This window comes from Salvelinus fontinalis, chromosome 5, assembly GCF_029448725.1.
Source record: "Salvelinus fontinalis isolate EN_2023a chromosome 5, ASM2944872v1, whole genome shotgun sequence".
NCBI classification, from domain to species: Eukaryota; Metazoa; Chordata; class Actinopteri; order Salmoniformes; family Salmonidae; genus Salvelinus; species Salvelinus fontinalis.
The window spans coordinates 49,844,536-49,978,170 of NC_074669.1; the positions used below are offsets into that span (position 1 = coordinate 49,844,536).

At 42.2% G+C, this 133,635-nt stretch overlaps 2 protein-coding genes and 1 non-coding gene across 7 annotated transcripts; 2 read left to right on the forward strand and 1 right to left on the reverse strand.

The window, feature by feature from the left end:
• The first annotated feature begins 496 nt into the window (after window positions 1-496).
• Window positions 497-94,224, forward strand: tmem131l (transmembrane 131 like). Of its 5 annotated transcripts, none has more exons than XM_055923802.1 (34): window positions 497-844; window positions 1,707-1,777; window positions 20,240-20,280; window positions 51,567-51,638; window positions 55,445-55,568; window positions 56,178-56,294; window positions 57,552-57,656; window positions 60,382-60,459; window positions 61,839-62,019; window positions 63,555-63,613; window positions 63,715-63,820; window positions 66,308-66,413; window positions 66,648-66,792; window positions 67,156-67,329; window positions 69,281-69,350; window positions 69,494-69,611; window positions 69,797-69,866; window positions 70,129-70,238; window positions 70,628-70,697; window positions 73,982-74,106; window positions 74,619-74,761; window positions 76,494-76,680; window positions 77,138-77,323; window positions 77,568-77,717; window positions 80,415-81,033; window positions 81,206-81,321; window positions 81,763-81,935; window positions 83,268-83,474; window positions 85,998-86,076; window positions 86,482-86,597; window positions 86,926-87,058; window positions 90,516-90,592; window positions 90,738-90,877; window positions 93,678-94,224. In XM_055923802.1, exons 1-34 carry the CDS (start codon window positions 721-723, stop codon window positions 93,993-93,995), a joined length of 4,710 nt encoding a protein of 1,569 aa, XP_055779777.1. In that variant the 5' UTR covers window positions 497-720; the 3' UTR covers window positions 93,996-94,224. The 5 variants fall into 5 exon arrangements, with proteins under 5 accessions (XP_055779777.1, XP_055779778.1, XP_055779779.1 ...); XM_055923803.1 differs by having other exon boundaries at window positions 69,284-69,350; XM_055923804.1 differs by having other exon boundaries at window positions 66,311-66,413.
• Window positions 94,225-106,657: 12,433 nt separating this feature from the next.
• On the reverse strand, window positions 106,658-111,190 carry LOC129855784 (secreted frizzled-related protein 2-like). The gene is made up of 3 exons (XM_055923807.1): window positions 109,143-111,190; window positions 108,359-108,439; window positions 106,658-108,201 (listed from the first exon to the last, which is right to left on the reverse strand). The coding sequence occupies exons 1-3, from the start codon at window positions 109,636-109,638 to the stop codon at window positions 107,897-107,899; spliced, it is 882 nt and encodes a 293-aa protein (XP_055779782.1). The 5' UTR covers window positions 109,639-111,190; the 3' UTR covers window positions 106,658-107,896.
• Window positions 111,191-118,296: 7,106 nt separating this feature from the next.
• trnaa-ugc (transfer RNA alanine (anticodon UGC)) lies at window positions 118,297-118,372 on the forward strand. The gene has a single exon. It is a non-coding gene; the product is annotated as a tRNA-Ala (tRNA).
• The last annotated feature ends 15,263 nt before the right edge of the window (window positions 118,373-133,635 follow it).

The window sequence follows — 133,635 nt, forward strand, 5'->3', positions numbered from 1 at the left end:
AACCTAACACTGACATACAGCATATGGCCTGTTTCAATGTCGAACTTGAATACCAATGTCCTTTATAACTCGTTAGTTATAAAACTAGTATTAGATCAAGTGCAAGAAATGTGCTTTATGTGACAGGGTTCTTATGGCATAATTTGAGTTTGCAGGGACTTCATTGGTGAATATTGGAGGGACTTCTAGTACTATGAATATTGCAGTTTGATTATTCTATATGGGAACCACATGATGGAATCTCTTAACCTTTGGAGGGATCTATTGATTGGCACGTTTTTCAACCTCAGTAGTATGTGGGATTTTAAAACAATGGGTCCACAAGCGCATCATCATAACCTAGATTTGCTTTGGTTAACCGCATGACAGTTGTTTGCCCGCGCGGGAAAAAAACGAAATAGAATGTTTCGCATAAACTTTGTTTTCTGCACGATTTACTTGCGTATTGGACTGGCCACGCGATATTCCCAATGGGTTTAATCATTTGGTGCGTTTAGTTCGTCACATTCAAGTCCACCCCATTGTGCCAAAATCAGCCAACGCAGGCAGGCTGATGAATCCAACGCCTTGGCTGTGGTCGGCGCATACTCTCCACACACACAACAAGAAAGAGGGCGAGGAACAGAACAGGGTGGGAGAGTTTGCTAGACGGGGAGCGACAGCGAGAGAAAGAGAAAGCCTAGCGTAGCACAAGGCAGGCTGCTAGCTGAACAGGGCAGCATGGCGTTGGTACGGGAGTTCCAACAAGGCAGCCGCTGTCACAGAAAAACGTGGATTAATATTATACTCGGAATTCTACCGCTACTTTTGCCCTGCGTACAGCATGGAGGGGCTCAATTGCAAGGTCTGGTGAAGTACATTTTTCTAAAATAATTAACGTTAACCACCCATTGCGAAAATGTCGGCGAGAACTGCCAGTAACGTTACTGAGTTGACAGTGAGGACAAGTCGCTTTGCGAAAACGGGAGTGCTACTGCAACCATCGTATTGTGGATTCAAATTCGGCATAATTTGCGTGATAATTTCGAATATGTTAATGTCTGCAGAAATGTTGATAACGTTAAGTGCTAAGACTATTTTATTAAGTATTTTTTTAATCAGTGGACAGTTTCCTGTGTTGGTTCATGCAAGCCATAACGTTATTTCAGTGAAGTGTCGCGTTACAGTAGCTAGCGAATTTAGCTAGAAGGGAACTCCGTTTAATGATATTTAGCTTGCCAGATGCCATTGTTTTCACTTTGGTTGGGTGTTTTTAAATGTTTAAATGTATATATTCGTTATATTATAAATGTATAGTTCGGCTTTTATAAATGTTAAAGCTATGTGTTTACAAGCTAGCAAAGCCAAAGCTAGCTAACCTAAAAGCAACGGTAATAATAATAATTTGGTGGGTGCTTATTGGCCTATTTAATACATGTACAAGTGTGTATTAATACTGCATGTGTGAATTGAAAAATGTGATATCCCAACTCTCCCTGAGCCACCTTCGGAAAGTGGGATCATGGACAGTTGAATACACGCCTTTGTCAGTCATGCATTTGCACAAGTTTATGCTAAACGTTGACCAATAACCGTTTGCGCTGTCCCCCGTTATAAACATTGGGTAAAGCATTTTATCTAGACATTATTTATTTGACCGCTATCTGATGTGTTTCTGCTCAAGCTTTCACATTTACACCTCTTCCCCCTCTCTTCCTCCCACCAAGCCCTGAGTCAAATGTCCAGCGTGGTCGAGGTCTGGCAAGCTGAGGATGCTGACCCAATGCTCCCAACTCAGGTAAATGCAATACACAATTTATTGAGCTGGTATAAACCTTGATTGCAGATTACATAAAGATAGGCAGGCATTTATATTTCTTTAACAAAGCATACCACCTCCCACGTGCATGGGTATATTACCCCATTGTTTATGTTTGCACGTGCCTTGGAGCGCAATGACATCAAGGAGATTAGTTAGGTACTGCTACATTCTATCACTTTTGTGTATTCTCTAATTCGTCGAACTGTTAATTATTGTTCTATTTTGCGAAGTCAGCTAAACGTGTTCCTGTTCTCAACGTGAGGATTTATGTTTGAAGCGAGGAGTCCAAATGGAGACGGGGAAGAATTTGCCAAGGCCACCTGCTAGACGAATAGAGGGTGCCATGTGGCCTGCCCTGTTACTTGTCGGAAGTGTGCAATAATAGCGTGTCCATGAACAGCATAGCAAAGCCCTGTCTTAATTATCTCCATCTCATACATATCTTACCAATTTTATTTGTCACGTGCAGAATACAAGAGGTAGACCTTACTGTAAAATGCTTGGTTAAGGGCTTTTAACGAAACATTTCACAGTAAGGTCTGTTGTATTTGGTGCATGTGACAAATACAATATGATTTTATTTTAACTCCATCTCATACATATCTAACATTACTATGCTACAGAGAAAATAGCCTAGCTAGTCAAATCAATGAAGTTGGCGAAATAGATGTAAATATGATTTAATTCACCTGTATTACTGGCACTATGATGCAAAAGTTTTTCTCATGACACCTCACAAACACCTCCCGGATTTCAAGTAATGCGTTATCAGTGCTGCAGTGTGTTTTGCATTTTGGCCCTGTCTGCATTTTATGCTGCAGCTGTTATGTTTGACTTTTTATGTAATCTAGGAACACCCTATATATTTTGTTTTACTGATAGTCAGTGAAGCTACGAAGGACTGTCATGTTACACGACGGACTGTCATGTTACACGACAGACTGTCATGTTACACGACGGACTGTCATGTTACACGACGGACTGTCATGTTACACGACGGACTGTCATGTTACACGACGGACTGTCATGTTACACGACGGACTGTCATGTTACCTGCAGATAAGAAGCATATTTTAATTGAACCTAGGATAAAAGATATTTGAAACCTTTTCAAATACCTGGTCATTTAGGTTGTGTATACCTTTTGACAGTCGACGCAGAACTAAAACATTATGCTTTCAATTGTCTATTTGAAGGGAAGTAGAATTTGCCTAGTTCCATTTTCACATAGAAAGGGTGTACATTTCAGAACCATACCCTGACATATAATGTCACCTAAGTTAGACCAGTTGTTTTGGTTCGTATTCCCACCAAAAAAAGGGTGTGTACTGTACATTGCAACTTAGTTAGGCGTACAGCTGCTCAGTGCAATGGGGAACCAAGGTAATCCTGTCAGGGTTGCAAATTATTTGGACCTGTTGATAGCGGGTTAAAGTTAATGACAGAATGCTGAAATTGTTTACATTCTTCAGTATTTGTTAGGCTCAGGTAGGCAGGGCTGTGCTGTCAATGGAATAGCTGTGTCTCAGCACTATGATTTGTGAAATGTAGTAATTATGTAATCTGTCTGCACTTGGCTGTGTTTAGTAGGTTCACAGTTTAGCAAAATATTTCTTATTGGACAAGTCCAGGTAGCCCTTCCCTGTTTCATTATCTTTTCTTCTGTTTGGTGCCTAATGAGTATAGTACTTGTTTAAGGTAGTTGTTGGGTGGAAGATGTTAGCAGCTCACTGAGGTGATTCGGTGCAAAGATATCACAGCTTGTTTTAACCGTGCCACAACAAACCACTCCCTCTGTAAACCATAACTGGTTGATCTTGGTTGCGAAATATTTATTTTTATTATCAGGATCAGTCAGTCCACCTTTTGAGTGTAACTTGGTCCAAAAAACTTGATTTCACATCATTTTAACATTCTGACATAAAGAGCACATGTTCAACTTCATTTAACACACATATATGTGCCAAATAAAGTAACATGGTTGACTGTAACAGGGTTGACGATTTCATCTTAAATCAACCATAAATCTCCTTGTGACAGGGGTTATGGAAGTGTGTTGTGTGCAACAGGGAGTGGCAATTGAATGCAAGCTTCACAAAAAAATGTAAATTGTTAAAACAATACTAGCCTCTCTATCTGTTATGCTCGACACGCTCAGTTTTCCACCACAAAACACCAGAAAATGGCCAAAAAGTGTAGAAACAGATCAACTGCTTTGACTATTAGATGTTCAATGTTTCTTTTTATAAATCTTTTATTAAGAATAAAACACTGATCACATTTACTTAAGTATTCAGTCCCTTTCCTCAGTACTTTGTTGAAGTACCTTTGACAGCAATTACAGCCTCAAGTCTTGTTGGGTATGATGCTACAAGCTTGGCACACCTGTATTTGGGGAGTTTCTCCCATTCCTCTCTGCAGACCCTCTCAAGCTCTTGGGGAACGTCGCTGCACAGCTATTTTCAGGTCTCCAGGGATGTTCGATCAGGTTCAAGTCCGGGCTCTGGCTGGGCACTCAAGGACATTCAGAGACTTAACCCAAAGCCACTCCTGCATTGTCTTGGTTGTATGCTTAGGGTTGTTCTCCTGTTGAATCTTCACCCCAGTCTGAGGTCCTGAGCACTGGAGCAGGTTTTCATCAAGGATCTCACTGTACTTTGCTCCATTCGTCTTTCCCTCAATCCTGACTAGTCTCCCAGTCCCTGCCGCTGATGCATGATGCTGCCACTGTCATGCTTTACAGTGGGAATGGTTTCAGGTTTCCTCCAGACGTGACGATTGGCATTCAGGCCAAAGAGTTCAATCTTTGTTTCGTCAGACCAGAGAATCTTGTTTCTCATGGTCTGGGTCCTTTAGGTACCTTTTGGCAAACTCCCAAGTGGGCTGTCATGTGCTTTTTACTGAGGAGTGGCTTCCGTGTGGCCACTCTACAATAAAGGCCTGATTGGTGGAGTGCTGCAGAGATGGATGTCCTTCTGGAAGATTCTCCCATCTCTACAGAGGAGCTCTGTCAGTTACCATCAGGTTCTTGGTCACCTCCCTGGCCAAGGCCCTTCTCCCCCGATGGCTCAGTTTGGCCGGGCGGCAAGTTCTAGGGAGAGTCTTCGTGGTTCCAAATTTCTTCCATTTTAAGAATGATGGAGGCCACTGTAGGGTTGGGCGGTATACCGTATTTTATGATATACCGGTATTGATGCAGGGACAGGTTTTGTTTTTTTCTTTACCTTCTATACCGGTATTTGAATGTTTGGTTTGTTAAATGTGATACGCCATGTGTTATGTACATTTTTATGGTTTACTTCTTCCTCAACCACCTGCATTGCTTGCTGTTTGGGGTTTTAGGCTGGGTTTCTGTATAGCACTTTGAGATATCAGCTGATGTAAGAAGGGCTATATAAATACATTTGATACTTCGCTACTTGAATCATCTCTTGCCGCTCTTTCTCTCCATGCCACTTTCCACACAGACCTAGCCATGCCCCCTGTCACTCAAGGAGCGCATTTGATGTTCCTCAACCACGAGACACCTGCGTTCAGTCTGCATGGTCAATGCAGCATATGCAACAATGTTCATGACAACAATGCTGTTTTCACTTTGCTTCTTAATATAAATCTGCTAGTGTTCTAAACTCAGCAAAAAAATAAACCAAAATAACCAAAATCTAAGTAACTTCACAGATCTTCATTGTAAAGGGTTTAAACACTGTTCCCCATGCTTGTTCAATGAACTATAAACAATGAATGAACATGCACCTGTGGAACGGTCTTTAAGACACAAACAGCTTACAGATGGTAGGCAATTAAGGTCACAGTTATGAAAACTTAGGACACTAAAGAGGCCTTTCTACTGACTCTGAAAAACACCAAAAGAAAGATGCCCAGGGTTTCCGCTCATCTGCGTGAACGTGCCTTAGGCATGCTGCAAAGAGGCATGTGGACTGCAGATGTGGCCAGGGCAGTAAATTGCAATGTCCGTACTGTGAGACGCCCAAGACAGCGCTACAGGGAGACAGGATGGACAGCTGACCACCTCGCAGTGGCAGTTCACGTGTAGCAACACCTGCGCAGGATCGGTACATGTGAACATCACACCTGCGGGACAAGATGGCAACAACAACTGCCCGAGTTGCACCAGGAACGCTCAGACTGGCCGCAATAGGCTGAGAGAGGCTAGATTGAGGGCTTGTAGGCAATGTTGCCTATGGGCATTTTTAGCTAATATCGGCTGATTCCGATATCTTCACCGATATATCGTGCATCCCTAACCCTGGCATTTTAATTTGTTGTCATCTCAAAAGCTGTATTCAAAGTACCCACTATTATATTCTAACTATAGATTTAGAATAGTCATTCAACAGTTTTTCTCTAATTCGGAAGGCAAATCGCATTTGTAACATTTGGTTAAAAATAGGTCCTATATTATTTGCCCACATTGTAAAGCCCTATGTGGCAGTGTGGAAATTCTCAAATGAGCAGTGGTGTATAAATACTTTTAAGTACCACTTAAGTCATTTTTTTGGATTCTGTACTTTACTGCTTTTTATTTTTGGCAACTTTTTACCTTTACTTTACTACATTTCTAAAAGAAAATACTGTACTTTTTACTCCATTTTTTCCCTGACACCTAAAAGTACTCGTGACATTTTGAGTGCTTCGCAGGACAGGAAAAGGGTCCAATTCACGCATTTGTCAAGAGAACATCCCAGGTCAACTACTGCCTCTGATCTGGAGGACTCACTAAACACAAATGCTTTGTAAATTATGTCAAAGTGTTGGAGTGTGCCCCTGGCTATCTGTAAATATATATATTTTTTGAAATGGTGCCGTTTGGTTTGCTTTATATAAGTAATTTGAAATGATGATACTTGATACTTTTACTTTTGATACTTAAGTATATTTAAAACAAAATACTTTTACTCAAGTAGTATTTTACTGGGTGACTCACTTTTACCTGAGTAATTTTCTATTAACATATCTTTACTTTTACTCAAGTATGACCATTGGGTAATTTTTCCACCACTGCAATTGAGTGCAGGAAATGCAGAAATGATAAAAGTGCTGACATTTGCTGAAGTTTAATTGTTTTATACTGTTCAATAAGAATGGAGAGACTCATTTGAAATCACTTAAAATATGTGTTGCCACCCTAGCATCACTCACTACTCATAAAGCAAATGTGTAACTTTTAGTATAAAAACATTTTTAAATACCGCCATATTATTTTAAAAAAATACTGTGATATGATATTTTGGCTATATCGCCCAGCATTAGGCCACTGTGTTCTTGGGCACCTCCAACGCTGCAGACAGTTTTTGGTACCCTTCCCCAGATCTGTGCTTCGACACCATCCTGGCTCGGAGCTCTACAGACAATTACTTCGACTTCATTGATTGGTTTTTGCTCTGACATGCACTGTCAACTTTGGGACCTTTTATATAGACGTGTGTGCCTTTCCAAATCATGTCCAATCAATAGAATTTACCACAGGTGGACCCTAATCAAGTTGTAGAAACATCTCAAGGATGATCAATGGAAACGGGATGCACCTGAGCTCAATTTCGAGTCTCATAGAAAAGGGTCTGAATACTTATTTAAATAGGATATTTCTGTTTTTATCTGTAATAAATTTCTAAAAACCTGTTTTCGCTTTGTCATTATGGATGGGGTATTGTGTGTAGATTGAGGGGGGTGGGAATGTATTTAATCCATTTTAGAATAAGGCTGTAACGTAACTGTGGAAAAAGTCAAGGGTTCTGAATACTTTCCGAATGCGCCGTATATCCTCAACACCAGCTTCGAGGGCATTGATCACTTTTATACAACTGATTACCACATATTCAAATAAGGATTGACATAATTAACTTTTATTTTGATTAATTTATTGATACTACTTAATCCTTCGACAAGATATAGTCCCAACACACGTCTAAGAATGCTACACAAGCAGGCTGGTCGTTATTTCGGTTTCCAGAGATGCGACCCAGTCATTCCGTCTTTTGTTCTGTGTCTATGGACTCGACCTTGTCGTTCGTTCTAAATGTTCCATTGCCATACTGGCTGGCAACGTTGTTATCCCTTGCTTGCTAGCTAGCCAACTGTGGCTAACTTAGTCACGTCAAACAGTGCAACCAGAATAACAGTAGCTGGATTTGCATTTGTTTAACCTCTTAAATGTGGATTCCCCATATTTTGGGATCCTATTTTCCAATTCAGTCTGGTGTCTGAACGGTAGCCCCTATCTGCAGGGTGTCTGCGGAAAGCTGAGTATCTTGGCTATTGATTGGTGTGACTTACTACCATATATGGGCATACGAATATATAAGGCAGCAGGTAGCCTAGTGGTTAGAGCATTGGGCCAGTAATAGAAATGTTACTGGATCGAATCCATGAGCTGACAAGGTAAAAATCTGTCGTTTTGCCCCTAAACAAGGCAGTTAACCCACTGTTCCCTGGTAGGCCGTCATTGTAAGTAAGAATTTGTTCTTAATTGACTTGACTAGTTAAATAAAGGTTAAATTTGAAAAGGCCAGGCCGAGCTCATGACCTCACTTCAAGATCGCTGCTACCTACATACCGGTTAGCGTTGTGAAGCATAAACAAAATAAACAAGGAATATGTTGATAAAAGGGTAAGCCAGACCTCCACAGATCATGAGGATATATTATTTGTCTGCTTGTGACCTACCGTTATTGATCATGTTTTTACCAACAAGGTAAGCTTCGATTTGGTCTGTGTTTGAGCTATAGCTACATGGGGGTATAACATTTATTATTAGGTTGGTAGGAACAAACATTGGCAATAGGCTAGATATCTGATGTATAACTTAATGGTAACATCGAATGTCCACGAGTGATCATATTTTTGATGCGCAAAGATATAATTTTGCCTGCTTAGGCACCGTTGGCATCCATTACACATGGGATTGGCTACTATGGCACCTTGACAGTCTTGTAGCCAATGAGAGGCTTTCCAGGGATATGCAGTTGACCTGGGTGGGACAAAGCAAGCCGTATAACTTTTTTTAATGCGTTATGTGAAGTATTGCTACCTGGCTCAGAGTCAAGACGCACCAAACACGCTACATTGCATTGTAAACAGATTCCATTGCTTTTAATTTAATTGCTTTAGCATAAAAGAGATGGCTTCTCGGGGGGGGGGGGGGGGGGGGTGGTGGTGGTGGTGTGTGTAACTAAGCATATCGAACAGGAACCTAAAAAGACGGTATACCGAACATAGAAGCTTTGAATAAAATACTGGAGTCGGACAAAGAGGATTCCGACTCGGCCGACGAAGATTGCTTTCTAGAGGGATTGGATCCATTTTAAGATATGTAAGTCAATTATTTTCTTGACTTTATATCTAATTTACTATATTGTTTTTTATAAGTTGTCTGCTTTTTGTGATTTGGATTTAGTTTCCATAGGCCTATGTAACAAGTCATTTCAATGTTATGTAATGCCAAAGTAGTTATTGTCTATGTTAAATATTAGTTTGCTGTTCTAAATTTCATCCTTGTAACTTTGGAGAAGCCACTAAACTCTCATGGCCATTGTTTTATTTGTGGTTCTCACCTCTCTTTGTCTCAAGTGTTATTGTTTGCATTGTGTGTGTGCTTCACACCTAATGTGAGTCACTGTCCAGACCAAGTTTAGGCGTGTTGTCTTTACTTTACAGTATTGTGGTTTTGTAAATTTAGTCAACTGTAATTCTGTGTCTCACAACAATATATCTCTTTATTTTATTCACCGCAGAGTGAAGGATGCAAATAATTTGGATGATGATGTTTGGGAGCCACCCCTCCCAGCAAGCTTCCCCGCTGCTATGTCAATCACCCCATCTGACGGTTCTACATCCACTACTCAACAAAGGCTCCACTCGTCTTCAACCACCCCCCACTGCAGTTTCAATCACCCTGTCTGATGGTTCTACATCCACTTTTCATAGATCTCTTGAAAAAGAAAATATGGGCTTGTGGCACCATTCGTCCCAACAGAATAGCTTTCCCCAAGACCAAGGTAAACGACATGAAAAATACAGCGGAGAGGGGGACAGTGCGTTGGATCAGGACTAACAAGCTGCTTTTTGTGAAATGGAAGGACACTAGGAAAGTAACCATGCTCACCACACAGCGTAAGGCCATAATGACCATGTCTCAATGAGGGTGAAAAGTGCCAATGGGCATGAGTGAGGAAAAAAGTCCCAGTTTCTCTGAAGGACTACAATTCCAATATGGGAGTGCAAACCTATCTGATGCTCTGATAGGCTACTACCAGGTACTCCACAGACCAGGAAGTGGGATAAGACTTTTATTTTTTTACCACTTTGTGGACGTTGATACAGTAAATGCCAAAGCAAAAGGTCAAACCCCTCACACCCAGTTGGCCTTCCGAGAGCAGCTGTGTTGGAAATGGCAGAATTGGGGACCCAAAGCCACCTCACAACTGTTATCAGTTGATGTTACTCTTCAATAACAGACCCCAAAGCAAATCAGGTGGAGGAAAATGGGTTTATTCTTATTCAAAAAGGACGAATCATGTCTGGAGGTAGATGTTCATGCTCCCCTGTCCTCAGGGATTCTTCCCTGAGTGATTTATCTCCTGTGATTCTCCAGTGAACAAAGGGACAGGGTGTAGTTTATAACCTAGCCTGTGGTTGACCAGTTAGAATTCCTTGCAATAAAACTGGGCCAATGGCCAAATAACAAGTATCCTGTTTCAGGCTCACTTTATAGACAAATTCCTCATGTCTCTAACGTTGCTCATTAATCCCCTATTACAGAAAAAACAGTATTTCCATTGATCATTAGTACTCTATTGAACTCTCGTACTCTGCGTTGTGTATTTATCTTAGAAATATTCTTACTCTCTCCTAGACCATTTTGAAAAGAACTGTACTTAAAAGGTATTTTTAGAAAACATGAGAAAATAGACAGTATAAATAACATTAGCAGTAAGCATAAAATCATTCACATTAAACACCTTGCATTTCTATAAAACACAAAGGGCATATTGTGCTTGCTGTTACAATAAGAAATAGATTTCAAGCAAAGTTATTAGTATTAACAGGTGTAATGATAATGTTCCTTACAATTCCTACCACATCCTGTATTAGGAGGAAACTCGCATAAAAAAATTGGTCTGCAAGACAATAATATTCAATTGTCCTATTGGCAATTCACCAAGTCCTTTTAAGTGACCAGCTCTTCCACACTGGTATCAGTCCCACATAGATAACTATTAGAAATTATGTTCTGACAGTCTGCCAGGACTGAGGAATTCTTCCTCTGTTCCACTGGTTGATAAGGACTTTTCTAATGAACACTTCACCAGTGATCTTGTATCATTTCAAGTACAGTCCTTGGATCAAGGGATATTGCTTCAGACTGTAGATTCTCATAACCTGTAAAGAAGGAAACAAAAAAAGTGAAAGTAACTTGTCCTGGTTTTAAGAATGATATTTCACATAGATTTCCGTAAGTAAGCATGTCCCGAGTTTCAGGAAAACGGACATTTCACCTAGATATCCAGCCAACATGTCTGATTTCAAAAAGGATTTACGGGGAAAGCACACCAAACAATTATGTTAGCTCAGTACATAGCCACAGAAAAACACAGCCATTTTCCCAGCAAAAGATAGTAGTCACAAAAAGCAGAAATAGAGATAAAATTAATCACTAACCTTTGATCTTCATCAGATGACACTCATAGGACATCATGTTACACAATACATTTATGTTTTGTTCGATAATGTGCATATTTATATCCACAAATCTCAGTTTACATTGGCGCCATGTTCAGAAATGCCTCCAAAATATCCAGAGTAATTGCAGAGAGCCATGTCAAATAACAGAAATACTCATCATAAACTTTGATGAAAGATACATGTTTTACACAGAATTAAAGATACACTTGTTCTTAATGCAACCGCTATGTCAGATTTTAAAAAAAAACTTTACGTAAAAAGCACACCATGCAATAATCTGAGACGGCGCTCAGATTTAACAACCTTTCTCCGCCATGTTGGAGTCAACAGAAATTACATCATAAATATTCCCTAGAGGGGGTCTATTAGTTGCCCTCTACAGCATTCAGCAAACTTGCTGCTGAGCCAAACAGAGCTTCTTAAATTTCTGCATCAGCATTGTATCATTGTTTCCGTTTTCCCTTAGACAGACCCTGCTTCTCCTCGCCATTCCTCATAAGAACACGGTTTCTTTTCGGACATTCTCGTTGCCAGTGACAAGAAACCTGCAATAATGACATACATTGGGGCAAAAAAGTATTTAGCCAGCCACCAATTGTGCAAGTTCTCCCACTTAAAAAGATGAGAGGCCTGTAATTTTCATCATAGGTACACTTCAACTATGACAGACAAAATGAAGGAAAAAAATCCAGAAAATCACATTGTAGGATTTTTTATGAATTTATTTGCAAATTATGGTGGAAAATAAGTATTTGGTCACCTACAAACAAGCAAGATTTCTGGCTCTCACAGACCTGTAACTTACTTCTTTAAGAGGCTCCTCTGTCCTCCACTCGTTACCTGTATTAATGGCACCTGTTTGAACTTGTTATCAGTATAAAAGACACCTGTCCACAACCTCAAACAGTCACACTCCAAACTCCACTATGGCCAAGACCAAAGAGCTGTCAAAGGACACCAGAAACAAAATTGTAGACCTGCACCAGGCTGGGAAGACTGAATCTGCAATATGTAAGCAGCTTGGTTTGAAGAAATCAACTGTGGGAGCAATTATTAGGAAATGGAAGACATACAAGACCACTGATAATCTCCCTCGATCTGGGGCTCCACGCAAGATCTCACCCCGTGGGGTCAAAATGATCACAAGAACGGTGAGCAAAAATCCCAGAACCACACGGGGGGACCTAGTGAATGACCTGCAGAGAGCTGAGACCAAAGTAACAAAGCCTACCATCAGCAAGGGCATTGAAGATGAAACGTGGCTGGGTCTTTCAGCATGACAATGATCCCAAACACACCGCCCGGGCAACGAAGGAGTGGCTTCGTAAGAAGCATTTCAAGGTCCTGGAGTGGCCTAGCCAGTCTGCAGATCTCAACCCCATAGAAATTCTTTGGAGGGAGTTGAAAGTCCGTGTTGCCCAGCAACAGCCCCAAAACATCACTGCTCTAGAGGAGATCTGCATGGAGGAATGGGCCAAAATACCAGCAACAGTGTGTGAAAACCTTGTGAAGACTTACAGAAAACGTTTGACCTCTGTCATTGCCAACAAAGGGTATATAACAAAGTATTGAGAAACTTTTGTTATTGACCAAATACTTATTTTCCACCATAATTTGCAAATAAATTCATTAAAAATCCTACAATGTGATTTTCTGGATTTTTTTCCCCTCATTTTGTCTGTCATAGTTGAAGTGTACCTATGATGAAAATTACAGGCTTCTCTCATCTTTTTAAGTGGGAGAACTTGCACAATTGGTGGCTGACTAAATACTTTTTTGCCCCACTGTACACCAGGTTTCTCTTCTACTGAACAAATAACGTTGTTAGTTTCACTCGGAACCTGCACAACTCTTGATACCCGCGTCTCGTGGATGCATCAAAGTTTTTGAACATTCGTCCAACTGTTTTGGGGATGCTGATTTATGTGTGATTACTGTCACCGGAGGTTTGTCTTCACTACCTTTTACAGCCTGTGTTCTGGTTGGCCTAAGATGTCATTCGTCACTGCTGTCAGATTCTGTTGACTCAAAGCCATGCAGTGCTGACCAGATGCTTGAAACCCGATCATCCTTGCGCAACTCAGCCTGAGGATAGATTGAGGGAACAAAGGGTCCACTTGTGGGGGTCAAGTCTATTTTTTACAAACCTTGCCTGTAATTGTTGAATTTCTTTTTTTAAGGTTTTGATATGTTCACCAAGAGCTTTCGAACTATCCTTATCTTTCTGCAATATCCTGTCATGATTCTCCAGAAAGAATTTCTCATCCCGTTAACCTACTTTGGCTATAACAGTCAACGAGTTAGACATCTGTATTTTTCCTCAAGCTTTTTGTATATCAGATTCCATATTCCATCTTTGTCAACAATGACGGAATATTTCTTTATCTCTTTCTACACTTCTCTACTTTGAAATGGTTCTTCATATCACTAGACAGTGAATTTAAAATCTTTTTCATTCTCACATCCGGAGGAGCTGTTCCATACTTTTCCAGAGTGGTTTTCTCACTTAACAATGGCGTTATATTAACTTCAAAAGTTGGATCATATATCTCTGTTTATATATTAATTTAACCCCAAAGGATGTGTGTGTAACCCCTTTTGAGGACTCATCTCTTCTAGAACACACAGTCTCTGTAGGGCCTGGCTACCCATAAAAGTTATGTTCACTTCAAAAAGCTTGAAGGCTTACATTAACCACGTGTAAAAATTGCTACTCTACTAGCAACTCCTATGCAACAGGGTTTCACAAAAAGAAAGGACTCTAACCATTTAATAGAGGACTTGAACCCCTATAATAGAGAACAAAGACAAAGGACTTAAACCTTATACATCACAGATACGTATCACTCATTGCATGCACTAATTTTAACCTGATTTGGTTCTTTTAAAATGGTATTGGTCTAGACTCAGCCAGCACTATGCCATCAATCAGGAGATTAAGAGGTGACTCCCAAAGTGGGTTGCGCTCAGCCTTCTCTCTTCTGGATCAACACAGTTGAGTTTTTCTTGTTCAGACAATTCATCCGGGTCACGGCACCAAATGTTAGCATTTGTTACTCTTAAATATCACAGATCTTCTGTCAGAAATGCCAGTTCGCTTTTTGTTTCCTGGCAGAGAGGGACTGCTTCAGACTATCATGACATGCACAAGCTACAGTGAAAGTGAAATCTAATCATCTACACCTGGGTTGTAAAATGAACACGAATGCCATTTGTAAATAATACAACTTATTTCAGCTAATGTCACGTGTGTAATCAAGTTTGTTTGAGAAGACAATTTTGTATTTTTTTTGTTGTTGTATATCTGTTGCTTTTATATTGTTTTTGTAAGTAGTTCATTTGTATGTAGAACCAATACATTGGATATGCATAGGCTAAACGTTCAGGCACTTTAGAGAGGTTGAAATGACACTTGAATATCCCCTGTATGTCCCCCGACACCACCACAATGTTTGAGAGCGGCTGGTGTAAGAATTTTTATTTTTTATAGTGAACAATATTTTTTAGGCACATCCAGTGTGCAAAAACAGTACAGTTACCACATTTGGACACTTTGGAGAGGTTGAAAGAACAGTTGAATGTAGCCTGGATACCCCATACCACCACAATGTTTGAATGAGGTTGATATGATAGAACTTATGTTTTAATACTGAACAAACGGCAATTAGGGATTGCAAAATATGTAATAGCACTGGATTTATCTAATTTACAGACATATGCCAATTTCGAGAGGTTTAGGAACACTACTAAAACATCTGCCCATTTCTAGTAGTTAGGTGTATCAATTCCATTTTTTTTCTGATGTTGTGGAAGCCATCGGATGTGTTTCCAGCTCTGGGCATCAATAATTCACGTATAGCTTGTCAATGAAAGATGACTTACAAAATATATATATATTTTTTTAAATGGTTCTTTTGTGTGTGCTTGATCTTTTGTGTTCTGAATTATGTAACTCCTGTCTATCTTCTGATCATATTCTCCCAGATGTCGTGTTTCCAAATATACCAAGTTTTGGCATGTCAGAATCATGTAAGCACACATGAATAGCAGTTATTTTGGTGTATTTCTAGTTAGGTGGAAATCTTCATTTTGCCATTACATTTAAGAGGTTAAGCTGTTTCGCCTGGCATTGAAAATGTGCGCTCTCGTCAGGACACTGTTGTTCGGAGGAGCTAGCCAACAGCACCGCCAACACAATCTCTTCAAAAATTATGCCAGCTGATTCATGATTTAGACAGGCAGGCAGCGTTTCTCAGCCAATCTGTCTCGTCCCAACACCTTCATTACTATGGGACAGCTGGAGATCAAATTTGAATATTGAAACAATGTTGCACATGTTGGAGAGCTGGCTGGTCGTTCATTCTATCGGTTCGGTTGCTAGAGACGCGACCCAGTCGTTCTGTATCTATGGATGCTACAGTCGTTCGTTTTAAATGTTCCATTGCCTAATAGCTGGCAACAGACTGACAGCAAGGATTATTTAAAATCTCCGATGTTGAAAACTAAATGTTAGTCTAAATTAAATGATGTCTGTATGCTTTTTATAGTGGCGATCAACTTCATAAATTGCCTTGCTGGTCTGATGAGACAGTGGATTGCGCAGTCAGATGGAACAGAGTAAATAGGCATTTTAATGTCATAGATTTAGCCGGTGGTAACTTGTGGAATAGACACCGGCTGGGATGTGGTTTTAACCAATCAGCATTCAGGATTAGACCCACCCGTTGTACAATTAAACATATTGCATTACATTTCATAACACTTTTCACAACACACTCAGGCCACTACTCTACTACCACATATCTCCAATACACAATCCATATGTACTTGTGTGTAGAGTGCTTGTGTTAGTATGTGTATGCAAATTGCAAGGGGTGAACAGATTGCACGTCTGATTTATTGAGTTCTCCATGTTGTCGCTATTAAAGGGAACTTCATTGAATATAATAGTCTTAAATTCAATAGCGATGCACAATTTCTTCATAAAATGTCAAATGGGTGCAAAATGCACTTCGTGGAACAACCTATTATCTGTTGTAAGATCTTGTCTTAATGGGAAGGAAATACATCTGTTTTGTTTCCTTGATAGCGTTTATGCCTAAATGCTCTGATGTCCAAACTGTATTTTCTACGATAGATTGGCCTAGCCTAATCCGATTTTAAGAAGTCTTAACTTCCATTGTAATTGTCATAATATCTGTTCAAGATGAGTCAACTTGGGCTGTCTCTTTGGCTCCATTTAGATAGGCAGCCCAAATCTATTTTTTTTCCCACCAATTGGTGTTTTGACCAATCAACTCTGAATAGATCTGACGAGAAAAGATATAATGTGATTTAGTCAAAAGACCAATTGGTGGAAAAAAGCTCAGAATTGGGCTGCCTGTGTCAATAGTCGAAGAAACAACAATATATTACCATTTCCATGCTTTGTTAAATGTTTAAATTGAGTTTGATCCATGTGTGACTAGGCGTATATGCATGCAACGTCATATAGGCTAGGTAGATTAACCTATACTGAACAAAAATATAAACGCAATGCTTTCAATGATTGTACTGAGTTACAGTTCATACAAGGAAATGTCACTGGAAATAAATTCATTAGGCCCTAATCTATGGATTTCACATGACTGGGAATACAGATGCCTTAAAAAAATGATTGCCTCACAATAGGCCTCAGGATCTCATCACGGTATCTCTGTGCATTCAAATTGCCATCGATTTAAAATGCAATTGTGTTCGTTGTCCATAGCTTATGCTTGCCCATACCAGAGCTCCACCGCCACCATGGGGCACTTTGTTCCCAACGTTGACATTAGCAAACCGCTTTCCCACATGACGCCATACACGTGGTCTGAGGCCGGTTGGACTTACTGCCAAATTCTCTAAAATGACATTGGAGGCGGCTTATGGTAGAGAAATTAGCATTAAATTCTCTGGCAACCGCTCTGGTGGACATTCCTGCAGTCAGCGTACCAATTGCACGCTCCCTCAACTTGAGGTGTCTGTGACATTGTGTGAAAAAACTGCACATTTTAGAGTGGCCTTTGGTTGTCCCCAGCACAAGGTGCACATGTGTAATGATCATGCTGTTTAATCAGCTTCTTGATATTCCACACCTGTCAGGTGGATGGATTAATTTAGCAAAGAAGAAATGCGCACTAACAGGGATGTTAACACATTCGTGTACTAAATTTGAGAGAAATAAGCTTTTTTGTGTATGGAACTTTTTATTTACTGGACTGATAGCCTGCGTCTGAGGGGAGGGAGGGATCAGCGGTGAGGCTGCCAGTAACCCGACTCACCGTCCCCTCTCTTCGCTGAGAAAGGGGAAACAGTCTTCCAGCTGATAGCGAAACAAACTTAAATCGCACTGCATTACTTCTGCCTCATGCACGAATTAATGTTGTTACTCCTATGACCAGAGAAAGTGAAATATTCCTCAATATTTAAAAAGACACAAGATGCAAATAATAAACTATTAATAAACTTCTCAAAACAATTTGCTATCGTTATTCATTGCTGTGCTGGTTGTAGGCTAGTATTTTATGGCTTATAAAACTGTTGAACAAAATTTTGACAGTGCTGAATAACATCTTAAACATGAACTTACTCGTAAAAACAACAGCTCTTTGCAGAATTTGTTGGGTCTCTCTTTCTAGTCATGGTTTTGAAATCTCACATTATCAACTTTGCTGTCCGAGGCTTCTTTTTACAGTCTATGGCTTGAGGAAGCTCCCATAACCATGTCTGCAGTTAACTGATTGGCCAACAGTAGGCCTATAGGTGGACTTGATTTGCTCTCTGGCCCTGCCGAGTAGGCAGAGTTCTACCTTAAGACACATTTAAAAGGTTCAAAATGAGCACACTTTGCCTTCCCGGCGCTAGTGCTGCTGAATCAAGTGCACCTACCGTCAACAGCACAAAGGGGGGGTGTATTGGAACGCAAGGCTTTATCATTGGGTTTTTACATACATTTTTGGTGATTGACTAGGAATGGCTTGGAGGTTGGTGATCACTGCTGTAAAGAATAAAATAAAAAAATCCCCTTCTGGCAACACCAACGCCTCCATTGTATAAAAGGTGGCTGCATGCACAAAGTTATTACTGTACTTTAAAACCCACTATCCCCACACAGCCACTCTCCTCCTGTTGCACAAAAAAGCCAATGTACTGCTGAGAGCTCGCCAATGTGACTCGTGTCATGGGCCCCAGATTGTTCCTATTGAAGTGAGCTGTTCAATGGTAGCAAAGAGTCCGGCTAACACTCCGGTTTACAAAGCTGTATGTCATTTTTTTTATTTTTTTATCTCTGTGGCTCCTACATTTAAGTGATAATGCCAGAGAAGCCAATGTTTAGAGGATGTATTAGTAACACTGGCTTCGAGGGCATTATTATTATTATTTTATTTAACTAGGCAAGTCAGTTAAGAACACATTCTTATTTACAATGACGGCCTACCCCTGCCAGACGGTGCTGGGCCAATTGTGCGCTGCCCTATGGGACTCCCAATCACGGCCGGTTGTGATGCAGCCTGGATTTGAACCAGGTACTGCAGTGACGCCTCTTGCACTGAGATGCAGTGTCTTTGACCACAGCGCCAATGTCATACAACGGGTTACCAACATGTTCAAATAATAATTGACACATTTTCAGAAATGTTATTTTTATGAGTTTATTCATACCATTTCAATCTTCCACAAGTCCCGACACACATCTAGGGCTGTTACCCAAGCTGGCTGGTCGTTCATTCTATCGGTTCGGTTGCTAGAGACGCGACCCAGTTGTTCTGTATCTATAGATGCGACACAGTCGTTCGTTCTAAATGTTCCATTGCCTAATAGCTGGCAAAATTCTTATCCCTTGCTAGCTAGCCAACTATGGCTAACTTAGTCACGTCAAAATGTGCAGCCAGAATAACCGCAAAGTATTGCATTTGTTATAGCAGATTTTTTCATGATTTTGACTGGCTGAGAAACGCTGCCTGCCTGTCTCTCGCCCCGACACGTTCATTACTATGGGACAGCTGGAGATCGAATTTGAATATTGAAACCGTGTTGCAAATGTCTGGGAGAGAGACAGCAAGGTTTATTTAAATCTCCACTGTTGAAAATGTAAGGTTAGTTTAAAAGAAATGTGAGTGAGATAATGTCTAGATGCTTTTTATAGTGGAGATCAGCCAATCAATTTATAAACTTGATGACAGTGGATTGCGCCGGTGGTAACTTGTGGAATAGACACCGGCTGGGATGCGGTTTCAACCAATCAGCATTCAAGATTACACCTACCCGTATAAGAAGTACATAATGTACCCGTGCACCTGCTTTGAGCATCAGTGTTGTCACAATGGGCCACCATTCACCTTAGGAGAATTTAGATAGATAGTCATTTTGTTGTTGCGTCTTTTTTTTCATACGGCATTCCTTTTATCCAAAACTGTACGTTTATAACATTTCTAACTTAGACGGCAGCTAATTTGTTGACGCATTTGGGTTTATGTAAGCCTAACACTCTTGATTAATTATATTTGTCTATTGTTTATTCATTATCAAGTGCTGAAATCCTACTAATGATGCTCATCATATACTAATTTGCACTTTAATACAATGACTCAATATAGAAACTATTAGGCTAAACTGTAATTACAAGACAAATATACATTCTTTAACCTGCTATGTCTTTATGGAGGTTTAGTTGTTGTTTTGTAATTTAGTTGTTTTGTTTGCTTGTCTACGTAGGTGGAAGAGCGCAGCAAAGACAGTCTTCCACTGGAAGAGAGGTAAGATCTTCTAATCCTTGATATCCCTTGGCGACGACAAACCATCATTCTTGTTATGTTACTCATTTGTTTCACTCACACCACGCCCCACAACAACCATAGGTGAGGAAAATGGCAGATAAATAATATCCCACCATGATCCGAAAGGATTTGATCTCTGAGTGGAGAGATCGTGTAGAAACAGCCAAGTGTAGGCAAGTTAGCACTATGGAAACAAGCCACAGGAGCAGTATGCAGTTTAATTGAAGCTTGGATTGTGACAGGGTTGTATCTTTCAGATGAGAGAACCAACGTGGGCGAAAGACAGAAAAGTGGGGGTGGTGTGCAGAGTGGAATAAGATTTGTGTCGTTAAATCAAGCATCATTTTGACTTGTCACACACATTCACATCCACTGTAATGTGTAGACTACATGTATTCAGATGCATTTATAGTAGGGATGCACGATATATCGGTGAAGATATCGTAATCGGCCGATATTAGCTAAAAATGCCCAAATCAACATCGGCCCGATGTCTAGTTTAACGCCGGTGTGCAAAACCGATGTCAAAGGTGACGTGCATATCTTTATAACGTAGGTACATGACGTAATGACGCCACATAAATTCCTAACATTCCAGCATTCCTAACCTAGCCCACAATGTCTGCTGTGTGGATCGAGCAGTCAACAAGTCCAGGAGTCATTTGAAAGTGTAAGAAAATTTCAGCGAGACAACTCAAAGGTGAAATCCATTAAACGCCAAGATAATGGAATTCATTGCCCTTGACAATCAACCGTTCTCTGTCGTGGGTGATGTTGGCTTTCGCCGACTGGTCGAGCACCGGTACACACTACCAAGTGCTCTATTTTTCAGATGTTGCCCTACCGTAGTTGCACAGTAATAGCATCACTGCTATTAGCTTCACGACTGACATTTGGACCAGCGATATCAGCCCCATGAGCATGATGAGTCTGACAGCACAGTGGGTCGTCGAGGATTTCGTACTGAGAGAAGTCGTATTTCATTCTCATGAATCTGCTGGTTGTCATACCGCTGCTGCCATTTCAATGGCATTTGCGAACATGTTTGAAACTTGGAAACATGAACACACTAGCTAGCTCCATTCAAACAACTGACTCGGGGAAATAAGCTCATCAACTTTGCTTGCAGCAGACGTGATACCCTCTGTCATGGCATTGAAACGCCTGCTCAACAGGCATTCTCTCTTTACTGTGTCGCCACCATGCTCGATGCTATGTACAAGGACCGCTACTTTGATGCAGACAAGAAACAGGGCTTACGTGAAATGTTACATACACAGCTGGACATGATGGAAACGGAGACAGTGACAGTGCGCACCAAGGAAGTTAGGCCACGGACAGACAAACAGCTGAAACTTCACTGCTTGACATGTATGATGAAATCCTGGTTGAGAATGAAACGACTGAACAAATGAACTACGAAACAGCACAGCAAGTAAGTGAAAGAAATAGGTTTTGATTGTTTTACTGGTAATGGGGACATACGTAAATGCCAACAAAATTACTTTTAGGTCAGTGTGTGTGTGTGTAACCTTTATTTAACTAGGCAAGTCAGTTAAGAACAAATTCTTATTTACAATGATTGCCTACCGCTGCCAAACCCGGACGACACTAGGCCAATTGTGCGCCCTCCTATGGGACTCCCAATCACGGCCGGATGTGGTACAGCTTGGATTCGAACCAGGGACTGTAGTGATGCCTCTTGCACTGAGATGCCGTGCCTTAGACCGCTGCATCCGTGTGTGTGTGTGTTTAACTGTTGAACTGTACTAGAATGCTTAAATGGCCGCTAGAATTTTAATTATCGGTATCGGGTTTTTTGGAAGGAAAATATCAGATATTGGTATCGGCCAAAAAATGTAATATTGGCGCATCACTCATTTTATAGTGTGTGTATGTATTCCGATAAATTGTATGTATGTTGTGTGCATTTATTCATTGTGTACTGAAGTCTATGCCTAGGCTAGATGTTTTAGATACTGGAGTTCCAGAGGGGATTCTAAGAGGGCCTTATTGGGGCCTTTTCAATATGATGTGGTGTTTATGTTGGTATGAGTGTGGGGGGCGTGAACACGAGTGGCAGAGAGCGAAAGAGCGTCACGGTAATACATTCCAGACTAATTTTAGAACTCCTTTAAAGAAAATGCAGTCAAGGTCCATCTGACCAGAGTTTTTTTGTTTCATTCCAAATTGGGAAAAGTCTCCTTTCTTAACGAATAGAACATTGATATGTAATACATCTTGACGGCAGTAAAATGTGTTCTTGTTACATGAAAGACTGGAAGCATAGATGCCAATAGCTCATTTGAAGTGTTGACCCTGGTGCTGCGTTTAAGATAACAAAATGAACTGGTTTGGCAATGAGTGAGGACATTCCACATTCAAGCACATTCATACTGTGAATATAGGCCTATTCTTTTGTGTTTTCTGGTTAGCCATAGCACTAGTGACTAGAGAATGACATTACAAGAGATGATAAGTCAGAACTGCGACTTCTTTTGCTATCAAATTTCTTTGATCTAATATATAGCTGGGACTGTCATGGCAGCCACTGTTGGCTAGCTACGTGCTGCTGGTTAGTGTCAGCTTCTTCTAAAAGCCCCCTGACAGTCAAGAAACAGAGCCCTGAGTCTCCTGTGTGTACTCAACTTGTCACTGTGGCACTGTAAGTGGTCCCAGTTGCTCGCTCACAAAGCCCTGAAGGGAATTATGTTTTGTATGGGAAGTTGGCATTTGATTTACTAGCTAACACGTAGCTAACCTAGCCTAGCCTACATCTTAGGCTGTTGCTAAAAATGTCCCCCAGTATAAACACACTGGGAAGGTGTGGAGTCCTTGGACAGAGCTAACATTCAACAACACTGAATTTAATACTAAACAGTGCCGCGCTCCTCAGCGCATTGGTAGAAAGTGTCACTTGATGACTTCCTACAATCTCCTTATCAGTAGCTATACGAGCTAACCGTGTGCTAGCAGGATGCACCATTTGATTTTAACTTCAAATAGCTGTTGATTGATTTCCTTAGGCACATTCCCTGCAGACCCAGTGTGGAAGTGTCTCTGAGCCCAGAGAAGTGATAGGAAAGCGGGGACAGGCAGGGCTGGTTGAATCCCCTCGACCTGGGGACCAGGGCTCCAGGGCTTCTTGTTCCTGGGCTATCGTACCTCTTGACGCAAGGTGCCATCACTCTTCTCCCACCTTGAAAATAGGTTGGAGATAGGGGGAGCGGGTCTTGGCCAATGACCTCGCTGTTTGTGTCTGTCAGGGATAACAAACAATTGCCTGGTTTCCCCCCCAAAAAATAGAATGAAAAGCTGATAAATAAAACTGTTGCCTGCCAAAATGCCTGGGAGAAAAAAAATACCATTGCAAGATATGCCCATCAATGAATAAAAAGTATTATCAGTCAATGTTTTAAATTGGCCCGTGTTTTTTTGTTAGTTGTGTTTGATAAATAAGATAAATGATGACTATCACACGTGCACAGCATGCAGAGCCTATTTTGAGTGGTATTTTTCCTGCAGTTCCTCAGTTGGTTGCTGCTGGAGTAAAAAACAAAAAGTGCTTTTATAAGCCCATTCTTTGCGCGACAATTCTAAATGCAATCTCAGGTTAACAGTTTTGGTGAACGATTAAAACAAGCTACTATTTTTTTCAACTGGTAATTGAAGTGCCCCTCCCATTCAAGTGCAAGCAACAGGCTATCAGTGCATCACCCAACACATTTTGAAAACATCCTTTATTGTTTGAAACCTGAATGTTTTATTTCATATTTTGAGGCATGTCTTACCTTGCTTCAAAGTAGCCTATAGGCTAAGTCCGACCATGCAATTATTCTATAAAGACTTCATAGGCTAGGCGGCATGTGAGTTTAAAGTTTGGTGAAGCTTACAATTTATTTTATTTATTTTATTTTTATTTTACCGTTATTTTACCAGGTAAGTTGACTGAGAACACGTTCTCATTTGCAGCAACGACCTGGGGAATAGTTACAGGGGAGAGGAGGGGGATGAATGAGCCAATTGTAAACTGGGGATTATTAGGTGACCATGATGGTTTGAGGGCCAGATTGGGAATTTATCCAGGACACCGGGGTTACACCCCTACTCTTACGATAAGTGCCATGGGATCTTTAATGACCTCAGAGAGTCAGGACACCCGTTTAACGTCCCATCCGAAAGACGGCACCCTATACAGGACAGTGTCCCCAATCACTGCCCTGGGGCATTGGAATATTTTTTAGACCAGAGGAAAGAGTACCTCCTACTGGCCCTCCAACAGCTTCAGAAGCAAGCCAGCAGTGGTATGCAGGGGGGTATGCTGCTGGATATCCTACCGTTCTGCGTACCACTTATAATGATTTTCATATAAACATTTTCGTGGAACAGTTTCATTTCAATAATGACGTTTTACCTTTCTCAAAATCATTGTCATGTGGTTAATCATAAATATCTGGATTAAAATGATAAAAATCTCAATGTCAGCTAATGTGAGATAACCAGCCTCTGCCATGTGGACACATTGATACTAGGGATGCACCGATATTACATTTTTGGCCGATACCGGTATCCAATATCCCCCCCACCGATAACCGATATTTAACATTTTAGCTGCCTTCTAAGCGTTCTAGTACAGTTTAATAGTTGACACACACTGACCCAAAAATTATTTTGTTGGCATTTACGTATGACCCCATTACCAGTAAAACCTATTTCTTTCACTTACTTGCTGTGCTGCTTCGTTGTTCATTTGTTCAGTCTCAATTAGGATTTCATCATACAGGTCAAGCAGTGAAGTTTCATCACTGTCTGTCCCTGGCGCCTCTTCCTCTGTACGCAACTCCCACTGTGTCCGTTTCTATCTTGTCCAGCTGTGTATGTAACATTTCACGTAAACCATGTTTCTTGTCTGCATTGAAGTAGCGGTCCTTGTACCTACCATCGAGCATGGTGGCGACACAGTAACGAGGCTCTGACAGAATGCCACCGAATCACTTGTTCACAGCCTCTTGTAGAGTACTTTTGTAAGTTTTAACCCCACGGTCTGTGTCGGCAGTTTTGTTGAGCAGGCGTTTCAATGCCATGACAGAGGGTATCACGTCTGCTGCAGACGAGCTTATTTCTCAAGTCAGTTGTTCGAATGGAGCTAGGAGTGTTTTCAAGTTTCAAACATGTTCTCAAATGCAATTGAAATGGCAGCAGCGGTATGAGAACCAGCACATTCTTGAGCATGTAATACGGCTTTCCTCAGTACGAAATCCTCGTCGACCCATTGTGCTCATGGGGTTGACATCGCTGGTCCAAATGTCAGTCGTGAAGCTAATGGCAGTGACGCCCATAGCAAGTAGCTCATGGATGTGCGTTCCAACAATACTGTGGAACTCCGGTAGGGCAACATCTGAATAATAGTTCTTGCTTGGTAGTGTGTACCGGCGCTCGAGGTACTCGACCAGTCGGCGAAGCCAACATCATCCACGACAGAACAGTTGATTGTCAAGGGCAATGAATTCCATTCTTGGTGTTTAATGGATTTCACCTTTGCGTTGTCTCGCTGAAATGTTCTTACTCTTTTCAAATGACTGCTCGACTTGAACTTGTTTAGTTGTGGGGATTGTGCGATTAGTATTTTTCTGCTTTTGTTCTGTGTAGCGTTGGATGTTTCGTGGCGTCAGTACGTCATCTGCCTACGTTATATAGGTATGCACGTCAGCTTTGACATCAGTTTTGCACACCGGCGTTAAACTAGACATCTAGCTGATGCCAAAGTTGGCATTTTTAGCTAATATCGACTGATTCCGATTTTCTTACCGATATATTGTGCACCCCTAAATAATACACCTGCTGGAGGTCATTTTGCAGGGCTCTGGCAGTGCACCTCCTTGCACAAAGGCAGAGGTAGCGGTCCTGCTGCTGGGTTGTTGCCCTCCTACGGCCTCCTCCACATCTCCTGATGTACTGGCCTGTCTCCTGGTAGCGCCTCCATGCTCTGGACACTACGCTGACAGACACAGCAAACCTGTTTGCCACAGCTCGCATTGATGTGCCATCCTGGATGAACTGCACTACCTGAGCCACTTGTGTGGGTTGTAGACTCCGTCTCATGCTACCACTAGAGTGAAAGCACCGCCAGCATTCAAAAGTGACCAAAACATCAGCCAGGAAGCATAGGAACTGAGAAGTGGTCTGTGGTCACCACCTGCAGAACCATTCCTTTTTTGGGGGTGTCTTACTAATTGCCTATAATTTCCACCTTTTGTCTATTCCATTTGCACAACAACATGTGAAATTTATTGTCAATCAGTGTTGCTTCCTAAGTGGACAGTTTGATTTCACAGAAGTGTGATTGACTTGGAGTTACATTGTGTTGTTTAAGTGTTCCCTTAATTTTTTTGAGCAGTGTATATTATTTCCTACATTTCCACGCAGCAAGCCAGGTACATCCATGCATGCTCAGGCGCACGCACTCCCTCAACATTATCAGGACAGTGAAACCAGACACATACTCACATGATTACTCCAAACAAAAGATAATACAAAAAATTGACAAATCTCGTAAATGATGGTTATGAAATAAACCAAAACTTGTTTCTCACAAGTGTAGCAGGTTGTGAACTATGCGAAAGGTAAATGACTAATTTATACAGGCATTAACAGAAATGTACAATGCCTTCAGAAAGTATTCAGACCCCTTGACTTCCACATTTTGTTACGTTACAGCCTTTTTCTAAAGTTGATATATTTTCCTCAGCAATCTACACAATACCCCATAATGACAAAAATAAAAACCTTATTTTACATAAGTATTCAGACCCGTTGCTATGAAACTCGAAATTGAGCTCAGGTGCATCCTGTTTCCATTGATCATCCTTGATGTTTCTACAACTTAATTGGAGTCCATGTGGTAAATTCAATTGATTTGACATGATTTGGAAAGGCACTCACCTGTCTATATACTTCCCCACAGTTGACAGTGCATGTCAGAGTCAAGGGGTCTGAATACTTTCTGAATGCACTGTATTTAACCAAATTATGGGGATTAATGGTACAGATACTACTGGTGCCATATATAATGGGGAATTGATAAAAAATTGAAGGTCGAACAGTTCACACAATGAATGCAGAAAAATTGGCAGAAGACAGCTCATCGATTCTGGAGCGAGTCGCCTATATCTTCGCCCTTCTTGTCTCAACATTTGAAATTAAACTCAAGACACATTATCTTCACACATATTTTAGATGCTTTTCACTGACAGCCGCAACTCAATAATCAGTTAGGCCTATTGACCCACACGCTGCTCAAACTGTGGGATTCCCAAATAGGCATAGGTTTTGAAAAATCCACAGCAAGCTTTTAAAAGAAGCTAATGATCCTCGAATCCTCTTGTTAAATCATGCTTTTGAATGATTTTATATGCAGGTGTAATTATATAATTTTGGCAAATTTAATTTCCATTTACTTCTCTATTTCCTGTTGGTTTTCATATCAACTTTCTTTCGTTGTCCGGAAGCCAAAGACACAATCCTTGTCATATTAGCAGATTTTCATCTAGATTTATCTTTCATCTAGACATTTCATGAAATTAAAATCTTCCTGGTCATGTTGTCCTGCACCACATTTTCCTAACGGAAACCTTGGTGTGTGTGTGTGCTTCTTTCTCTTGCTAGCTCTCGGCCTGTGTCACTTGCTACTGTGTTTGTGTGTGTCTACCTGTCTGTCAGCTGGTCCCAGTCCCCTTGGCCCTAACCCATATCGCTTACACCATACAGATCTGCAAACATTAAAAGTATAGGGATCGAGCTAGGACCAGCTGTGTGACACTTTCTCTGCTCTCTCCACTTCATTGTTATGTTGTTAGTCCTCTTTCCTCCCATCCACTTCAGTTAATGGAGTAGCATCCGTTGCTCAGAGACTGAGAGCCTTGACAATGAGTGGTCGTCATAATCTTAATTCAACTCATTGCTATCGTCTCCATGGCTTTGATCAACATTCTAGAGAAGGGCAGGCTTAGCAGAAAGTTTCTTCCCTTCTTGCTCCTTGGTCGGTCTTGTCTGTACAGTCATACATAGCAGTACTGAGCAAAGCTCGAGAAGGAATGCAGTAGTGGTAGCCGTCTAGTATAAGACTATCTTGTAGGTGCATTGAATATGCCTGCCACCCACTGCTCCCTTGCAGTCTTACTTATTTCAGTGAAAGCCACCTTTGGTTCAAAGCTGAACACCAAACTAAACTCCCACCCTGCTATCATCTCATAGCAGATGTGTGTTGTGGGTAGTGCACTGTGGTTTTACAAGGCTCTAAAAGCACACAGAGGCCTTATCAGCCTGGTGCAGAGCTGACTTACACTAGACAGCCCTCTCACGTTTAGGAAATAGAGCTTACCCATAATTACAGCCATTTCTGACTGAAAAGTTGTTACTGAAATCCCTAATTTGTTTAGGAAAAAATATTTCCTATTCTCTCTCTCTCAACCCTTGCTCTCTTTAAGTGACACATGCATCACATACACGTGACCAATGGGGCCTGACCTATAGCATATAATCACATCAATAAATTGGTTATAACAAACTCTGAACACTGTAACACGCGACAGTAAAATAGTTGCAGAGCACGTGACAAACTCGAAATGGGGGAATGTTTACTGGTTGCTCAGGAGGTAAAGGGGAAGTCAGATGTAGTTGTGGATTAGTTGTGGAAAATACTGGAGATATAGAAGGGGAAAAAATGTAAGGAGAAAGTGCTGCCTGCATATTGTGTGTGCCAAACAGATGCTGTTAGATTATACTTTTTCTGACTGTTTGGAACAACACTAATTATAAGCGTACCAGATTCCGTAACGTTTTTTTTGTCAAGCTATTATTACAGCAAATACTAAAGAGTCATATTCATTCGTTAACCTCTCTGGGATATGTGGGACGGTAGCGTCCCACCTGGCCAACATCCAGTGAAAATGCAGAGCGCCAAATTCAAATAAATTACTATAAAAATGAAACTTTCATGAAATCACACATTCAATATACCAAATTAAAGCTACACTTGTTGTGAATCCAGCCGACTTGTCATATTTCAAAAATGCTTAACGGCGAAAGCAAACAATGCTATTATCTGAGGATAGCACCCCAGCTAACAATCACACCATTATATTTCAACCGTCCTGGCGCGACACAAAACACAGAAATAAAGATATAATTCATGCCTTACCTTTGACGAGCTTCTTCTGTTGGCACTCCAATATGTTCCATAAACATCACAAGTGGTCCTTTTGTTCGATTAATATATATATATATATATATACTGCTCAAAAAAAATTAAGGGAACACTTAAACAACACAATGTAACTCCAAGTCAATCACACTTCTGTGAAATCAAACTGTCGACTTAGGAAGCAACACTGATTGACAATACATTTCACATGCTGTTGTGCAAATGGAATAGACAAAAGGTGGAAATTATAGGCAATTAGCAAGACACCCCCAAAAAAGGAGTGATTCTGCAGGTGGTGACCACAGACAACTTCTCAGTTCCTATGCTTCCTGGCTGATGTTTTGGTCACTTTTGAATGCTGGTGGTGCTTTTACTCTAGTGGTAGCATGAGACGGAGTCTACAACCCACACAAGTGGCTCAGGTAGTGCAGTTCATCCAGGATGGCACATCAATGCGAGCTGTGGCAAAAAGGTTTGCTGTGTCTGTACGCGTAGTGTCCAGAGCATGGAGGCGCTACCATGAGACAGGCCAGTACATCAGGAGATGTGGAGGAGGCCGTAGGAGGGCAACAACCCAGCAGCAGGACCGCTACCTCCGCCTCTGTGCAAGGAGGTGCACTGCCAGAGCCCTGCAAAATGACCTCCAGCAGGCCACGCAGGATCTGTGTTATTTCTGTAGATGTATATGGATGATTTATAAATCCAGGCACCTTTTTAAGTTAGGCTATTGATTATAGACCTAAGTTGGTTTCCTCTCTCCTCACTTTTCTTAGGTAATTAAGGCAAGGGCTGTATTCTCGTCTCGTAACTCCGCTGCTACCTCCACCGCATTGTTCTCAACACCAATAGGCTGGTTAAATGGTGTAGGAAAAGGGGCAAAATTCTGATGCATTTCAGAACCACGACAGCGACCACTATCCAACGCGGGAGAAAGCGCATTTCTTATAAAATAATATCAGTTTTTATTTGTGTTGCACTGTTGTTCTTACATAATGTAACCATATGTAATTTCAGTAGCACATGCCATAGACTGATGGACTCTGCCATCCCCATGGCTTCCACAATGCAGCAGTCCTTTAGACTTTGCTACTGCTCGACTAAAATCTCTGATAACCAACAGCCTATCGACCAAACAATCGACTAGTCAATCAAATGGGGTCAGCCCTAACCCACATCCATCATTTTAGGTTCTGGGTTTAAAAAAAAATTATAGAATGCATAGTCTCAGCTATTTTCCTACATTGCATATATTGCAATTGCCTGGAAGATTTTAGTTTGTTAGCTAGTTTTGTTATTATTGAATGGTGGTTTTGACCAACTTTACCAACCTGTTGCATGTTGCTGTGTCAGTATCTGAGGGACAGAAGTTTTCTGAACCGAAGTGATGTCTTATCACTAGGGCCTGGAGTGTTTCTCTTCAGTTCTCAAGATTAGGGCCTGGAGTTCTTCCTGATCAGGTCACGTGGTCAGGGAAACCCCCTATGTTATACTCTACACAAGGTGGAGTGTCGTATGAACAGCTGACCAATTTTCTCGGCTGGTCCTCACCTCTCTCCCTCGAAGCGTGTTTGACGGTTTAACTGGTACAAATAAGGTCACTGCAAATGTTTGCTTTATTCAAGGTAGATCCAGGGATCAAATGATGACCAAACGTAACTTATGTCTGCACTGTCTGTGGACAAAAACAAGGACTGTGGCACACACCATGCTTGCTGAGAAAGGGCTGTGGCTTTTTGAAAATAAACACGCAGCTTCGTGCAAGGGTAGCTCTGCTCTCTCCTCCTTCAACAAACAGTAGACCTATATAAAGCCACCTGACTCTGTGTGTCTGAGTGAGGGAGTGTGCAGTGTCATCATCCTAAAAGGTTTGCTTGTACCCCCTCAAGTTCACTTTCCCTGTGCACGTACCTCTTCCGCATTGACAAGCAGAGCTGGGGTTAATGCTATCTGACAGGGTATGAACTAACTAGCGATTATTACTGTGGACGGACGGAGATAAGAGGTAGAGAGCAGCCCTTATGTAATGGAGAATAACAATGGCCTGACTCACATTGATTGGTGTCCTGGGCTCGACTTGAAGTACAGCCCTTAAACTTCTATTGAAACAAGGGACATTTGGCTCCTTGTTTTGTTTTCACTTGTTACACATGGTTAGGGAGGAAGCTCCAATATTTGTAGAGCAGTGTTTCTTATTGTGAATTGGTCACTTTGCTAGTTCCTTATTGTTTGTTGCTAAATACTGCTTTGAGTCTCAGCATATTGTTTTGTACTATTAGCCTATATTTGGTAGGCACCAGAAAATATTGAAAGGTTAATTTAGACGGGGCACAACGCAGACAATATTTATACTGAACCAAAATATAAACGCAACATGTAAAGTGTTGGTCCAATGTTTCATGAGCTGAAATAAAAGATCCCAGAAATGTTCCATATGCACAAAAAGCTTATTTCTCTAAATGTGTGAATTTAATGTTAATTTCTCATACATAAGCCACCTCCCAGCGTAGTTTGAGATAATTTGGCAATACGTTCTCCTGGCCTCGATCGTGTGAGACCAGCCACCCTGACCACTGATGAAACTGATGAGTAATTATATTAGTTTTGTTAGTAATTCTGTTAGTTTTCCACACAAAAAGCCATTTTGTGTGGAAAAACTCATTCTGATTGGCTGGATCTGACCTCCCAGTGGGTGGGCCTATGCCCACCCATGCCTGCGCCCCTGCCCAGTCATGTGAAATCCATGGATTAGGGCCTAATGAATTTATTTCAAATTACTTATTTGCTTATATGAACTGTAACTCAGTAAAATCGTTGCATGTTGCGTTTAGATTTTTGTTAGTTATAGTAACCACTTCTGTGGTGTTGAAGATATCCGTATAGTTTAAATGCCCTCATCACAATTCTTTTTACATTTGTTTGACCGTCAAAGTGGAAATATTGTGGGAGGAAGTGATGCCATAGTGTGGATTTCAGCTATTTCTCAACTGGATGTTGCTGCCTAGTGTACATTTTAAGTGCTTGTGCAAAAGGGATGTTCCTTAAGATTTTGTTATAGGCTGCTTAAGACCTTATTCTCATCAACTTGGCACGTGGGGGTGGTGAATGAATGTTTTATGTTGCATGGCGGCTGTGTCATCACGCACTCCACTCAAGAAACTTTGTTCCTGACTGGGAAATTTGGAATGCAACGCGATTTAAGCAACCTGTGTTAGAAATAATGTTGCGGTTATAGTTGATAGGAAGCAAATTATAGTTGTATGCATGTTTCAATAGCGCAAATTATTTCACACAAAGCTGTTAGCTACATTAGCATCTAAGATGGCAAGCTAACATTACCACCCGCCAATGAATAATGGTGCATGTTTCTCATTACAAAATGAATGACTGGCCAAAGAAAACATCCCTATGTGTCCTACACATAGAATATCAGATTTCAGAGCGTGATGTCAATGTCATATCTGAATGAGCGTGTGAGCAGCCAGCCGCATCCCCTAACCAGCCATTTGTCTACTTATCTGCTTCTCTCCAGACCCGGCGCCAGGATAAAGTGGCTAAAGGGGCACAATTTTTAGGGGGTTCTTGCATTGGAATTATATTGAATTCTGCTTATATCACACTATACCACAATAAACATAAAGTTCAAATCTCTCTGATACAATTAATTGCTTTAGGCTACAGATTTCAGGCCAATCTCCACTGCGCTGTATCAGCAGAATTGACGCCCTACACGCTATAGAAAGGCTGTTTTGGTAATGAATATAGGCTACAAGATTACAAATGGCCTATGTAAATGCAGCCATACACACAGCTGTCTTACTAAAATAATGCAAACTAAATGCTGAAAGTAGTAGACTAGTTATTCATGCACGCAAACAAAAATACTGAATAGCAGTTTGGCTTAGAATACCAACACAGCTGCGAATGCGAACAAATGAATGCGAATAGAACAAAACAGTGGTACCAAGTAGGCCTAGAAAGCAAAATATCACATGGATGAAGGCATGACAAAATCTGTTTAGGCTAGTTACATTAACAGTAAACAAACGCAGTAAACAAAAGGCGAATGGAGATCCAAATAACCAAAATATAGACTACAACCTACTACAGTGAGAAGCAGCCATGCAGAGCTGTCTTGCCAAACAAAAAGACATGGAAAATCATGCAGCTCAGGAGTACAGCAACACGTTGTGATATGGCACAATACACTTCTATGGATTAAATTCAACCCACGTAATCAATTAAGCAATGCCAGCCTACCATGAACACGTTGCCAGAGTATTGAGATTGTTGAAATATGTATTATGTACTTGTTATTCTCTGAAAATGTGCAAATTATATGCAACAAAAAGTCACCTTTTTGAACCCTCAACAGTTTGCATCCCTGTAACTATCAGCATCCATCATTGCCTTACTATTAGGGCTGGGAATTGCCATGGATCTCACGATATTATCACAGTACGATATTATCAAGATACTTAGGTGCCGATACGATATGTATTGCAGTTCTCACGATTCGATACATGGATTTTATTGCGATTTGACGTTCCAAACATATTGCTCACCATATGTCTGCTGCAGAGGGACTAGAGAGCCATGAGAAAACAACTAGTTTTGATCAGTCATAGAAAATAAGTGCTAAAAGATGGAGAACCGTCCTCCCGTGTGGCTGTTGGTAGAGCATGGCGCTTGCAACACCAGGGTTGTGGGTTCGAATCCCCCGAGGGACCAGTATGAAAAAGTACAAAAATGTATGGAAATCGCTCTGGATAAGAGTCTGCTAAATGACTAAAATGTAAAAATCCTAAAACAATTGGTGTAGGTACAGCCAACTAGAGCAAAAATAATACTGCGATATTGTCAAAACGATACGATATGACGGGTCTCCAACAGGTTGATCGCCAAGCAACAGGTAGCTCGCCATACAATTCTGAAAGTGCATGCAATTTTATATGCGTTCCACCTCAAACTGTCATAAACAAATCTCACAAGTATCAGACACCGTAAGCTCCCAGCTACTATCTAATCAGCACAGCTTTGACATTATCCCACGCCTGTTAGCCACTATTGGCTTAAAAAGTCAAACCTTACACAATGTCTGCCATTTACTTTCCAGAAATATTGCCCGTCTATGTGATTCGTGCATTTGTTTATCACTCTGTGTGTAGCCAGTTGATCTGATAAGTCTTTTGGCTTGACAGAAATACATTCCCCTAAACCTTATCAATGAAATGTTAACTGCAAATGAAGCTTACCTGGCAGAAGTATATCATGAGTAAGTATATCATTTGTATATATTATTTGTTATTTGCACATTTTGAAATGAGCAGCAGCAGTACAGAACCATCACTAGATCGGCACATTAGACAGCACTTTCCTCACTCGCTATATGAGCAATCATTTTTAGATTGAAAAACAAAACTGAACACTTTTTTTTTTTTAAATATATCACAGATTTTATGGAGTTGTTTATGAACCATTATTATTATGAACCATTATTTTACCAGGTTAGTTATTTTACCAGGTATAAACCATAGTTTATTATGTTCTCTTGTACACTTATTTGAAAGCTAGAATAAAATGAGTAGCTCATGACATGTTTACCATTTTACTGTTTAAAAAAAAGTTGCTCTCATACTAGAAAAGGTTGGAGACCCCTGCAATATGATATATTGTCAAAAATATGATCCCGATATGTACTGTAACTATCGACCTAATGTTTAGGCTAGGCCTTGTGTATGACACTGTTGTATACATTGCCAATTCAAATACACACATTGCATTGGCAATGCCCATGAACTGTGAACTTCTGTCACCTCTGATCTATCTAGAGTGTGAACGATGATCTAAGTAGTATGAACATGATACATGAACATTAACTTTGGTATTAATTCACTCCACTCTGTATTCACTTCCTTTAGATGGTATAAGGGTTGTGTCACAAATGGGACCCTATTCCCTATGTCGTGCACTGCATTTGACCAGCGCCCTAGGACTTCATTCTCTGTATTACTGTGACTACTAACCTCAGTGTGTGGTATTTTGGAGCGTTTAGGCAGGTGATGACATCGCCCCCTTTTTGCAGTTGGTTGTGTTTTTTCTCTCTCCCTGCTACAGCGAAGAGGGTATTGAAGCTGTGTGAAGTCTCTGCATTTAGCATGCTGAGTCAGGCGCACGCACAGAGGCCCACGCACAGAAGCACTTAGCACTGACGAACTCATCGATCACACTGACAGCGTCATTGCATTTTGATACACCAGAAGTACACTCGTTTCCAATGGAACGCTGCGTTTGCCTTGCAGCATTGCGTTGCAGTGCGTTCTGTGTGGCACGTACGTTGGATTTATCGAACGTGTGCATCAAACTATGCGTAGACGGCTTGACAGAAATGGTAGCAGAAGGTGAATGTTGAACTTTTTGTTGCACACACATCCGGATGACGCTGCGTACCATTTTCCGCTATAACGGTATCGGTGTGATCGAGGCGTAAGGGGAGCAAGATTAGCCCCCTTCCTCTCGCCCGACCCGAGAGTGAGATCATTCCGTGGCTAAATCAATCATGTCCAATTCATGCCAAACCAAGCAGAAACACAGAAAAGAAAAGGAACCAATATTGCCCTAAATAAGGGGAGAACAAAAACCATGTTTACTTTAAATCTAATGGATAATGATTTTACGTTTTGAGCTGAGGAGTGATGGTAATGTTCTCTCATGAAAGGAATTGACTCGTCAGTCAAACCTGTGGCTTTCAGTGTGCTAAAGCGGTGTCATTTTTGCTTTGGCATGAAAATGGTCAGTGCGGCTCAGAAGTTCTCCAATGGCGTTCTCTGCATAGCAGCAGTTGCTATGAGTCCATTATGCTAAAGCGCTATCTGAACTGATGGGCCTCAATGTATAGAGCCGTATCAAACCGTTTTTTTAGGAAATGTGCGGGTGGGTAGTCTCCCTTTCCCCTATTTCTGCCCTCTCGTCTCTCCCTCTCTCTCTCGCTCCCTATCTGCAATGACCCAGTGCAAAGCTGGCAGATGAGCGGTGGGGAGTGCTAATTTTCACACCTCCTGCCGTTCCTGCACCCACTCTCCTCTCTGCTCCTCTCCAGCATCCCCGGAGGCAGCCAAGCTTCCTATTGCTCACCATGACGCAGATAGACCCACCACCAGCAGCCCCTCTGAGGTATTTAGGCCCATTAGCCAGAGGTTAACCCTTCAAATCTCAGTACAAATTGAGATTAAGGGTTAAAAGGGTATAAAATAAATTATTTTGTTCTGCAGGTAGTTTTACCTGATCAAGTTATGCTGAAGTATCAACATGATTGAAATAAAAAAAAACATGGGTGCTTTCCAGTATAAATGGATTTCCGCTTGTTGTCAGTGACCTATTAAGGCTATTCAACCTCAATATCTTTTATGGTTTCTCCCTTCCCAATTCACGTTGGCGGTGATGTGTCATAGTGATCCCAGTGGCAGAGGTCTTACAGACTAGAACATTAGGGGTTACTAGGATAGAATGATGTCGTCCACCACCTTTTATTCTACTACCTCTCATCTCCTTTGGCGGTGGGGAAAAAGCTTTGTCTCACCATAATAACACATTGTATTGGCGAGAGCAAGAGGGACGCTAATAACTAGTGCTCTAGCCGGGCTTTCATATTGTAATGCACACTTATGACAGCTTTGTTTCACCGTAGATATATTTAGCTCTCTTTCTTCCTCTTCTCTTTCTCCCCTCTTCCTGGGGCGGCAGGTAGTCTAGTGGCTAGAGCGTTGGGCCAGTAACCGACAGGTTGCTGGTTCGAATCCCCAAGCTGACCTGAGCAAGGCAGTTAAGTTAACACATTGTTCCCTGGGCGCCGAAGACGTGGTTTTCGATTTAAGGCAGCCCCCTGCACCTCTCTGATTCAGAGGGGTTAGGAACAACAATATTATGCGGAAGACACATTTCAGTTGTACAACTGACTAGGTTTCCCCCTTTAATTAGCTAGCACACAGCGCTAATGCCAGAGCGCTCCCCTACAGGCAGGTCATTGGAGCCGTGAAACAGACACCCGATCATTGCGCTCGCACAGATGAGGGAGTTGGATACAAAACGGTCGCCAACAGAATTCGCCAACTGCCACAGTCTCAAATTCTTATCTCTGAGCTTCACTCTCTTCACGAGTTGGTTATGCTGTATGACCGAGCACAAAGATCTTCAACTCTGTTTGTTTGAAGGGGTGTAGGCGAGTTTTGCCATAGCCAAGTAGGGAAAAAAGGCTATCATCATACATTGCTGAATGTGCACTTGCGTAGTGTAATTTTGGTAGATATTAAGTTGAGCAGGTTTTTGAGACCTACTGCAGTGATTGTCAGAATTTTGGGTTGACAATATGGCTTTCGTTGTTATTTTACTGTCAATGTTATGATTCTTTTTTTGTTATTTACATTTTTCATTAGATGATTTTGCTTTTGTGTGCACTAATACTATATTTTGGCCTATGTATTCATCTAACAGTAAATGTAATGTCCTAAAAATAACTTTGCAATGTGGCCTAGTGAGTGGCTCTCGAGTGTCGCAGCGGTCTAAGCACTGCATCTCAGTGCTAGAGGCGACACTTCAGACCCTGGTTCGATTCCAGGCTATATCACAACCGGCTGGGATTGGGCGGTACACAATTGGCCCAACGTCGTTAGGGTTTGGCCGGAGTAGGCCGTCACTGTAAATAAGAATTTGACTTGCCTAGTTAAATAGGTGCACTCACGATGGCCAATGAGAAATTTTGCTCGCTCCGTATTTCAAAGCCATATCAGATATCTTGATTATAAAACAGTGTGCTTTGAGCCCAATGATCGTTCTTTAAATATCTTTAATACCCGCAATTGCATTTTGAAATGTTATACAATCACGAGGTGCTCATTTCAGCAGCCGGCCCCATCGAAACGGGCAGGCACAGCGGAAGGCCAGACACTTTTATTGCAGGAACGTTAATGCAGTTTGCTATTTAACAAATCATGGTTTCATCCACCCAAACAATAGGATGATTGAGGTGACTAGATAGTATGTGCAGCTCAGTGTAACCAATAAAATGTTTTACTCGCAGTCCAAAGGTAGCAAAATGCAACTAAATGGTCTCAATCTGGACATCTGACAGATGCATTTTTAGTGAATGTGTTTGGCTGGGTACATGTCTGGCTGTAGAGGAAACCAAAGGACAAATTTCAGCTTATCCTTATAATGCACCACACGGGTCGGGACATTAATCACTGAACAAGGTTCAGAGTTTCTCAGTGTCAGAGCAGAGTTAGCATAGTTGTTGTTCATTAGGCACCAAACTTAAGAAACAACTGAAACGGGAAGGGATTTCCTGGGCTTGTCCAATAAGACACGGTCAATATCGTTTCCTGTTGCAAAACATGTTCAAATGTTTTCCATTGCGTGCCCTAATGAATACAACCCAAGTCAGAAGAAACCTTCCTGTATGTAAACTCTGTTCCCTGTCAACAGTCTGCGCCGTGATGAAATCTGTTTGGGCCCAATTAGGCCGCAAGGGCAGAGCGAAACAGTGGGCCCCTGCAATATTCAAATTAACCCCAACTTCCTGTTGAAACCTGTACAGGTTATAGACACGCTCTCTCCGTCTCTCGTTTTCTCTCAGGGAGATGCTTTTTAGGCTCATTACCATTTTCGTGACACAGGGAGATTTTAGTTGACTGAAGTTACTACACTAAACAAAAATATAAACGCAACATGTAGTGTTAGTTCCATGTTTCATGAGCTGAAATAAATAATCCCAGAAATGTTCCATACGCACAGAAGCAAATTTTTCTCATGTTATGCACAACATTTTTTACATCCCTGTTAGGGAGCATTTCTTCTTTGCCAAGATAACCCATCCACCTAATGGGTGTGATATATCAAAATGCTGAGTAAACAGCATGATTATTACTAAGGTGCACCTTGTGCTGAGGACAATAAAAGGCCTGTCTGAAAAATGTAGTTTTGACAGACAACACAATGCCACAGATGTCTCAAGTTGAGGGAGCGTGCAATTGTCATGTTGACTGCAGGAATGTCCACCACAGCTGTTGCCAGAAAATTGAATGTTCATTTCTTTACCGTAAGCCGCCTCCAACATCGTTTTAGAGAATTTGGCATTATGTCCAACCGGCTTCACTACAGCAGATGTACAGCAGTGTATGGCGTTGCGTGGGCGAGCAGTTTGCTGATAACATTGAACAAAGTGCCCCATGGGGGGGTTATGGCATGGGCAGGCATAAGCTACTGACAATGAACACAATTGTATTTTATCGATGGCAATTTGAATGCACAAAAATACCGTGACAAGATTGTGAGGCCCATTTTCTTTTTTTTGTTATGGTATCTGACCAACAGATGCATATCTGTATTCCCAGTTATGGGAAATCCATAGATTAGGGCCTAATTATTTCAATTGACTGATTTCCTCATATTAACTGTAACTCAGTCAAATCAATGAAATTGTTGCATGTTGCGTTTTATATTTTGGCTCAGTGTATATATTGAGCAACAGTTTCACACTGTCCATGTGAATGTGTAGATACCCTACTTTTACCACGGTATCTAAGGAGATGGGTGGTTTTGAGTTACGTAAGAGCCTTGTCTTTTCAAGCACATTTAGTCCGTGGTGCATTTCAGGTGTCTGCAAGCTATTTAAGACCTAACTGTTCTCTCCCCCAAAACTCTTCATTCCCACGAATGTCTCTTCCTTCTAGTCAAAATGCAGATAATGTGAAAATGGAGACGGCTGATCTTTCTTGTCACGCCGGATGACAGATGGATTGTTGTAACCTTCAATGCTATGCAAATCCTGCATCGTAAAACATGTCTCAGCAAAGACTGTATGTGTCAGACACCCCTATTGCAGCCATCTATAAGCCTAGATTGTGAGGGCTGGAAGCAACAAGCTGCTCTGTTTCCTCTTTCATACATGTAGCCTGGGATTTTTTGTTGTTGTCAGAAAGCTTCAACATGATTCTGATCGGATCACATTCTGGACATGTTACAGACGAGTTAACAATGTAGCCTATTTTGTCGTACCGAGTTACCAAAACTTGTAAGTCCTGATTGTGTTGTTTTCTAGAATTGACTTGTAGGCTACGGATGTAGCGACAACAAGATACATGTAGCTTGATGTTAATGTAGCTGTTGATGCCGCAAGCTAGTTGTGAGAGGGTTAACTTGGGGCAGAATGTAGATTTCATCATTTTGATTTCATCTCTAGGATCAGGCTGGCAAAGTGAATGGCCTTGGGCTGTTCTAGGCTATATATTTTTACACTGGCTGTGGCAAGCCTCCTGACTCACTGGGTACTCATCAGTCAGTGTTTTTCTGAGGGAAGTAGCTCGCACAAGACATGGCCTGCCTCAGTTTGGAGCAGGGTTTCGTTTAGGGAACTGTGGCGCCAGGCATTTGACCGGCAACATTTTAATTTACCGGACATTTCAGAAATGTACCGGACCCATATGCATTGGGTGCGTGACCTGATTATGGCGTCCACCCACGTTGCTCAGAATGACGACAGAAATCCCATTTAGATTATGATAATTTATATTAACAGAACATGCAAGTCGAGGATGCAACGATGTGCGGTCCTTCTTACTGAATTCTAACGTGCACTTTGAAGATGTTAGAATAACTGTCCACATTTACATTTCCTCAGCGAAGACAAGTAACCAGCAACAAAATCACTAGCCTGTCAATCTACTATCCCCCATAGTAGAAAGGTTGACCTATTCTATTGGTCACCTTGTCGAGAAAGAAATTCCCTATTCCAAACAGACTCTGGGACAGTTGTGAGATGATAGATCCCAAATTAATAGATATTTTCCACTTAAAATCTTTGTATCTGTATGCTGCCAATTTAATTCCACAAAATTATATTAATTAACCTATAGACCGATAAGAATGACCAGTCAAATGTATTTCAATCAATCAATAGGCTAAAAAGCATTATTTCGTAATGGGATTTTTTATTCTTCTCCCGGACAACTGGCCAGCACCAATTTTATTTATTTGCTTTTCAAAAAAATGTACGGCACAAGCCTGCGATTACCGGCTAACGGTAATTATCTACCTCAGATCAGCCATCTTGTATGTGTTTATAAATCAAAGTTTTTTTGTGTGTGTGTGAACGGATTAGGCCTAAGTCTTTCTCAGGCTTGTCCTTCTAAATGCTTTTAGACAATTGTCACAAGCCTCATGCCAGCAGTGTCTGACATCCACTGCGAACAGCCTCTCTCTCTCTTTCCAAGCCCTTCATGTACCCAATGCCCTGTGACCACAGCATGAACTTTCTCTCCTTCACCTCTCCCTCCTCCCTTCCTATCCCGTTTTTCTTTTTATACCGCCACACAGCACACCGCATTGCAGCCCAGCGATGCAGATCCCTAGGATGCTATAAGCGGTGGTAGCAGTTGGCTGGCAGTGACTGGTATGAGAAGCTGTTTATAATGTGAATAACCACCCCTAGCCTGAATATATTCATAGGCTATTTTATCCTCTACGTTAATGACCGGGGGAAGCTGCCAGTAGACAATGCCTCTCGACTCGTAACCACCCGCAGCGTGTCTGTCTGAACTAAATTCAGAACCTCTGCAGGTGGATTAGCGTGTTTCGGGGATGGTATATGTTCAGTCTTTTTTTAAATTTTATTGGAAAATTATGTGCGTGTGGGAGACCATTGAAGAATAAGACATTTTAACATAAGTCTTTTTAGAACCAAGAGTCTGGAGTAGGACTAGGGTTTTATCGCAGAAGATGCATATTATAATAATATGAATATATGAAGTGCGACAGGTTTAATTCTATTGGACAAGTTTAGTTGATACAGCGTCCATTCAAATCCATTTTATCTCATTAGGAGCCTATACAGAAGGCTTCCATCATTAGCAGGGTTGGGGTCAGTTCCATCTCAACTCCAGTCAATTCTGAAAGTAAACCAAATTCCTATTCCAAATGTTCCTCAGTGTATCACCCCACACGAGATATCGCCCAGCCCTACAGGAAGTTGGGACCAGTGTAGCCTGTTACTCAGTGAGGGACAGTGCAGCACAGAGAAACTGAAAGGACAGCAAGCAGTGCTTCAGGTCTGCTTGATGATATGAGTCACCTCAACAGGCACCACCAAACAGGACATACAGTTCAACAATCTCTCTGCGGTCCAGAACATTCCCTACGTCTGTACACACTGTACAATCCAATAAGCCCCCAGTAGTAGCCATCCACTGTGCCTCTCTTTCAACTATCTCTCTCGCGCCCCTCCCGGGGTATGTGAGTCGAGATCCCAGCTGTTGAAAGCTTGGACAGGAAACTGACAATCTGGAACTGATGGAGCGAGATTGTCCATCCCAAAGTGTGAAAACATGGCTTCAATGTGTTGATTTGATTGTTATCAGGCAGGGAGGGGTGTGTGTGTGTGTGTGTGTGTGTGTAGCGTATTCTTCCAGCCCAAGTGTTGCGTTTGTGCTCCTTTAGGGAGGTTTCAAAGAGTTTCCCTGTGTGTTCTGGTGATGTTAGTGGGAGTTGAGGTATACTTGGGTCTGTTTTTATAGGTGATGATTGGCGTTTATGTTGATGAAATTCTTAAAACACAGATCTCCCTTTTCTGACTTCAGCATACTTGAGCATGCCAACTTCATGTATAATTGTGAACCCTGCAATCTACACCTACAGTGGCAAGAAAAAGTATGTGAACCCTTTGGAATGACCTGGATTTTTGCATAAATTGATCATAAAATTAGATCTGATCTTCATCTGTCACAACAATAGACAAACATAGTGTGCTTAAACTAATAACACGTAAAAACATTTATTTTTCTTGAATACATCATTTAACCATTCAGTGTAGGTTGGAAAAATTGTGAACCCCTAGGCTAATGACTTCTCCAAAAGCTAATTGGAGTCAGCTAACCTGGAGTCCAATCAATGAGATGAGATTGGAGATGTTGGTTAGTGCTGCCTTACAAAAAACCCTAACAAAATTTGTTTGCTATTCACAAGAAACATTGCCTGATGTGAACCATGCCTTGAACAAAAGAGATCTCAGAAGACCCAAGATTAAGAATTGTTGACTTGCATAAAGCTGGAAAGGGTTACAAAAGTATATCTAAAAGCCTTGATGTTCATCAGTCCAGGGTAAGACATATTGGCTATAAATTGAGAAATTTCAGCACGGTTGCTACTCTCCCTAGGTGTGGGTGTCCTGCAAAGATGACTGCAAGAGCACAGAGCAGAATGCTCAATGAGGTTAAGAAGAATCCTAGAGTGTTAGCTAAAGACTTACAGAAATCTCTGGAACATGCTAACATATCTGTTGACGAGCCTACAATACGTAAAACACTAAACAAGAATGGTGTTCATGGGAGGACACGACGGAAGAAGCCACTGCTGTCCAAAAAAATCATTGCTGCACATCTGAAGTTTGCAAAAGTGCACATTGAAGCTCAACAGAAGTTGGGTGACGCAACAGGACAACGACCCAAAAGACGGAAGTAAATAAACAACGGAATCGCTTCAACAGAAGAAAATACACCTCCTGGAGTGGCCCAGTCAGTTCTGACCTCAATCCGATTGAGACGGTGTGGCATGGCCTCGAGAGCGTTTCACACCAGACCTCCTAAGAATTTTACTGAACTGAAACAGTTTTGTAAATAGGAATTGTCCAAAATTCCTACTGACTATTGTGCAGGTCTGATCCGCAACTACAGAAAACGTTTGGTTGAGGGTTCACATACTTTCCCCACCCTGCACTGTGAATGTTTACACGGTGTGTTCAATAAAGACATGAAAACGTATAATTGTTTGCATGTTATTAGTTTAAGCAGACTGTGTTTGTCTATTGTTGTGACCTAGATGAAGATAACATTTTATGACCAATTTATGCAGCAATATATTCAAAGGTTTCACACACTTTTTCTTGCCACTGTATATTGTTAAAGCTAGTTAGGGTCTTCAGAAGCAGTGTGCCATCTCTGCCGTCAACTCACTGAACAGCTGTGTCAGCCCTCTGTCAACAGGGCCAGATCAGGTTCTCCTCCTCACACACTGCAGCTGCCGGCTCCCTGCAGTGCGGACCTCCGTCACTCATTGGAATGGGACATCACACACACACATATGGCCACCACAAACAACGCACTGGTCACAGCAGGGTGGCAGAAATGACCTCGTACTTGCCGTCATATATAGTGTAGATAGAAAGCACAGGTTGATTTTTGGTGAGAGAGTAAGGGATAGGTGGGGGGTGTGCATGTGTACTAATTGAGTTCCCATTACAATATGTTCTAGGCTGTGTGTGGGTTTCTTTTTTAAAACGCTATTTGTGTAACATAGCTGTTTTTAGAGTGCAAACCTGACCGTCTTGTCGCAGGTGACAAGACAATGTAACCCACTCAGTCTCAGGAAGATGGATTAGGGTGATGCTTTCCATCCCCCTAAATGCTGATCTTGGGTCAGTTTAGCATTTTCCCCACTAATGGTTAAGGTTAGACTTGGGGGATGGAAAGCTGATCCTTGATTTGTACCTGGGGGGAAACTTCATCCCGGAGCCAAGTGGATGTTGCCATGGGCTCTAGACAGTCTAGCCTAGCTCATGTACATGGACTTGTCAATGTACCAGCCCGCTACTTATAGCCTAGCCTCATAGCCTGGTCCTGGTGACCCAACGAGGTGTACAATGCACATTTTAGTTTTAGCCCTGGCAATAACACAGCACACTAACCCACCTGATTCCACTTCTCAACTCATCATCAAGACATGTGAAAAGTGGAATCAGGTGTGTGCACCCATTCGGTTTCCCAGTAGGGCTGGGAATTGCTAGGGACCTGTATTGCGATGCTGGTGTTTCTCATGATGTATTGCAGGTTGATACTTTGATTCGATGTTCCAAACTCTCTTGCTCACTGCTTCAGAGAGTTGAGAGAGCATCAAAAAACTACTATTGATCAGTCATGGAAATAAGTGCTGAAAACAAATTGGCTCCCTATTTAACCTTTCTGGCGCAGGCGTTCCGCTAGGGACTTACCTCGACAACATCCGGTGAAATTGCAGAGTGCCAAATTCAAAATACACAAATAGTCATAATAAAACATTCATAAAAAATACAAGTGTTATACATTGGCTTAAAGATTAACTTCTTGTTAATCCAACCGTTTTGTCAGGTTTCAAAAAGGCTTTACGGCAAATGTATACCATGTGATTATCTGAGGACAGTGCATTTTACATTTTACAACCAAAGTAAAGGAATTACAAAAGTCAGAAATAGCACTAAAATGAATAGCTTATCTTTGAAGATCTTCATATGGTTGCAGTCACAAGAGTCCCGGTCAAAACATGCAGACGAATACATCCTAATAGTACCGGTAAAGTTCGTCGAAACATGTCAACCGATGTTTATAATTAATCCTCAGGTTGTTAATTGTCTAAATAATCGATTTTATTTCAACCGGACAATAGCGTATTCAATAGAAAGGTTAAAAAAAAACGAAGGGCGTGCAAACCAGCACTGCATGATTCTACAGTCCACTGACAGAAAGGTCTTATTCTTCATCATTTTTCAGAAAACAAGCCTTAAACAATGTCTATATACTGTTGACATCTAGTGGAAGCCATAGGAACTGCAATCTGGGTCCTAACCCGTTAGATACTCTATAGGCATTCAATTGAAAATACCCACATAAAAAAAATCCCACTTCCTGGATGGATTTTCCTCAGGTTTTCGCCTGCCATATTAGTTCTGTTATACTCACAGACATCATTTTTAACAGTTTTGGAAACTTTATAGTGTTTTCTATCAATCTACCAATTATATGCATATCCTAGCTTCTGGGCCTGAGTAACAGGCAGTTTACTTTGGGCACGCTTCTCATCCAGATGTCAAAATACTGCCCCCAAGCCATAAGAAGTTAACCTTTTCACATGTACCAACAAACTAGAGGTCGACCGATTTTCATCGGAATGGCCGATTTTTTAATTAGGGCCGATTTCAAGTTTTCATAACAATCGGAAATCGGTAATTTTGGATGCCGATTTTAAAAATAATAATAATACAAATATATATATATATATATATTTTACACCTTCATATAACTAGGCAAGTCAGTTAAGAACACATTCTTATTTTCAATGATGGCCTAGGAACGGGGGGTTAACTGCCTTGTTCAAGGGCAGAATGACAGATTTTTACCTTGTCAGCTCGAGGATTCAATCTTGCAACCTATGGTTAACTAGTCCAACGCTCTAACCACCTGCCTCACGAGGAGCCCGCCTGTTACGCGAACACAGGAAGAAGCCAAGGTAAGTTGCTAGCTAGCATTAAACTTATCTTATAAAAAATCAATCATAATCACTACTACAAATGGTTGATGATATTACTAGTTTATCTAGCGTGTCCTGCATTGCATATAATCAATGCAGTGCGCATTCGCGAAAAAGGACTGTCGTTGCTCCAACGTGTACCTAACCATAAACATCAATGCCTTTCTTAAAATCAATACACAGAAGTATATATTTTTAAACCTGCATATTTAGCTAAAAGAAATCCAGGTTAGCAGGCAATATTAACCAGGTGAAATTGTGTCAATTCTCTTGCGTTCATTGCACGCAGAGTCAGAGTATATGCAACCGTTTGGGCCGCCTAGCTCAATGCGAACTAATTTGCCAGAATTTTACGTAATTATGATATAACATTGAAGGTTGTGCAATGTAACAGGAATATTTAGACTTATGGATGCCACCCATTAGATAAAATACGGAACGGTTCCGTATTTCACTGAAAGAATAAATGTTTTGTTTTCGAGATGATAGTTTCCGTATTCGACCATATTAATGACCTAAGGCTCGTATTTCTGTGTTATTATGTTATAATTAAGTCTATGATTTGATAGAGCAGTCTGACTGAGCGATGGTAGGCACCAGCAGGCTCGTAAGTATTCATTCAAACAGCACTTTCGTGCGTTTTGCCAGCAGCTCTTCGTAATGCTTCAAGCATTGCACTGTTTATGACTTCAAGCCTATCAACTCCCGAGATTAGGTTGGTGTAACCAATGTGAAATGGCTAGCTAGTTAGGGGGGTGTGCGCTAATAGCGTTTCAAACGTCACTCGCTCTGAGACTTGGAGTAGTTTGCTTGCTCTGCATGGGTAATGCTGCTTCGAGGGTGGCTGTTGTCGATGTGTTCCTGGTTCGAGCCCAGGTAGCGGCGAGGAGAGGGGTGGAAGCTATACTGTTACACTGGCAATACTAAAGTGCCTATAAGAACATCCAATAGTCAAAGGTATATGAAATACAAATCTTATAGAGAGAAATAGTCCTATAATAACTACAACCTAAATCTTCTTACCTGGGAATATTGGAGACTCATGTCTCCAATAGGAACCACCAGCTTTCATATGTTCTCGTGTTCTGAGCAAGGAACTTAAACGTTAGCTTTCTTAAATGCCACATATTGCACTTTTACTTTCTTCTCCAACATTTAGTTTTTGCATTATTTAAACCAAATTGAACATGTTTCATTATTTATTTGAGGCTAGATTGATTTTATTGATGTATTATATTATATTAAGTTAAAATAAGTGTTCATTCAGTATTGTTGGAATTGTCATTATTACAAAAAACAAATGGTATCGGCTTTTTTTGGTCCTCCAATAATCGGTATCGGCGTTGAAAAATCGGAATCAGTCGACCTCTACAACAAACGGGTGTGATCATTCTACAGTGTACACTCAAACCAGTGTGATTAGAACTTACAGTTTCGATTGACGCAACAGTCAGCATTTGAGCTGGCCACAATTTTTTTCACACACATTTTGCACAAACACAGTCCATACAAAGTTATGTCCTGAATGTGAACAGTTTATTTTTGGATGTAATGTTCAGAGATTCACAGAAATAGTGCCAGCATACACAATCATCTAAACCGGAAAATGTAGGCTACATTAGTCCTAGCGCTAACTAAGGGAAGATTTACGTATTTAGAGAACTTTCGGCTGACAGAAACCACTCGCTCGTTTTAATATGAATCAGCTAATAGCAGTTACTATTTATAAATCGTCACATCACAGGTGAGCTCACAGTTGATGGAAATAATTGAGTAAAACACTTTCGAGAAATCAGAAGTAATCCGATATGCGAGCTGCCATTTTTAGTTTTTTCGCGTCAACCAAAGATAAGATGAGTTTGGTATGTTTTGCAGTATGCATGTTCAAGGGGGTGTGTCATCCACTTTCCTTCATTCACTTCTGGAAGTTTACCCGAAAGATAAGTGAACCATTCCTTCACCTCATTATAACATCTTTGGTCTGACAGACGTTTACGTGACACCCAGAATGCATTGTATAATGTCAACAAACATGGCGCCACACATAGCTGGCAAATATCTTAGCAGTAGCTCATTTATAATCAGTATAACAAAATATCAATAAAGATTTTTACACACATCCTAGGTGTCCATTACAATCTACGCAATAATCAGAATGCATTATTTGTCATCAGTACTTGAAAACGTGAATAAAACTGAATACATTATGCTACATACATACATACATACATACATACATACATACATACATACATACATACATACATACATACATACTGTATGCTACAGTAGAAACAACACGATATACAGAAAATATGGCAATTACTTTGATAGCAACGCACACATGTCCAAAGTTATTATTCGTAAGGAAAACAACAATGCAACAATGTGAGCAAGCACCAGTCAGAAAATGTGCCAGTTTGTGGAAGACTGCAAATGTCTGCATACTATATGTGCAGTTAAAATGGGGAGGGCTCTTCTCAAAGAGGGAAGTTTATCCGGCTCAGTTAAGCCTCAAACATAAATTGTCCTCATCACTGAAATGGGCTACTTCTATTTTAATTAATGAGGCGGAACACACTTCAATTCAAACTGTTAGAAAATAATTGGAAATTGACAAGTTGAAACAGCCTGTAGATAATTAGCAGGCAGCTCGTTTTAACAGTCCTGTTGCGTAACAATACGATATATGGTAAATTATATGTAACTATCTATTTTATCCCCCCATGAATTTGGGTCCCCAGGACTAGGATTGGGAAACACTGAGCTAGTTTATGGGCATCCCCATCCATTCCAACAATCAACGTGTCAAATAAACATGTTTATCAACACTAGAACCTAGCCAGGGTTTCCATTTGGGGGATTTTCATTTACTGGACATTTGAGAAATGATCGGACCCATATGCATTGGATGTGTAACCTGATTAGGTCGTCCACCCATGGTGCTCAGAATGACAAATCCCATTTAGATTATGGTAACTAATGTCAACAGAATATGCAAGTCGAGGATGCAACGAGGTGCGGTCCTTCTTACTGAATTCTGACGTGCACTTTGAAGATGTTAGAATAACTGTCCACATTTACATTTCCTCAGTGAAGACAAGTAACCAACAACAAAATCACTAGCCTGTCAATCTACTATCCCCCATAGTAGAAAGGTTGACCTATTCTATTGGTCACCTTGTCTAGAAAGAAATTCCCTATTCCAAACAGACTCTGGGACAGTTGTGGGACGATAGATCCCTAATTCATACACCCAGTAGGCCTAATAGGCTACATAACAATATGTGATACAACAGATCACAACGTTTAGCTTAAAATGTTGCTCAACTATTATTTATTCACATAAGCGCAGCCATGCATACAAGGCAGTAGTCTACTTGCGAATGTTCGTTCCATAATGCAATTAGCGGGATAACCTCGTTGTCAAAAGGGCACTGCACATGCAAGTGGTTTCATGTGACCGAGATGAAAGTATCCTTTAGACAATTTTTAAGAGGGGATATCTAATATGCAACAACTAGCACGGGTTGCTAATATGACTAGGATTGGGGCTACTGGACAGTGAAAAAGTTTTATATTAAATGATTGCTTCCACGGATATGGACTGATTTTTGGCTGAGGTTACTTTGAAGCAAGGTAAGACATGCCTCCATAATATGTATTAATACGTTCAGGTTTCAAACAATTAAGTAAATGCATACTGCCTCCAGCTCATTGCAAAGTGGTGTGTGACAGGGATGAAGCCTGCTTTCCGTTGCCAATGTATGTGTTTGCTGTTTGAGATGCTGTAGCCGCAGCTCTCGTGCTGTCTGACCGATTTTCCGCTCAAAGGCTCTGTATCTGTATGCTGTACACGATTGATAATTAAGATGCATAACGAATATACTGTACGTGCGCCAATTGTACAACATTGAAATCTCCTTGACAGCATTGGATTCACACCTCTGATAGTTTAGAGTTTCTAATATGAAACTGAAGTAGATGTGTGTGATGTCTGATGTCCGAGAGCTATTCTTATTGAAGCTCAGAATTAGAAACCACCACTTTCTGTTGTAACGGTGTCACTGGCGATTGGCTGCGTTGTATTGCTGCGTGCGCTGACGCTCGCTTGCAGTGCAATGCAGGGGCATGTTCATTACGGCAACGAAAAACTTTCTAAAACATTTTGCAACGAAAAATATAGTTAATTTCTCATTGGACTAGTCCAGGCAGTCTCTCCCAAGTTTTCTTCTGTTTGGTGTCTAATAAACATACAGAAACCAGGTTATACCTTCCTTCACAAATAGAAGGACCCACATTGGTGTTGATGAAAGCAGGTTTTAGTCCAACTCCCAACACATGCCGCTTGAGTTTCCCAAAGACACTGTAAAGCAGCTCTTTTAATAAAGAACTCTCATTGTCTTCGTCGTGTTTCGAGTCCCCCCCCACAATGGGGTGTGAAATGGATTTGGCAAGCGGGAGACTTCCGTTTAAATCCCCCTAATTCATCATCTCTGACACCCCTCTCTGCCTTTTGTTATATTTTTTATGTATTTAGTTTTTTACGAGTAGGACGATCAAGTGTCTCAGAGGACTCGAGATTTGGCCACCACTCTGGCTGTGTTGTTAGATAGGAGAGTCAGCGTTTTGCCAAGTCGCCCGAGCGCTCGCTTGTTTCATATGATAAGGTCCTATTGGAACTCCACTGAGTTGATAGGTGTACATAAATGTGTTCTTCTCTTTGTCTTTCTTTCGCCAGCTCCTCATTCTACGTGCCGGAGAATGGAAGGCCGCTGCGCTTCCAGCCGCCATCGCTGGAGTTTGGGACACAGTGAGTTTATTTCTCTCACCCTCACCTGGTTTCATAGAAAACGATTAATAAAAAAAGGATACATAAACATAAGCCAATGTCAAGACATTGATAAATCCTGTGTTTGGAGCTACTATAACCAACCACCTCATTTTTAGACGTACACATGGGTACACACCGACTCCAAATCACAATCCGACAGTTATAAGAGTAATGTGGAAAAAGCATTTAGAATAGCGTCGTATGCCAAAATCAACAAAATATCTGTAACCTTTACCAAACCTTGTCTGGATTATGTCACCGGAAGCCCCCAAGAAGAAGCACATGCATAGAAAGTGATGATAAAAAGCAGTAGAAGTGGAGAAGCTCTCTGTATAAAGCGGAGGGGCTTTTTAAACGCAGAGGAAGCCAAAGGAACAGACAGATGACGACCAAATAAGGTCATGAGCAGCTCAGCTCTCTTCCCATAAGCGCAAGACTGAATAGGGTCAGACCCAAGGGGAAATGTTTAGAACTCTGCTGTTTGCCTCCCCGCTCCCAAAACAATCCCCAGAATAGCGAGACTCTTTGTTGTGCTTGGACGGCTGTCACCACTGCTACTATTTGCAGCTGAAAAAATGTATCCTATGACATATTTATTAATTATTTTGAGCCATATTCACATTTTTTTCCCTCCAAGGTCTGTTTATTTCCCATTTCATTTTGTTTATCTATTGGTCCAAGTATCCAAGATATCTATTTGTTAATTAGTTCTGTTTCTAAATCTGAGAAATACCCCATTCCCAAACTCTAACAAACTAGTAAACACTAGGTCCGACCTAGGATGTACCCTCGTCCAATTCAAGTTTATTTTATATTTCCCTTCGTACATCAGCTAATATCTCGAAGTGTTGTACAGAAACCCAGCCTAAAACCCCAAACAGCAAGCAATGCAGGTGTAGAAGCACGGCGGCTAGGAAAAACTCCCTAGAAAGGCCAAAACCTAGGAAGAAACCTAGCCGAGGAACCAGGCTATGAGAGGTGGCCAGTCCTCTTCTGGCTGTGCCGGGTGGAGATTATAACAGAACATGGCCAAGATGGTCAAATGTTCATAAACAGCATGGTCAAATAATAATCAGGAGTAAATGTCAGTTGGCTTTTCATAGCCGATCATTAAGAGTATCTCTACCGCTCCTGCGGTCTATAGAGAGTTGAAAACAGCAGGTCTGGGACAGGTAGCACGTCCGGTGGACAGGTCAGGGTTCCATAGCCGCAGGCAGAAAAGTTGAAACTGGAACAGTTTCAATAAGGTCCATACCTTATTGCTACGGACAATGGTTGCTATGGACAATAAATACCTTATTGCTACGGACAATGGTTGCTACGGACAATACAATTTCACGCCCTTGTTTTGCTACAGTGGCATCAAGCAAAGCAGCCATAACACCAGCACAAGGTGTTAAACTCAACCTCATTCCCGCCCCCTAGCCTTGTTAGCCATCCGCTAACTAGGCTAACCCAACAGCCCAGTAATTTCAGCAATGGCAATATACAGTGTTGATATGCAACATTAGCACACCCTTCTTTCTCCGTTTGCCAGGCAGCGCAGAGGGAACCAGGCATGCCCAAACAGACCTTTATTGACCGAAGTTGTGTCCCAAATGTCACCCTCTTTCCTATATTATGCACTACTTTTGACCAGAGCCCAGTGGCACCCTGTTCTCTATATAATGCACTACTTTGACCAGAGCTATATGGGCACTCTATTCCCTATGTGTAGTGCACTACTTTCACAGTATTTACTGTCATCCCGTTGTTTAAACACACAACAAACCCCCCTGTCCCCACAATGCAGGTCCCCAGTCATGTGATACGAGTGGCTAGGACAGGCAGTAGCTTCGCGTAAAGAGGATGGAATTTCTGCTGTCTTTTGCCATCAGCATTGAATTGAGGAAACATCTAGATTTTAAAATAGGCAAGGTTTAAACGCATCTATCTGTAACTTAATAACGTTAGGAAATGGAGTTTGACCTATCCAATGACTTCACATTGTACAGTAGCTCAAAAAGTTAATAGCAGGTGTATTTGATATATTCCTTGCTTATGGTTATGTTGACACTAGCATGAGGAAAGTTTGCACCTGCAGCTATTAACTTTATCTGCAGACCTCTTCTTTAAGAGGGACATTTTACAGAACTGTGGTGACTCCTGCCTTTGTTGCTGGGCCCCGTTTTTATTACAAACACATCAAAATATTAAAAGGCTAAATGGAGAGCGCTAAGCATAGCTCCAAAGGTCACCATAGACCTTTTAATAGCAGGCTGCGCTCGCTTTGTTTTTATGGTTGATCTGAACTATGTCACGGTTTCTCCTTTGATGTCGGCCCCAGAGAAGTGTCAGCGGAGCAAAAGTGACTTCCTCGTTTTCAGGAAGTGCTAACTTGTAGTCAATAAAATGGTGTAGGGCGATGTTGCCCCTAGACACTGATCTTGAGTCAGTTTTGCGTTTCCCCCCGCTAATGGTTAAGGTTAGGATTGGGGGAGGGGAGGGGAGGCGGATCCTAGATGTGTCCCTAGAGGAAGCGTCACTATTAAAGGGACAGTTCTAGTTCATTATCAAGTGTTGATGCTATGTCAGTGTTGACACAACCGGAAACACTTTGCATTGAGTCGTACTCTTATGCCCTGAAGTTACTCTATAACTACAGCGGTAACTAGAATGTAATCATGGTAAAACTGCAAATGAGGTGACAATGTCTAAATTGTACTCAAACAAAAGTTAGTTTCATAGTAGTTTAGAAATATTACTTTGTCGATGTCCAATTGCAATAAAGTATTTAACACTGATTAAACAGCATGATCATTACACAGGTGCACCTTGTGCTGGGGACAAGAAAAGGTCACTCTAAAATGTGCAGCGTGGTCACACAACACAATGCCACAGATGTCTCAAGTTTTGAGGGAGCTTCCAATGGCATGCTGACTGCAGGAATGTCCGCTAGAGCTGTTGCCAGATAATTGAATGTTCATTTCTCTACCAACGTCGTTTTAGAGAATTTGGCAGTACGTCCGATTGTCATCACAACCGCAGACAACGTATGGCGTTGTGTGGGCGAGCGGTTTGCTGATGTCAACGTTGGTGGCGGTGAGGTTATGGTATGGGCAGGCATAAGCTACAGACAACGAACACAATTGCATTTTATCGATAGCAATTTGAATGCACAGAGATGCCATGACGAGGTCCATTGTCGTGCTATTCATCCACCGCCATCCCCTCATGTTTCAGCATGTTAATGCACGGCCGCATGTCGCAAGAATCTGTACACAATTCCTGGAAGCTAAAAATGTCCCAGATCTTCCATGGCCTGCATACTCACCAGACATGTCAACCATTGAGCATGTTTGGGATGCTCTGGATCAACGTGTACGACGTGTTTCAGTTCCCGCCAATATCCAGCAACTTCGCACAAGAGGATTGGGGCAACATTGCACAGGCCACAATCAACAGCCTGATCAACTCTATGCGAAGGAGATGTTGCGCTGCATGAGGCAAATGGTGGTCACACCAGATACTGACTAGTTTTCTAATCCATACCCCTTTTTTTTTAAGGTATCTGTGACCAACAGAGAGATGTATTCCCAGTAATGTGAAATCCATAGATTAGGGCCTAATGAATTCATTTCAATTGACTTATTTCGTTATATGAACTGTAACGCAGCAAAATCTTTGAAAGTGTTGCATGTTGCATGTATATTTTTGTTCAGTAAAGCTTGATGTTTACTATGCCTGGATAGAACAATGAGAGGTGCTTGTTGTGTCCATCTCTATCTCTCTCTCTCTCTCTGTAGGCCACTGGGGCTGCCAAGAGCTGAAACCATATACATACACAACCCCAGCCAGGAACTCCCAGTGACACTGCTGTCAATGTTTACATCCAGCAGACATTTTCACATGCCTTCGTTCCACAGAAGGGTGAGTGTGTGTGCCCTCCCTCGGACACTCCCCCACCCCCCCTCTCACTCAACCACACCTCACTCCATCCAGCTTCTCGCTACAATCTCTATTTTGCTTCCCTCTCCTCTTTCTCTGTTTCTCTCCCTTGCGCGCTCTCTTTCTCTCTCACACTGTTTTTTTCCTCTCTTCGTCTACCTCTCTCCACTCCCCCTCTCTCTCTCTCACACTGTTTTTCCTCTCTTTGTCTACCTCTCTCCACTCCCCCCTCTTTCTCATGTCAGTCCCTTGGGCCACCAGTACAGCTATTTAAACTCTCAAACTGCCATTGAAACCCACAGCATTTCCCTGCTCTGCTTAGAAAATAAATCAAGCACAACAGCGTTGCATCACACTCTGACAACAGTGCATGTTACATCCTTGCATATCACGTTTTCTCCTAACGATTCCACGCTGAAATTAACCCACAAATCATTCTCAGCATGATTCTCATATAAGTGGTGGAAGTTGTGTGCCTCACCAGCATACTACTGAGTGTGAAGTCATGTATGAAGCCATGCTAGTATGGACATTGTAACGTAGTCATTGCCTTTCAGCGAACCCTGACCCCCGTGTCCTCTCTGCTTTCAGGTAATCCCACCCAGAGGGAAGGCCTCATTTAAACTAGTCTTCCTCCCGACGGAGGAGGGCAACGTAGAAAACTCATTATTTATAAACACATCAGCCCACGGGGTGCTCTCTTACCAGGTCAGTAGTGATATGAGCATGTGATAGTAATGCTCTCCGGTCTACTTCACAAACGGCTCCTTATTTACTGCACTACTTTTCACCAGTGTCCTTATGACTGTGGTCAAAAATAGTGCTATGCCTCCCGAGTGGCGCAGTGGTCTAAGACTGTGCCACTAGAGATCCTGGTTTCGAGTCCAGGCTCTGTCGCAGCCGGCCGCGACTGGGATACCCATGGGGCGGTGCACAATTGGCCCAGCTCGTCCGGCTTAGAGGAGGGTTTGGCCGACAGGGATGTTCTTGTCCCATCTCACTCTAGCGACTCCTGTGGCAGGCTGGGCACAGTGCATGCTGACACGGTTGCCAGGTGTACAGTGTTTCCTCCGACACATTGGTGCGGCTGGTTTTCGGGTTAAGCGGGCATTGTGTGAAGAAGCAGTGCGGGTTGGCTGGGTTGTGTTTTGGGGGATGCACGGCTCTCGTCCTTCGCCTCTCCCGAGTCCGTACGGGAGTTGCAGCGATGAGACAAGACTGTAACTACCAATTGGATACCACGAAATTGGGGAGAAAATGGGGTAAAAGTTTATTTAAAATTGTTTAAAAAATATTCCTGCACTATAGACTAGGGTTATATTTGGGACGTATGCCCTGACCCACAACCAGGGATCTGTTTTTAATATGGACTCAAAAAGAACATTGTGTGCCTGGTGGAAGGCATGTTGAAGTTAGTTTTGCAACCGTTTTGAAACACATGAAGTAATGGCTGTGATGTGATATTTGGCACCATTGACCCCTGACCTTTTAAAGACGCATCAAAGCAGATGGGTGTTAACAGAGTGACATTAAAGCCCACAGCCCTATTAATAGTTAAATAAGCATTAGTTCATGGTTCTTGGTAGGGAGGTAAGGGTGCCTAGGCCTAAATATATTCTGTTTATCAGTGAAAAGGCACAATTTAGTACACCCAATCATTAAATAAATTAAGTTTCCATTAAATAAACTATGGGGATTTTGATATTATGATGATCCACTCTCCAGTGTTGTATACGTCATGGTCACTATTAGCATAAGCAACATTAGCATGCTACTTTGGATTCATTCACTCCCTTTGATTTAATATTCTGTGGTCTAATCAGTCCCTTTAACATGGCCACGTAAATGAAACTCCACTTTTGGATTGCACACACTTCTGACACATTAAACATCTCTCAAGGTAAAATAAGTAATTTTTGTCATTTATATTTACTGTCCCTTTAACAGTGATGTCCTTTCACCCAGGTTTTTGGTTTGGGTGTCCACCGGGGCTCTGTGAATGGGGTCAATAGGAAGGACAGTGTCCTCATATTCCCCCACATCCAGAGCATCAAGCTAAGCCAAACTCAGGTACGTCCATTCCATTCAACTCAATACACTTGATTTATTCCCCAACAGGCAATTGTTCCTGGGCAAGAAAGTCAACAGACAACATGTGGCAACAGGATACATATGTGTACCACAGTACTATAAAGACTCACTCACATGCCATACCAACAAACAAACACATTTACCACAATATTTACCACAGAAAACTTGCTAGCATGGCCCTTTGCCCTGCTCTGCAGTGTGCAGGCCTTGCTATATTGTCTGACATCTGATAGCCAGCAGCTATCTTCCCCTCTTTGCCAGTCCCGATACAGAGATAACCCAACACACAGAGGCATAAACACACACTTACATGAGAGGCGTACGCACACACACAAGGTAGATACACATTCATGCATGCACACACATGATCAATCACGTTCATATTTGTGTATACACAATCACACACTTGTGCATAAACACACACACACACACACACACACACACACACACACACACACACACACACACACACAGGGAGCATGAAAACAGTCCCATCACACACGCACTCGCACCCACAAAAACATCAAGGGAAGGAGTGAAAGCGACACAAGGCTTCTTCGGATGAGCGTTACCCTCGGCAACAGGAAGTGGGTGGCAGTTACAAAATGTCAGCCTGGCTGCGTTCTCACAATCACTCAGACTTGCTTCTAGTCTTTATTTAAACATTTTTTGCAAGATGGTTGTTTTTTTTCTTTTCAGAATGGTTTACTTATATAATCGACTACTAATTCACGCTCTTCTTCTGTTACAACACTGAAGTTTTACAAGACAATTTATGGGCTGCGTCTTAAATAAATGGCCCCCTATTGCCTATATAGTGCACAACCTTTGAGCAGTGCTCTATATAGAAAATAGGGTTTTGCTCAAGTAATGCACTATAAATAGAGTAGGGTGCCATTTGGGACATAACCATAGAGTTTCTTCACTGATCCGGATGTACTTTTATGCGAGGTAGACAGGCGTTGTGAGTAAAGTCGTTCCTGTACGTTGTCTGTGGTTTGTGTTGCTGTATCACGGCCTGTTGAGCTGCTGAACATATGAACAGGTTTAAATATAGACCGAGCTTTGGCAGCCAGATTCAAATTTAGTTCCCCCTTTATTTCTTTACTCTCTGTCACTTTATTTCTGTCTCACTTTCTATCTTTATGTCTCTCTGGTTCTTTAGTGGGGAGGTTGAAATTAAGTCTCTCTCTCTCTCACACCAAGTCATTGGATGAGGTTACTGTTATTTCACAGCGTGTACTGTAGCTTTGAGCTCACCACCACTTTTGATATTAAATAACGCACTACGCACCAATCCAAATACACTGTCATGTATGAATACTGTCACCTAAGTATAAGGCCTTGACTAGTGAAGACTTGTGTTATAGTAATGTCAAAGAGATCTGCCTTGTAGTTGGGATAACCTTCAGGTCATGTTGATAAATCAATCAATCAGTTTTGCATTTATAAAGCCCTTCTTACATCAACAGATGTCACAAAGGACTTTACAGTAAATAACCCTGTCTAGAACCACAAAGGTCATAAAGTTCAATGACTGAGGACAATAATGCTGGTCATGTTCACTACATTTCAAAAGTTTGGGGTCAATTAGAAATGTCATTGTTTTTGAAAGAAAAGCACATTTTTGTCCATTAAAATAGCATCAAATTGATCAGAAATACAGTGTAGACATTGTTAATGTTGTAAATGACTATTGTAGCTGGAAACGACGAGCGTACAGAGGCTCATTATCAGCATCTATAACTCCTGTGTTCCAATAGAAGTTAGCTAATCCAAGATGATCACTTTAAAATCCTAATTGATCATTAGAAAACCCTTTTGCAATTGTTGGCACAGCTGAAAACTGTTGTCCTGAAAACTGTTGTCCTTAAGAAGCAATAAACTGGCCTTCTTTAGACTAGTTGAGTATCTGGAGCATCAGCATTTGTGGGTTTGATTACAGGCTCAAAATGGCCAGAACCAAAACTTTCTTCCCTTCACAGAACAGCGCAAACTGGCTTTAACCAGAATAGAAAGAGGAGTGGGAGGCCCCGGTGCACAACTGAGCAAGAGGACAAGAACATTAGAGTGTCTAGTTTGACAGACTCATCACAAGTCCTCAATTGGCTGCTTCATTAAAACTTCTTCAGGATGATTGAGCTAACGTAGTCTAATGCGATTAGCATGAGGTTGTTAAGTGAGTGTATGTAAACTTCTGACCCACTGGGAATGTGAAGAAAGAAAGAAAAGCTGAAAAGTCATTCTCTCTACTATTTTTCTGACATTTCACATTCTTAAAATAAAGTGGTGATCCTAACTGACCTAAAACTGGGAATTTTTACTAGGATTAAAGTCAGGAATTGTGAAAAACTGAGTTTAAATGTATTTGGCAGAAGTGTATGTAAACTTCCGACTTCAACTGTATGTTAATAATGTTTTGCTTAATATAACCTCACATAATTAGTTTAGTTTGTTAGTTATGCTACACATGCCTGTATTTATTTCTTCACTTGTCCCATTAGACTTCCATCTAAAAGAGTGGTGGATGTAATTTCAATCTTTAATCTGGATTAATGAAACTGTCTTTAGTTTATTTAGTCTAATCAACATGACCTTTCCAGCTATTCATCTCATCAAAGAGCATTGGAATGAAGGCTGAGTTATCAACCTCCTTGATTGTAAGTTTCTACCATTGACTCTGTTCTCTGTTACGCTGTTACAGGAAGATTCTTCCAACATCACTATCCTGGGGCTACTGCTAGAGTGCAGTTTACCCAAGAGCATGTACAGCCAGCCGCAGGTACTGGGCATCATCACTTTTTAAAACCACCGTTTTCACTATAATGTTGTCAATATGTAAATTGAAAGACTGAAAAATGCTTTATATTAGTTCAAAATTGAACACGAGACCAAAATCTAATCAAAAATGATGCCAGACTTAACAGAAATGCATGTGTATGACCACTTGATATTTTCGAGACAACCTATTTGCGTTTTAAAGGCTAAACGCTTAAATTCCATGCAAACTGTAAGAATAACTTTTGAGCGTTGATATTACAGGCATTTTCATAGCACTTATGGCCGTTACTGTTTATTTTATTATTTTTTCCAACTATTGTCAACATGAGTGCTGAATACTCCTTAACTGTGTACTCACTATCTTCTTGGCTTCACGATAATCACAAGGGTTATTCTCCTGTAGTCGGTTATTACCTATGTCACATGAATTGTGGCTCTAAACTTTACTGCAGAATCATTGCTCATGATGAAATTGTTTGAAGGATTATGTGTACAGGACATCTATTGAGTGAGCTGCGGTGTTGTGATATCTGACTGCAGTCTGGTTCCACAAGAAGCCCCAAGGACAGTGAGACCACTTGCTAGGAACATAATTGCTTCCTCGCGAGACCTTTAATTGGGCCGGGAGCTTCCCTAAACACAGGTGGCGCAATCACCACCATGACGCAAGCCCTACACACCACTCTATCTCTCAAACCTAACCCAACTTTGTTTTGTTTGTTTGTTCATAATGCCTTGTGAATACTTCTAGTACGGTATAGCCTGGTCCCAGATCTGTGAAGTATAGCCAACTCCTATGGTCAGGGGGGATAAGCACTAATATGGCGTATTCAGGAAGTGGCTGGTAGTCTGTGTATATCTGTTGTATCCACAGGGGCTTGGTGTTTGTTATCGTAGGCCCAGGCCCTGTGGTGTCTAGCCAGGGATAGATAGCTGTCTGTTTCTTAAGTCCAGGCCTGAGTTGCTCCTACTCCTAAAACGACAAGGCCTGGTTTGAGCCGGGCTTTGCACCCCTCAGATACTGATCTTGTCAGATTAAAGGGAGGGTTAGTGAGCGGGTTAGGTACAGTGCTGAGGGACTGGAGAGAAGCAGCTTGTTGCCCATAGTTCTGCCTCTAGCTGACTATGTATATACTTTTAGTATACTCCCACTCTTCATCTCTTCCTCATTTACATTTCTTACACAATTTTACTCATTTGTCTCTCCCTCTGTCCCCCCTTTCTTGCCCCCCTATCACTCTCCACGTTCCACTCTCCCACTAATCGCTCTTTCTACACTCCTCTTCATTCTCTCTTTGCTCTATTCAACCAACCCCCTCCCCCTTTCTACCTCTTTGCTCCCTCTGTGTAACTGGTATGCCTTTCCTGCCGTTTCCCCAGGGGTCCTGCTTCCAGAGTGTTGAGGACCATGCGGCCGGGGTAGAGCAGCGACTCAACCTCCAGATCAGGCTGTCGGAAAGCACAGAACGCCCCGCTGACCTGGACAAGCTCAAGCCCTACATCATCGAGCACATCCTGGTCCTGTTGGTCGCCCCAGCGACGGGCCGCGGCTCTGCCAACGGTGGGTGTCGGGGCTAGGGGACTAGTTTTTGGGGGTGGAGGTGGGGTAAGGCATGAGAGTTAGGAATAAATAAAAATATTTTAGGGTTTTGGTTTGTTTTAATACAGAATGTTGGTAGTCTGCGGGTTTAGGGACCTTTGCACCCCACCTAAAGAAACATTTGGGAGAAACACTGATTCGGATTTGGGAGCCTTACCACTGCTGAGCCATTTAGCATATTACCACAGCTAGTTGTAGAATAAAACATGTCCTTCCCCAAATTCTCATCTTGACTATTAAAGGGGAAACGGCAAAACTGATCTCAGATCAGCCCATTGGTGCAAGTTCATCCTGTATCCTCATCACCACCACACCCCATATTACATACACAGGACCATTAGTGCTCCCTTATCAAGGCCGGACTATACTCTGTAGAGTAGACTACATCTCCCTGCTAGAATATCCCTATCACACCAGGCATGTGGCCTGTAGATTGATGGTAGATTAACATTGTATTTGTCCCAAATGGCACCCTTTTCCCTACATAGTCCACTACTTTTTTAACAGGACCCATAGGGCTCTGGTCAAAAGTAGTGCACTATATAGGGAATTGGGTGCCACTTGGGATGCAACCATTGTTTACAGTTTTGTACTAGGGGCCAGACATGGGTGATTAGATGTTCTTTCCTTGTTCTTCTGTCCACTGACTTCTACATCATAAACAACTACGGGATGTTTTCCATTTCCATTTTAATCTAATAGTAGACTTAATCTGGGTCATGTCAGTTTACAACATTTTATTTCTGTGAAACGGTACTAAAACGGTGAATTTAGTGACTCCCAGTGAACGGTTGGTCATTCATTGGTTTGCCAATACAACGCAATCGATGGAGGTGAAGCGTGAACGGTAGCCCACGTCATTTTCATCCACAGTCTCACTTGCAGAGAAACCTGAGGTTGAAAGGAATTGCCAGAGCCAAGGAAATCAGCCCTGAAGTGTCAGCTCAGCACTTTCACCCACGAAACTGCTGCACTGCTGCTGTAGAGTAGAGCACTCAGGTTTTTATGATCACAGCATACTGTAAACGTAATCACCTCCTTTCACTTAGTGCTACTGTCCAGATCAAACTAAACTGTAACCACCTAGTGAGTAACATTAGATCTAATTTTAAGTTAATTGTCACAGTCATCTGACCACCTGTGAGGAGTGTTATCAGTAATTTTTTGTCTCGTGTACAACAGATGTGATTGGCATGCATGAATGGGATAGATGGGGCATTTACCTTCTACTTTGGAATGGGCATCATAGAGCATCAGCATTACACTCTTAGATTATGTGCATGGAGTATAGTCACAGTACCTAGAGGATGTCAAGTAGCCCTGAAGATTATTGACTCTGTCTTAAGGTGGATGTATCCATTTTGTGTGCGTAGTGACACCTACTGGCGACAGAGAGAAGTGCAATTTTCAGTGTTTTGTTGGGCAGCAGTACAGTATTTATTTGATTCTGTCAATAACATGTCATTAACCTATTATGTCTTCATTCTGTCCTACAGGGGAGCCAAAAATAGGAATTTATATGTTGAATTCAGGAGGAAAGAAACTTTATGTTAAGGTAAGTTTCTGTGCGAGTACTCAGAGTACTCATATGGAGTCTATTTAATATGTATTCAGTATTACCAATGCAGGAGTTTATATTGTATCTATTTTTATTAGGAAATACAGTTGTTATCCAAAGTGGACAGCACTCTGGAGTTCAGCCCAGTCCTGCTGAGAGCATCAGCGACAAACTTCACAGAAGTGGCTACGCTAGCTTGCAGAGGTACGTTTCAATGGCATGGTAGAGAAATACTGGGTCTGTTTGCCGTTTGTGGTAATAATGTTGATATCTTAAAAGAAAAGGAAAACCTGCAAATTGCTCTTGATATATCATCATCAAATTATTCCCACACACCTGCACCAAGCAAACTCAGCTGTGTGAGATCTTTTCCTATTTTGCTGATGAGTTGATAGCATGTGTGTATATTTAAGCAATAAGGCCCAAGGTGTTGTAGTACAGTGCCTTCAGAAAGTATTCATACCCCTTGACTTATTCCACATTTTGTTTTTACAGCCTGAATTCAAAATGAGTGCTTTTTTTTCACCCATCTATGCACAATACCCCATAATGATGAAGTGAAAACATGTTGCTAGACAATTTTGCAAATGAAATACACAAATCATCTAATTTACATAAGTATTCACACCACTGAGTGAATACTTTGTAGAAACACCATTGGCAGTGATTACAGCTGTTTGGGTAAGTCTCTAAGCGCTTTCCACACCTGCTCATTATTCTTTTCAAAATTCTAGACAACCATTTTCAGATCTTGCCATAGATTTTCAAGTAGATTTAAGTCAAAACTGTAACTCAGCCACCGAGGAACATTCACGGTCTTCTTGGTAAGCAACTCCATTGTAGATTTTTCCTTGTTTTAGGTTATTATCCTGCTGAATAGTGAATTAATCTCTGTGTCTGATGGAAAGCAGACTGAACCAGGTTTTCCTCTAGGGTTTTGCCTGTGCTTAGCTCACGTTCCATTTCTTGTTTTATCCTGAACAACTCCCCAGTCTTTAGCGATTACAAGCATACCCATAACATGATGCAGCCAACACTATGCTTGAAAACATGGAGAGTGGTACACAGTACTGCCGTATTGGATTGGCCCTAAACATAACGCTTTGTATTCAGGACAAAAAGTTGATTGCTTTGCCATATTTTGTTGTTGCAGTATTACATTAGTGCCTTGTTACAAACAGGATGCATGTCTTGGAATATTTGTATTCTTTACAGGCTTCCTTTTCACTTTGTCAATTAGGTTAGTATTGTGGCGTAACTGCAATGTTGTTGATCCATCCTTAGTTTTCTCCTATTACAACCATTAAACTCTGTAATGTTTTTAAAGTCACCATAGAGTACCACAGTATGAGTCATAATAACCATTAAACCTAGCGGTCAAACAGGGAAATGGTTCCAATCGTTTTTCATGTTGGCCTACCCAGATGTGTTGTTTTGATAACTGTAAATCTCTCTAGGACAAGGTGACTTTTATCAATATATTCGCCTGTATTTACCCCCTAAAAATGAAACTCTAATTAGATGCTAATGTAGCTATCATAAAAAAATACCATGATGATCTGAACGAGACTGCCGAATCGAGGCAAAGGTAAGAATCTGGATTAACTATCTGTTTACTAAATGTAGTAATGAATACATATGCAACATTTCTTGAAATGGACAATTCTGTGAACTGTCTTGTAAGTTTTAATTTGACACAATACATGTTAGCAACGGTATCAGCTAGAGATGACATGCAGGAGCTTGATTTGTAGTTTTGCATTACGTCTACTTTGAGGCTAATTAGCGTTTTAGACTCCGAGTAAATAGAGCCGAATATATTGATAAGTCATCTTGTCCAAGAGAGATTTACGTGGTTATGAAAACATCTCACCAGGGTAAGTCTATTTAAACACTGACCTTATTTTAAGTGTTTTTAAAATCCCCTATTGGAAATATGAATGGTAGAAGAGATGATTTGGACCATTTCCCTGTTTGACCACTATGTTTCATGGGTATTATGACACCTCCACTCTGGGGCTCTATTGGCCTCATTGTGAAATGCCTGAGTGGTTTCCTTCCTCTCCGGCAACTGAGTTACAGTAGGAAGGACGCCTATATCTTTGTAGTGACTGGGTGTATTAATACACCATCCAAAGTGTACCGTAATTAATAATTTCACCATGCTCAAAGGGATATTCAATGTCTGCTTACCAATAGGTCCCCTTCTTTGAGAGACATTGGAAAACATCCCTGTTCTTTGTGGTTTAATCTGTGTTTGAAATGCACTGCTCGACTGAGGGACCTTACAGATAATTGTAGGTGGGGGGGTACAGAGATGAGGTAGTAATTCAAAAATCATTTTAAACACTTTTATTGCACACATAGTGAGTCCCTGCAAATTATTATGTGACTTGTTAAGCAAATATGTATTTGCTGAATTTGATTAGGCATGCCATAACAAAGGGGTTGAATACTTACTGAGTCAAGACAATATCAGTTATTATTTAATCAATATTGGCTGTAACACCGTGTGTAATAAGTCAAGGGGTATGAGTACTTTCTGAAGGCACATATGCTTTTAATTCCAATCTAGATATGTATTTAGCTTCTATCACTATGAAAAATACAACTGTCCTGTATTAGCTGGAACGTGACTTATCTACCGAGAGGAACCTCCTACTTTTAAAATCCAATGTTGACTGTGTTCAGCAGGGTCTCTGCCAGGTCAGGGTAGAAGATGCTCCAGTCATATTAGCCTACAGGTCCTGGGGAATCACACAGTGAACACTTTCCCTGGCTTCCACATCACACACAGGTAAGACCATACTCTGCTCAAAAGGAGATTTCGATTGTATTTTCTGCCCTCAAGGTGTGTAAGGTGATGTTTATGTTCTGTTTTCAGTTTGTATTTACAAAGTATAAAATCCAGATAACAACAAATCGCTAGGAAATGTAGTGAATGGGTGTTACGTTATCAACACAATTTAAGAGACAGAGTGCCTCTCACTCCTCCAGAGCACTTTTCAATGGTTGTCCCTCCTCTCTCCAGGGGGTTGGAGCTGTCTAGTCTCTTCCAGGTGAGACAGAGGCAGAGAGGGGCAGACCACGTGGACCTGTGGCTGACCAACACCCTCCACTTCCCCCTCGCTGTCCAGGATGCCACCCTCTCCCCGGAGTCCCAGGGCTTACTCAAGGTAGTGGTGGTCTTCTTTTGTAGTTGCGCTGGGCATCTCAAAAGATGGCTACGTCATACAAACGTGGTTCCATAAATTCCGTTGCCATTTTTATGAAGTCGAACATAAGTTTTTTTTTTTTCTTACGGTCAATAGCTTTCGGGCTGAACTTTGACATTTTTATGTGCAAAAGTAGTTTGCCTTGGTTTCTTTATACAGATTGGTACAGGTGCATAACTCAGCCTCTCAAAGTTTCACAGGCCTGGTTTCCAAGGTTGAAATCAGTCTCTAGTTCAAATATGAGAGAATGAGATCTGTGTAGTTATAGTTGAATCTCCTGCTATCAGTATGTCCGTGCTGACCGTCTGTCCCCCGCGCGTCAAGGTGGTCAACTTCAGCGGGGCGGTGTCAGTGCCCCAGGGTGGCTGCTGGCGGCTCCTCTCCCTGCAGCTCCTCAACAGGAGCCTGCCCTTAAACCTGCTATCCACCCTCTCCCTGACCACTGGCTTGGGTCTGGCCCTGAAACTACCCCTCCACTTTCACTCCACCCTGGCTAAGGTAATACTCCCAGGGACTGTCTGCATACACACTCCTCCATACTCTCCATAGACCAGGAGTGCACATTTGTTTTTCTGCCCTAGCAATACATGCCTGATTCCACTAATCAAAGGATTGATGAGGAGTTTGTTAGTGTAATCGGGTGTGTACTCCAGGACCAGGGCCCGTATCCACAAAGAGTAGAAGTGCTGATCTAGGATCAGTTTAGCCTTTTAGATCATAATGAATAAGATTATACGGACAGATCCTAGATCAGCACTCATATGCTGAGATACCTTGTGGATAAATGCCCCGGACTGAGAAACACTGCCATAGACAACTGTCTATTACATACTACTACAGTCCTGAATAACCACACTTTACACATACTACACTGTCCGTTGTTCTGATCTCTATACTAATGTTTAACATCTGCTCACTCACGCCTTTGTTCTGATATACTTAGTGTGTGTGTGTACAGTGCATTCGGAAAGTATTCAGACCCCTTCACTGTTTCCAAATGTTACGTTACAGCCTTATTCTAAAATGGATTAAATACATCAATCAATAAATACATCAATCTACACACAATACCCCATGATGACATATCGAAAACAGGTTTTTAGAAATTTTTGCGAATGTATAAAAATAAATAAATGGAAATGCCTTATTTACATAAGTATTCAGACCCTTTGCTATGAGACTCGAAATTGAGCTCAGGTGCATCCTGTTTCCATTGATCATCCTTGATGTTTCTACAACTTCATTGGAGTCCACCTGTGGTAAATTGACTTCATTGGACATGATTTGGAAAAGCACACACCTGTCTATAAAAGGTCCCACAGTTGACAGTGCACGTCAGAGCAAAAACCAAGCCATGAGGTCGAAGGAATTGTTCGTAGAGCTCTGAGACTGGATTGTGTCGAGGCACAGATCTGGGGAAGGGTACCAAAACATTTCTGCAGCATTGAAGGTCCCCAAGAACACAGTGGTCTCCATCATTCTTCAGTGGCCTTCCATTCTTAAATGGAAGAAGTTTGGAACCATTAAGACTCTTCCTAGAGCTGGCCACCCGGCCAAACTGAGCAATCGGGGGAGATGTGCCTTGGTCAGGGAGGTGACCAAGAACCAGATGGTCACTCTGACAGAGATGGGAGAACCTTCCAGAAGGACAACAATATCTGCACTCTACCAATTAGGCCTTTATGGGAGTGGCCAGATGGAAGCCACTCCGCTTGAAGTTTGCCAAAAGGCATCTAAAGGTCTCTGACCAGGAGAAACAAGATTCTCTGGTCTGATGAAAACAAGATTGAACTATTTGCCCTGAATGCAAAGCGTCACGTCTGGATGAAATCTGGCACCATCCCTGAAGCATGGTGTTGGCAGCATCATGCTGTGTGGATGTTTTTCAGGAGCAGGGACTGGGAGACTAGTCAGGATCGAGGGAAAGAAGAACGGAGCAAAGTACAGAGAGATCCTTGATGAAAACCTTCTCCAGAGCGCTCAGGTCCTCAGACTGGGGTGAAGGTTCAACACAGGAGAGGCCCAGCCAGAGCCCAGACTTGAACCCAATTGAAATAGTGAGTAAAGGGTCTGAATACTTATGTAAAATTTCAGTTGTAAAAAAAATCTTAATTTGCAAACATTTCTAAAAAACAGTTTTTTTCTATGTCATTATAGAGTATTAGATTGATGAAGAAAAAATACAATTTAATCCATTTTAGAATAAGGCTGTAACGTAACAAAATGTGGAAAAAGTCAAGGGGTCTGAATACTTTCTGAATGCACTGTGTGTGTGTGTGTGTGTGTGTGTGTGTGTGTGTGTGTGTGTGTGTGTGTGTGTGTGTGTGTGTGTGTGTGTGTGTGTGTGTGTCCAAGCTAACAAATGGCATTATATTGAAATGACATTCGTTCAGCTACAAATAACGGAGTGTGTTCTCTAATGGGAGTATGTTTGTGTGTTCCCTCTCCACAGGGTAATGTTGTGTTTGAAGCGGAGAGGGAGTGTGGCCGACTATGTCCTCTCAGACTGTCAGAAGCAGGTGAGACGTGTGTGTGTGTGCGCGCACACGCTTGTGGCATGCATGCTTGAGTCATTGGTCTCTGCTGTTGGTACAGTGTGTGTTTGACTGATATGTGTGCAGGTGTGTGGTCCACTCAGGCTGTGTTGTATGGGTGTTTCCAGGTCGTGTCCAGTGGCAGCGCTCTCTCCTCCCAGACTCCTCCTCCTGGATGCTGGACAGCAGACTGGCCTCGGAGCTCTGCGTTCGCTGGCAAATCCGCAAAGACCAGCTGCCTTGCAGGTGAGGCACCTGGCTGTTCACTTCCCTCCTTTACTCTGTCTGGTCACTCCTACACACACATTTTTCCTACCCTCAGTGACTTATACATTATCTAGTCACTCTAACACCTATCACTTATAATGGCGGTGGGCCACACACACACACACAATACACTTACAGTTCCTATTTTCTTCTGTTCACTAAAGGTGGCCAAGACTACCAGCGGAGACCTCGTCCCCTCTAGACTTTGGTGCTGTCCCTGTCAATGAAAGCAAAGTAACCCAAACATGTTTTTATCACACACTAATAGTTAGCTTTGTAGTACATCTAGTCAACAATTCACCTGCGGCAGTTGGAGGATTTGAGATATTTGTAATAATAAAAAATAATAAAAAACTACCATCTACACTTTTAACATTTTTAGTATGCTTTTCCATTGCAATGTCTTGTTATGTTATGGGTCCAGCTGTGAGCCATGGAAACCAAATACAATTGACAATGTACAATACATCTTTTGAACTTTGAACTTTTCCCCCAGGTTAAGCTGCTGACTCTGAAGAACCCCTCCTCCTCTGTGGTGTGTGTCGAGATCAGAGCCCTCTCCCTGTACCCGGCCCCCCTGGAAGCCCTTGACCTACTAACCAAATGGTACGAACCCAAGGACACCTCCTCTCACCATTAGTTGCACAGGAGATGCACTCCCTTGGGTGCGTCTCAATAGTCTATAGTGGCTTCCTCTCATCTCCTTTCCTTCATCTGCACTGAAGTGAAACAACTGGACCATATTGTGTTCACCTATAGTGCGTTTTGAGATCAGAGGAAGGAATGGGAAGTCACTTCAGACTATTGTAACAAATTCCTTCGCATTAGTTTCCCACTCCTTAAAGGGACAGTTCACGCAAATATTCGTTGATTTTATACAGAACTGCCCCTTTAACATTGCAGTTTAGTACCAGTTAGCTCTGAGTGTCCCTTGTAGGTGTTATTGATGAGGCGTCTCACTGTTTGGCCTCCTACTCTCTCCCCTGTTTTTCCAGGTTCAATATCAGCCCCCTCTCTGTCAACATCAGCACTACAGAGTTCACTCTGCTGCATGCAGAGCACACGGTAAGGATGCTGTGCATTCTGGGAAATGTAGTTTGTTGGCGGTTCCACTGTCTGACTATGGGACTGGGGCTGCTGTAATGTATTAGGTGTAGGGATGGGGGGGAAATACAGTAGAATATAGCGATATTATTTTTGCTGATTTTTATATATAAATTGCTAGGTACAGTGGGGCAAAAAAGTATTTAGTCAGCCACCAATTGTGCAAGTTCTCCCACTTAAAAAGATGAGAGAGGCCTGTAATTTTCATCTTAGGTACACTTCAACTATGACAGACAAAATTAGAAAAGAAAATCCAGAAAATCACATTGTAGGATTTTTTATTTATTTACTTGCAAATTATGGTGGAAAATAAGTATTTGGTCACCTACAAACAAGCAATATTACTGGCTCTCACAGACCTGTAACATCTTCTTTAAGAGGCTCCTCTGTCCTCCACTCGTTACCTGTATTAATGGCACCTGTTTGAACCTGTTATCAGTATAAAAGACACCTGTCCACAACCTCAAACAGTCACACTCCAAACTCCACCATGGCCAAGATCAAAGAGCTGTCAAAGGACACCAGAAACAAAATTGTAGACCTGCACCAGGCTGGGAAGACTGAATCTGCAATATGTAAGCAGCTTGGTTAGAAGAAATAAACTGTGGGAGCAATTATTAGGAAATGGAAGACATACAAAACCACTGATAATCTCCATCGATCTGGGGCTCCACGCAAGATCTTACCCCGTGGGGTCAAAATGATCACAAGAACGGTGAGTAAAAATCCCAGAACCACACGGGGGGACCTAGTGAATGACCTGCAGAGAGCTGGGACCAAAGTAACAAAGCCTACCATCAGTAACACACTACGCCGCCAGGGACTCAAATCCTGCAGTGCCAGACGTGTCCCCCTGCTTAAGCCAGTACATGTCCAGGCCCGTCTGAAGTTTGCTAGAAAGCATTTGGATGATCCAGAAGAAGATTGGGAGAATGTCATATGGTCAGATGAAACCAAAATAGAACTTTTTGGTAAAAACTCAACTCGTCGTGTTTGGAGGACAAAGAATGCTGAGTTGCATCCAAAGAACACCATACCTACTGTGTAGCATGGGGGTGGAAACATCATGCTTTGGGGCTGTTTTTCTGCAAAGGGACCAGGACGACTGATCCGTGTAAAGGAAAGAATCAATGGGGCCATGTATCGTGAGATTTTGAGTGAAAACCTCCTTCCATCAGCAAGGGCATTGAAGATGAAACATGGCTGGGTCTTTCAGCATGACAATGATCCCAAACACACCGCCCGGGCAACGAAGGCGGTGAAAAATCCTACAATGTGATTTTTCTGGATTTCTTTTCCTCATTTTGTCTGTCATAGTTGAAGTGTACCTATGATGAAAATTACAGGCCTCTCATCTTTTTAAGTGGGAGAACTTGCACAATTGGTGGCTGACTAAATACTTTTTTGCCCCACTGTTGTTAACATAAACTAATGCTAGTCGGCTGTACCTGCGCCAAAACTCTTGTATATCTCATCCTATAGCTTGTTTTCCATCTTCTTTTTAAAACGTGTTTTCTCATGGCTCTCTCGTTTCTCTGCAGCAAACACGTGAGCAATATGTTTGGAACATCGAATCTCAATACAGTCGGGATACATATAGGGTGCATTCGGAAGGTATTCAGACGCCTTTACTTTTTCCACATTTTGTTACATTGCACCCTTATTCGAAAATGTATTAAATACATTTGTTCCTTATCAATCTACAGACAATACCCCATAATGACAAAGCAAACCTTTTTTAAATGTTTGCAAATGTAAAAAAAAAAAAAAAAAAAAAAGTGATAGAGAGAAAAAAGATCACATTTACATAAGTCTTCAGACTCTTTACTCAGTACTTAGTTGAAGCACCTTTGGCAGAAATTACAACCTTGAGTCTTTTTGAGTATGACACTACAAGCTTGGCACACCTGTATTTGGGGAGTTTCTCCCATTCCTCTCTGCAGACCCTCTCAAGCACTGTCAGGTTGGATAGGGAGCGTCGCTGCACAGCTGTTTTCAGGTCTCTCCAGAGATGTTCGATCAGGTTTACGTCCGGGCTCTGGCTGGGCCACTCAAGGACATTCAGAGACTTGTCCCGAAGCCGTTCCTGCTTTGTTTTGGCTGTGTGCTTAGGGTCAGGTCGTTGTCCTATTGGAAGGTGAACCTTCACCCCAGTCTGAGGTCCTGAGTGCTCTGGAGCAGGTTTTTATCAAGGATCTCTCTGTACTTTGCTCCGTTTATCAATTGAATTTACCACATGTGGACTGTAGAAACATCTCAAGGATGATCAATGGAATCTTATTTAAATAAGGTTTTCTTTTTCTTTATTTTATTTGCTAAAATTTAAAGGAAAACTTTTCACTTTGTCATTATGGGGTATTGTGTGTAGATTGAGGGAAAAATGAACCATTTTAGAATAAGGCTATAACGTAACAAGTTGTGGAAATAGAGAAGGGGTCTGAATTCTTTCCAAATACACTGTACAGTATTGTGTATCGTGATAATATTGTTTTGTGAGGTCCCTGACAATTCCAAGCTCTTGGGTCAGCGTCTACACTTTCCCCCATTTAATGGTTAAGGTTAGGAATGGCGGAGGGGAAGCTGATCCTAGTTCTGTACCTAGGGGAAATTTCACCCCGTAGCAAAGGATTACAATGAAATGACAGGACATTTTTGAGAGCTCATTGTTTACTGCTCCCAAGTGTGATATTTTATTGACCTACGGTGTGTAGCTAGCTAAGTCACCGACTTTGCAGCGAACGTTGAGCATTTGCTGTCTTTTTATTGTGTTATTCTTTGGTCCTTATTGCATTTTGATGCATGTACTTTAGTTGTTCTGTTTTTTTGACACTCCAGCTCTGATTTTCTCAATCCACTCCTAGGGAATACAGGTTGGTGCTGACCCCCCCCCCCCCCCCCCCCCCCCCCACCCCCCCCCACACACAGGGATTGATTGAGAAACACTGCTCTAGTTATGGGAAACCAATGCAGTCTTTAATCATTGGCTTTGGTGTCCCAGGTCTGAATCGGTCCACGATTAGTAGAGAATGAAAGCCAGGGGGCCGTATGTATCAAGCGTCTCAGCCCTTTTAGATCAGAATGAACAGGCAAGACCTGATCACAGATCAGCACTCCTACTCTTGATATGCCTGATACAGCCAACCCCAGAAGTGTTTCAGCTGTCCAGGAGACCGCCGTTGAATAATACTCGCTATATATAATGTTTGCACATGCAGTGATATGTTAACCCTGTGTGCTGTCTGCAGGGCGGGGAGAGTGTGAGGGGAGAGGGAGCGCTGCGTCTCCTCCTCCAGCCATGGGAGAGCAGGGAGGTGGCTGTGGTGTTCACCCCCTCCGAACACAAACCCACCACCACCATCCTACTCATCAGGTACACTATGATTGACACCTCTACATTTTGACACGTTCTTAGAAATAGTCTTCTGATTTTCATGTTGTCATGTACATACAAAAAGGCAAAATGACCACATAAACAGTACTGTGAATAATCCCCCCCCCAGTTGTTGCGTACTGGTCGTTGTAGTCTCTCGTGCCTGCAAGATCTTGATATGAGCACTGATATTACAGGAGTTATTGCAGTACAATGCGAACACGTAGCTTTGTGCGTGATATTATTCCACGTTTGTGGTTGTTTTGGTCAATAATGGAGCCAAGCTAATGGCACCAGGTATTTTAATGACATTTGCCAGATTTGATTATGGTGCCATGTGCTGTTGGTTTTGGTGACTCTCAGCATTGGTGACCGTCTAGTCTCGAGCTGCCATTATTTTCAAGTGTCGTCTGTCACTCTACTGTTGGAGCCCGAGGAAGTGAGAGTCGGTGAGCTGAGTCTAGGGACAGTCTGACTCTGTCTCTTTCTCTTTTTTTCTCTCTCTGTCTCAGGAACAATCTGACAGTGTTTGACATGGTGATGGTGCGGGGTCATGGGGCCAAGGAGCTGCTGAGGGTGGGGGGCAAGCTGCCGGGCCCCGGAGCCTCATTACGCTTTAATGTCCCTCAGTCCACCCTCATGGAGTGCCGAGATGGTGAGCCAACCACTGTGTTAATTTTAATATTTGTCATTTAGCCACCTTTCTCTCATTGAGATGAAAATCAATTTTGTGCTCCTAGTGGCAATCACAACAATCAATGAGTTACTCCATAAAAATTCTAATAGCGTTTGATTATATTTAATCTATGTGCGGTATATGTAGGGCTGGGTGACGTGGCCAAAATATCATATCACAGTCTTTAAAAAAGGATGGTATTTTATGTTTTTGAATATTAAAAGTTCTACATTTGCTTTGAGTAATATGTGACCTTAGGCTGGCAACACATACATTCTAAGTAATTTCGATGGGTCTTTCTCCATTCTGATTTGTTTTATACTGTTCAATTCAACTTCAACCAAAAATAATTGATACATTTCTCCATTTCCTGCACTTATTTGAAATAATTTCCACACTGCCACGTAGGGCTGCACGATATGGGCAAACAATCTAGGCCTTATATGATCAGATGTTGCAATTGCGATTTAGAGCAAAACACTTGGGTGAACAACTGATTATTCTAATATAATAGTGGGCACTTTGAATACAGTGTTGTTTGACATGACAACAAATGAAAATGCCAGGGAGGAGTTATTGTGACAGGTTAGGAACCAAAGTGTTGATATGTGTTTCCTAGGGGGACCTATAATCTTTGACTAGCTTAAATGTTTTCTCTTAGCTACTTCTAAGATATTCATGCTTTGCGTATTCCTCTTTGATTTAGAAGATACTGTTGCACAAACAGCATGCTGATTTAGGTCTAAACCATCACTGGTATTATCAGGCTGTATAGCTAATTACATTTGCTCTGACTCAGTACATTTATTAGCTAGCCAGCTAACTAGCGATTAGCATTAGTGGCTAACAAGATTTAGGCCCAACATGCTAAAAAAAGACAAACTAGCTGTTTGCAGATGTAAGAAACACAAACTATGTGTAATTATAGAACATTAGTGGATTTATATTAAGAAGCAACGTGAAAACAGCATCGTTGTCATCAACATAGTTGCTGTGCTGCATGCAGACTAAACGCAAGTGCCTCCTGGTCGAGGAGCAACAAATGCTCTCCTTGAGTGACGGGGAAAGAGGGGCTCGGTCTGTGTTGAATAACAGTATATCGTAAAATACGTTGTACCGCTCCGCCCTAAGTATATAGTATGTACTGTATGTAGCTAGATCTTATTCGATGTTTGTCAATTTTTAAATGCATTACTAATACAATTCATTAGTCAAGGCAAATGTTGGTGCTTCATAGTAATGGCAAAGTGAATTCAATACATTTCAGGGTAATTTGCACTTCAAATTCTATTATAAGGCCCTTAAATTTGAAACTAGGCTACTTAATCATTGTCTTACTATTAGTGGTGGTAGTTCTGCTGTACAACCTGTCATATCCTTTAATAAACTCCTTTTAATGGCACAAAGCAGATTTTTTTATTTATTAAACTGACAATAAAGCGTGCCTTATCTTGTGTGTTCTCCTACCAAGGCTAATTAATCCTTGGTGACATACCAAATGTCACCTTGTTCCTTTTATAGTGACATATTTGGTCAAAAGTAGGGACCCTGGTCAAAAGTAGTGCGTTATAAAAATAATGGGGTTCCATTTGGGACTCAGCCCTTGTCTTGCTCTACTGTTTTTTTTTGTTTTTACATTTTTTTTTTCTTCTGTTCTTAAGAGTGTGTGGCTGGCTACTTTATAAAATACTTCCTCCCATCTACCTCCCAGGCCTACGCACCAACAAGCCTCTGTTTGCCATCTGGAAGAGCTTCAAGGTGGAGAACGCCGGGGAGCTGCCCCTTACGGTCACGTCCATGAACATCAACGGCTACAAGTGCCAGGGCTTCGGCTTCGAGGTGCTGCAGTGCAGGTCCTTCAGCCTGGACCACAACTCCTCCTCCGAGATCACCATTGCGTGAGTCAAATGTCGGAAGAATGGATGCAGATTGTTCTTGAACCTTTTTTTATGTCAACATATTTTGTACTAACTCAGCAGTAGTGTACATGCGTCAGGTTACTTTCAAGTGAAGGGTACATGAAGTAATGTAATGAAAGAAAAATAGATCTATCATTTTTGTATTCTGTCCGAACGCAAACATGACATTTGTATTGTTTAGTAAATCATTTGTTGTGATACGAGACATATCAAGATAAAGTTTTTTGACATTTTGTGACGCTCATTGACCTCATCTCTTTCTCGCCTTTTCCCCCACTGTCTCAACTTCTATTTTCTCTATCTCTTTCTTCCCTCTCTGGTTGTCTCCCCTCTCCCCCACATTCTTTTCACCGTCCTCTTAATCGCTCGCTCTCTCCTTTTCTTACTCTACCTTCTCCATCTCCCTCTTTCTCCACCCACTTTCTCCCTCCTCCAGGTTCACTCCAGACTTCACGTCGTCCTGGGTGATCCGGGACCTGACCCTGGTGACGTCGCGAGGCTCATTGTTCCCCTTCACCCTCAACGTGACGCTGCCCCACCACATGCTGCCCCTCTGTGCCCAAGTGGTGCCCGGCCCCAGCTGGGAGGAGACATTCTGGGTGGTCACCCTCATCTTCACCTGGTCAGTGCCACCCCGAGACGCATAGACCAGTACCAACTTAGTGCCAAGTTTGGGTGATGAAAAGCCAATGTCATACACAGCTTCATGATTCCCCCCCCCCCCCCCAGAAATAAAAAGGGTTTCAGGTTGAAAGACAATGGACTTTGACTCCCCAACCAGATTAGCACTGTCTACTACTTTGTCAATTTGTTGGCACTGGTATCACCAATGAATAACCGGACAAATCCTTTCTCTTTCCTCTCAGCTTCTCCCTGGCGGGTGTTTGTCTGATGGCTTTCCACCAGGCCCAGTACATCCTGACTCAGTTCTCCAGCCCCACCCCCCGGAGCATCCACAACTCTGCCCTGTCCCGGGACAACGGCCCCGTCAACAACATCACCCCCAACGGAGTCAAGTAAGACTCTGTGGAATATATTTTACAAGAGACCTGTTTCCAGTCAAATATTTGTATATAAAATCAACCGTTTTATATGGTTGACCGATTAATCGGCAGGGCCGATTTCAAGTTTTCATAACAAGCGGTAATCTGCAGTTTTGGATGCCGATTATGGCCGATTTACATTGCACTCCACGAGGAGACTGCGTGGCAGGCTTGACCGCCTGTTACGCGAGTGCGTCAAGGAGCCAAGGTAATTAAACTTATAAAAAACAATCAATATTAACATAATCACTAGTTAACTACACATGGTTGATGATATGACTAGTATATCTAGCTTGTCGTGTGTTGCATATTATCAATGCGGTGGCTTTTCATTTCTCATCGAATCACAGCCTACTTTGCCAAACGGGGGATGATTTAACAAGCGCATTCGTGAAAAAAGCACTGTCGTTGCACCAATGTGTAGCTAACCATAAACATCAACGCCTTTCTTAAAATCAATACACAAGTATATTTTTTTTAACCTGCATATTTAGTTACTATTGCCTGCTAACATGAATTTATTTTAACTAGGGAAATTGTGCCACTTGCGTTCTATGCAAGCAGAGTCGGGGTATATGCAGCCGTTTCGGCCGCTTGGCTCGTTGTGAACTGTGTGAAGACCATTTCTTCCTAACAAAGACCGTAATTAATTTGCCAGAACTTTACATAATTATGACATAACATTGAAGGTTGTGCAATGTAACAGCAATATTTAGACTTGGGGATGCCACCCGTTAGATAAAATACGTAATGGTTCCGTATTTCACTGAAAGAATAAACGTTTTGTTTGGCCATATTAATGACCTACGGCTCGTATTTCTGTGTGGTTATTATAATTAAGTCTATGATTTGATAGAGCAGTCTGACTGAGCGGTGGTAGGCAGCAGCAGGCTCGTAAGCATTCATTCAAACCGTACTTTCCTCCGTTTGCCAGCAGCTTTTCGCAATGCTCGAAGCACAGGGATGTTTATGACTTCAAGCCTATCAACTCCCAAGATTAGGCTGGCAATATTATAGTGCTGTCTATCAGAACATCCAATAGTCAAAGGTCTATGAAATACAAATGGTATAGAGAGAAATAGTCCTATAATAACTGCAACCTAAAACTTCTTAACTGGGAATATTGAAGACTCGTGTTTAAAGGAACCACCAGCTTTGATATGTTCTCATGTTCTGAGCAAGGAACTTAAACGTTAGCTTTATTACATGGCACATATTGCACTTTTACTTTCTTCTCCAACATTTAGTTTTTGCATTATTTAAACCAAATTGAACAGGTGGCGAATCGCATCTCTGCATGTCTGGCAGACATATCAGTTTGGATGACGGATCACCACCTCAAGCTGAACCTCGGCAAGACGGAGCTGCTCTTCCTCCCGGGGAAGGACTGTCCGTTCCATGATCTCGCCATCACGGTTGACAACTCCATTGTGTCCTCCTCCCAGAGCGCTAAGAACCTTGGCGTGATCCTGGACAACACCCTGTCGTTCTCCACCAACATCAAGGCGGTGGCCCGTTCCTGTAGGTTCATGCTCTACAACATCCGCAGAGTACGACCCTGCCTCACACAGGAAGCGGCGCAGGTCCTAATCCAGGCACTTGTCATCTCCCGTCTGGATTACTGCAACTCGCTGTTGGCTGGGCTCCCTGCCTGTGCCATTAAACCCCTACAACTCATCCAGAACGCCGCAGCCCGTCTGGTGTTCAACCTTCCCAAGTTCTCTCACGTCACCCCGCTCCTCCGCTCTCTCCACTGGCTTCCAGTTGAAGCTCGCATCCGCTACAAGACCATGGTGCTTGCCTACGGAGCTGTGAGGGGAACGGCACCTCAGTACCTTCAGGCTCTGATCAGGCCCTACACCCAAACAAGGGCACTGCGTTCATCCACCTCTGGCCTGCTCGCCTCCCTACCACTGAGGAAGTACAGTTCCCGCTCAGCCCAGTCAAAACTGTTCGCTGCTCTGGCACCCCAATGGTGGAACAAACTCCCTCACGACGCCAGGACAGCGGAGTCAATCACCACCTTCCGGAGACACCTGAAACCCCACCTCTTCAAGGAATACCTAGGATAAAGCAATCCTTCTGCCCCCCCCCCCTTAAAATGATCTAGATGCACTATTGTAAAGTGGCTGTTCCACTGGATGTCATAAGGTGAATGCACCAATTTGTAAGTCGCTCTGGATAAGAGCGTCTGCTAAATGACTTAAATGTAAATGTAAATGTAACATGTTTCATTATTTATTTGAGACTAAATTGATTTTATTTATGTATTATATTAAGTTAAAATAAGTGTTCATTCAGTTTTGTTGTAATTGTCATTATTACAAATATATATATATATATATATATCGTCCGATTTAATCGGTATCAGCTTTTTTTGGTTCTCCAATAATCGGTATCGGCGTTGAAAAATCATAATCAGTCGACCTCTAGTTGCCAATATAAAGAGTTATTAAAGTTAGACGTTTCGGTGGTACTTGATTTAACTCTTGGTATAACACTCCAGTACAACAATGTTGTCAAAGTAGCTGTATGTTATCGACGTACATCTGAACTGATTTTGTTCTATAAATGAAGCTTGTCACCCATTTGATTAGCTGGTGATAATGCACTGTTATGGGTTTACACAGTCTCTCTAACTAGTTTTTTTTTGTTTTTGTCCGTGTCCAGTAAAATGAAGGGCAGCTGCAAGACATATGTGGACACCTGCCACAACTCTGACAAAGGAAAGGGGCGTGGCTCCCTGGCGGTGGCCAACGGCTCCACCCCTCGGCCCCAGCCCTTCTCCACCCCCTCCTCCTCCTCCAAGAAGGGTGCCTCCACCACCCCCCCCCAGCCGCAGAAGAAACACAAGGTGTCCGTTTACTACGGCAAGTACAAAACCAGCTCCTACGCCACAGCTGCGACGGCTGCCACGGCGACCGAGGAAGAGAGGGAACTAGACCTAACGCCCGACCTGGGAACCCTGGAACCCGACCTGAGCACGGACGCCTGCAACAACAACGAGCCCACGTTCCTCTGTCAAATCGTTAAGAAAACGACACAGCACTTTAAGGAAGCCCCACCACAGAGCGCCGCCCTGCGGGAGGACAGCAAAGGGCCGGCGGCGGTTATGTTTCCCGTGGAAACGCAGGCCGGCTTCCCCGACAATGTCACCATGGGCCCAGGCCCCCGACCGGGTCTCCTGCTGTGCAGCCCCGTGACAGAGAAAGGATGCGGCCTCCGTACACATTCGCAGTTTGCGGAGAAGAGGGACACAACGGTGAAAAGGGACAACTCTGAGCTAGAGGTGAGAGAGAGACAGGGTGATCAATTGGCTATTACTTGGTTTTATTTGATAGCTTGTAGCCTGGTTACTCCTATAGCTTTGTAGAGATGTTTTTTTTGTGTGTGCAATATAAGTACTTCAGTACAGGGTGGAATTGTGAATTGAATATTTCTCTCGTTCTCTCTCCCTCCAGACCAGAGAGGATGGTAAAATCCAGAGGAAGAAGGCAGGGAAGACGGAGGCTGGTGTCCCAGCTGGGAACAGCAAGACAAAGAAGAGTCGCAAGAAGAACACAGAGGGGGTTTCTGGGTACGTGGCATCTTCGAATCGATAGAGATGATAGACTCTGTGCTCACTCTTGACAAATGGTTTGGTGCAGAATTCCGTTAGTAAAATCTATAGAGAACAAAATTGACACCACTCAAAGGACAATCTTCGATAAGTCATTGCTTGCCTTACACTTGGGAAGAACATCTTCAACCCACACAGATGTGATGCACCTTATTCACACCGTGGCCATTGTTCATTGACCAAAAGTTTTAAAAAAAGTACGTTAATATTTTCTAACTGGGCAGGATGTGAATTTGATTGTTTTGATTTGGGGTTGATTTAAATTGAAGAAACAACCGTTAATTAGCTACCACCAGCAGCCGTTTATAGTAGAACGTTCAGGTCTGTAACCCTGTTGATTGTTGAATCGCTGCTGGTGAAGACATTGAAAAGTGACATTGGTCTTCGCTGTTCCCACAGGCTACCTGAACACAGTGTGGTTGTGACATCAGTGCAGGAGAGGGAACCGGAGTGGAGAATGGGAGAACAGCAACTGAATATGAACGGAACCCGCACTCGGAACCGCTGCTCCACAGGAAAACCAGACGTACCGAAGCCCAGCCCCAACCCCGACAGCCCCCTCAAACAGAACGGTGTGTACTTATACATACACACACCAGGGTTTCCGTTAGGAAAATGTGGCGGGGGACATTTGACCGGCCACCTTTTAATTGACCCGACATTTGAGAAATTACATTTCCTCAGCGAAGACAAGTAACCAACAACAAAATCACTAGCCTGTCAATCTACTATCCCCCACAGTAGAAAGGTTTACCTATTCTATTGGTCACCTTGTCTAGAAAGAAATCCCCTATTCCAAACACTCTGGGACAGTTGTGGGACGATAGATCCCTAATTCATACATCTAGTAGGCTACATAACAATATGTAATGCAACAGATCACAACGTTTAGCTTAAAATGTTGATCAACTATTATTTATTCACATAAGCGCAGCAGGCTACATAAGCGCAGCAGGCTACATAAGCGCAGCAGGCTACATAAGCGCAGCAGGCTACATAAGCGCAGCAGGCTACATAAGCGCAGCAGGCTACATAAGCGCAGCAGGCTACATAAGCGCAGCAGGCTACATAAGCGCAGCAGGCTACATAAGCGCAGCAGGCTACACAAGGCAGCAGGCTACACAAGGCAGCAGGCTACACAAGGCAGCAGGCTACACAAGGCAGCAGGCTACACAAGGCAGCAGGCTACACAAGGTTTCAGACTACGTGCGGATGTTCGTTCCATAATGCAATTCGCAGGAAAACACTTGTCACTACACATGCCAGCGGTTTCATATTTTATGGGCCAAAAGCCAGCTACCGGATAACGGAAACACTTGACAAACACACAGGCGCACACTCAAAAAGCTGCGACATCTATGGTTACACCCCTCAACCACTTGATAACCTGTGTGGCTATCGCTGTCTTGTGGCTAACTTGACCGAAGTTCAACCCTACCCCTCACCTAAACCAATCATGTTAAAAGCCCTCTGCTGCGTCTGTGATGCTCCGGACATCTCTAAGCAGATTTACACCTGACTGACCATAAGCATCTGCCCCAGTGCCTTTTCTTTTTCAACACATTGCCGTGGTGGACACTGCAGTACATATCCAGTTTTGTCACATTTTCAGAAACACTGGAATTCCCAATTAAATGTGATGGCTAAAGACGCGAGTGAATGAGTGAAAGTTAATATATTGACATTTTATATTGAATATTGGACAGTCCTCAGTATCTCTTTCTTTCCTGACACTTTATTTAAACAGTTGGAAACAGAAGGGAAGATAGGCAAGTGGGAGAACCGTGGGAAGGGTGGATATGGGGGACTGCAGGGATTGAGCAGTGTATTTGACGGGAGTGTCACAGCTAGGCCACGGGTTTTACTCCAGTCCTCAACATCTCTCGCCCTCCTTCCTGTTGTAGGTGTGTGTCTGGTGCGGCCACGGCGGAAGTGCGCGGAGCGGCGCGTGGCGTGCGAGTCGGGCTCAGACTCTGGCAGCTCGTCGGGCAGCGTGCGGGCCAGCCGCGGCAGCTGGGGCAGCTGGAGCTCTGCCAGCAGCATTGAGGGAGACAAGGACCCCAGCGCCCCACACCACCGCACACACCACTGCACTACCTCAGCCAGGAAAAGTATGGACACACTACTGCAGTATACCCACTCACACACTCACACACAACACACACCACTGCACTACCTCAGCCAGGAAAAGTATGGACACACTACTGCAGTATACCCACTCACACACATATTCACAACACACACACTGCACTATATACAATGCACGCACACAAGCACACTTTTATCTATACACTGAGTATACAAAACATTAGGAACACCTGCTCTTTCCATGACCGACAGACCAGGTGAATCCAGGTGAAAGCTATAATCCCTTATTGATGTCACTTGTTAAATCCACTTCAATCAGTGTAGATGGAAGGAGACGGGTTAAAATTGGATTTTCAAGCTATCAGACAATTGAGACATTCTGTATGTATGCCATTCAGAGGGTCAATGAGCAAGACAAAATATTTAAGTGCCTTTGAACGGCGTATGACAGTAGGTGTCAGACCGGTTTGTGTGTGAAGAACTGCAACACTGATGTTTTATACACTCGGTGTATATACACTCCCCTCTCTCGCTACTGCAGCGACCACTGCACTGCTCTTATCATGGAACATGCCCATAGAGCATGGCTCTCCAACCCTGTTCAAGGAGAGCTACCGTCCTTTAAGTTTTCACTTTATCCCTAATCTAGCGCCACGGTTAGTTAATAACAATGGAACAGCGCTCCTAACCACTAGGCTAGCAGCCGCCCCACCGGGGTTGGAGCGTGAACCTACAGGAAGGTAGCGCTACAGGAACAGGGTCACAGATTGACTTTAGGGAATGTGTTTTTGTCCCTGGTCCCTGCATATTGCTCCTTTACTATTCCCAATAGTTCTCTCCTTCTCCTCTGTTGCTCTGTCTTTCGTCGGCATAGCCATGTGTCTCCATTCCATCCCACACAGGTGCTTCTCATCAAACTGTCCTCCTTTCATCCCAGAATAGTAGGGGGGGGGGGGTTGGAAGTGGGACTGGGGCCTCTACAGAGCACCGTGGTGCTGGGTTAGGTTAGGCCAGATGTTTACCTGTCCTTTGGCTCTGAGGGACTTTGTCTGTCTTGGCAAGGGCTGAGATTCCCAAATTCCTCATCTCTGAAAATCCACCTCAGTGTACACCTCATCAGACATGGAAATGTTGCACCCGTCTTTCACCTCACCTCTTCTCCATCTCTTTCTCTCTCCCTCTCTCTGTCTACCGCTCTCCCTCTCTCTGTCTACCGCTCTCTCTCTCTCTGTCTACCGCTCTCTCTCTCTCTGTCTACCGCTCTCTCTCTCTCTGTCTACCGCTCTCTCTCTCTCTGTCTACCGCTCTCTCTCTCTCTGTCTACCGCTCTCTCTCTCTCTGTCTACCGCTCTCTCTCTCTCTGTCTACCGCTCTCTCTCTCTCTGTCTACCGCTCTCTCTCTCTCTGTCTACCGCTCTCTCTCTCTCTGTCTACCGCTCTCTCTCTCTCTGTGTACCGCTCTCGCTCTCTCTCTCAGCCATTTAATTCCTGTGTTTTGAGGGGTGAAAAATCCACTTGTCATTTAAATCTCTTACTCTGGTGACTCTTTCTCACACTTGCTAGTGCCGCTCGTGTTTTCTCATTGACACGAGGACCGCATTAACGTTTATATTGACCTGTCAAACACACTCTGATAATAGCTGAAATGGGCTCAATGGAATACATTGTTTTTCCGTTGCCTCTATAAGAACGCTAACACTACGTCTGGGATTTAAGACACTGTCTCGACAGTTGCATCACAAGAAAGATGTCTTATTTTGGTAGGTTTAGACTTATGAGCATTTGGAAAAAAAGTTATATTTTAGTTAAAATGTTTCCAAATTAGAGGCGCTGAAATGAAAGGTACTTCTGAAAATGTATAGTGATAAAATGTCTGATCTCGCAAACAATGTAAGTATGTATAGATGGGCGTAATCTAGAGCCAAGCATTTGATTTAAAAAATGCATGGTTATCCTCCTCACGACACACTTGTTGAATTATGCAAGAGAATGTGACAACAGTAATGAATAACTAATGAGGCTGTCTAGACAGCGCAGGGGAATGCAGGTTGGCCTAGAGACAGAGCATGTTTTTGTTGCTGGGTTGTAGTCCTGTTCCACCCCTTTATATAAAATGTATTAATGAATGCAAATACATCCAGGCAAATGACGCACATAATATTGTTTATTTTATCACAAAGTATTTATTTTTTTTTTACCTGGGGGGGAAAAGGTGTTTTACAATAAATGTAATGCCTGAATTCCTACCAAAATGCCTGACCTCCATTCGTTATTTGTCCGTGCCAGTAATATGTTTTATGTGCTGTAATTCAGTCGATCTGATTTTGATTTATAGCATTCGAAAAAGTATTGCAGTATTTTCACTGTTGCATTTATCTGAATTGTTATTGAAACCTTTTTAACAATTTCCATGAACGTTACTCCTCCCACGCTCTCTCTCCCCCTCTGGCGCTGATATGGGAGAGAGAAGGATGAATGAACTAACACGTTTTCATTAGAAAGCAGGGTCAGAGTTGCGGTTTGTAGCTGTGTGTCTGTGTCCACAGGGGACTCCATGCAGTACGGCGTCTACCCAGCCGAGAGGGACTGCTACCAGACCATGAACTCCACCTACAAGGCCCAGAGGTACACGCGCGCACACATTAACTGATGTAATCACACACAGATGGATAAATACACACATGTAAACACACACACAAACACACACACACACACACACAGCAACCACATAGAATGGAAGACGTACTCTTATGGTCATTTAGCAGACTATTTTATTTTAAGCTACTTACAGTTCAACCCACAACTGTAGTGTGGCAAGCACGGCCATTCTCTAACCAACTGTGTCGCTCTTAGTGTTTCAAGAAGTGTACTATTGTTCTAAAAGTCCTTAGGATCAAAGTGTTTTTGTCATTATGAACCCTAATGGAGAAGTCAAAATTCCAATAATAATGATGATCATTTATGTACATTTTTTACGTGTTTTTCATTACACATAATCTCAACGTGCTATATCTGTCCCCTGGCGTGCAGCATGAATAACCTGTACAGGAAGGAGCCTTGCCAAAGCCCAACAGAGCCCGCCCCGGTGCCCCCCAGCTTTGCCCCCAGCTTCGCTTCTGTAGCAGCCCGCATGGACAGAACCATGGGTGAGTGAAGTGCTCAGTCAATAAATGTTGACATACCTGTACATCAGAACCCGTGTGTAAAATGTATTGTCTATTATAAATAGAACGTTGATCTCAAAAAGGGAAGTGCTATAAAATCAAGGGTATTGTATTGTTTGTCATTGCTTGAATGCGTTTCGCAAATGAGTGCGATTGCTGTAAATGTTTGGTGTCGTAAATCGGGGATGGCCAATGCTCTTTCTGGACAGCCAAGTACGCAGGCTTTTTCTCCAACCCTACTACAAAGCCTGCGTTACAGCTTACCCTGTTAGAAACGCTCTATCTTAATTGTTTCCCTCTTCTCTCTCAGATGTGGCGGGCCACTATTTGCCTGAGGAGACGTGGTCGGCACCCTCCGTGCCCCTCACCAATGAGTTCAGGTACAACACCTCAGAGGCCGTGCCCTACGTACCTCAAGCCTCAGCCCCCACCCCCTTCAACGGGTACGTCACTACGCCAAGGCGAAATGTACTAGCATTGTCTTTTTGTACAGTCATGTTGTAGCTTAGGAAGCCATTTTGATTGTCTGTCGATCATCCAGATATTTTATACAGTAATCATGTACCTATAAACCAGAGTTTATAGCACTGAGGCGGTGTGCCCTAGTAGGGAGTGCTCACCCTGTACTATTAGCTTTAACAAATAGAATGTTGTCATGTCTACCTACTTCTCATATCCCTCCCAATAAAAACAATCAAGCATGCCAGAAGTGCTTAAAAATTGCCCACATTAACATATGTAGCCTAAGAAACAAGGTTCATGAAATCAATAATAGATTGTAATAGATGACATTCATATTCATTCATATTCATTCATATTCTGACCATCTCTAAAACTCACTTAGATAATACCTTTGATACAGTGGTAGCAATACATGGTTATAACATCTACAGAAAATACAGAAATGCCAATGGGGGTGATGTTACGGTCTGTATACAGAACCACATTCCTGTAAAGCTTAGAGAGGAACTCATGTTAAATACTGTTAAAGTAAAATGGCTACAGGTTCATCTGCCTAAAGCCCATTCTTGTAGGAAGTTGCTATAGACCACAAAGTGCTAACAATCAGTATCTGGATAATATGTATGACATGATTGATAATGTATGAGGTATCAACAGAGAGGTGTATTTTCTGGGTGACCTTAATATCGACTGGCTTTCATCAAGCTGTCCACTCAAGAAAAAGCTTCAAACTGTAACCAGTGCCTGCAACCTGGTTCAGGTTATCAATTAACCTTTACAAACAGCACAGGAATGAAATCATCAACATGTATTGATCACATCTTTACTAATGCTGCAGAAATCTGCTTTAAAACAGTATCAAAATGTATAGGATGTAGTGATCACAATATAATAGCCATATCTAGGAAAACCACAGTTCCAAAGGCTGGGCCTAGTATAAGAAGTCATAAAATATAAGAAGTCATACAATATGTTTTGTAGTGATTCCTATGTTGATTAAAAATTGTATGGTTTAGAGGGATGTGGCAAATAAGTCTGGCTGCACAACCGATTGGCAAACGTACTGCAAATTGAGAAATCATGTGGCTAAATTGAATGAAAAGAAGAAGAAACTATACTATGAAACAAAGATAAATGAATGATGGTAATACCTTTTACAGCACCTTAATTGTAATTTAGTGCAAAAAGACACTCAGCTCCATCGTTCATTGAATCAGATGGGTCATTCATCACAAAAGCCACTGATATTGCCAACTACTTTAATGATTTGTTTTCATCGGCAAGATTAGCAAACTTAAGCATGACCTGCCAGCAACAAACGCTGACACTACACATCCAAGTATATCTGCAACAAACGCTGACACTACACATCCAAGTATATCTGACCAAAATATGAAAGCCAAGCATTGTAATTTTTTATTTCCGAAATGTGAGTCTGGAAGAGGTGAAGAAATGGTTGTCTATTAACAATGACAAGCCACCTGGGTCTGACAACTTTGACGGAAAATTACTGAGCATAATAGCGTACGATATTGCCACTCCTATTTGCCATATCTTCAATGTAAGCCTACAAGAAAGTGTGCTTTCAGGCCTGGAGGGAAGCAAAAGTAATTCCACTACCAAAGTATAGTCCCCTTTACTGGCTCAAATAGCTGACCAATCAGCCTGTTACCAACCCTTAGTAAACTTTTGGGGGAAATTGTGTTTGATCAGATACAATGCTATTTTACAGTAAACAACTTGACAAGACTTTCAGCACGCTTATAGGGAAGGACATTCAACAAGCACAGCACTTACACAAATGACTGATGATTGGCAGAGAAATTGATAGCAAAACGATTGTGGGAGCTGTTTTGAGACTTCGGTGTGGCTTTTGGCATTATTGATCATAGTCTGCTGCTAGAAAAACACATTTGTTATGGCTTTACACCCCCTGCTATATTGTTGATAGAGTTAGCTGTTTAACGGAACAGAGGGTGTTATTTAATGGAAGCCTCTCCAACATAATCCAGGTAGAATCAGGAATTCCCCAGGGCAGCAGTCTAGGCCCTTTCACTTTTTTCAATCTTTACTAATGGCATGCCTCTATGTATGCGGATGACTCAACACTATACACGTCAGCTACTACAGCGATTGAAATGACTGCAGCACTTAACAAAAAGCTGTAGTCAGTTTCAAAATGGGTGGCAAGAAATAAGTTGGTCCTAAATATTTCTAGAACTAAAACCATTGTATTTGGGACAAATCATTCACTATGCCCTAAACCTCAACTAAATCCTATAATGAATAATGTGTAAATTGAGCAAGTTGATGTGACTAAACTGCTTGGAGTAACCCTAGATGGGGCGGCAGGTAGCCTCGTGGTTAGAGCGTTGGGCCAGTAACCGAAAGGTTTCTAGTTCGAATCCCCAAGCTGACAAGGTAAAAATATGTCGTTCTGCCCCTGAACAAGGCAGTTAACCCACTGTTCCTAGTCCGTCATTGTAAATAAGAATTTGTTCTTAACTAACTTGCCTAGGTAAAAAAAAAAGGTAAAATAAAAAATAAATAAATTGTAAACTGCCATGGTCAAAACATGTTGATGCAACAGTAGCTAAGATGGGGAGAAGTCTGTCCATAATAAAGCGCTGCTCTGCCGTAACAACACTATCAACAAGGCAGGTCATACAGGCCCTAGTTTTGTCGCACCTGGACTACTGTCCAGTCGTGTGGTCAGGTGCCACAAAGATGGACTTAGGAACATTGGCTCAGAAGATGTAAACGGAATGCACATCAATCTCTCATGGCCCAAAGTAGAGGAGATATTTACTTACTCACTACTAGTTTTTGTAAGAAGTAGCTGTCTGTTTTAAAATACTAGCACACAGCTCGGACACGCATACCCCACAAAACATGCCACCAGAGGTCTCTTCACAATCCCCAAGTCAAGAACAGACTATGGGAGGTGCACAGGACTACATAGAACCATGTCTACATGGAACTCTATTCCACATCTGATAACTGATGCAAGCAGTAGAATTATTAATATATATATACACACCATATACACACCTTATGGAACAGCGGTGACTGTGAAGAGACACGCATACACGTACTAACACACGCATTCTACACAGAAGTACATATGGATTGTGTATTGTAGGTATGTGGTTGTAGAGTAGTGGCCTGAGGGCAGACACTTAATGTGTTGTGAAAAGTGTTATGAAATGTAATGTCACGTAATATTTTTGATTGTATGCAACTGTCTTAATGTTGCTGGACCCCAGGAATAGTAGCTGTTGCATTGGTAGCAGCTAATGGGGATCCTTAAATTCAAATGTGTTTATCCCTGTAATGTTGTCATCTGTCAATTTTATAGATTTTTTTTTTAAATTGTGAAATCATGTGTATTAGCTAATTCACAATTTTGTATTTTTGTTCATTTGTGTTCTCGAACAGCTTCCCTTGGAACAGTGCCAACAGCCAATGTAACAGCCCGTACGTGTACTGTGACCAGGGCAACTACATGTCAGCGGGTAGGCGTCAAATCTACTGTGTTATTGTGTGTAAAATGTCTTGTACAGGTCTCCCTTGAAAAAGGACTTTTGATCTCAGTGGGACAACCTGGTGAAATATCATGGGAAAAACACTTAACATTGTGTCCTTACCATCGGTCCGCAGGCAACACCAACTTCCACAATAATTTCCCATGCCAGCCAGAGAGCCAGACGGTAGCCTACAGCCACCAGCCCAGCTGGAGCGAGGAATGCTCCCAGGAGGCTCCCTCGACCTGGGATACAGCCGGCTGTGTGGGCAGCAAGGTAAACCTCCGGGACCCGCTGCTGGCTCCATTCAACCTAATCCCCCTAATATCTATCATTACTGTCCCCCTGTCTGCCTCAGTCAATGACCTTAGTCCTAACCACTTGGCTTTCTGCCAGGTAAACTAAACTTCTGCACCAAAGACGAAGCTAAAACCAGGAACTGCCTTCATTTACACTTAACATTATTTGTTTCTTTCCAAACCTTTTATTTTGCCCTGTGGAAAAAGCCATGTCCTAACGCTTACTAAATCTGTCTCAGTAAAGCTTAGTATTTAATGTTATATATTTATGATATTAATATAAAGTATAAAGGATTGTTTGAAATTATTTATATGGATAATCAATGTGAGTATTATTGTAACTCATCTGAATCTGTTTTCTGAAACGCCCTTTGACCTCTGTAACCTCTGTTTTTCCTTTTTACTGTGCTGTCTGTGGTTATCACATTTTCACATCACAATCTAACTGTGTGATTTATAAAAAAGCAAATGGAGCTCAGAAAATAGGAACTGCAACCTCTGCGGTTTGATTGGGAATCTAGGGAGTGAGGCTTTGTCTGCTTCTCTTGCGTGGACAACTTCCACTTTTCACAAACTACCATGGTTCTGGCCTCAGCATGGTTCAATACAACGTAGATCATAGTCTTTCGGTTAGGCTTTATTTTAGAGAGCATTGTTTACCTTTTCTTTAGACCAAAACAATGTCACTGACTGCTTGATGACATTGATGATACCTTTCTTTTCCTAATTCTTGGTAAAAGTCACATAAGTGGTACGTATTGTATTGAATTATTTTCTAACAAGAACCAGGAAGTGAATACCAACATACTAGTGGTGACAGGGCTGTAACATGAAGCTTTTATGCTTGTTTTTATCAAGATCCTGACCACCTCCATTATCATCAAACATGTCTTGTGTGCAATGTTCCCTCAAATTTATTTGGGCGTTGAGCAAATTTCTGGGTTGATGAGTGCAAACTTGAATGTTGTGAAAATTCGGTGCAACTCCCCTTGCACGTTTACTGTGAAGACTGAGGCTGTACCTGGTTTAAGTTACAGTTTTAACAGTGGCCAAGTAGGGTACTGTGGCTATTTGTAGGAAGCAATCACTCCCCTATTGCTGACTACAAATGATCTATAACTCGGCTAATAACTCACTAACTAGCAAAGGATATGAACAAAATGTTTACTTGCAGCTCTCGCTTTGATCTCAAAACAAGCACATCTACTTACGGCCGCTCATGCTGTAAACAAAGTCCAGTTCGTAGTAAATTGCACAGATCCAATAATGGCAATGGTCTATTTACATATAGGCCTACTGCAGCCCTGATTGTTTATGCCGCACCGGTCTGTGTAGAGTACGGGCGGAGTAGTGCGTATCAATGCAATTGAATCCTACTCCTATGCGTTCTGTCTACAACAAAATCTCTTGCATAGTTTCGGTATGTTGCATTGAAAGTAGCTAATATTGTGTTGATTCGATCACAATTGCAACAGTAAAGGGAAATGTTGATAGTGTTAAGTGAACTCTAGAACAGTGGTCACGAACCTTTTCTGAGTCGAGATCAATTTGAGTCAAAATGCAAGCTGAGATCTACAGCTTAGATTTTTTTTCGACATTTTTAACAACTTAAGCCTATGCAACATTAACCAATTTACAACAGTACCATGGCAATGAGGTTTGTGCGGTAAACTATAGGCCAAATAAGTTATGACCGAATATTGGCTTTGCTTGAATTGCCCTGCCAATGCGCTGTTGTTCGGGCCATTTTTTTTAAATTCAAATTCGAAATTTGAGGTAGGCTATATAATCACACCGGTAATAGATCCGTTGTTGTATTATTATTTTTTATTTTATTATTTTACCTTTATTTAACTAGGCAAGTCAGTTAAGAACAAATTCTTATTTACAATGATGGCCTAGGAACAGTGGGTTAACTGCCTTGTTCAGGGGCTGAACTTGTGAAGCACAGCTGAGTGAGCATACATTTAAATCATTAGCTTTTTTTTTTTTTTTTTTTTTTACTGGGCTGATGGTACCTGCATCTGATGGTCTTGTTCAGCGGAGGGAGAGGGCAGCAGACTGAGGGTCCGCCTCTCAACCTCATTCCGCTCTCCCTTTCCTCCACTGACACGGTCTTCCAGATGAGTCGCACCGCATTATTTCGGCCTCATGCGCAAGTGTGTTACTCCTTTGAACAGAGAAAGTGAAATATTCCTTGATATTATAAAAGACCCAAGCCGCTAATAATAACAACGGAAGCCTATAGATGCACTTTCCTACTCATTCATTACTGCTGCAGTGCTTGTTGTAGCGCTGAGTGGGAATAGGAAGAACGTGTATTTTAAGGCTTATAAAAGTGTTGAATATTAAGTTAAGAACTTAAACATGAACTCACTCATAAAAACAGCAGCTTTTTGCTGTAATCATTGAGTCTCTCTCTAGTCATGGTTTTAAGTGTTTTGATATCTCACAGTATCAACTTTACTGTAGCTTTCTTTTATGCCTGCTACGTTAGTGCAGACGCGGTCATCTGAGCCATTCGATTGGCCAGTGGTAGGCCTATACTGCACTTGATTTGCAGAGTTTGTACCTTCAGACACATGAAGTGGTTAAAAATGTCAGCAGTTCCAGAGGGAACATTGTGTGTTTAGGAAATTCTCATAAACTTTACTTTTAGATTTTTGCCATCACTGAAGTGTCCAGTCACATTTAATATTATAATTTATTTTTTTAAATAAATGGTGGCATTTCTTTTCTAAACCATATTTTGTTTCTCTCGCTCTGTTCCCCCTTAGCCATATTTCCCCGGCACCAGGAGCCTGTCCCCAATGTCCAGTCTGTTCGGTTCCATCTGGACCCCCCAGAGTGAGCCGTACCAAAGCCACTTCCAACCCGAGCGCTCAGCCCCCATGTCTCCGGTGTCCCCCGTCTGCCCCATCACCCCGCCTCACGCCCCCTTCAACCGGGAGCCCGGGGGCATGTGCCGCCCCAAGCAGTACTCCAGCTTCAACCCTTTCGGCCCCCACATGAACCTGGACATTTGGAACTCCTCATCCAACCGCAGCTCAAATTCGCAGCTGTCCAACGACTCGGGCTACTGCGGCGACATTTAACAAAAACCTGGCATAACCGACGACAACAAACAAAAACGATGCTATAAAAGAAAGGAACAAGAAATGAATGTGCTTTTATCGATAATGGGGGGAAAAATGTGAATATTCCTTTACTTTTATGTTCCTTTTTTTCTTTCAAACGTTCAATGTTGTGAAAGGTTAAGCATTTGTTGTATATTTTTCTAGGTGTTTTGATCATAGAAAATTAAAACATTTAAAAAGTTTTGTACTTGATGTCTTGTTTGCTTTGTCCCCAACGCTACAACTATTTAGCAGTAACAGAGGGACCGTATAAGCTTGTTATCTTTGCCATCCATCAAAATCACTTTCATACAGCAGTTTAAATTGCTTTACAAAAACAATTATAACCAGAAAATGACACAGAATTCAAATGTACAGCAGGTGATGACCTAATAATATACAGTGAAACTAAGTGAAATATCACTGTGCACAATTGATGTCAATCAATTAAAAGTAAGTTTATAAAAGTGACATTTTTAAGATTCTAGGATGAGGATATTTGTTGATCTTTGAACACAAATTGAACTATACAGAACAAAAATATAAACACAACATGCAACAATTTCAACTATTTTACTCAGTTGCAGTTCATATAATGAAATCAGTCAATTTAAATAAATTCATTATGTGAAATCCATAGATTAGGGCCTAACTGGGCAGGGGTGCAGCCATGGGTGGGGCTGGGAGTGCATTGGCCCACCCACTGTCTTGGGAGCCAGGCCCAGCCAATCTGAATTCGTTTTTCCCCACTAAAGGGCTTTATTACAGACAGAAATACTCCAGTTTCATCAGCTGTCCCGGTGGCTGGTCGCAGACTATGTGGAGGCCTTTTATTGTTCCCACCACAAGGTGCACCTGTGTAATGATCATGCTGTCTAATCAGCTTCTTGATAACCCATCCACCTGACAGGTGGGGCATATCTTTGCAAAGGACAAAATGCTCACTAACAGGGATGTAAACACATTCATGCCATTTCTTTTTTGAAAAACGCTTTTTGTGCGGATGGAACATCTCTGGGATCTTATTTCAACTCTTGAAACATGGGACCAACACTTTACATGTTGTGTTAATATTTTTGTTCAGTATAAATCAGAAATAACACCAGTCCCCACTCTGGCTTCACTTTCTCTTTTGACTCAATGGACTGTTCCATAAATACTGTTTGACAGAGAAAGGGGAAATACTATGCTCAATATTTGGCATCGTTTGCCTGGCTACCCAAACTCCTTGCTACGGTGAATTGCTACGCCACAGGCGGTTAGTTTCTTCTCTGCAATGAGTCTGGATCTGAGTACCTCCCCAACGATTTCTTGAACGCAAACACATTCTAACCGTTCTGATTGGTCCCAGAAACCAATGGCATCATGGCACACAAGGTGATTCACAAATGCTGTTTAGCCTACATTTTATTTAGCCAGATAACCATTCCATTGGACAGTAAATTGCTTGCAGGAACAGAGGCTCCAAGGGGATTTGGGACAGTCAAATGATCACTGACCGGTAAGGGGGACTCAGAACACATTTTAGAATACGGACCACTCTTGTTTATTTAAATCAAGTTATTTAACACAAGGAACCCAGTGGTTTATTTTTGCTCTACATTTCTCAAGTTCTAATCATTTAAAATCATTGTTATAGTTGTAAATACACTGTGGCCAGTTTATTAGGTACACCACCCCGTTCTGGCAAATGGTTCACTCTTACAGATGGTTAGTCATGTGGCAGTGGCTTGCTATATAAAGCAGGCTGCCCGACATCGAGGCATTCAGATACTGTTCAATTAGGAAGAACTAGTGACCTAAGTGACTTTGAGCGTGGTATGATCGTCAGTGCCAGGCACGCCGGGTCCAGTGTCTCAGAAACATCCTGGAATTTATACGTATGACGGTGTCTAGGGTTTACCGAGAATGGTGCGACAACCAAAAAACAGTGAGTGGCAGTCTTGTGGACGAAAACCGCTCGTTGATGAGTGGTCGAAGGAGAATGGCAAGAATCGTGCAAGCTAACAGGCGGTCCACAAACAGGTAAATAACGGCGCAGTACAACAGTGTGCAGAATAGCATCCCGGAGCGCATAACTCGTCAGTCCTGGTCACAGATGGGCTATTACAGCAGACGACCACACCGGTGTCCACTCCGATCAGCTAAAAACAAGAAGAAGCGGCTCCAGTGGGCACACCATCACCAACTGGGCAATTGAGTGGAAAATCGTTGCCTGGTCTGATGAATCCCACTTCCTGTTGATTCAAGATTTTGAGTAAATGGCATGAGACCATGGCTACATTCTGACTGGTGTCAATGGTACAGGATGGTGGTGTAATGGTGTGGGGAATGTTTTTTCCTGGCAAACGTTAGGTGCCTTGATTTAAATTTTAAAAAATGCAATGTGTACATGTCCTGAAGAATTCCAGCTGTTCTGGAGGCAAAGGGGGTCCGACCCGGTACTAGTTGCAGATAATGGGCCTCTGTACGCCTATGTAGATAATCCATTAAAAATCAGCCGTGTCCAACTACAATAGTCATTTACAACATTAACAATGTCAACACTATTTCTGATTTGATGTTATTTTAATTAATGGACGAAAAAAATCAAAAACATGTACATTTCTATGTGACCCCAAACTTTTGAACGGTAGTGTATATATACTTTTTGTGTATTTTCCTTCTTTATTATTTTCCCCTAACCCTACCAAATCAAACTTTGTCACATGCGCTGAATACAACAAGTGTAGGCCTTACCATGAAATGCTTACTTACAAGCCCTTAACCAACAATACAGTTCAAGAAGAGTTAAGAAAATATTTACCAAATAAATTAAAGTAAAAAATAATAAAAAGTAACACAACATAACGAGGCTAGATACAGGGGGTGCCGGTACCCAGTCAGTGTGCGTGGGTACAGGTTAGAGGAAATGTGTACTTATAGGTAGGGGTGAAGTGACTATGCATAGATAAACAGCGAGTAGCAGCAGTGTACAAAACAAATGGGGGGGGGGTTAATGTTATAGTCTGGTGGCCATTTGATGAATTGTTCCGCAGTCTTATGGCTTGGGGGTAGAAGCTGTTAACGAACCTTTTGGTCCTTCGGTACCACTTGACGTGTGGTAGCAGAGAAAACAGTCTGACTTGGGTGACTGGAGTCTCTGACAATTTTATGTGCTTTCCTCTGACTCCGCCTATTATATAGGTCCTGGATTGCAGGAAGTTTGGCCCCAGTGATGTACTGGGCCGTACGCACTACCCTCTGTAGCGCCTTACGGTCAGATGCCGAGCAGTTGCCATACCCAAGCAGTTGCCATACCAGGCGGTGATGCAACCGGTCACGATGCTCTCGATGGAGCAGCTGTAGACATTTTTGAGGATCTGGGGGACCCATGAGGGGTCAAAAGGTTTTGTCGTGCCCTCTTCACGACTGTCTTGGTGTGTTTGGACCATGTAGATCGTTGGTGATGTGGACACCAAAGAACTTGAAACTCTCGACCCGCTCCACTACAGCCCCTCTGACGTTTCCTGTAGTCCACGATCAGCTCCTTTGTATTTCTCACACTGAGATTGTTGTCCTGGCACCACACTTCCAGTTCTCTGACCACCTTCCTATCGGCTGTCACCATCTCTCCCCTAATTGGAGGCGACTAATGGACAACACTACGTAGGCTTTAACTTCCTGCTGATACACACTCTATACATTTTATGGACACATTTTACATTAGTCATCTTGTTTTTTTCTTTTTAGTCCCACCCTTCAGCGCTCCCTTCACCCCCTCCCATCTATCTCTGAACACCATTCAGTTTTGATTTCTATTTGCCATATATTTTTAAACTGTGCTGTTTCATAAAAGTTCTGAACTTTTCTATTCTCACAGTTTCTACAGATTGTAAATAAAGCAAAAAAAATTGGCTGAGTATTATTTTATTATATTATTTTGATCGATTGAATATGACTTGTTAAATCACCCAGCAGTGGTATTTGCAGAGTTAGCTCCAGGTAAATTGCAGTTCTTCAACCATTCCTGAACATCCTTCATCTGGGCAGTACCAAAGAAGTGATCTAACGATTGTCTCTTTGCAGCAAAATCTGCAGAACTGGGATGTTTGTATCCCCCATATATATACAGTAGGGAGAACAAGTATTTGATACACCATTTTGCAGGTTTTCCTACTAACAAAGCATGTAGAGGTCTGTAATTTTTATCATAGGTACGGAATCTAAAACAAAAACCCAGAAAATCACGTTGTATGATTTTTAAGTAATTAATTTGCATTTTATTGCATGACATAAGTATTTGATACATCAGAAAAGCAGAACTTAATATTTGGTACAGAAACCTTTGTTTGCAATTACAGAGATCATATGTTTCCTGTAGTTCTTGACCAGGTTTGCACACACTGCAGCAGGGATTTTGGCCCACTCCTCCATACAGACCTTCTCCAGATCCTTCAGGTTTCGGGGCTGTCGCTGGGCAATAAGGACTTTCAGCTCCCTCCAAAGATTTTCTATTGGGTTCAGGTCTGGAGACTGGCTAGGCCACTCCAGGACCTTGAGATGCTTCTTACGGAGCCACTGCTTAGTTGCCCTGGCTGTGTGTTTCGGGTCGTTGTCATGCTGGAAGACCCAGCCACGACCCATCTTCAATGCTCTTACTGAGGGAAGGAGGTTGTTGGCCAAGATCTCGCGATACATGGCCCCATCCATCCTCCCCTCAATACGGTGCAGTCGTCCTGTCCCCTTTGCAGAAAAGCATCCCCAAAGAATGATGTGTCCACCTCCATGCTTCACGGTTGGGATGGTGTTCTTGGGGTTGTACTCATCCTTCTTCTTCCTCCAAACACGGCGAGTGGAGTTTAGACCAAAAAGCTCTATTTTTGTCTCATCAGACCACATGACCTTCTCCCATTCCTCCTCTGTATCATCCAGATTGTCATTTGCAAACTTCAGACGGGCCTGGACATGCGCTGGCTTAAGCAGGGGGACCTTGCGTGCGCTGCAAGATTTTAATCCATGACAGCGTAGTGTGTTACTAATGGTTTTCTTTGAGACTGTGGTCCCAGCTCTCTTCAGGTCATTGACCAGGTCCTGCCGTGTAGTTCTGGGCTGATCCCTCACCTTCCTCATGATCATTGATGCCCCACGAGGTGAGATCTTGCATGGAGCCCCAGACCGAGGGTGATTGACCGTCATCTTGAACTTCTTCCAATTTGTTTTATTTTTTTTAATTTTTTTTTTATCCCCTTTTCTCCCCAATTTTCGTGGTATCCAATCGCTAGTAATTACTATCTTGTCTCATCGCTACAACTCCCGTACGGGCTCGGGAGAGACGAAGGTCGAAAGTCATGCGTCCTCCGAAGCACAACCCAACCAAGCCGCACTGCTTCTTTAACACAGCGCGCCTCCAACCCGGAAGCCAGCCGCACCAATGTGTCGGAGGAAACACCGTGCACCCGGCCCCCTTGGTTAGCACGCACTGCGCCCAGCCCGCCACAGGAGTCGCTGGAGTGCGATGAGACAAGGAAATCCCTACTGGCCAAACCCTCCCTTACCCGGACGACGCTAGCCCAATTGTGCGTCGCCCCACGGACCTCCCGGTCGCGGCCGGCTGCGACAGAGCCTGGGGTCGAACCCAGAGACTCTGGTGGCGCAGTTAGCACTGCGATGCAGTGCTCTAGACCACTGCGCCACCCGGGAGGCCCCTTCTTCCATTTTCTAATAATTGCGCCAACAGTTGTTGCCTTCTCACCAAGCTGCTTGCCTATTGTCCTGTAGCCCATCCCAGCCTTGTGCAGGTCTACAATTTTATCCCTGATGTCCTTACACAGCTCTCTGGTCTTGGCCATTGTGGAGAGGTTTGATTCTGTTTGATTGAGTGTGTGGACAGGTGTCTTTTATACAGGTAACGAGTTCAAACAGGTGCAGTTAATACAGGTAATGAGTGGAGAACAGGAGGGCTTCTTAAAGATAAACTAACAGGTTAGAGAGACAGAATTCTTACTGGTTGGTAGGTGATCAAATACTTATGTCATGCAATAAAATGCAAATTAATTACTTAAAAATCATACAATGTGATTTTCTGGATTTTTGTTTTAGATTCCGTCTCTCACAGTTGAAGTGTACCTATGATTAAAAAAAATACAGACCTCTACATGCTTTGTAAGTAGGAAAACCTGCAAAATCAGTAGTGTATCAAATACTTGTTCTCCCCACTGTATATATATACACTGCTCAAAAAAATAAAGGGAACACTTAAACAACACAATGTAACTCCAAGTCAATCACACTTCTGTGAAATCAAACTGTCCACTTAGGAAGCAACACTGATTGACAATAAATTTCACATGCTGTTGTGCAAAAGATGGAAATTATAGGCAATTAGCAAGACACCCCCAATAAAGGAGTGGTTCTGCAGGTGGTGGCCACAGACCACTTCTTAGTTCCTATGCTTCCTGGCTGATGTTTTGGTCACTTTTGAATGCTGGCGGTGCTTTCACTCTAGTGGTAGCATGAGACGGAGTCTACAACCCACACAAGTGGCTCAGGTAGTGCAGCTCATCCAGGATGGCACATCAATGCGAGCTGTGGCAAGAAGGTTTGCTGTGTCTGTCAGCGTAGTGTCCAGAGCATGGAGGCGCTACCAGGAGACAGGCCAGTACATCAGGAGACGTGGAGGAGGCCGTAGGAGGGCAACAACCCAGCAGCAGGACCGCTACCTCCGCCTTTGTGCAAGGAGGAGCAGGTGGAGCACTGCCAGAGCCCTGCAAAATGACCTCCAGCAGGCCACAAATGTGCATGTGTCTGCTCAAACGGTCAGAAACAGACTCCATGAGGGTGGTATGAGGGCCCGACGTCCACAGGTGGGGGTTGTGCTTACAGCCCAACACCGTGCAGGACGTTTGGCATTTGCCAGAGAACACCAAGATTGGCAAATTCACCACTGGTTCTTCACAGATGAAAGCAGGTTCACACTTAGCACATGTGACAGACGTGACAGAGTCTGGAGACGCCGTGGAGAACGTTCTGCTGCCTGCAACATCCTCCAGCATGACCGGTTTGGCGGTGGGTCAGTCATGGTGTGGGGTGGCATTTCTTTGGGGGGCCGCACAGCCCTCCATGTGCTCGCCAGAGGTAGCCTGACTGCCATTAGGTACCGAGATGCGATCCTCAGACCCCTTGTGAGACCATATGCTGGCGCGGTTGGCCCTGGGTTCCTCCTAATGCAAGACAATGCTAGACCTCATGTGGCTGGAGTGTGTCAGCAGTTCCTGCAAGAGGAAGGCATTGATGCTATGGACTCGCCCGCCCGTTCCCCAGACCTGAATCCAATTGAGCACATCTGGGACATCATGTCTCGCTCCATCCACCAACACCACGTTGCACCACAGACTGTCCAGGAGTTTGCGGATGCTTTAGTCCAGGTCTGGGAGGAGATCCCTCAGGAGACCATCCGCCACCTCATCAGGAGCATGCCCAGGCATTGTAGGGAGGTCATACAGGCACGTGGAGGCCACACACACTACTGAGCCTCATTTTGACTTGTTTTAAGGACATTACATCAAAGTTGGATCAGCCTGTAGAGTGGTTTTCCACTTTAATTTTGAGTGTGACTCCAAATCCAGACCTCCATGGTTTGATAAATTTGATTTCCATTGATCATTTTTGTGTGATTTTGTTGTCAGCATATTCAACTATGTAAAGAAAAAAGTATTTAATAAGAATATTTCATTCATTCAGATCTAGGATGTGTTATTTTAGTGTTCCCTTTATTTTTTGAGCAGTGTGTATATATATATATATATATATATATATATATATATATATATATATATATATATATATATATACAGTTGAAGTCGTAAGTTTACATACACCTTAGCCAAATACATTGAAACTCAGTTTTTCACAATTCCTGAATTTTAATCCTAGTAAAAGTTCCCTGTTTTAGGTCAGTTAGGATCACCACTTTATTTTAAGAATGTGAACTGTCAGAATAATAGTAGAGAGAATTATTTATTTCAGCTTTTAGTTCTTTCATCACATTCCTAGTGGGCCAGAAGTTAACATACACTCAATTAGTATTTGGTAGCATTGCCTTTAAATTGTTTCACTTGGATCAAACATTTCAGGTAGCCTTCCACAAGCTTCCCACAATAAGTTGGGTGAATTTTGTCCCATTCCTCCTGACAGAGCTGATGTAACTGAGTCAGGTTTGTAGGCCTCCTTGCTCGCACACACTTTTTCAGTTCTGCCCACAACTGTTCTATAGTATTGAGGTCAGGGCTTTGTGATGGCCACTCCAATACCTTGAGTTTGTTGTCCTTAAGCCATTTTGCCACAACTTTGGAAGTATGCTTGGGGTCATTGTCCACTTAGAAGACCGATTTGCATCCAAGCATTAATTTCCTGACTGATGTCTTGAGATGTTACTTCAATATATCCACATAATTTCCCCACCTCATGATGCCATCTATTTTGTGAAGTGCACCAGTCCCTCCTGCAGCAAAGCACCCCCACAACATGATGCTGCCACCCCCGTGCTTCACGGTTGGGATGGTGTTCTTCGGCTTACAAGCCTCCCCCTTTTTCCTCCAAACATAACGATGGTTATTATGGCCAAACAGTTTTATTTTTGGTTCATCAGACCAGAGGACATTTCGCCAGAAAGTACGATCTTTGTCCACCTGTGCAGTTGCAAACCGTAATCTGGCTTTTTATGGCGGTTTTGGAGCAGTGACTTCTTCCTTGAGCGGCCTTTCAGGTTATGTCGATATAGGACTTGTTTTACTCTGGATATAGATACTTTTGTACCTGTTTCCTCCAAGATCTTCACAAGGTCCTTTGCTGTTGTTCTGGGATTGATTTGCACTTTTCGCACCAAAGTACGTTAATCTCTAGGAGACAGAACGCGTCTACTTCCTGAGCGGTATGACGGCTGCGTGGACCCATGGTGTTTATACTTGCGTACTATTGTTTGTACAGATGAACGTGGTACCTTCAGGCGTTTGGAAATTGCTCCCAAGGATGAACCAGGCTTGTGGAGATCTACAATTGTTTTTCTGAGGTCTTGTCTGATTTCTTTTGATTTTCCCATGATGTCAAGCAAAGAGGCACTGAGTTTGAAGGTAGGCCTTGATAGACATCCACAGGTACACCTCCAATTGACTCAGATGATGTCAATTAGCCTATCAGAAGCTTCTAAAGCCATGACATCATTTTCTGGAATTTTCCAAGCTGTTTAAAGGCACAGCCAACTGATTATATGTAAACTTCTGACCCATTGGAATTGTGATACAGTGAATTATAAGTGAAATAATCTGTCTTAACAATTATTGGAAAAATGACCTGTGTCATGCACAAAGTAGGTGTCCTAACCGACTTGCCAAAACTATAGTTTGTTAACAATAAATTTGTGGAGTGGTTGAAAAACGAGTTTTAATGACTCCAACTTCAACTGTATATATATACACACAAACATTCTACTGGTTGAAAGAAGGCACAGCTGTCAATGTTTTGGTCCTTAAATGAAATGATTTATAATTTTCTTTAACCTGTTTTGGTCTTTAATACAGGGCTGACAGACAAGTTCCTTACTTTCTCCCCCATCCACTTGCCTCTTCCATTTTTACTGAAATTCTGCAATTAGTTTGTTGTAATTTTGGATAGAGCAGACATTTCAATAGTTTTGTTAGCTGCTTGTGTGACAACTCCGCCAGTCCTATGTATGATATAATTTACAAAGATTATACTGTAAAACAAATTACAAATCCAGTTTTTTATTTTATTTTGTATATTTATTGTAATATTTGTTCTGTCTTTTCTGGTGGATTAAACTGAAATTGCAACCAACTTTCTATGACTTGTTTTAGAAATCGCAATATTTTGGAGATTTCATTTTCAAATAACCGAAAATGAGAGGTTGTAATCTGAATGAAAGGGAAAAGGCCCTTCTTGAACACTGAGTGAGCCATTCATACTAATCTGCTAGAGAACCAGTTTGGATTTAGGTATAGTTTTTGTATAACTGAAGCCTTTGATAGGTCTAATACTTTAATATTTAATCATTTTTGTCCTCCGAATTCATATTCATTACAGTGCATTCGGAAAGTATTCAGACCCCTTGACTTTTTCCACATTTTGTTACGTTACAGCCTCATTGTAAAAATATATCTTTTTTGAATTCCCTCAATCTACACACAATACCCCTTAATGACAAAGCAAAAACAGGTTTTTAGAAATAAAATAAAAAACTGATATGACATTTACATAAGTATTCATACCCTTTACTCAGTACTTTGTGGAAGCACCTTTGGCAGTGATTACAGCCTTGAGTCTTCTTGGCTATGATGCTACAAGCTTGGCACACCTGTATTTGGGGAGTTTCTTCCATTCCTTTGTCTGCAAATCCTCTCAAGCTCTGTCAGATTGGATGGTGAGCGCCGCTGCATAGCTATTTTCAGGTCTCTCCATTGTTTCTCATAGTCTGAGAGTCCTTTAGGTGCCTTATCGGCAAACACTAAGCGGGCTGTCATGTGCCTTTTACTGATGAGTGGCTTCCGTCTGGCCGCTCTACCATAAAGGCCTGATTAGTGGACTGCTGCAGAGATGCAGATCCTTCTGGTAGGTTCTTCCATCTCCACAGAGGAACTCTGGAGCTCTTTCAGAGTGACCATTGGGTTCTTGGTCACCTCCCTGACCAATGCCCTTCTCCCCCGATTGCTCAGTTTGGCTGGGCGGCCAGCTCTAGGAAGAGTCTTGTTGGTTCCAAACTTCTCCCATTTAAGAATGAGGGAGGCCACTGCTTTCTTGTGGACCTTCAATGCTGCAGACATTTTTTGGTACCCTTCCCCAGACCTCAGACAATGGCTTGGGTTTTGCTCTGACATGCACTGTCAACTGTGGGACCTTATATAGACAGGTGTTTGCCTTTCCAATCAATTGAATTAACCACAAGTGGACTCCAATCAAGTTGTAGAAACATCAAAGATGATCAATGGAAACAGGATGCACCTAAACTCAATTTGGAGTCTCATAGCAAAGGGTCTGAATACTTAAGAAAATAAGGTATTTCTGTTTATTTGTAATACATTTGTAAAAATGTCAAACTTGTTTTCGCTTTGTCATTATGTGGTATTGTGTGTAGATTGATGAGGAAAAAATGTATTTAATACATTTTAAAATGCGGCTGTAACGTAACAAAATGTGGAAATAGTCTAGGTGTCTTAATACTTTCCGAATGCACTTTATATCAATAGGACTGTTTAATCTTGGCTGACTTGCCATTCCAAATTAAATGGAATATTTTTTGCTCGTATAACTTTTTAAAAACAAGTTGTTAGGGGTAGGCAGGGCCATAAGCAAATAGGTAAACTGGGAGATTTGGCAAAAAAGTTAATCGGGGTGATTTTTCCACAAATAGATAGGTATTTTCCTTTCCAAGGTAGTAAGATATAGTTTTGCTAACTTTCTATTAACATCTATTGTAGTGAGATCATTTCCTTCTTTCGGGATATGCATGATTCAGTATTCAGTATTTGTATTAAACCATTCCCTTCTCTAAACTGAATACTCATTTCCCTAACTCTTATTAATATGAATTTGATCCCCACATGGGTCACATTGTGAAAATATACCACTATCAAATATAAATTGATAGTGGTAACACTAAAATCCGCATAACCATCACATTGTCCCTGTTCGTTAATAATTAGTTTGAAAATAAATGTAGGAATGCAGTACAAGCTGTATTCTTTTGAAATATATCCAGCAGATGGTGCTATTACTCAAGTGAGCTCTTCATTACTGGATACATTTTAACCTAAGAGATATTTTGGTCAGGGCCTCAGTGCCCAAAGTTTTGGTTTGGTCTGGGTCTTGGCTTGTGGTCTCAGCTCATGATGTGGTCAAGATACAGAACATCACCCGGTGCTCACATGTGGTTTTCTTCATCTGATCAAGATGATCCAGTCACAATTTCACACATCTATACTTTGGCATTAAAATGTATTTTATCAGTCCACTTTCTCTGCATTGTGCCCAGATTTTTTGATCCCTCTCTGTATGCAAATTATTTGACAGATATTGTTTCAAAATAATATGAATGTATTCATTTTAAGACAATGGTGCCACCTGTTAACTTTAGAGGGCGGATAATGATGATTTAAATGTTTTTATAGTCCAGATCTGTCTACACTTGTGAGGTATCCAGACACAATGCGTGCTCTGCTACCTCTGCAGGTGGTCAGGAAGATCAGATCACAATGTGTTTTTTGATCATCCACACCGGTCTACAAATGTGGGCATAATCAGGATGTGGAGGACAAAATCAGGGCAAAGGACACATGTTACAGTAGCACCAGGTATAAATGAGACTACTGAGTACCATCTCTTGCCCTGGCACCTTGTTTTAAATGTGGAGGCCGTATTGGCATGCTAATGTTTAGGAAGATGGATACTTTAAGAGGGTTGGTCTGGGTCTTGTTTTTCCACATTTCAACAGATCTTGTCATAGTGTCAATAAGCTGAATCTAGCTCTGGTTGTCAAGAAGTTGGGTCTTGGTCTGGAATGGTTCTGAAGAGGTTGCGTCTGGGACTCCGGTCTTCACTTCATATCTGTTACAAACCTAATAAACATGCCATTGATTTGTACTTTAAGGTTCCTTGAATTGTTTTCTTTAATTAAGAGGGACTAAAAGATGCAGTAACAGATCATTTATAAGAATTACACTTCTCAGATTAATATTATACAAATATATGTTTAGTGTTGTAATTTTAAAAAAGTTATCACCATCTGAATTCACACTTGTCTCGACTTCTGCTGTCTCCCAAAAACTATGTACAAGAATACAAGGTTTATCTAATATTTACAGAGTACTATATAAAGCAATATTTTACACACACATACACACTACAGCTGCAATTTTTTTTTTGCATTCACCCCAAGAAATGAAAACACAAATCGACCACTAATATACAATCCTGATATACTTAGTTAACATACCTAAGACACGCTGTCATAGTGAGAATAAATGTCGTAAAAAAGTTGAAACTGAAATGGCATGTCAAAGGAACTTACGTAAAAAAAGCTTGAAACAGAAACATATTTCATAAATCAATAATTGTGGTGGAAATAGGAACAGTGCAGTATTGAGGCTCATGTACAAAAAGTTGACCGTCCATTGACTGCAGAGGGTCAAATAATTGATCGTCGTCACTGCAATGATATGGGCCTTGCTTTGGCCCGTTGAACTTCCAACGCCAGGGGTGCATTGGAAGTAGTATCTAAAAAAGGCAGAGAATATAGCCAGCTATCTCTCGTTGCTTGAGAAAAATAATACTAAAAAAAAAAAAAAGCACATTACATTGTATTTCATTACATACCTTAGTCTCGCTATCATCATCTTAAAGAATACATCTGAAAAATACCACACCATGCACACAGAAACCACACCTCTCCTCTCACCTAATGATAGGCCTATGCACTAAATGTATCCAGCCTCATCATCAAGTCTGGATAAGTGGAGCCTAACAGACTGCATTTAAATCATGAAAAAAATGACTGGTAACTAATGATTTAATCTTTTCAGAAACACTGAAAAATGCAGACAACATTACAGGTGGGACTGTGTACTAGGCCTACAACAGACGCACCTGTTAGTCTTTGATTTTACTGTAATGTGTATGTGATTTGTTTTGTCTTAAGAACTATTTTGATGGCTCAAATGAGATCCTAATAAACCATGCAATTGTTGAAAAGTAGCCTACGGCAGTGCTAAACACATGGTACTATAAACTGGACGTTTAACAATTCTGACAGAACTAGTTGCATCCGGATCAGACCAGATCCGGCTCCTAGAGTTTAGATAAGACTCATCTGATCTTGAGTCTTGCGTCGCTCAGCACTGCAGCTTGCGGATGCTGCGCGAGATCCTCTTGAACTCGCGCTGGCCCCGCTGCCAGCGCTTGAGCGAGGTGATCACCAGGTGGCCATCCATCTTCTGGCCCATGACCAGGTAGGAGGCGTTGATGTCGTTCATCTCGTCGCACACGCACTGCAGGCCATCTTTGAGCCAGAGCACCGTCTTGCGCAGGTCGCGCTCAGTCACGCCGCTCAGCTTGTAGATGGTCTTGCTCTTGGTCTCGGGCACGATCTTGGTGTCGCCGTTCATGTAGGAGATCTCCTTTACCTTGATCTTCAGGGCTACGCAAAGCAGCCAGGGGTGAAAGGGAGAGGTGCACGTTTGGATTTGTTGGACTTGAAACCGAGTGCTAATAAGCCTACTGTAGGTAGCCAACTTTTGTATATCTATAAAGCAAGACAAGAGTGGATTTACTTAGAATTCAGGAATAGAACTTACCGAAGTCATTTTTGCACAGGTTGTCAACTATCTCATTGTCGTTTTCCTCCTTTTCCTTGCAGGCGTCACACACTCTGGGCACTACAGGAGAAACGAGAGCAGATGTATTATACTCCCACTGTAAATTCAAACAGGTGTTCTATCGACTGTAACCTAACGCAGCATATTACCGTTTAAATAGTGAAGCTATTCAATGCATTCTTTCTCACGTTCCACTGTTGAGAGTGATGTCAGGAGTAACCGGTGGAGTTTACACATCCCCCTATTAAGGGAACAACCCAGTAAACTCCGGTCCTGCCCAAAAGGAGGAGATTCCACAAGACTCCCCACTATTAACCTGACGTTCACTCTTGTGAAAATCCAGGAGGGAATGGAGCTCCAGGAACATGGCTATTGGGCTATTACGTTGTATTAAATGACTCCATTAGATCTCATTAGGCGCCTACATCAAATGTATCATTGGCTGTTTCCCGTTTAAAGTAGTTGCATGTTATTTATTGTAGGCTAAGACATATTTTGCCTTGATTTTATTTATTTGATCAGTATATTTTTGGGAGTGAATGCCAACAAAATGCAGCTGTAGTGTGTGTGTAAAATATTGCTTTATATAGTACTTTGTAAATATCAGATAAACCTTGTACTTTTTGTTATGTTGCCATAATAAAGCCCTGTATTTTCTTTTTAGAACTGGAAGTTAAACAGGTTTTACAATAAATGATCATCGATTTTGAGGTTTATTCTGTGAAAAACTTAAGTGTCTAGCCGGATTATGCCAATACCTTACCTTCTTTGGTGACTGGCATGAAATGATCGATGCCCGCTGGAGGGATACACAGGTCATTGTCGGGCGGGAAGCGCTCGCAGTCAAGCATATCTGGCCACGGGAACCCGAATGCGGACATCACCGGCGCGCAACCGTCTTTGACGCTCTCGCACAACGACCTGCACGGCTGGATAGTCTCGTCCAAATCGTCCAGACACACCGGTGCAAAGAGAGAGCAAAGAAACTTCCTCGTGTCGGGGTGACACTGCTTCTGGACCAGTGGAATCCAGGAAGAGGCTTGCTGCAAAACCTCGTTCATGGTCTCGTGCCCGAGAAGATTCGGGAGGCGCATCTCGGTGTATTCGATGTCATGACACAGGAGAAGATTGGCCGGGATGGGTTTGCAGTTATTCTTTTTGTAGAATAACTCGGGTTGACCGAAATTGTATAATCCGTGGATGGCCATGCACGCAGGTAATGTTATCGCCCATATTATGGACAGAATGTAACAATTCATAGTTGTTAGCTAAATAGTATTTTTTTTTTTAAATCGAAACGTCAAGCTGCAATGCCTTCATTCAGGTGTTCTTCAGCATCAGTAGAGGACCACTGACAATGTTCTGAATATGTAGTAGTTTAACATGGGGTTTTCTTGTGGTCATGTTTGGGAGGAGTCAAGGGCGCGAAGTAATCTCATCCATTGGTCCAGTTTCACTCCTCGGTGTCAGGCAGTGCTGGCAGTGCACTGAGATATTTTCTAATGTACAATGTTCTTCATTTCTTAAATTAGCAAAATATGCTCTACATGTTAAGTTATTTCACTACCAAGCACACCTATTTGCAATTGAAGCCAGCAGAATGGGAGAAATACCTCACACATGCTACAAAACGATGTCTTGCACTTTTCTTTACTAGGTAGAGCTATATCACTTAATTTAGGCTTTCCAGTCTCCTATGCGTTTTGAGTCAGCTGCCAGAAACAATAGTAATACATTAACTAATTAAAACCCATAAGCTACAGCTTGTCTTTAGGGAGTAAGTATGGAGTTAGGAGAGCTATGTTGAAAGTGCCACAACTCAATTCATCCATGTGTTAATTTATCATCATTACCAGGGTTTAAACCTTCTGGCCCATTCCTCAGGTTTATACACCACATGGTGAAATATAGTCCAGTGTGAGAACCAGAGCTTGGCGCATTGGACCCAGGGGTGAAACTTTATCTCCCCCTTGGCTGCAGCTCTAGCCTGGCTCCCATCCCACTCAACACCCCCTGGGCTGGAGTCTGCTCAGACAGCCCAATGGTTCTTCTCAGCCTTGACATCCTGCCCTACTTTCTCCTTGGGGAAAAAAGAGAAAGAAAAGGATGGTGAGAGCTTTATCTTCAAGGTTGATGTTGTTCATGCTCGCAGGAGTCTTTGCTCCGACAAGTATAACTAGATCAATGGGTAAAAAGGGAGCGCTGGAGTTGACATGGTCAGCCTCCATTTCCTTACTAGAAAGCTAGTACTCGGAGAAGAATGTTGATTTTCAGCTACACACAATAAGAACATAAGGAAGCATGTGCATTGTTCTAGTGAATTTTACATTTTATAAAAGCAACAAAAATGTGTTCTCTCAAATTTTGTAGAATTTCAGTCGGTAGTTTTGAAAATGATGCTCACGGTCAAAAACGGGTCCCCATTTTTTTGTGTATCATGTCATCAATTGTGTACTACGTCATCCATTTCGTGTGATACTTTATGAATTTTGCAATTTGTATGATATGTTAAAGATGCACTCAGGGACCTTAAAGCACAAGAAATTGTAACATATTGCACAAATTGGATTTGTAACTTCCCTTCTATGTCCCACAAAGATGTTATTGCCTTGTAGTTGACATGTTACCTACCATGACAATAATGCAGTATGTAGGCTATAATAGGCCTAAGTGTACACAACCTATGTGCAAGTACTATATGGGTTTTTACCATAGAAAACATTATACTACATTGAAAAAAGAATCAGAGGGAAGAATTCTATGAGTAATCTATCAAACGTCCTAAAGCTGTTTTACGAGGCCCATAAAGCTTTTTAGCCGTGTGCCATCCATGACAAACAAGCCAAGAATTGACCCCCCCCCCCCTCACCACCTTTGGATGGAAAAAGCAATGAACATGATTCCTCGCTAAAGATTTCTTCTGGGACAGGAAGTGCAATATGTATTTTGCTGTGGTCTCGCAATCTCGACTCACTTCTCGAGACCCCCTTCCAGCACCACTCAGCAGCAGATCTGGGTTCAAATCCCACCCACCTGGCACAGTGGCACTCCAGTCGGCTCAAGCAAATGCATATAGTATTTGAAGGTAAAACCAGGTCTGTACAGCAGTCGCTTCGTTCGCCCTAGAAGTTGATATAAGTAAATGGCAAAAGAGGGAGGAGAATGGAAGTCAATTGAAAACAAGAGAGTAGTTTACAGTGTCTGAATTAAACCCATCATTAAAGTTTATAGCTTTAAGTGTGCCAATTTTTCAGCAGGAAGGGATAAAGAGGATGGTTACGTTGGGAAAATGCCTAACGTTTGGGATTTTTATTCTGTGGTAAAACAAGACAGAACTTATATAATATAATATAAACGACTAGGAGTGTTTGGCATGAGTAAACTGTCTTTCAGTCCAAATTAATAGCTGAGCATTTTCCCATTCCCTTAAATTAGGTGTTTTATTGTTCTCAAGCCATGATAAAATACTTTAACTTTCATGAATCTTCATGAAATTTCATGAATCATGAGCAGATGGCATACCTTCTACTGAGTCACACATTTAATCTCTTTATCTTTATAGAGGCTTGTATGGATTTGTAACAAATAATTGTACCTATTACGCCCACATTTCAGGAAGGCAGATCACCTAGAGCACATTTAGAATGCATAAACATATGAATTTGCTGTCAAAGCAAGGCAATTGTGTGTTGGGACAATGTGAAACTGACTATAGGCACATCCATTTGAACCATCCTCCAATAACATTTAGACCGCTCCTCGCTGAGTGTCAACTGCGCACGTCCCCGAGAGTAACTTAGCTACACCCCAGTGGAGTCCAGTGGTGCCCCCAGTGTTATGCTTTTATGGGGCAACGCTTCTCCCTTCAAACTCGCTCCTCTTCGTAGCGTGCAAATTCCACAAAAAGCTTCTGCGGAGACACCTGTGAGGTCGTATTTACTCACTAAAGCCCTATTAACCCACTACTGGGCTTCCCTTGAACCTCAGGGTCCTGAGGCTAAGCCACGCAGCGAGCCCAGCTATTTAAACACTGTTTAAACCCAAGGTTTGATAGTTCAAGTGACAATCACCTCTGTTGGGCTACCGAGGTGATCTAAAGGCTACAAACGGGAGTACGGCTTATACTGGGGAGTCTTTACTTCTCACTACACCAGGGCCTGTATTTACAAAGCATCTCAGAGTAGGGGCGCTGACCTAGGATTAGGTCCCCCCCTGTCCATATAATCTTATCCATTATGATCTGAAAGGGAAAACTGATTCTAGATCAGTGTACTCCTACTCTAAGAAGCTTTGTGAATACGGGCCCAGAGAATGGTTGTGGACCCATTCAATGGGAAAGCTAAGGGGCATAGAATGCGTTGAGGCTTCACAGGCCCACGGGGAGTGGATAAAATCACTGGGGAAGCCAGAACAAAAAAGCCATATTACAACCTGTATGTGTTGTGATAATTGCGTTGTTTTCTCTATAACCTATTAGGTCATATGCCTTGCCACCGTGATATATACTGTAGGCCTAAGGCCGAGACAATAAGAAGATACAGTGGCAGAATAAATTCAACCACACCTTTGTTTCATCACAAAACCAGAGAGCAGCATCTGTCCAGTGAAGTCCACAAAGCCTATTGGATGTAACAAACAGTTGCATAACCTACAGCATGGTCAAGCAAGTTAAATGTTTGTCATTTTCTAACTACTATTGACTTCGAACCACAGAGCGTTACCGCAAGTCGCTAAGAAAACACCAGCACCATTTTAACTTGAAGATTAAAAGGATCAAATCACCTATGCTTAGTCTTATACAGTGACAACTAAAAGATACAAAAAAATATTTAGTCCAAGCTAAATATGTGGCTTTCCATGGTACTGATGTGTGTGTGTGTGTGTGTGTGTGTGTGTGTGTGTGTGTGTGTGTGTGTGTGTGTGTGTGTGTGTGTGTGTGTGTGTGTGTGTGTGTGTGTGTGTGTGTGTGTGTGTGTGTGTGTGCAAGTAGAAAAAACATGTTGACTCACCCTACTTGTAGAGAAACGGCAATGCCATCCTCTCCTTCATGTTACCGAAACGGTCTGTGACTTGGTCGTACAGTAACGTTACACTCCTAGTATTTGTTGTCCTCCTAGGCTACCTGGCTAAAATGCTTGCTCGCTAGTCTATGTCCTTCATGGATAACAATGAGTCTGCTAGTTAACATTAGGGGCACAGTTATATCGCAGTTATATAATCACTGGCCAGTACGGAAAATTAATTAAAACCAAATCGTTATCTCCATCCATCGCTAATTTAGGAAAGGGACAATTTTATCTAGATAGCTAGCTACCGGAGGACAACGAAACCACGAGATGCAACGATTCACGTTTTTTGACAATTTGCTTTTGATGTCATTGATGTGAAGCCAAATCCAAACTGTCTTCCCTTTAAACTTTTTTTTTTGGTCCGCTAGTGTAACAGTATAACTTTAAACCGTCCCCTCGCCCCGACACGGGCGCGAACCAGGGACCCTCTGCACACATCAACAACTGACACCCACGAAGCGTCGTTACCCATCGCTCCACAAAAGCCGCGGCCCTTGCAGAGCAAGGGGCAATACTACTAATAGGTTTCAGAGCAAGTGACGTAACTGATTGAAACGCTACTAGCGCGTACCCGCTAACTAGCTAGCCATTTCACATCCGTTACACTCACCCCCCTTTCAACCTCCTCCTTTTCCGCAGCAACCAGTGATCCGGGTCACGGCACCAATGTAACAGTATAACTTTAAACCGTCCCCTCGCCCCGACACGGGCGCGAACCAGGGACCCTCTGCACACATCAACAACGGTCGCCCACGAAGCATCGTTACCCATCGCTCCACAAAGGCCACGGCCCTTGCAGAGCAAGGGGCAACACTACTAATAGGTTTCAGAGCAAGTGACGTAACTGATTGAAACGCTACTAGCGCGTACCCGCTAACTAGCTAGCCATTTCACATCCGTTACACTAGGACCATTCACAGTTGAGCTCGCTCAGCCAATCAACGTTGAGCTAAACTATCATCTAATTTTTTTTAATTATCAAGGGAGACCAAATGCTCGCTGGCTTCCCTTGCATTCAATTCTACGGACAGCAACAATGTCATACTCTTTTTGTCCAGACAGCATCAGATAGAGTCTAGACATACAGAGACAGAGGGGCGCTGTTTCGCTCGCTCGGATGCTTTCTCCGGCGAGAGAATTCTTGGGAATTGAAGGAAAATTATAAAACACAGAGACACGAAAGATACATTATTTTATATGTGTTTTCTTTTTTTCTAGCTCAATTTTTGGTGGGAAGCTTGGTTTCCTTTGCCCCCCTATGAATACACACCACTGTGCACAGAACACCACACACTGCCTGTACATCATCCTGAACCTCTTTAAAAGCACCAGAGACAAAGCCCATGTCAGAGTGAAATGGCCTAGGCGAAAGGAAAAGCACACTGTGGTTGGGTTTTAATAATTTAGCCTAGCAGTTAAGAGTGTTGGGCCAGTAATCGAAATGTCACTGGTTTGAATCCCTGAGCCGACTAGGTGAAAAAACTGTGGATGTCCTCTTGAGCAAGGCACTTAACCCTAATTGCTCCTGTAAATTGCTCTGGATAAGAGCATCTGCTCTTACATTTTACTCAAATGTATAAAGCCTCAAGTAAAAGAGAGGTCATTTTCAAGAGAGCCTTTTAAAAGATTCTTAGTGTGATCCCCACACCTCCAACCACAACTGTCGGGCTCCCCTGTGCCAAGTACAGTGTGTCACCAACATTGCAATGTTCCACAAAACCACAAGGGTGATGTAAAGCGGTGTACCCTGCAACCAAGAACACCAAACAGAGCATAACGGTGTCATACAAATCAGCACAATCTGTGTTGGCCCATATTTGTCCTCCATAGCCAAGGGAGATGCTCCCTAACAAAGCATAGATCTCAGGTCAGTCTGGAGTTTGACTACTTTATGGTTAGAGGTTATAGTCAGGAATCAGGGAAGCTGTTCCTAGACCTGCGCTTAAAGGGGCCACATCTCCCCAGAACAAGTACCAGCAGGTTCTCATTACGACTCTGTGTCAAAATGAGACGCAGCTTTGTTGGAGCGACTCGCTCATCTGTAGGCTGGAAACCCGTCCTTCCTCTCTTTTCCTCCCCTCTCCATCCCTCCCACCGTCTCTTTACATTTTTTTATTGAGAATCGCAGGCCGGACTACTGTCACAAGCCATTAGTGAGGGAATGTTTCCTCGGGTTCAAGAGAAACCCAAACCCCACTGGAAGCCTTTGAGGAATCAATTCATCGAGCGTCAATAAAGTCCCTTGCGGTGTGAAGGGGGCTTGGACCATCGGGCTCGCTCGAATGTAAAACAAGATTTCTCTTTCATGTTTTCACATCAAAGTCGCTATTCCTTGATCGGAAAGCTCTTTTTTTCCCGTCTGCAGTTTACGCCAATTTTTTTTTAAAGGTTTGCTATTTGGGAAGGAGTTCACTAGTCAGGACTATGTTTACTGTAATTTGGTTGTTAGTGACATATTTCTAATTATAGTAGCTGGGATTAGTGTCAGTGAAAAAATGTAAGCCAATCTCTTTCATCATTATGATACACCATTCTGTTCTAATCACGGTACCAGAAGAATTGTTGATGGCTTTCGAGAAGGGCTTTTATGAAGGGTGTAAGTTTTGACAAAGACTTAATGTTCAAAGATACTAGTTAAACAGTGCTTAAACAATATTGTGAATATATCACAACTAAGGGGTGTTGTTAAAGCCGATTGACGTTTAAAATTCAGCAGTTACAAATGCTTGTCATTAAAGCGGCAATCTGCAGTTCAAACAAGTAAGTTGTCACCACACCACTGTTTTGGTAAAGAGCTGAAGGATGTGGCTCGAGAAATGAAACCGCTGGCAGAGCTATGGATGAAAAGAATGTCCATCCATGAAATCAAAATGATAGTTTCAGCTATGTTTTAAGGTTATACAGTGTTTGTTTACAAATACATTGTTTACAAACAATGTATTAAAACAATCTTATATTATGGGTTCTGATGGAGTAAGACTGTTGAACTTAGCTCATGAGGCATTTCCAAGTTATTTTCTTTAAAAAAATATTTAAAAAACAATGGGTACATACTGTATCATACATTTAAAAGTAAATAAAAAAACATTTAAAAAATAAAACAATCCTTTAAGCACTTTAAGTTTCTCACGTCTGACCAATCAGATCAGCTATGAAAAAGATCTGATCTGATTGGCCAGAAGACCAATTAGTGTAAGAAAGATCAGAATTGGGCTGCCTGTGTGAACGCAGCCATAGTGGTCGGCAAGTGCCAATCTATCATAGATGTATCTTAGACCTGCAGTGATGATCTATTATAGATCCACAGTGTACTGTATGGACATGATTCATGGTCTGAGTGACAGTTAGACCGATGCTTCGTGAGATCAACAAGGCTGTTCCACTAGAACTTCTACTCTTTACTTATCACGTAGAGCCCACCACGGGACCCCCAACAGAGAATCAACGTATAGTCCAGGATATGTACTGAAGTCCACATGGACCACACGTACTAATGAGCTCGTTAGCAGTAATCCCTCCGCATACTTTGACATCTAAAATGTATTCATCTCATTAAAGTTCCAGAGAGTCATATAGATAATGCTTCCTGAGTGTAATTTATGAAATGCCCCCATTATAGAGGTAAAATTGTTTCAGTATGGCGGTTCAGGCAGCTGTGACACAGTCAACTCTCAGGCTAAGGGGGGGATAATAATCAGATGAACACTAGCCAAGAGCTATGGCCCTGTCCAGCTTCTACTTCAACTAGATCTACACATCTGTACAATGCTCAAATTCTATTTCAACAATATCTACATAAACTCAGCAAAAAAAAAGAAGTCCTCTCACTGTCAACTGAGTTTATTTCAGCAAACTTAACATGTGTAAGTATTTGTATGAACATAACAAGATTCAACAACTGAGACATCAACTGAACAAGTTCCACAGACATGTGACTAACAGAAATTGAATAATGTGTCCCTGAACACAGGGGGGGTGAAAATCAAAGTAACAGTCAGTATCTGCAGTGCATCTCCTCCTCATGGACTGCACCCGGTTTGCCAGTTCTTGCTGTGAGATGTTACCCCACTCTTCCACCAAGGCACCTGCAAGTTCCCGGACATTTCTGGTGGGAATGGCCCTAGCCCTCACCCTCTGATCCAACAGGTCCCAGACGTGCTCAATGGGATTGAGATCCGGGCTCTTCGCTGGCCATGGAAGAACACTGAAACTCCTGTCTTGCAGGAAATCACGCACAGAACGAGCAGTATGACTGGTGGCATTGTCATGCTGGAGGGTCATGTCAGGATGAGCCTTCAGGAAGGGTACCAGATGAGGGAGGAGGATGTCTTCCCTGTAACGCACAGTGTTGAGATTGCCTGTAATGACAACAAGCTCAGTCCGATGATGCTGTGACACACCGCCCCAGACCATGACGGACCCTCCACCTCCAAATCGATCCCGCTCCAGAGTACAGGCCTTGATGTAACGCTCATTCCTTCGACGATAAACGTGAATCCGACCATCACCCCTGGTGAGACAAAACCGTGACTCGTCAGTAAAGATCACTTTTTGCCAGTCCTGTCTGGTCCAGCAACGGTGGGTTTGTGCCCATAGGTGACATTGTTGCCGGTGAGGACCTGCCTACAAGCCCTCAGTCCAGCCTCTCTCACCCTACTGCGGACAGTCTGAGCACTGATGGAGGGATTGTGCGTTCCTGGTGTAACTCAGGCAGTTGTTGTTGCCACCCTGTACCTGTCCCGCAGGTGTGATGTTCGGATGTACCAATCCTGTGCAGGTGGTGTTACACGTGGTCTGCCACTGCGAGGACGATCAGCTGTCCTTCCTGTCTCCCTGTGCGCTGTCTTAGGCCCCGTGTAGCTCAGTTGGTAGAGCATGGCGCTTGCAACGCCAGGGTTGTGGGTTCGATTCCCACGGGGGGCCAGTACAAAAAAAAAAAGTATGAATGTATGTAATTGTAAGTCGCTCTGGATAAGAGCGTCTGCTAAATGACTTAAATGTAAATGTAAATGTCTTAGGCGTCTCACAGTGCGGACATTGCAATTTATTGCCATGGCCACATCTGCAGTCCTTATGCCTCCTTGCAAAATGCCTAAGGCACGTTCATGCTGATGAGCAGGGACACTGGGCATCTTTCTTTTGGTGTTTTTCAGAGTCAGTAGAAAGGCCTCTTTAGTGTCCTAAGTTTTCATAACTGTAACCTTAATTGCCTACCGTCTGTAAGCTGTTAGTGTCAACCACAATTCCACGGATGCATGTTCATTAATTGTTTATGGTTCATTGAACAAGCATGGGAAACAAGTTTAAACCCTTTACAACGAAGATCTGAAGTTATCAGGGTTGTGAAAAAGGGTGTTTCGTTTTTTACTGAGTAAACCAAACATTAGGAACACTAATATTGAGTTCCACAGGGATGCTGGCCCATGTTGACTCCAATGTTTCCCACAGTTGTGTCAAGTTGGCTGGATGTCCTTTGGGTGGTGGACCATTCTTGATACACAGGAAACTGTTGAGCGTGAAAAACCCAGCAGGGTTGCAGTTCTTGACACAAACTGGTGCGCCTGGCACCTACTACCAAACCCTGTTCAAAGGCACTTGCATTTTGTGTCTTGTCCATTCACCCTCTGAATGGCACACACACAATCCATGTCTGAATTGTCAAGGTTTAAAAATCCTTATTTAAGCTGTCTCCTCCCCTCCACACTGATTTGAAGTGAATTTAGCAAGTGACATTAATAAGGGATCAAGGCTTTTACCTGGTCAGTCTATGTCATGGAAATGTTTTAGTGTTCAAACATTATGTTAATGTTTTGTATACTGTGTGAGTCAAAGTCAGCAGCTTGGTACAAAAAAAGGCTTCTTCAGTTTTGTCCCTGTAGAACAACCCGTTATGATTCTAGGTAAAACCATTTTGCCCACAAAGAACCCTCTTAAAGCCGTTTTATTTCCCTTGGAGACTGTTTTGGAGAACCCCTCCTGGATGAAAAGGGTTCCATTTTATATATAGAAAAAAGGCTTCCAAAATGGTTCAGCTACTTCAACTGAACAATGTCTACATGAATGACTGTGTTAGTACACATGATATCTTCCCCTTTCAGACGAGCTGGAAAAGTGTTTTTGTGTTGGGATCAAATAAACGTAGGTGTTGGGCGCTACACATTTTTGGCAGATGAGTAACTCGCCAGCGAGGCACGTTGGGACACACGGATAAAAGTCAACCATTATGACTACCATTGAAATGGTCATAAATGTTCTGCGTTGGTAAATTTAACAAACACATTTTGTGGTTTTGAAATTCAAACCACATGCTTTTGCTGACTAGCCTTACGGTCATGTGATGATTATATTTCTGGGAACGACCTTGGCACGCTTTAATGTTCGACCGAAAGGGAGGGGTACATTTTTTAAATAAAAAAAGTCAACAGCTTGCCATTTGAAAATGTCAGAAAAGCGTCAGAACAAAGTGCAGCGCGTAAAACATTGAGCCGAGCAAGTTTACTCTCACAGGATGTCCGCGACCCACGACAAGCGGATGCTTCGGAATGGCCCTGCTCTTTGACCTCTGACCGACACTGGAGCTGGAAGACTCACACTGTGAGGGGCTTAGAGGGACTTTTTACGACGCACACCAAAGCAACGAGCAGCCCTGGGGTTACTGCACTGTCTCTGGATGACCCAGACCTGATCTCCATCGCATACGGAGAAGGGCACCACCATCCCGTTCTTGCTACCCCCCCCCCCCCCCAGACCCCCTCCCTGACTGAGACGCATTCCATCCCAATAGGCGTTTACTTAAGTCAGTCCTTGTGGAGAAAGAGGGGGCTACTGACCTACCTACCGCTCTAAATCGTTATTAGCAAGGCTTGGAAAAACACAGATGAGACGTTAACCAATTAAACAAAATGGCGTGGCTGCCGGATGTCCATTATGGCCAACTGTAAAAATTGTCTCAAAGGTGGGGTCATTTCCTGACATTTCGCTCATGTTTATGCCCTTGGAAACCAACTATTAGCTTTTTAAGTTAGTGGCACTTTCAGTTGATGTACATAGTTAGTTGTGAGTTAGCATCGGCCTGTGCTGATTTTTTGTTGTTGAAAGATGGGTACGAGACTAGCTGTAAATTAGAGGCCTATCAGTTGATATGTAGTCTGTGTACTGTATTTTGGACAACCTGTTGGCTTGACGAAGCCAAGGAGTCTGTATAAAAGCTCCATAAGCGATAAGGGAAAGGGTCTGAGTTTAGCTCCATCTGTAAAATGCTGGAACAAAAAGAAAGGTAGCTTAAGAGGTTCATAAAGAGATTGCATTTGGTATCTAATTAACTGACTCAAAAAAGTTTGAAATCATGCACAGGTCGGCAAGGAGCGCCACATTTATCAAACGTCAAGACCTCAGGTACATTCCGACGTGGACAGTGTACCTTTTTGTTCTAAAGCTGTTAGAGACGCGATATCACTCTGTTTACTTCGATAGACTTGTTTTCGAGTGTCCATTGCTGTTTTTTCAGCTACATTTGATTGATATCAATGATCCAGACTCTATCAATGATTAAGCGTTCTAGAGGAATGAGACTAAATCCCAAATACTCCCCCAAAACAAAAATACTTCTTAGCTCATAAAACAAGTCAGGATGTTTTTCCAGGCAACATAAATATGGACCATAAAGTATTTATCTAAAAGCAAGTGCTACAAGACAAGCACCGGTAGTCTCAGTGACATGAACAAATGACTGCTCTTGCACCAGTCATGGATTTTGACATTGTGTGTCATTTGACAGTTTCCACAAACCCTCATCACCCCCTCTTAATTTTTGCCAACATGACTGTGGGTGTTATAAGTGACCTGGAGTGACCCCGGAATACCAGATGCAGACTCGTGTAAATAAAGCTCCGGCATTACCACTCGGAAAGTCGCAGCCACTGCGACAAGGCCGGAATTCGTTTACAGGGATCAGCTGAGACCCATTAGGTTTCACTTGAGCAGAAACAGACGTGAGAGCAACCATCGCGGAACCTCTCCTCCATCACATCACAAACCCCCGCCAGCCCGTAAATGTGAAACGTGAAAAGTGACCTGTAGTCCGTCTCTGAAGTCACTATCAAAATATAATTATCCAAAAGGAACACTACAGTAGGCCTACAAGCTAACATTAATTTTTGCTAGGTAATTATGTATTTTTTTTTTTGCAGATGTATTTTGTGATAAGGTCTTGTTTCCATTTGTCTGTTTGAAATGGTTTTGGATTTTCCAGATTTCGTTGCATTAATCAGTGATAAGATTACTCTAGTTGTAAGCAGTTAATTGAAGGTAATTTCATTGAAATGCCATTGATTGATATGAAGCAGATTGTGTTGAGGTATGAGGAATGTAAACAGAGCATACAGTATAACACAGATTTCTTGGAAACATGGAAATAGTAGGAACGCAAACCACTCGATAAGAATCTATGAGAAACAAGCGAAAATGTGATTGCAGCAAATCAAATTATTCATAATGTCTGAATATTTCATCTAACATGGAGTTAGTTACATACAGTACATGAGGGTATTGACGTAAACCTGTGTTATTGTGTGTGTGTGTGTGGGGGGGGGGGGGTGTTGACATGTGTGTGTGTGTGTGTGTATTCACGAATACTATCGCTACGTGCTCAAATAGTCACAAGAGATCAAGGGAAAGGGTCAATTTCCATTTAGAATCCATGTTTCAAATGGGACAATTGGGCGTTGTAGTCTAACATGACAAAAAGTTGCACCAGAATGTCCATATGTCAAAATGACCTTTAACTCTTATGCAACCTTGTTAAGGGGAATTTAATTATGAGGGTAATATCCACTTGTTGCCCATTTGCTAACTGAACCGCACTATGCAGTCAGTGTGCGTTCCTCACCAGTACCCCCATGCTCTGGTACGTTGACGTTTTTCACCAAGATGTCCAATTGTTTTGACAATGCTTGAAGGATGACTGTGTGCAACCACTTCAAATAAGTCCTAGAGCATGTAGAAACCAATGCGATAATTCCCTTGGCGAGTTGGATCATCTCATTTGAGGAACATCCTGTCCTTTCCCCCTCATAGAACTGGACCATTGTGACCACAAGAATGAATTAGCTAAACATTTTGGAAAGATGCATTTTCATGGGATCGCATGTACTGTTTTGCTGTAAAGGTTGGGCGTTCCTATTGTCAGAATACGGTCTATATTGAAAAGGGAGTTTTGCTTTATATTGAAGAGAACTTTCCATAGCGCAGCTTGCTTAGGCTTTTTAACCACGGCTAAAAGTGGTTTCCCCTGCCATTTTTACTGTGTTTTTTAAATTCCAATGGCGAAAATAGCAGTTTTATAATACACTTTACCATCCAAGTTTACACTCTTAAATAGAGCCAGGCAAAATGTACCTTTATCCAAATGCCTGAGTATTTCATTAGGAACAAATAGAAATGGATTTAAAGACCCCGTGTCTTCAAGTCTGCAAGACTTACTTTTAATGCAAACTTGGGGAATGAATCATTATTCATTATTTAGCACCTACGGACCAAAGCAAGGCACTACATTAAAGGATAAAGAAGGTCTTTGTCTCACCCGGCATGGGATACATTGACATTTGAAACATTGATATGGTTCCAAAGGAGAATTACCTTCCTCCTGGTCCACAGTACAATAACAACGTTTGATATAGAGTTGTAATATATCATTGATTTCAACTCCATTTGATTACATGAAGACATTTTTTACCTCTCAAAGTAAGTGGAGAACATTGTCTGCAGATAAAACACAAAAATGAATTCCATTCATTTTTGCTTTCTAGTATAAAGATAGCATAAACCTTTAGGTGAATAGCCCAAATTCCCACCCTTTCGTAATACACCGCACAGCTTCTTGCATTGACTTACAGTACATTTTATTTTACCTTCATCCACCGTGCCAAGAGGAGGGTGTGCCAACTTGGAATTGTGCTTGGATGGAACAAGCCCAAGGCACTGCACATTATACCTGCAGAGTCCTGCTGGGAGCAGCAGAAAGAGACCAGGCATTAGCCTTAACCTATTTGGGAGACACGCCGCTGCACATTAACTAAATGATGGCCTCCTGTAAACGCTGAAGGCATTTCCAAAACCTTGATGAGACGACCTCCAAAGTCCCTACGAGCTAATTGTTCTACATTTTGGTCTTGTTTTTAAAGAGGTAGGATGGTAGCTAGGCTTCTCTAAACAACAATTAAGTACTGTTTGCTTGCTTTTACCATTTTCTTTTCGACAATAAATGAAATCCAATTAAGTTGACTTTGTCTAATTACGACGTTTGGTTAGTTGGTCATCAACCCTGATTCTGTAGTGCTGCAGGGTGTGCAGGCTTTTGTTCCAACCAAGAACACACTTGAAATAACACTAACCTTGTTTTGTTCTGTAAGATCAAGGTTGTGTAATCTTTATTTAACTAGGCAAGTCAGTTAAGAACAAATTCTTATTTACAATGACGGCCAACCCTGGCCAAACCCGGGGTAGGCCCACACAAAAACCTGCACCGGGGTTGGTAACCGCAGGTCAAGATAAGCAGCACCAATGTGATCAGCCCGCTTCTCTCCAACTGGTGTTCAAACAAACCTTATGACTATGATCAGAACATTGGACTTATATTCAAATCCAAGGAATTACTGTACAATACATGACATCATGATAATGGATATCATAAGGTGAATGCACCAATTTGTAAGTCGCTCTAGATAAGAGCGTCTGCTAAATGACTTAAATGTAAATGTAAATGATAATGTTTAGATTACGATGGGCCCAACCAAACACTTTCCCTGACACTACCCTTCGGTAGACTCTAGTTGCCCTCTCAAGATGACATAACCATTTTACAGAAAGCTCTGACGCATGTTTTTTATCTTAATCCATTCCATGTTCACGACTGTGTCTGAATTTTAGGGCTGCTCAAAATTGAAAATAACAAGTGACTAACTTACTCAGTCTCAAGACAATGGGGCTTTCTTCCAATCGCCTTATTCTGAAAGGGAGAATTATGATCTGTTGCGCAAAGCGTCTCAGTCGCACTCCAATGGAAAGTATCTCTGTTCGTAAACAATATATTAAAGAACGAGTGGACATAGTTCAGCAGAAACCCGATCTCGCTTCTAGCGAGGCAGGAATCTTGAGGTATTGTTTGTATTTCTGTAGATGGTGTGGCGAGGGAACAACGCTAAAAACAAAAAGCCATGGTTCACTTTGGGTCTCTCGTCTTAGGGGAGAACACTTATGGTCTTTACTGATTACAAACTTTCCTAATCTCATTGATATCTCAGCCACTCTTTGTCAATTTAAAGTGGAAGTGATATAGTATTGTGAATATGTGAGAAAGGTGAGTAACAGCCAATGTCAGCACTGTACATCAAATACGTTTACAAATCAATACTTTAGAGGAAGTTCACGTCAGGGGAAGTAGACGAGGGAATACTTTCCTCTGGTCCTTTGAAAACCTTTTGTTTACAGTCAACTGTTATTACCAGCTACTATCACTCTGTAGCTAAAGCTGAAATATTAGTAAAAAGACTTCTCGGTTGTTAATCAAATGCTAATTACAAAAGTGCTCCGTTTGTTACAGAGTCATTGTCACAAGAGGCTTCCCAAACAGCTCGCAACTGGTTCTATCAAAACACAATTAGCGCCCACAAACATTGTAGCTAGCTCATTGGAACAATAGCACATACAGTAGCACACACGTTTCCACTCTTTAACAGCCTTATCTGAGGGCAAAACTGGGGCCTCAAAGGATATGCCACATTTGCATTGGTAATACACCCAGGTCTTGTGCATTTGATGCCTGCAGATACTCTAAGAGAGAGAGAGAACAGTGAAAGAGTAAAATGAGTGCCACATGAAGCTAAAGCTAGCTACGCTCTCAGCCCCATTATAAGTCACTCTTCTGGCCTGTGAAGCCCCAACGCTCTCTCCTCCTCCCCCTCTCTCCTTCTTCCTCTCTACCCACATCTGGGTCGGCGGCCCTAATTGTTTGATACCTCTCTCCCGCCAACCTCCCAGTGCAGCCAAAGCACTAATAGGCCCTTCAAAGACTGCAGAGGCCTCAGAGTCTCGTTAGCATGGGCTAACCAATGGGAAATTTCATTGGTCAGCGGTTCTGAACTCGTGCCGCTCACCACCTGGGTTTTTTCCACCACTGGCACGGGGGTGTGGTGTGTGTCGAGGAGGGGTGGATTGGGAAAGGCAAGCTGTCGAATGTATGAGAACGGTTCTGGGAACGACCACTCACTGCATGGGTCCTATGCGCATATATATATGTGTGTGTGTGTGTGTGTGTGGGGGGGGTTAAGAAAGTCTCCAGATAGGTCTCTTCATCCGTTGACATGTACATTGACTTCAGAAAGTATTCACAACCTTCAATTTTTTCCACATTTTGTTGCTACAAATTGGGATTACAATGCATTTAATTATCATTGTTCTAACATTTTTATTTTACTCATGGAAAATAAAACACTAAATGTGTCTTGATTAGATAAGTATTCAACCCACTGAGTCAATACATGTTAAAATAACCTTTGGCTGGCCTCAAAAGTGGCGCAGTGGTCTAAGGCACTGCATCACAGTGCTTGAGGCGTCACTACAGACCCTGGTTTGATTCTGGGCTGTGTCGCAGCCAGCCGTGACTGGGAGACCCATGTGGCGGCGCACAATTGACCCAGCATCGTCCGGGTTAGGGGAGGATGTGGCTGGCCGGGATGTCCTTGTCCCATCGCGCTATAACTACTCCTATGGTGGGCCGGGCGCAATGCACGCTGACGCGGTCACCAGTTGTATGGCGTTTCTTCTGACACATTGGTGTGGCTGGCTTAAGCGAGCAGTGTGTCAAGAAGCAGTGTGGCTTGGCAGGGTTGTGTTTCGGAGGACGCATGGCCTTCTTGACCCTCGCCTCTCCCGAGTCCGTACGGGAGCGATGGGACAATACCGTAAGAGATTGGATATCACAAAAATTGTGAAGAAAAAGGGGTAAAAATATTATTTAAAATATTCATCTTTGGCAGCGATTACAGCTGCCAAACTCTTTCTGGGTAAGACTCTAAGAGCCTGTGCACACCTGCATTGTACAATATTTGCCCATTTTTCTTTAAATTATTCAAGCTCTGTCAAGTTGGTTGTTGATCATTGCTAGACTGCCATTTAAGTCTGGCTTAGTTACAGTTTTGACTTAAATCTATGGCAATTCAACATCGTCTTGGTAGGCAACTCCAGTGTATTTTTGTCTTTGTGTTTTTGGTGAATATGTCTCCCAGTGCCTGTTGGAAAGCAGACTGAACCAAGTTTCTCTAGGATTTTGCCTGTGCTTAGCTCCATTCCATTTCTTTTTATCCTACAAAACTCCCTAGTCCATACCGATGAGAAGCATACTCATAACATGATGCAGCCACCACCATGCTTGAAAATATGAAGAGTGGTACTCAGCGATGTGTTGTGGTTGGATTTGCCACAAACATAACTCTTTGTAATCAGTAGATTTCTTTGTACACACACTTCCTTTTCATTCTGTCATTTGTTAGTATTGTGGAGTAACTACAATGTTGTTGATTCATCCTCAGTTCTCTTATCACCATTGGCCTCACGGTGAAATCCTTGAACGGTTTCCTTCCTCTCTGGCAACTGAATAAGGGATATTCAATGTCTTTAACATTTTTACCCACCTACCAATAGGTGCCCTTTGCGAACCATTGGAAAACCTCCCTGGTCTTGGTGGTTGAATCTGTGCTTGAAATTCACTACTCGATTGAGGGACCTTACAGACCATTGCACTGCATGTGTGGGATACAGAGGTAGTTATTTAAAAATCATGTTAAACACTATTATTGCACACAGAGTGTCCATGCAACTTATTTGACTTAAGCACATTTTTACTCCTGAACTTATTTAGGCTTGCCATAACAAGACATTTCAGCTTTTGTAAACTTTTCTAAGAAACATAATTCCACTTTGAGATTATGGGTTATTGTGTGTACTGTAGATCAGTGGCACAAAATCTCAAAATAATCCATTTTAAATTCAGGCTGTAATAACAAAATGTGGAGAAAGTCAAGGGTTGTGAATACTTTATGAAGACACTGTACAGTGCAGAGCGCTGACATTATACTTTTGCGCCGTACTGCACCATCAGACAACCATTAAATCGACTCTCAACTAGACTGTCAACCATAGTCAGAGAGCAGAGTAATTTAGCTACACTGGACATGTATAAACAGTGGTCTCTCTACTATAGCTTGATAGATTGATGGCTCACGTCTGTTGCTTCGTAGCAAAGAGTGGGGTTGGAAAAACCTGACCCCAAGATGTTTGATCTCCGTGGACCTCCAGATGCACCCAGAGACAATAATGGATGTCCTCTTTGTTCTTTTTTGGGTGTGGAAGAGAGGGAGAGAGCGAGAGAGCCGAAAGAGAACCAGGCCCTACGGTTGGCCCGTAGGGACTGGTTCGTCGGTGTCACCCTCCCTATGGTGTGACACAGACGGCCATTTGAACCGGAGATTGGGGGCTTGGGGGTGTAAATCTCCCTCTAGGGCCAGCCTTGACATTCTATTCCCAGATGAAGGCCTCCCCTGCTGGGTGATCCCGCCACATGGGGGCCAGGCGTCCCCAGCCAGATTCATCCGTCACTGGGGGAGCAGCTGTCAAGAGAACACCCAGGATCGAACACCTGCCTCAAGGGGACCTCACCTCTCAGCTAGCCCCCGCTCCTGGCCTCAGCCCCCTCTAGTAAAGCCCGGGAGTCGGGCAACTCCACAGTGGAGGGTGGGAGGCAAAGTCAGGAAAACTCGGCACGTCCGACATTCACGTTAAGACACGCTCACTTGGTGCTCTGTGGTTAATCCATTAGGCCGGCGTAGAGAAACGGACGGAGTTTGTGGTAGGTTACCGCAAACCACACATTCTGCAGACCCAACGCAAAAGAGATCAATTTGAATCTTCAGATTTCACCTATTTTGATCTTAAAACGATCCAATGTCAAAGACTTGGGACTTAGAAGAGGGTAAATGATTTAAAAAGATTACAACCGCTATTCCACAGTGTGTGAAAAAAGCAAACCATCCTACTGAATATTCAGATCCAGAAAAGCAGCAAAGCAATATATTATCTGAATCAGTAAAAGAGACCAGGGTATTCAATACATCTAACTGCCTGTGCTCTAAAAAGAGGCTACATACTGAAGAACCCCCTCCATCTATTTGTACATCTGTTTTACATACGGTGGCCAACAAAAACATCACTGGGGTGATTAGATGCAAATGTGATGCTTCATCCATCCATCCATCCATCCACACACACACACACACACCTCTCACAAACAGTCTCGTTCGAGAGTCCCTTTAGCAACATCTTTGAATTGGTCACAGCCGTATTTGCTGGGCTCATTGAACAAGTTGCCTCTAAGCATGTTTTTTTCAGTGCCCCATACAACCTAATAAATGATTAGTATGAGATGGTAAACCAGCGAAACTGACCTCAGATCAGTGCTTAAGGGAAACTGCACCCCACGCGAGCGGCACACGTGAAGCGTATAGTAGCAAACTATCTGGGCCCCCAGACACTTATTCAAGTTGGAAAATCCATCTTGCTTTAGTCAGTAGATTTACAAAAAGGCCATGACTGCCCGGTGAAACACCGTGAACTCCAGCTCTAGCATGGGGCCTGTTCACTGTTTTCAAGCTTCTCCAACTCGTATCCCGTCTGTGTTCATTTTCCTCAAGACTCCCAGGTACGGGCACTGCCACGCACTCTGGCATCCATCTCCCCACACACTTGTCAAACATCTGAAAGCCATAGAGGGGATGTTCCACATGGTTTCGATAAGGGCTGGAGGTGAGCTATGGTCACCGAGTGAAGCGCTCTCTCGACTGTTCTAATGAGTTCTCCATGGAACTGTTACAGTACTGGTGCCCTTCCTGTACAGGTTTCATGTAACCCGTTTTAATGATTATAACAAATACTGTAAGTACACACTGTATTCAAATAAGGACAATGCTATGTTATCAATTAGGTTTAACACCTCCTTCATATCTAATATTTTATAAGTACTTGTAGGTGAAATTAGTAACTGCGAGACGGTACATTTAAATCATGCACAACAATGAGATGTCATTCCAAGCTTTTAAAAATGAATAAAATGTATACAAATGTTTCTCTCATTAATGCCTCAGTGGTATGAGAATGCGACATCTTACTTTTACTCCACGCTCAGAGTAAACATTTTCTTCTCGAGCTGTTTGTCAACCATGTTGCCTTTATTTGGTAGCTGGGGGAGGAGGAGAGAGAAAAAGACAAACGAAAGAAAACATTCAACCGTAGGAATGTGGCCAGCTCGCAAATGAAGCACAAAGCATGCCCCGAATAACATATTTATATACGTCTTCAATGAGGGCAAAAGGGCTGAGGAAGGCCAACTTACAGATTTAAGGCAACGATGTTGACTCTTTGCCCAAATGCTGAGTGTCTGGAGTTAAAAGGGGCCTAGCGTTGATTTATGACCGAGCAAACCTCATTTATTTTCCTCACTACAGTAGTGTTGAAAGACAGTAAACAGATTACAGGGTCTGCTGTAAATCTAGACTGTCATTTATCTGCGTTTAATGTGTTTTACCATTTCATATTCAATCCACTGCAGATGTGTACACTTTCAACAGTTTACTCAGATTGTATTTTCTGAAGTCTATAAGAAAAAATGCTGATTAAATTGCACAGGGAAGTATTTCTACAGTGTAGGTTGACCATGTTGAATTAAAGTGTATGTCAATGTTTTCCCACAGGTAATGGAATTATTACATTTACATAATTATGATTTAATACAACATTTGACTAAAGTTGAGCATTTTAATAACTAGGGGGAAAAAGCTTGTTTAGAGTGATTAAATTGGTCACAGGGTGGCGCAGTGGTCTAAGACACTGCATCTCAGTGCTAAAGGCGTCACTACAGGTTCGATTCCAGGCTGTATCACAACCGGCCGTGATAGGGAGTCCCATAGGGCGGCAATTGGCCCAGTGTTGGCCGGGGTAGGCCGTCATTGCAAATAAGAATTTGTTCTTAACGGACTTGCAAAGTTAAATAAATAATAAAATGCAAGAGCTGAGGTGGCCATTTTGATTCCAAAGGCTGAGTAAAATGTTCTATATGGTCTGCCTTCGTAAAGAGATCGATTGGACACTAAGGCTACATTTCTTATGTCACGATTATGGAAAATAAATATCCCCAAACTAACTTTACTGGCGATTCTAAATAAACACGGTTACACTGCGGGGTCTTAATGTCATTGTTTTCAAACACGGGCGACTAGAGTGAATTTTTGGTGCTAGGCTAGCCAGCTGCAAAGTAAACAGAGCCAGACCCTGTTGAAGGCGACTCAAATTAACTCATGTTCTGGGGATTATTTCCAAAATATACTTACAGTATGGAGGAAACAGTAATGAACAGCTTATGCTACATAACACTGTGTAGGCTACTCAAGAGGGCTATACCACAAAGCATGATTTTTATTTAACCTTTTTTAGGATCAATGAGTTAGCCTGTTAACTTTGATAAACAAATAACTTTTTCAACTAATCAGAAAATCAATAGTTAATCTTAATTTGTTTTTGGGTGATGAGTCAATTTGATGATGCCCATTTAAAGCTTATCTTAAAAAAAAATGTTATTTCAGAATATTTAGGCAAATTAGCTGACTAACTCATTGATCCTGCTTTGTAGTATACCTCTCTGTAGCCGCATCACCTTTTGGATGCGGGCCCACAGAAAATTATATTTTCGTGTTTCACATGTTGGAACATCTGCTTTTAAAGTCTTTGTTGAACACTGACAAATGAGTCACACATTAAAGTCTGTTGGCTTCCAAAAATAGAATACACGTTTAAAAGGTGAGAGCGGTCAACTGTTACTTTAAAACATTGAAAGAGGCAAGAGTCTGCTCAAATATGTAGAGCCGTTTTAACATTATCAGATTTAGCAGTGGATTAAATATTTTACCACTGCCTTTTAATCGCGCTCCAGAAACCGAATCCTTATAAAACAACTTGTCACCCGGACTGTATACACCCCCCCCCCCCCCCCCCTTCAGTGAGTGTTGCTCCGCCAAATCCAAACGCAATCTAGATTTTGCAGCGGATGACTCAGCCCGAACCTTGAGACATTACAGAGCTCAGTCGCTGAGAAAACAGACAACAATGCAGGACTTGTTTAGAAGCCAATGCATATTTCAATATCAAGCGAAGTAGTATGAAATCTAAGCCAGGTTAGAGTGCAGCTGTCTTGAATTTACCAACACGCATCCCCGTCCAACTGAACATCGGACCTGCATAATTATGAGCATGAACTGCTCGTGTCTGACGCGAGGAGATTTTTTTTACTGTGCTCCGAACGCAAGGCACCTCTGGGGAAGCTCGATCTCTTCCCAAATTACGATATGAGAGAGCAGACCAGTACTGACATTAGGCAGGTAACAGCGTATGTATGACAGTAGTGGAGGGATAAATAAGTGCTTGATTTTTTTGTTTTTTATAACGTTAATACAAAGGCTGTTTGGCCTAGTCTGTCTGATAACTCAAGGATGAAAATATGTTTTACATCTGCAAACCATTTATCATAATTATAAAACCATCTAAAAAATCCATTAACAGTCAATTTCCAGAAGAAATACCACAAGGTGAAAGTTTACCAAAACGGGCTTCCTCTCCGGTCTCTGTCCAAAACATTGTCAGCTGACTGACAGACGTTGAAGGAGTGGTGATGGAACATCTCAGAGGAGCTCTATATTCTTGTCCGGGTCCCCTGACTCGCCCAGCTACAGTATGTGCCGAGACATGCAGATGCTTGTTTTACCAGATCACATGACACAGGAGAGATCTCTCCATGACACAGGAGAGATCTCTGTGCTTCCCAAAGCCAAATACCCACCGAAATCACAAATATCAGCGAGCAGAGCTGTAGTCCAAACCAACCTGGCAGGAAGGAGTGACCCAGAACTGAGTCAATAAATAAGATGCCTATCATGGCCTATACTCAGAACGCATGAAGCCTGCACAGCTAGCTGACTAGTCACGCAAATGTTTATTATCCTTAATTAAGCTACCTGATAAGGGCTCAGACCTCTGCCGACACTTTTTTGGGGATTAGTACCAGCCCAAGTGAAGCCGTGTCAAATCGCCCTGCTTTTAATTTTTTTTTATTTTGGAGCAAAGGAATGAATGGGTGTTCAGATGGCCGTTATGGACAGTAAGGGACGCTTGGGTGGGCGCAAGGAAAAAATGGCTGAAAGTCATCAGACCTTATTAGACTTGGATGTCAGGGCCTATTACTTCTCCATGAGTCTTTCACCAGCAGCGCCATTTTATAGCCTCTTGACGTAAAATCGTGTGCAGTCTCATTTGAGTTGAAAATGAGTAAAAAGACACATTGAAAAAGGCTAATTCAAATTCCTTACACTTTTTTCCAAAATGGGTTTCAAGGCCAAAAGCAATTCCATATTTTCACATCACAGTGACCAAATGTATGGATGGTAAATCCATATGTTAATCTTGAGACAGAGGCTCTGAAGAAGTGTTTGGGCTCCTCAAGGACCTCTGGGGTACTAAGAGACCCCTCATTACCACACTAGCTTTCACACCAGACCAAAGGTCTTTCAATATATTCTTGCTCTCCAACCAAAAACAATCAATGCATCATCTCTGTCGCTGTGACCAGAATGTGAGGAAACAGCTGATCAACATTAAGGATGCTCTCAAGCCAATCCAAGCAGAGGAGTGTTAGGTCCCCCGAGCTCAGACACCGTTTACGCTGCCCCGGACTAAACCCTTGGAAAGAGAGAAGCATACTGTATCTTCATCTGGCACTTTCCTCATAGCTGTGAGGAGGAACAAAGACCTCAAAGACTCAAAGACCTCAAAAACTGTGCGAGGAACGAGATCTAGTGTCATGGAAAACACGCTCTACTGTATAACCTCTGAGCAACGATACCAGCCTCTGAAGCTTGGGATTCTCACGTTGGACCTTTTCAGAGAGCCACAAGCAAACCTTGTTTTTATTCCACCCTTTAAAAATGCAACTATTCTATTAGCCAGGGAATGGTTGCACTTTTGGGGGGGGGTCTGGATTCCATTTGAAACTGATTCAAACAATTGTTTTGCATCAGACCTCCTTCTCCAACA

Coding starts and splice junctions, on each gene's coding strand:
- tmem131l (XM_055923802.1), top strand. CDS start 721: ATGGCGTTGGTACGGGAGTTCCAACAAGGCAGCCGCTGTCACAGAAAA. Junction 1,778..20,239: donor ACCCAATGCTCCCAACTCAG/GTAAATGCAATA, acceptor TTGTCTACGTAG/GTGGAAGAGCGCAGCAAAGA. Junction 20,281..51,566: donor AGTCTTCCACTGGAAGAGAG/GTAAGATCTTCT, acceptor TTCTTTCGCCAG/CTCCTCATTCTACGTGCCGG.
- LOC129855784 (XM_055923807.1), bottom strand. CDS start 109,638: ATGAATTGTTACATTCTGTCCATAATATGGGCGATAACATTACCTGCG. Junction 108,440..109,142: donor CATGCCAGTCACCAAAGAAG/GTAAGGTATTGG, acceptor TTTCTCCTGTAG/TGCCCAGAGTGTGTGACGCC. Junction 108,202..108,358: donor CCTGTGCAAAAATGACTTCG/GTAAGTTCTATT, acceptor TGCTTTGCGTAG/CCCTGAAGATCAAGGTAAAG.